We start from the raw sequence: 143598 nt of genomic DNA on the forward strand, positions 1-143598 counted from the left end.
AAAATTTTGTTGAATCCCCATTTCAGCACACCAGTTTTGAAACTTAACATCTTCGAACTACTTCCCATTGTCAGATATCAACACTCGAGGAAGTTTGAAGCGACATATTATGCTTTTCCAGAAGAAATTTTGTATGTTGTGGGTTGTGATCGTTACCAAGGGTTCGACTTCCACCCATTTCATAAAATAATCTTTTGCTACGACTAAGAACCTCCTCTGCCCTGTTGCTGGCGAGAAAGGACCTAGGATGTTGATTCCTCACTGCACAAAGGGTCACGGGTTGGTGAGGTATTTCAAATCAGCAACAGGTTGATGGTGAATATTGGCATGCCTCTAACACTTGTCACAATTTTTGACGAGGTCGAGTGCATTTGCTTTCATCGTGGGCCAATAATAGTCTTGCCTCAACACTTTCTGTACGAGATCTTTGCCCCCCAAGTGTCCACCGCACACCTTCATAGGTGTCGCGAAGTACATGCTCGACTTTTGAGGGTCGCAAGCAGCGCAGGTAAGGGAGCGTGAAAGATCTTCTATACAATTGTACATCTATGAGGACGTACTTAGCTGACTAGCGCTCTACCCTTCGAGCCGCGCTGCGTTCTACAGGTTGGGTCCCGTGAAGTAGATAACTCACGAGTGGGTCGATCCAGCTTGGTTCCGCTTGTGATACAGGAGTGACCTATTTTGCCCTCCCGAGAATGTTGGGCCGAGGTAAGTCCTCTTTGTACACAATTCGCATGGTGTTCCTGCTCGTGCTAGCTAGTCGCGACAAGGCGTCGGCCTCAACGTTCTCGGACCTCGAAATTTGTCTGATAAAGCAGGAGACGAAGTTGTGCAGGATCTCTCTGACTCTGGCCAAGTAAGCTGCCATAGTGGGGTCATAGGCTTCGTACTCACCAATGACTTGGTTAACCACTAGTAGAGGATTGATGCTTATTGATGGTGCGCGATCTGGCTACTCCTAGCTGAAAGGCGATCCGAACTCCAATTGGGCGACGAGCTGGACCGTTCTGCAAAACAGTGGATTAGAGAACCCGGTAGCTAACCCGACAAGGTCGCTCTGATGCTTAAGTCAGTACTTTATGCTGTAAATGCGAGCTGAATGCTTGAGAACTTGAGTACTAGTGAGTAGAATAATCACGTGTACCTTTGCCTTGAGGTTTCATGTCTTTATATACTTGAGTAGTTGTGGGCCTTACGAAGGAGCTATGGGATCTCTGAGTTGTGGAGATAAGGTTTGTTCCATTTTTGAAGGGGAGTAATATGTTGATAAGGTTTATCGTTTACCTTCGATTTAGGTAGAGCCGAGACGAGTTCTCATCGTGATCTCGATAAATTCGGGATCTGTTGGCTCATCGTGATCTAGATAGATTTGGGATCTATTGGGGAGGCCTTTGGAGTCGATTATGTAGTGTTTCAGCTCATTAGCTCCAAACTAGAAGTTCGATTCTTTAGTCCCGAACTGGATTGGGGGTTGAGGTGCCTCTACACCGTAGTGGGTTTTGGGCCGAGGTGACTGAATACCCGAGCTCCGAATGTTGCAAACTGTGTTCGCTTGGCTGAATTGTCACCCCCGATCAGATCATGCCCACGTGTCCCCTTCTTGGTAAGTAGTGCCAAATCACCCTTCATCACTTACCATGTCGTTGGTGATTCCATGCTGTCGGAGGTCGATGAAATAGAGAAATCACCACCGGTGGTCTGTAGGACGGAAGATTGTCAAATTTTGGAGAGGAATAACGAGTTAGGAAGGATAATGAGGTGGACGGATGCTTACCACCGGTTGATACCATACTGCCGGAGGTCGGTGAAACAGAGAAATCGCCGCAAGCGGTCTGTACTATGTAGACAGGTCAAATATCAGATCTTGGAGAGTAATAAAGAAGTTAGATAGGACAATGAGGAGAACGGATACTTACCGCCAGTTTACACTTGTCGTCGGTTGTCTCCACGCCATCGGGCTCACTGAAATCGCCATCGGTGGTCGCTTGCTCCTGAGCTAGGGCTCGGTGAAAATGAAATGGGGAAGAGGTTAAAAACGAAAGAGGGGGCTCTCGATCAGGTTTTGTTTTAGATGGTGGGTTGAACTGGGCTGAAAATGAAAATGAAATGGGGTTGAACCGGGCTGAATAATGTTAATATGGTTTTTAACGTAATAGAATTGTTAGATTTATAGAGGGCGACGTGCGCGCCCAGTGAACGTAGGGGTCCACTGAATTTGGAATCACAAGACATTATTTACCTAGGAACATCTCTACGTGAATCACAAGGGAGATATATATTTCCAATGTATGCCTATAGGCTATGGTGCCCTATATATGGGTATGGATTCCGGAAAAGTTTGTGGGTAAGAGATATATAGTTGTTTTTGAATGATCACCATTAGGATGTGTCACACTGAAGTTTGGAAAAAAGGGAACTGATATGGTACCCTTTTATAATGAAAATATTTTAAAAATAAAGTTGGCATTCTAAAGCCCAACCATCATGCATCTCCACCAAATGCATAGACGAATTTTCTAGTTCTTGTCGAGTGCTAGACTTCCGGGGACATGGATGGGGAGTGAGTTCCTCACCCTACCCCGACCCTAATATATTTTTATATTTTAAAATTTCCCTTATTTTAAGTGAATTTATTTTCTAAAAATAAATTTATTTAAAAAAATTGAGCATTTGGATCCCGAACAGGAACTGGGGAAGATGGTCATTTTTATCTCCAGTAAGCATATGGGTCAAGGACGGGGAGCATAGTCTCTGTTCCGTTATCATTCCTATTGGCATTCCTCATTTTTGGGGATCAGAATGCTTATAAAACACAATGGTCCCAACAACCCCTTATAAGATGATGAATAACACCATTGAAGCAATATTCTACAATGGACAATCACAATGCTAATGTCCCTATATAATTGAAGTTCAAAGTGGGTACATGTGTATGGAAAATTGGCAGGTTCACTCATGATCAAAGTATATATTAATACATATCGCATTGTACTTGTATGTATGATATTGATATCAAAGGTCATTCATACATACTCTTTTTTTTTTTTGTTTTTTATGTCATATGTGTCCATATTTTAAGCCTTGTTTGTGATTCACGTGCCCAATTAGGCTCTTGGAGCTAGGGGTGTCAATTGCGGTGGATTTGGTCCAATCCAATCTGTTCAATTTTATTTTAATTTAATTCTAACACAAACCTAGTCCACTGACACCTATATTCTTATCTTCTATCAATGGACTAGATATTGATTCAACCCAACCCAATCCAATATAAATTCATTACGGATGGACTGGGTTCAATCCAATCCAATAAATATTTTGGACCATTAAGTCTAGACTAGTCCAATTTAATATGACTTGTTGGTCCATCCAGTCTGTCCAAATTGATTTTGGTTTGAATGGATCAAATCCAAAATCGGGCCATTAACACCCCTACTTAGAGCCTTCAACAATTGTGAATAAATTACTTTTCCTTAGTATTTGGTACATTTTCAAGAAGAATATTAGGTGACATTTGATTGCATTTTTCAGACTTCAGACCTCAGACCCATTTGGTGTCTCCTCTTAAAGCTTATATGAATTTTGTTTTCAGATCTGAAAACTAAAGCGCACGGGGCCGGCTCTTAACGCGCTCAGACGCGTTTCAGAGCCGATGCATTGTTGAAATTACCCTTCCAATCTTTTGAAAATGATGCGCGCTACCCCTGTTTAACCCCAACCCAAAAAAACCTAGTCATTCGTGTTTTTGCTCTCAAGGACTGGAAGGAAGAACGCCGCTCGTGTTTTTGCTCTCTCATGAACCCATTCAATCTCTCTCTCCCTCTTTCTCTTTCTCTCTCTCTCTCTCTCTCTCTCTCTCTCTCTCTCTTGTCTTCCCGCCATCGCCACTGCAAGTTGCAATGGCGGCGATTGAGTATTAACAATAATAATAATAATAATTATTAATTATAAATTACTTTTACTAATTATTAATGATCTTAATATTTTTATTAGTGATTAATCATTTTTGTTAATTTTTATTGTGTTATTTATAATTATTAATTATTTTAGTAATTATTATTAAGTGCTATTTTTTATTATTTTTATTCATGTTATTTCAATATTATTAATAATTAAATAATTAATTATTAATTTTTATTGATTATTTTATTTTTATTAAATTTTAATCATTTAATATTTTTATAGTGATTAATTAATTTTATTATTTTTTTGTATAATCCCGATATTATTTTGAATTTGATAAGTTATTTTATATGAAATAGTGCGAACTGCATTCACAAATACAAAATAGTCTATTTTGAAGGATAAAATAATAAAACAAAGCAATTTGAGATGTTGTAGAATTGATTCAACACAAACAATATTATCTATTCAGATATTCTAAAAAGTAAAAAAAGCATCTATACCTATTTTCAAATTTCAAACACTACTAATATCTTTTTAACTTTTCAGATTTATCTTAAACCAACATCTTAAACCACCTTAATCAACATCCTAAAGGGACCAACTGGTCCTCTACTCGTCTGCATAAGTTTCGTTATGTTTTACTTGACCCTTACAATTGCTTGATTCTTGGGTTGTTTAGACCTCTTCAGTCTTCACTGATATATTTCTGTTGTGTGCATATGCGTTTCAACGGGGAAGGTCAATGGAAGCTTCCTGCAAACTATAAAAACCCCTTTTAATACTTTAATTATTATGCGCTTGTATCAGTCACGGAGCCAACGAACAAACATCCAATATAAAAAGAAAAGAAGCTGTGACGAAGCACCAAAGGACACGCATCACAGGTGTGAACACAGAATACCACACTTGGTGTAGTTGTTTAGTTGACACGCATATTTCCTTGCTCTCCAGGCTAAATCAACTGACCCTAAATTTGACCTATTAATTCAATATTTCCAACTATATATAAATTATTAGCCACCCAGGATCAATCCTCTCACTCAAATCAAGTCTTCCAACTCCCATAAGCTTATTCTCTGTAAACCACCCAGAATCCCTCTTCTGGCTTTTCTCACCCAAATCATATCTCCAAAGTCTCGTGAAATTCTCTCTAGTATTTCTCCATTTCAACACCCGGCCTCTTCCTATTAGAAAAGCAAGAAAAGAAAAAAAAAAAAGGAAATTAAATGGCTTCACTGCTGCCGAGCCTTTTCAGGTGCTTTGTTGCGCCATCATCACGCGTCTCCGACAAAATTGAAGGCGTAGATTATGAGCAAAGCAAGTCGAAAAAACTGCAGGAGAAACCCAAAAGCAAAGAGAAGAAAGCTGGCGCTCCGATTCCAGTTTCTTACTTCCCCATCAACTCAAATCTCTCTCGATTGTAGTAGGAATCGTCTTGTTGTTGATTCGCTCTTTTTTGTGATGAACAAGCATATGGCTGCGACGCAACCCTACTACTGAGGGTTCGTTTTGCTTCTAGTTCCCTATATGCTAAAGTTCAGTCATTCGGTTCAGAAAGTAAGAATTACCCAAATGTAACCGCAGTCTGCAGCAGAGTCGTTTGGTGTAATAGACAAGAAGGAGCTTTGCACTGAAGTTTCTTTGTAACTGTTGAAGGAAGAAGAAGCATCTTTTCGTGTTGCACCATGAACAAGAAAAAAGTTGTATATTTTATTTATGTTTAAATAAGACGGGCTATTTGATTCGGATAGAATGGGCTGTAATTGGGCATCGTTCGGTTATCGTGTATATTGGCGTTAAGTTGGTAAATGGGATAATTGATCAATTTTCTGAATAAAAAATATTTTTTAGAGATTATTGAATATTTATTTATTTATAATTTATTTGATAAATGGTGTGATGTCATTCCTAAATTAGTATTTGTTAATTTATATACATAGTTATTGATAAATTTTGGTCTTGATTTATGTGTACGGAGTAAGTTTCATTTTAATGCGTGCCTAATGATGTCTAATTGTCATTAAATTAAAAAAAAAAAAAAAGAAAATTATCAACCATTTTTTCTCAAATTAAATACAAATATTTATTTAATAAAGGAAATAGTAGATAACCAATATTCTCTTGATAAGTGCAACCCTGTGCTATATACCGTTTGAATAAAATATTTCTTCATAAAATAATAAAACAGAAATATTCCAATGCAAGATTGTAAAAAATCATAGCACTGAAAAAGTTGTTAAAAATCATTGTTCTCCCAGTTATGAATACTCTCGTGGGGTGTGGGTAAACTGCTTACTCCCCCACCAAAAATGTTAAAAATCTCTTGCCTCCGTATTTACCCGAGCAAGTTGAATTGCGAATAAACACTGACACCGCAATTTAGCTGAGTAAGCGCATTACTTGGGTACTCGTAAATGAAGGAGGGTCTATTGCAAGATAAGGAAGAGTACATTTGATAAAAAAAATTATAAGCCCGGAGCTACTTCTTCCTCATCAGAAGGCACTTCAATGACACCCGAAGGTCCTACATCGCCCTCGGAATCAGGCTCACCATCGGCAGCGTTGGCCATTTCCTGAGTTATGCGCGAAGTGGATATGGCACTGATATCGAGCTTGGGGTACATGTTCCGGATCATCCATCGACTCAGTTTAAATCCCCTCCTGTACGAGTCCACCATCAGGTCATCAAAGCGCGGCGAGACAATGTATTCATCAATGGCCTTCTTCTTTGCATCTTCGATGCCTTGGGAAAAGATTTGTGTTTTCTCCCTTATGTCCTCCTGAAGGTATTCGACCTGATGCTGCAGGTCCAACCTCAGGTCCGTCATATGCTTCACAACCACCCCCATGGCCTCGGCATCCCTCTAAGACCTCGCCTACCTGGCCATAGCAGCGCGAGCAGCTTCCTCAGCAGCATGAGCAGCCGCCTCAGCAGCTCGGGTAGTCGCCTCGACGGCATAGAAAGCCTCTTCGGCAGCCCGTGTCTGCCTCGAGCTCCTCTCTACCTGGGCCGCTAAGGCATGAATGGAAGAGTTCACCTACCAAAAGGAACAAGTGATTAAGAGAAACGACAACAAGAGAGATAAAAACAAAGAAGCCCAACAAGAAATTTGACTCACCACCATAGCATGAGTAGCGGCACGACAGGCGATTTGGTTCAAGGGAAGATCGGTCCACGCTGCGATCTCCTCGGGGAAGGTGGCCTCCCTACTCTTCTGAAGAGCATAGTTCGGCGATAGCACGCTCCTAAATTCTCCTTGAGCTCCCGAGCCCGAGGGACCATCTCGCGTATGAGCGGACCCGAAGTAAGCGGGAGCACTAGAGTAAGCGGGGGCACCCGTATGAGTAGTCTCGGCATAAGGGGCCCCTACTGCTTCTTGCATTGAAGGAGCCACCTCGGGCTCCCTGGGCGGATCCTCCGATGTATAGTCTAGTACATGAGGCTCTGCATCCTGGGGCAGCTTGACATGAGTTCGCTTGGCAACCCGCTTCCTCTTCATACCTTGGAATAGGTGCCCACCGCGAGTCCTCTCCGAGTCTATCACACCTGCAAAAAAGAGTTCGACATCAGAAAAATGAAAAAACAAAGCAAAACAAAACTTCTGAGCAAGGAACCTACCCGAACTCAGTCCGACCGCAATGAGCTTGGCCTCCGTCAGGTACTGATGGCATTTTATCCCTAGTCGTGCCCATTGCCGGAGGCCCTTCACCGTCTCTTTATCAAGAGTGACACCGGAGTCAGGGGCGGCCATCCCCCACCTGGTCTGAAAAGGCCACCCTTGTGCACTTCGCACCTCGAAGTAGTCTCGCTTTCACGCTGGGACTTTGTTGGGAAGTTCATGCAAGAGCTTAAAACCCGGGTGAGGAGATAGGTAATACCCCCGCCTACTCCCGGGAAGAGGACCCGCTTGTTTATTGAGCATTAAAATAGAGGAGAATATCTCCAAGTCTAAAGGAAAGCCTTGCTAACAAAAAAAGGGAGATTGTCCCCACCAAGTTTCGAATGGAGTTCGGGTGAAGTTGGTCGACGGTAACACCAAAGTGGTTTATGACCTCAACAAGAAAGAGGTGGAAAGGCAATCGCAGCCCCGTAGCGAGCTGCTCCCGAAATATCATGATCTCGTCAGGACCTTGTTGCCAAGGAAAGCTACCTGAAGGAATGAAATAGGCGTACTCCCTAGGCAAATTGTAAGAGGTAATAAGGGATTAGAGCCCCTCGGGCGTCATGGTTGAAGAACCAAACCTGTCTAGCATTCAACCTCTATGAGAGGTAGATGCCAAACTGCCCAAAGTGGCTCAACCTATGGGTTCAAACTCGTCCTCAAATTCTACCTCAGGTTCGCTAAGGCCATTGGGGGATGCATCTCAGTTCATAGAACCTACATCTGACCCACTTGAAGAACCGTCTGAGCTATCAAAGCTAGACATTAAGGAGAAAGGGTGGATTCTAGGAAAGTACTCACCCGAAAAAGGTTTGAACAGACTCCGAAAACTAGAACAAGCGAAAAACCTTGAAGGCGAACTAAAAAGCCTGGACCGAGCTGAAAGGCTTGGACGCGAGCTAAAACTTGGATGCAAGCTTAAGAAGCAAAATGCAGAAGTGACAAAGCGACTAGGGTCCCCTACTATTTATACCCACAGTAACTGAGAACCAATAGTGTAGATCAGAGCCACGCTTATTTGAAATTTGAAATAAGCGTGCACCACCACGTCTGTTAGCATTTGTAAGCAGGTAGGTGCGTCTCCCGCCTTTTGGGCGCTCGGGAAAACCAAAGAACCCTGACAATGCACCTCGCGCTATCAAGATTCAAAGTATGGGACAAATCCACCTACCACCTCGCGAAACTCCCCGCGCTAGGGCAGGACCCTTAGCACGGGTAGTGGGGGGCAATTGATGAATGAAGATTTGGCTCGGCCTCGTAATTACGCAACACGTGGCAAAGGCAACAACACGCCTAAGGCGAGAGCACCAAAGGGAGGAACCAACAGTCCGAACTCCCTACTAGGAGCCCAAACTCTACCTTTGGCCCCGAGCCACTCAAAGGACAGTAACCCGAACTGGCCTGTCCTATGGCAGTTCGGGACACTCTTCTCTGAACCAGCCTGCCCTATGGCAGTTTGGGACACACCTCCGAACTCAAGACTTTACCTCGCTCACCACTCCAGCACTTCGCCTCCGATATGCCAAACTGAACAACCGTACCATGCCTAACACCGAGGAAGTTCGTATCCAGGGCGGCGCACCTGACTGACTTGGGATCTGACGCTTGACAGCCGCATTCCAAACGACCACCTACCACCGCATCTCCAGTTACAGAGACGGCTCCGACAAGGAGTAGTGGCGGTTCTGTCCCAGCATAAGGGATGACACCCGAATTGGCAAAAACACAAAGGTAATCATACCCGACCTGACAGAAGCCTCGGAGTGAGTGCGCGAAGTGATTATAAAAGGCCCCCTACCCCCAACAACAAGGTATGCAAACTTTGCACCATCTGGTTTTATCTTGCCTTTGAGAGAATATTAACTTGAGCTTCAGAGCAATCTCACCGAGTTCCCCCCGGAGTTCCCTCATCTTCTCCGTTTCAGGATCCTCGTTGCTCCAATCAGAGACAAGGTCGTTGACAGCTAGGACCGGCCGGATTGTGCACCATCAGGTACCATTTTAGTTGCAAAGGCTTTATACAACAATCTTACAACCTTTGGCCCTCGTTTTGGGAGTACTTGCTCGATAAATAAGTGTTTGTTCTAATAAGCACTTTTCCAAGTATTTGGTAAAAAAGCCCCTATTTTAAATTGAAATAATATAATTATTTTTACAAATTATGTGGTGAGCCAAAACAGGCCATGAATGCAACAAATAAAGCATTTAAAAAAACCGAACTTTTTAGCTTATTAAAAATCTAGGAATGGCAAGAAGGTGGGATGGGGCCAGTTTTTTTCCTACCCCCATCTCTGACCCTAAACACATTGCCACATCCCATCGATCTCAGACCCATCCCTGTGCTCTTGGGCAATGGTATCTCCGAATTTTGGCTTGTCTCCCCATTCATACTTGAAAACATATTTTTTGAGAAAGCCATGTTATATATGTATTATGATAGATTATATAATGTGTATAAAATCTATTTTTATATTTTATACAATATATAATATAAATATAGAATATTATATATAATCTATATTATATGTGTTATATTATAATTTATTATGCTATAATATAAAATAAGAAATATATAAAATATAAAAATAACCTATTATAGATATATTATATTATAATCAAGTGGGGGACCCTTGGAAATCCCTATAATATCCATTTAAATCTCACTAATATTTAGTCCCCCATCCATATTTATTAGCTTTTGGCTCCTTGCCCATGTTTATTAATTTTCGGCCCCCTAAAAAAAAAATCATAGCTTCACCCCTAATTATAATATTATATACGTATCAGAACATATTATCTATTGGGGTGGATTAGAGTTAGAAGTGGGGTAAGTCAAAACCCCGAACCCCATCAGTAGTCACAAAAATATGCCCTAATCATGTGTGTGTTTGGGATCGTGGGCATTTTTTCAATATATGCTATCACATAAGTGCCACTTTAACATTTAGCCCATTATGATGATCCATATGCATAGAGACTCACATAAGCTGGCCTTCATTTATGTGCACACCTATCATTAAGGGAAGTTTCATTTTAATGCTTCCTCCAACAGTTAGGCATTTATTCATTGTTAGGTTGATGTAGTGCCTAATGATGCTTAGTTGTCAATAAATAGTTTCATAATTATTTTTTTTTTGTTTTACAAATAAATCATGTACAAATGTTTAGTAAATAAACAAAAACTGTATCAAACACATTTACCACGTTAGAGCGAGAAAGATTGCCATATGTGTGGTCTCGACCTAAAATAAGCATTAATTTTGAAAAAAAAAACTTAAAAATAAATACTCCCAAACAAGGGCTTGGGTTTAGTGTTGCTACATGCCCTATGTATTGTATGTATCGAGTGAGCATCAACCCTCCTAAGTAGACCGGGCAATTGGGTTGGGTGGGTCGGGTTCAGGTTAGGTCAAGGTATTTCAGGTTGACTTTTGGGTTGGTTGTCAAATGCTAGACCCTAACCCTAAATGTTCGGGTTAGGGTTGACTCATGGGTCAATTTGGGTCATCCTAAAAAATAATTAAAATTAAAAAAAAAGAAAAATTACATGAAAAATATCAAAATTAAAAGAATTAACCTTAAAATTCCAAATATAAAATAAAAAATTGAACATTTAACAATTTAAAGAGTAAATAATAAAAAGTAAAAGACTAAATAGAAAAAATTAAAGAATGAAAACTTTTAACAATGCCTAAATAATCCCAATTAGACTTGATAATCGAGTCAATGAGTTGACCCATGACCCAACCCAATCCAATCCAACCAGTTTTTTTTTGAATTGGGTCGGGTCGGGTCTAGTCATTTTTACGTTCGAATTACTAAATATAAGACCCTAACCCTGTTTTTTCCGGTTGGGTCAACATTTTGCCAGTTCTACTCCTATGCCCAATTTTGAAAACATGAAGAGCAGCCTCCGCTGTCCACAAACAAAAGAGAGGACGCCAACACCAAGGCACGAAAGAACCCATTGGGCTTTGCGCCTTGGTGGAAAACCTCCTTTACCCGAGTCTGAATCTCCTGCCCATAATCCTACGTCTACCCACATATATCACATGCATACATAGAGAACATCTCATGTTGTGCGTGTGGGCAGGAGATCCGGAGTCGCTTTACCCATCATCACTTTCTCCGTTATACACCCTAAAAGCCGTTTCTTACTCCTCTCTCTCTCTCTCTCTCTCTCTCTCTCTTTCGCGTCGCGGGATTTCATTTCATTAGATCTTCCACCACACAGAACCAGGCACTACCCTGTTTGTCTTGATTTTCTTTTCATCTTTTGCGTTTTCTTACAGAGAGTAAGAGGGTTCTGCGGATGGGGAAGCTCAAAGCTGTTTGTTGTCGGATTTGATCGGGATTTCGAATAACAGAGATTTGATGCAGGTTCAAGGTATGGTTGGCTATTGTCGATTCGTTCCTCCTAGAACTGTATGCCGTTTCTTTCCATTTCTTCGCACTTCGAAGAAGTTGCAGGGATTAGGGAACTTGGTATAAAGCTCGGAATTTAATAGAATTGGCAAACCGGAAGTAGTTATTTTAAGTTTTTAATAGCGCTGCATTTGATTTTGATTCCGTTCTTTGTTTTCTCTTTTCCGTGGGGAGAAATCAAGTTCTTGAGAGGTTCGGAGGTTGTAGGAAGACTTCTATGCTTGTTACTTAAACCACTTTCGCTCGTTTAACAACATTACAGATGTTAATGTTCTATCTGTCGTTGTGAATTTTAATACTGGAACCCACGTTTCTTGTGGAACAACTAGACATTGCTGCCACCTAGATGGGACGAGAATGGTTGATGTTAATATTCTATCTGTGTACATGAACCTTTTTTCTTCCAAATTTTGAGTCCTCCTCCCCTGTCAATTCATTTTAACGACTCTGGAAAATGACCAGTAGTATTGCATCTGCTTAAAATTCAAACCTATAAGTAAATGACTTTGTGCTTAGGATCCTCTTTTTTTTTTTTTTCCAAGAATTAGTTTCGAACTTTTGTTTACTCTGAAGCAAAGAAGCTTTTTAGCATTACATATCAGCGCTTTACAAGTAAAGTGGAAATCAGTCCTGTGGCAATCTACATTGGACCAAAATATAAAGTCCAAATCAAGGTCTGCACATTCACGGCATTTTGATTGCAGCCCATTGCTTTGATGATAAATTATATGATCGCCTTGATCTTGCATAGAATGCCACTGCTCCAATGCCGTCTGTTAAGTTTACCAAGAATTGTGCATTCCTCGAGTTGTTTTAAGAGGAGATTAATTTATGAATGAAAATTGAAGATTTTAAATTTTATTCTGATCGACACTCTTAATGTCAAATTAGTGTTATTTTAACTTTGGCTGGTTATGGATAATTGTTGTCTTGGAAACTAGGTTATATATTAAGCACTGACTAGAGGCTCATTTGGGTGTTCAAGATTCAAGAGTTGCTGGGAAGAGTTTTAATTGATACCTTTTATCTATTTTGTTGCATAAACAGGAGGAAACCTGGCTTGGGCTTGAGGAAACTGCTGAGTACTCTCCAGCCAAGCTTTCACTTTGTAACTGTATGTCTTATTATTTCTTTTCATTTGTGTGTCTGATGTATGCTATTGAAAAGAACATGAGATTTACTTGCAGTTTTTAAAGGGGTGCTTGCTTCTAAATTTTTAACATTTTGAGATTTATTTGTATTATCTATTAGATTACTCCAAATACAAAAACAAAACCTTAAGCCATGATGATGGAGAATTGAAGACTGTTGGTCTTTGACTAATTTATTGGATGACCATTCAAAGATCCCTAGGGGCACCCCACGTTTCTGGAGATGAACTCATCCTACCAGCACATTTATGTCTTTAGCCTGAATAGTATATGCTAATTTTGCAATGAAAATCAGAAACAAGGTGTGAATTTTGTAGATATGAAAATCCAAAAAAGGGGTGCTATGCACTATGTATATATATTTCTGATAAATTTATAAAATTTTAATTGTTAACTATCAAAAAAAAGTAAAATGGTATGTACTGATAAAAAAAATGTAAAGTGCTATGGTTTAGCAAATTACACCAACAAAAATCTGTAAATGTTAGAAAGTTAATTATTCCTATATATGTGCCTGTGTCATATCTTTTTTTTTCTTTTTTTTTAAGAATCAGAATAAAAAATTTCATTAAAAGAAAAAAAGATTCATACAACCGGGGGTGTTAAGATGACACCCAGCCACGGCCTTACACACATGCAGTTTACACTACAATAGTTCAATCAAGATACATGGAACATTGGAAGGATGTTAGCTGTGTCAGTATCTATATTGGCATATTATAGGGAATCTCCCTGTTCCACTTACAATTTCACATTGCTATAATTGAAGCTGGCATCTTCGGTCCTGTTTCTTTAAGTGCTTTAAACTGCTGATTTTGATATCATGAGGCTGCTGACTGAACTGAAGTGGTTAATATTTACCTTGTAAAATTAGATTATAAGAATGGAGTTGGATAAGTATCAGGAAATGGAACTGGGAAAGTGAAATGCATTGAATTTTCTACTTTATATAGTGGCTTGAGGGGTAAAGAATGGTTGTAGTTATGAAACCATTTCATTCAGAACATGCAATGTTAAAGTATTGAATGGTTCACAATAATGGACAGTTGTCTGCTAGGTTGTTTGCTGATTTATGATTCCATATAAGTGATGTGTTTATAGAGCTTGAGGCAGGAACCACATGGTGAGGTGCCTGCTTGAACATAGTAAAACACCACTTTCATAAAAAATGAACTCACTTAGAGGTGGGGTGAATAGTTTATTTATTTTTATTGAAAACAATGAAAATTTCACTGATTAATAAAAGAATGTTGAGAAACCCATTTTGTTAGGCTGCTGTACCATCTAATCCTCATGAATTACTATGATTTTTTCATTCAGATTACATTGATAATCTCCCAAAACATGTGTATCCTGTTAACTCCTTGTTGAGCTAGTAAACCAGCGAAACAATTAACTGACCTTGGAGTCCAATTAACTGCCACAATGATGTCCCCAGCCAATTGCTTGATTTCCCTTAAGAGATACAAGAGTAATCAGTGCTTTTTTTTTAGAACTTTGAGGTCAGTTGATAGCATTGTTGAGTGACCCCTAACCTATTGAAATCTCTTTTTCCGAGGTTGGAGCCTTGGGGGTGTGTTAAGCATTATGAATGCTCCCTCCCCTTAGAGAAACTAGGGAGGTACCATTAAGGGTGCAAATGGATCGGATCATGATTCGATCTGATCCTATTTGGGCGAATTCGGATCACCCTTGTTCGGATCTTCAAATCGGATTGGATAATAGGATCCGATCAGAAATCGGATCGGATTTGGATCACCCCTATCCGATCCGATATATGTTATATATTTATAAATATAAATATATATAATACATATATATATGTGCTATTTATTTATTTATTTATAAATATATTATTTATATTGTATTTTTATAAATTTGTTATATTATTTATTTAAAAAAATGTATATATATGATCAAATTAATTAAAAAATACTTGTATTTTTTGTTTTTTCTTTATCTAAATTGGTATATTATATTTTTCTTTTAATACTTTATTATTTTTTAAAGAAAACAACTCGGATTGGATCAGATCCAAGATGACTTACCGATAGGATTCAAATTCAAATCGAGGCCTATCAGATCCGATCGGATATTCGGATTGGACCGGATCTAGGGATGGCAATTTCCCCATTTCCCCGGTCCCCATGGGGATCCACCTGAATGGGGTGGGGATGGGGATGATTTACCCCCTGTGGGGACAGGGATGGGGAAATTTTCATCCCCGTTAGTGGGGACGTGGAGAGCACTCCCCGCCCCGCGGGGACCCCGATCCCTGCCTCGTGGGATCCCCACTAATATATATGTATATATGTATGCACACGCTATATATGTATATATGTACACATACATCTATATATTAATGTTTTTAAAAATATGGTTGAATATGTTTGAATCTTTTCTAATAGGATTGTAAATTTTAATCATTTTTTATTTTTAAATAAAATAAAAAATTAAAACAAAATGGTTAACATTATAAAAAATCACAGGGAATGGGGATCCTCGTGGGGACGAGGATGAGGATAACCTTGCCCCCATTAGCGGGGACGGGGACGGGACGGGGACGGGGATTCTTGCGGGGATGGGGATGGGGAGAGGCTCCCTGTCCCTGCCCTGCCCCGCTGCCATTCCTAATTGGATCCAACGTGAACAGTGTCAGATCGGATTCAGATATACCCTGATTCGAATCTGATCCAATCTGCTTGCATTCCCTAGGTACCATTCAGGATAAAAGAATCAAACCTTTTTCATCCACCAAGAATCTTGGAAAATATAAGAAGGATTTTGTTGATAGTTCGGGAAGGGGGTGAGGTAGAAGGAGCAAGATGTTGCTGAAAGTGTTATCCCATTTGATGGAGTTATTCAAATAAATAGGAAGGGGGATATGAAAATGGTGGTTGAAAAAGTTAAAGTTGGCAAGAAGCTAGGCTTGTTCTTTTTAGGAGTAAGGGTTTGCAAGAAAAAGTTTCTTTGGAATTATAAAGAATCAAAGAAGTAAAATTTCAGACTCTAAAAACACATTTATGGATTGAAACAAGTTATGTTGATGATTTTGTTATTTGGAGTGTATAAAGGGATGTAGCTGGAGCTAATGAGGTTTGCAGGCTTGCTGTTGAATGGGAGAAGGAATTTTAATTTGAATACGAATGTGTTAGGGAGGTGATGGTTGAGGGCATTTCTTGTTGAAGATGGTTATGGATGTTGTGGGTGTTTGGCACCATAGCATCTCATGAGTTTGCCACATAAGAAAAAAAGCAAAAATGCTATATAAACGCATTTGGTGAGCTGTTGTTTTTCTTTGAAATGTTGTTGCAATGATGAGCTTTGGGATTTGTGAAAAGAGGCATTTCTTGAACTGTCGAATTGATGTTTCTTGAATTGCCTTGGTGATCTTGAATCACCAATGTGATGTGGAACATTGAAATTTGAAAACTCTGACAACTTTTGAGATGTCATACAGTCATTATGAATATTTATTATAAAAATAAGTCAAAACACTAAATGCCTAGTCAGCATGAACCTCCACGATTCGTTTCGCTTGCATTTTTCAAAAAAAAAAAGGAGAAATGAAACACCTATGAATTGGGAGTGCTTGTGAAACGGAATGCCTATGAAACACATTGGTGCCAAATACCCTAGTTGTTTGTGGTGTGTGGTTCTTTTTTCTATTCTAAGTGTTCATAGAAGCTTGCTACAAGACATGGAGGTCATTATACAATGGGTGAAAAGAGATGCTAATTCATTTGCAGACTGTTTTGCTAAACAAGGGATGGGGAGAAATCGGTTTTTTTGGGCAACATTGTAATTTTTTTTTCTGTTTTGGGAGAGTTAAGAGAGTTTATCTCTCCCTTTTCTATTCCTTGTACTGCCTTGCTTTTTTAATTTAATGAATTGGTTCTGTTATTGATAAAAAAAATCTTTGTTTTGTAGTGTAGAAATGCAGTTTTGCCTATTATTGGTTCGTCAAGGGTTTTGGTGGTTGGTACTTCTCTTTGGAAGCAAGTTGGGTTGTTTTCTTTTTGTGTGGCTTTGGTGAGTCTTGATTATGGAGTTTGATTTTTCGTAGTTCTTTTTTCTAGTTGTTTGGGAGTAGTTGGTGTTAACTTGTATTTTGTACTCTAGGTAATCTTTTATCACCTCTCCTTTATTCTCCTTTTATTTTAATAAAAATTTTCTTTTATTATCAAACTAGATTGGTATTTTGGTTTTGGTTTGGGAGTGACATTTGGTGTTTCACTTTGATAAACTGTGGAATTTTCAAAAAAGTGCAACATTTGATTCTACATTTTGGTCTAGGTTTTAAAGGTTGGTTTGCCTTCAAGCTTTGGGTTGGTGTTGGTTGTTGATCATATATTAACATGGCAACATCTGATTCTTGATTCTGGTTAAGTTTTTAAAGTTTGGTATGCCTTAAAGCTTTGGTTTGATTTTGGTTGTTGGTCACTATATTAAACAAAGATGCAGAGTTATAAAAATGGCATTTCTTAGACTCTGTTGTTGTATAGCATCTATGGGTTTTACTCATTTGAAATTTAATGGCCTCTACCCTATCAACCTGGTATTGCCTGAACTCTTAAAGGTTGGTCTATTTATTCAATTTTGGTGCTGTGAAATCCCTATTCGATTCTAGGTTAAAGTAGAGAAGAAGAAGAAGAGGAGAAAGAAGATGAAGAGAAGAAGAAAGGTTCGGCTAGATTAGAAAAATGAGTCCACCTCTAGCCGACCCACTTGTATTTATCTCCAATAACATAGTTACAAGAAAGACCATATTGTCCCTCATAAGTGATGGGACACATAACTTAAATAAAATAGACCTTTCACTCTCAAATAGATAAACCCAAATGACCAAAATACCCCTGATTTGTGTATTCTAACACTCCCCCTCAAGCTGCCCCGAGACAATCCCTTTGTAAAGAGATCTGCCCACTGATTTCCTGAGCTCACATGAGATGTGGTTATCTCTCCACTTTTCACTTTCTCTCTCACAAAGTGACAATCAACCTCAATATGTTTGGTTCCCTCATGGAAGACTGGGGTGGAAGAGATGTGAACAACAGCTTGGTTATCACAGTATAGTCTCATGGGTTTGTCAACCGAGAACTCAATCTCTTGTAGCAGGTTCTTCAACCATACTAGTTCACATGTGGTATGAGCCATAGCTCTGTACTCAACTTCTGCACTACTCTTTGCCACCACTGTTTGTTTCTTGCTCTTCTAAGTTACAAGATTGCCACCAAGGAAGGTACAATACCTGTAGTTGATCTCCTGTTTGATATAGAACCAGGCCAATCAACATCTGTATACCCTACTATTCCAAGAGTCCCTCCACTTCGGTATAGCAAACCACGACCTGGAGCACCCTTCAGGTACCTAACAATCCTTAGAACTGCTTCCCAATGAGGAATCCGAGGATGTTGCATAAACTAACTCACCATACTCACAACAAATCATATATCTGGTCGGGTAATAGTCAGATAATTCAACTTTCCCACCAACCTTGTATATCTTCCAGGATCATTAAACTCTTCACCTGCATCAACACTCAACTTGACATTAAGTTCCATAGGAGTCTCTACTGGTTTAGCACCTAACAGTCTTGTTTCTTCAAGTAGGTCAAAAACATATTTTCTTTGACATAAGTTAATTCCATGCCTTGATCTTGCAACTTCTATTCCCAGGAAGTATTTCAACTTACCCAAATCTTTCGTATTGAGGTGGTCCTATAGGAATTTCTTCAACCTATCAATCCTGTTACTGTCACTCCCAGTTATGACAATATCATCCACATACACCAATAGCAAGATTTTCTCATCTTTTGAGTCATGGCTGAACATAGAATGGCCTACTTGACACTATTTCATCCCAAATTCTTTCACTACTTCACTGAACCTCCCAAACCATGCGCATGGAGATTGTTTCAGTCTATAAATTGCCTTTTTGAGTCTATAAACCTTACCATCCACCCCTTGAGCAACAAACCCTGGCGGTTGCTCAATATACACTTCCTCAATGAGATCACCATGTAGGAAAGCATTTTTGATGTCCAGTTGCACAAGAGGCCAATCATACATAGCAGCTAATGAAATCAACACCCTAACTGAACCAATTTTAGCCACAAGAGAAAACGTCTCCATATAGTCCACACCATATAGCTGAGAATAGCTCTTGACCACTAACCTGGCCTTCAATCGCTCCAAACTGCCATCAGGAAGATACTTCACTGTGTAGACCCACTTACACCCAACAACATGCTTACCAGGAGGAAGGGCAGTAAGTTCCCACGTGTGATTGTGCTGTAGAGCAGAGAGTTCCTCTTCCATGGCTTGCCGCCACCCTAGGGAGGTAAGGGCTTCCTGGACAGTCTTGGGAATGGAAACAGATGAAAGCGATGATATAAAGTTGCGATGAGAAGCAGAAAGGTGAGCAACTGAAACATAGTGTGAAATAGGATGAGAAGTACAAGTGCGTTTACCTTTCCGCAGGGCAATAAGAAGATCAAGGTCTAAGGGAGAAGAAGCAATGGCAGGATCTGGCGACGAGGGCTGAATTGGAGGAGGGGCCGGTGCTCTCTGTGAGTAGACACGTGTTTGATTGGTGGCCTCTCAGTAGTAACTGGCATGGGAGGTGAATCCGCAACTAGAATGGGAACCACAGGAAGGGGATCCGCAACAGGGACAGGAAGAGGAACTACGGAAGAAGGAGAAGAAACCACAGTATCCGAGAAAAAAGGAACTGATTCAAAGAAGGTGACATCGGAACACACAAATGACTTATGGAAGTTAGGGTTATAGCACTTATACCCTTTTTGAGTCCTTGAGTAGCCAAGGAAGATACATTTAGTAGCTCGTGCATCTAACTTGTCTAAACCAGGCCCCCCAAGTTTTGAACAAACAAACACATCCAAAGACTCTTGGGGTGAGAGGAAATGGAGACAAGGTGGGAAACAACACCGAGAAGGGGGATTGACTTCCAAAGATGGACATGGGCATTCGATTGATAATAAAACAAGATGCGAGGACAACATCACTCAAAAAATGCATTGGGACATTCATATTAAGCATCAAAGACCGAGCAATTTCAAGGAGATGTCGATTTTTCCGATCAGCTACACCGTTCTGTTGTGGGGTGTAGGCACAAGAAGTTTGATGAATTATACCATGGTGCTCTAAGTATTGCTGAAATGGTATTGAGGTGTACTCTTTGGCATTATCGGAGCGAAGAATTTTAATATGAACACCAAATTGGATACGTATTTTAACATAAAATTTTTGAAAAATAAAAAACACTTCACTGCGATCTTTCATAAGATAAATCCATGTCATCCTTGAAAGTCATCAACAAAAATTACAAAATACTTATAGCCATTGTATGACATCACTTTGATTAGACCCCAAACATCATAATGAACTAAAGAAAAAGGAATTGAGACACGACTATCAACTCTTGGACTAAAAGAGACTCTATGATGTTTCCCAAGTTGATATGACTCATAATCCAAAGATGAAAAATGACTCAAGGAAGGAACCATCAACTTCAGAGCCTTGAGAGAAGGATGACCAAGTCTGCAGTGCCATTGAAGAGGAATAAGAGGACTGAAAAGCTACTGGAGGGCCACCACCATCAAGGTAATACAATCCACCTGTCTCATGCCCTCCACCAAGCTTCATCCCCGTCTCTAGATCCTGAAACACACAAGAAGATGGATAAAAGGTTATAGAACAATTAAGTGACTTGGTTAACCTACTAACAGACATAAGATTAAAGGGGAACTTGGGACATATAAAACAGATGATAAAGACAAGGAGGAGAGATCAACATCACCAACACCACAGATGGGAGATGTAGAACCATTAGCAAGAGTAACTGTTTGAGATGTGGAGGACCGAGAAAGAGAAGAAAATACATTAGGAGTCCTGGACATATGGTCTGAGGCTCCGGAGTCAATGATCCAGGGTGAAGGCTTGGAAGCCAAGCAAGCCATACCTAAATGGGCAAGGGTAGCTGTGTTCTGCTGAGATGTCTAAATGAACTGCTCATATACTGCACGGGGTACACTCACCATCTCCTTCCCAGAAGCACCAATAGATGTGGAGGGAATCGGGTCAGTTTGCTGACTTTCAGTACTTGTACCACTACCCTTAGACACAGTGGTTAGCCCAAGTGTTGGGTGGACCATGTAAATTATAGCACAAATTAACCGTGTGCCCCTCTAATCCACAATGTGTACACTTCCTAGGGGCATTACTTCTTCCTTTACCACGACCTCCCCTTGAGTCATGACCTTCACTCCAGCCACCAACACGGTTAAACATGGGACCACCATGGTTACCTGGAAGGCCAGGACCACCACCACCACCTCTATTTCCACGGCCTCTCCCTCTATTCACCACAAAACCAGATCTGTCTGAGAGAGAAGAATGCTCTATAAACTCAATAGATGTCCTCTTGAGACGGGCAAAAACTTATTCAAGTGAGGGAAGAGCAGACCCCCCCCCAGTATTTGTGCACAGACAAGCTCATATTCAGCCTTCAAACCCATCAGAAACCTTGTCACATCAAGTTGCTCACGCTATTGTTGCTGAATCTAAACATCCTGTGTCAGAGGATGATACATATTAAGCTCATTTCGAATATTCCTCAGACTTGCATAGTATTCCTCCAAACTTTGACTGCCTTGCTTCAGATTAAAGTACTCTTGGTACAACTGATACACCCTAGTTGTATTGTCTTGTCCGGAGTACAGTTTCTTAGCATGACCTTAGATTTCTTTAGCTGTATCTAGGAACATAAAGTTCACACTAATTTTTTGTTCCATGCTATTCCACAACCATGTCATTATTTGTGCATCTTTCTGTTCCCAGTCACTAAACCCCGGAGAATCAGAGGAGGGTTTCTCCTCTCTCACATGTTTTACTTTTTTCTTGGCCTTTAAAAACACTTCCACAGATTTTGCCCACGACACATATTCTCAGCATTCAACTTAATAGATGTCATTTGAACATTTAGGTAATCTGGAGGAATCATAACGCCTCTTTTGTTGTCATTCCCATCTCCAATCGATGCCATCATAACTAATTCACCTTCAAATATTCAGCACAACTTCACGCACTTCCACAAAACTTATCTCTCTCCGCACCACCAACTTCTTCAAATACACATTGCACATCAAATACAAAAACTGAAATCACTCAGTCATTAAATCAAACACCTGTACTGCACACTACAAAATCATTCACACACCAAATACAAGGGCTGAAGTCACTCAGCCATTAAACCAAACACAGAAATCAGTATAAACACCACCACACGACACAAGGTTTCACTTTCAACTATTCAGAATCACCCACACACCATTCAACACAGTACAACCGCCACCACACCACTGCTGTCGTGAACTTCAGCAGTCGAAAAACTCTACTTTCAGCACACATATGAGGTAAAAACAGAGAAGAACAAGGCTGATATGCATACTAATCACTTCAAACCTCCACAAAAAAATATTTTGAACCAAAACACAACATTTACAGTCCACTATTTGGGCAAAAAACAGAACTGCTCATACCTGTCCACAAACAGCCCTCTCTGTATCACAGAATAGAGGGCATCTAGTACACAACCTCAACGACCACCACCACAGTAACTGGAGGCACGCTCACCTCCAAAACCACAAAACGACCACTCCTTTTTTTGGCCTCTTGTCGAGCTTCCACTCAGGCTTGAAGAAAATCGAAGAGAGCTGAAATAGTTGGCGGCGGACCCAGGAAGAAGACAAACTATGAGGAAAGAAAAAAAGGGAAAAGAGAACAAGGTTTTATTGCTCTGATACCATGTGAAATCCCTATTTGATTCTAGGTTAAAGTAGAGGAGAAGAAGAGGAGAAAGAAGAAGAGAAGAAGAAGAGAAGAAGAAGAAGAGAAGAAGAAGGGTTCGACAAGATTAGAAAAATCAGTCCACCTCTAGCCGACCCACTTGTATTTATCTCCAATAACATAGTTACAAGAAAGACCATATTGTCCCTCATAAGTGATGGGACACATAAACTTAAATAAAATAGACCTTTCACTCTCAAATAGATAAACCCAAATGACCAAAATACCCCTGATTTGTGTATTCTAATAGGTGCTTATTTGTTAAGCTACTAAAACCTTATCTTTTATGTATGTTTTGCAGGCATATTATTTGCAGTCCTTGTGACTTCAGAGATATTGTAGCACAAGGTCTTTTGTTGATCATATCCATATTTTTAGCATATATATTGGAAAATGGCAGATACAGTATCAAGCTTCTGGGGTCCTGTGACATCCACCACAGAGTGGTGTGAGAAGAATTATGTCTATTCATCCTATATTGCAGAATTCTATAACACTATATCAAATATCCCATCAGTTCTTTTGGCATTCATTGGGCTTATAAATGCCTTGGGACAACGGTTTGAGAAGAGATTTAGTGTGCTTCATATATCTAATATGACACTTGCCATTGGGAGCATGTTATACCATGCAACACTACAACATGTGTAAGCTTATTTCTGCTGTGTTATCCCTTCTTGGAATTTCTTTTTCATTTTCCTTGTCTTTTTTGTTAACTTGTTTCAGATAGAATGGTTACTATATTGTACATCTAGATCAGTTTTTTTCCATATATAGATCTATTGATTTGAATGTAAATGCCATCTTCTCTTTGGACATCCTTTTGTTCCTTGTTAATTTATTTGGGTTTCCTTGCTCATAAGCTGCTCCATTAGAGTGAGAAAGGAAATATAAGAAAAAGGAGAATCTGGCCTGGCTGCAATATTTTGTTCCTCTAGTCAAGTTATAATGGGTAAATTTTGGGCAATAAATTTATGTTTCTTGAATCAAAGTTGTATCAACTACATGCTTTCTCCTTTTCTATCTCTTTGTTGCTCGTATACTGAATGAAAATGTCTCTCTTTAATCATTATTTAAGGTATTTTTATTAGCAAAAATATGTTTAAATGCTGTCCTGTTCTGAGATTTACACAATACTTTCAATCTTTACTTTATAAAGATGTAGGGAAGTGTAGCTAAGATGGCCAGGTGACAGCTTGGCATAACCTAGGTAAAAAAAAACCAATTGCAAGCATATTTTATAATTTATAGGCATCAAGATTCAAAATATCGATACCGGCCAATACGCCAGTTTGGGTGTATCTGCCTGTATCCTGGCTCTCTTTTATTTTTTTAGTTGTTTTTTTTATTTTTATTTTTTCAAACTGGTTTAGAGGGGTCGGTTTGAGGCCTGCCTACCCCTTGAACCAGGTCAGGCCCCGAAACACCCCCTGTAGGGGTGTATTGGCCAATACGACCCGATACGTATCGAAATTTTGAACCTTGATAGGCTAATGCATAAGTAGTATGGAAATTTATGTTAATCGTGAACTATTAGACCTTGGATTAAATTTGTAAATGATGAAATGACAACTTACACTTGTTTTTTTAGAAATAATGACAAGGGTTTTGAATAACATACACATGAACACAAGAATTAATTGACCTAGTATTTAGCACTACAAGTTCCTCTTGGTGGAAAATGTGTTACACAAATTCAATTCATTATTTTATATAAAAGTTTCATAATTAGTTATTTGCCCCCACTAAGATGTTTATATTTATACTGCTTGCCTAGTTGGTGGCCTAGGCAACTGACAAGGATTATGAGGAGTTTTGTATTAGAATTAAGTGATGGACAAGTGTAAAAGATGGAGCTGCATGTGCAAGAATGACGGGGAATCTTGTATTGAATTCTGCGGTGCTTCTTCTTATTCATCTTTCTTTAGAGTTACTATGAGCTCAAATTCTCTTGTCTTCAATATTTCCTGTCAAATCAACTTTTTTTGGGTACACAACAAGAAAATTTACTAATTTGGATTATGGTAAATTACAATTCAGTGCTGGACAACATTTCAGCCACCCGTTAATTTACGTTTAAATCCATATTACTATTTTGCCCAAAACAACTGCTCCCTACACACCCCATGCTGAGCTAGTTATTCAGCCATTCCATTTGCAGTTACTTATGATCTATCTAAAAGTGGCTCCTAGCTCCTTAACTAGAGTGCAAATCTCCCTTATAGTTTGTCTATAAACCCAATCGCCTGAATTGTTGCATCTCATCTAAGGACTGACTAATTTAGAGTTGCCTTCCAACTTCACCTGTTTTCCTGTCAAATCAACTTGGCTTGGTCCTATTAAAAAATTTAAGCTTTTTTCTAAGAGGCTTACCACATGAAAATAAATAGAGAAGAGATGCTTCAATATTGGAAGGAAGGCTATCTAATCACCTGAGATATGAAGCCACTTCTCCCTTTTTGGTGCTTGGAAGCAACTGCTCAATAACATTCCTAGCTTCTTTTAGATCTTCCCTTTTCTCTCCCACAGCCATAAGGGGATTTGTTCATTTGAAGGTGAGAGTGGCTCTTTTGTGCTCTGTATGGGAGGAGTGAAATGCTAATATGTTATAGTCTTCTCCACTAAAGGAGAGTTACCTGAGTCACTATTATGGATCTTATCAAGGTTCAAAGTATCGACACGTATCGGCCCGTATTGGTCATACATATCGTTCTGGGACCCCACCAATACGCCCCTATAGTGGGTGTATCGGGGGTCTGACTGGTTCAGGGGGTAGAGGAGCCCTAAACCGCCCCCCCTGAACTGGTTTCAGAAAAAAAAGTAAAAAAAAAATAGTATCAATTCGCCCGATACGCCCATACTGGCATATCGGGCATATCGATACTTTGAACCTTGGATCTTATGACTATTTGGATTGATGTTTCAATCAGAATCAGAGAGGAGTTTCTAGATTTTAGATCAACGATGGAATTTCATAGTTTTATGTTGCCAAATAATCATCCTATTAGATATTACTGCACAAGTTGGTCTCCCCCTTCCTACCCCAGATTGTAATTATAGCAATAGGATCTAGTTGCAAGTGTGGAAGTTTTAAGTTTAGTCATAAGCTTGTCAGCAGATTGGAGATTGCTTCTGAATAACAGACCCACTTTTTGAATCACATTTCAAAGTCCAAAGTTAAAGAATGTCATCCTTTCACAGTCATCATTTGAGTTGCCATCGTCATTTGATTTCACCTAATTCCTTATTCTGCCTATTGATATTGCAGTCATTCTTATGATTATCCTTCACTCGACATATCAACACCCATTTCTCCTTTCTTTCCATTTGTAACAACAGAGGCAATGATCATAACTCTTTTAGATGGCTGTGGCTCTATCTTCTGTTCAGTCTTTAAATCTTTTGATCTCAGCATGGAGCTCACGTCTGTTTCTGTAGTTCTGCCACTTTGATCTCAGAAGATTTGGATTTATGCCTCCACTTGTGCACCTAATAACATTTTTTTGATCAATAACAACATTTCATTACTTGATCACAAAAGTAATTACAGAGAGGAAGATAAACTTTCTTATTTTCCAAAAGGAATTTAACACTCCCAAGAACAAAAAGGAAAAATTACACTTGTGCCCAAAACATTGACTCCCTCTCGACTTCTTGCTTATCTAATCCATCTGCAAAGGAGTTAGCTGATCTATTCACCCAGCTAACCTTAACTTCCATCTCTTGAACCAGCCACCTAAACTTCCTCCTCTCGTTACTGTACATCCATAAACTGCTGTTTTCTTTATTCAGCCACCCTACCACCACCTCTGAATCCCCTTCAATGATGAGTTTTCTTATATTCATTTCCTTGGCTTTTTGAACTCCTTCCATAACTGCAAAGATTTCAGCCCTGAGAGAGTCACCCACTCCAATTGGGCCGGAGAACATGGCTGAGACAAGCCCATTCTCATCCCTAAACACACCACCAATCCCCGATTGTCCAGGATTCCCCCGACTACTCCCATCAAAGTTCAGTTTTAAGAAGCCAGCCGGTGGGGGAGTCCAGGACACACACACGATTGCTTTGGTCTGGGTGCAGTTAGCAATCTCACCCCACTTCCTCAACAAATCAACCACTGTGAAATCTGTAAACAGCTCTGAAGATTTCAGCCACTGAACAACCCTAATATGAATTAATTCTCTCGGTTCTTCATTTTGTGCACCTAATAACATTAATGATGAAGGAATAAATTAGTGATCACTTCCTCTGATTCAAGCCAATTACTGACCGCTTGGCAATCTCCTTCTACTTGTAAATTATCCAATCTGTTGATGAAACAAATTTTGAGCCTTGCAACAAAGCAAGCCACGTCAAGGACACAACTAGACAAGGAGTTGGATTCAAAATTTACAGAAACAATTAAGTGTCCAAACCATATGACACCTATTTATGGTATCCAGGTATCATAGACACCAAGTGGTTCTGAAAAACTGAGTAATATACCTGTCATCCCTGACCAGTGACCACTAACCATTCCTAGAAGCTCTTAGGTTCCCTTAATCTTGGTGGCTCATATTGTGTTGGCCTCTTATGAATTTCTTGGCCAACTAGCCTTCCTGAATTTTCATGTGCTGGGTTGTGCTTGAAGAAGATTGGACTAGCCAGCCTTATTTGAATACGAAATCCTGACACCTCATATATAGATTGAAACAGTACAACCACAAATTGTAGAGGGTATATACGAATTTTGATTAAGATGGGGGTATTTTTTTGGTCTGGGCCTAATGCAGCTGTAGTGGAACCCGCTAACACAACTGCATGTCTTAAGCACATGCAATAGTAGGGTGCACTTTGGGAAATAAATATAGTGGCCTTATTCATAGGATCTTTCAAATTCCCCATTTTCAAGACCCAGTGGTAATTTGATTTTTTTTTTGTCATTTAATTATTTACATCCAAGATTTAACAATGGGTAAGGCTTGGATGATGATGATTTAACAATGGATATGGCACTGAACAGAGTGGAAGGGCATTACAGGAGTAATGTAGCCAACCCCATATAGTTGGACAAGGCTTTTATTCAGTTGAGTTGAGTTGAATTATTTACACCTAAGAAGCTAAGAGGTGGGTTGATCCCAAAAGAGATTGGGGAAGATTCTGAACCCTTTCATACTTGCATTTTCTCTTTTAAGATCTTTTGTTTTATCACGATGCAATATCATTAATGCTTGTCGTAAGTAATACTTTATAATATGTCTGTCTATCTTTAAGGATAAGATAAATTTATCTTTAATAAGTAAGAAGATAACCTTTTACTGATTATAAAGAAGTTGTTAGATGCAAGAACCCGAGTTTTGTGTTCAATTCAGTTTTAAGTTATTGTTATTCTATTTATAACGTCTTAGACTCTTAGTTTTGTACTATTACTTTCATTCCAAAGCAAGTTTCCTTTTTTCTTAATGAATTCAGTTATTGAATATTGATTAGTATAAGTATGCTTCCATGGGTTCTTTTTGCTAGAGTTACTGAAATTCCAGTTTTTTCCTACAAGCTTACAATCTTTATTGGATAGAACATGCCAATGGCTATCCTTAAGGATTGAATATCTGTGGAGGTTGACCAAAATAAGTTACTGCAGCCGACCAGTAATCATTTCTTTTTGTTTTTTTCTACACAATAATCAATCCACTTCTATTTGTTAACTGCACAGTTTGCACCAATGAGAAGAAAGGAATGTACAATCCCTGAAAACTAATAGCTACCCCTAATCCTAGTTACATCAGGTGCTAGCTGGCTTTAGTTGGCAAGGTCTTAAGGTGTCAAACATGAGACTTGGGGTTCAATCCTGCCTTAATCCTAAGTCCTAACCTGTGATGACTGATGACTAACCATTTGAGCTTAGTAGCTTATCTATAAAAAGAAATTGTTACCATCCACAGCTTAAATCCTTATTGTAGAAAGATTTGGTTGGATGGGCCTTAACTTGCTCCTTTTTATTGTTTTATTTCTAAGTTGTCTCTTTCTTATATTGGGCCTTTAAGTATATGGGCCATCTTTTATTTATTTTTTGTTTACCGACTCAGCTGTCCTTTGGGAGCATTCATGCAATTCCATTTACAGCTAGTATTCACAATTAATAAAACATATTGGTAGGGCTGAAGGGAGTTACAATGGACGGAATTGTTCTTCTCCCTCTTCTCTCATCTCTCTCTCTCTCTCTCTTGTGTGGCTCTGTTCTTCCTTTTGCTGTTTTTCTTTTAATATTCACATCATCTTTACTGTTCACAACTTTCTTCTCTTATCATTCTTTTGTTACCTAGAAGCCCTAATTAGCTCCCTTTTTAATTATTCCAAAGCATAAAGATCTTCAAATTTTTTCTTTTAATTCATTTAACTCTACAGCTTAAACCATGAAGTTAATCTCACTGGGGCAACAGTAATCTTATCTGCATAAATAAATTTTAATGTTAGGGGTGGTGAAAGCTATTCGATATTTTGAGCTTGATCAGTTTCGTCTAAGCAAGCCAAAATATATGATTTTGATTTTTATTATCTGAGAAGGCATACATCATGAATATCATGTTGATGTAGAAATGAGGTGTCAGACATGACAAGTCAAGAATGTCTAGAAATTTGGACCCATCCATGCATATACGCATGCATGTATCAGAGTGCATTTTGTAAAAACCAAATTTAAAAGAGTAGATATAGTGGGTTGCAGGACATAAAAATTACAAGACATTTATATGTATTTCAGAAGTGAATGTGTCAGACTTGTTTTACAACAGACCAGATTTCAATAGAAAGAATTGTTCCATATAATGTAGGTTCTAAGCCTAGGGACAATGGCAGAAATAAAAAGAGAGAGGAATTGGTGGTTCGGGATAGACCTATTCATGGGCTGGGCTCCAGTGCTCTTGCCAAAATTTGAATGGGCCCAGCTCAAATCCCGAGCTCGAAATAGTGTAAAGTCAAGCCTGAAGTCTGGCCCGTGAACACATCTAGTTGGGAAAAAAATTTAGTTTGCAGTTCAACATGATTTGTGGACAGGCTGCATACATGATAGAGCACTTTACAAACTTCTTCCATCATATTCCATTCTTTTGTTGTGGAAACCTTCATAGACATGAGGATAGATCATGATCCTTCTTACACCCCTTTTGTAAGACTTATTTTGGGAAAAATGTGATCTTTCAGTAAAATCTGCTAGGTTAAGAAATGATCATTTGACTGATTTTTTTTTTTTTTTTTGCATTCTATTCAATTGTTATATTACCATTGAGATATTCATTTGAAAATGATGACATTTGGAATCTATTACCAGCCAACAGCAAAGTGATGAAACTCCAATGGTGTGGGAAATGCTCCTCTACATCTATATCCTCTACTCGCCAGATTGGCACTACAGGAGCACGATGCCAACCTTTTTATTCCTTTATGGTGCTGTCTTTGCCATTGCCCATTCACATGTGCGTTTTGGCATTGGCTTCAAGCTGCATTATGGGATGCTCTGTCTGCTCTGCATCCCCCGGATGTACAAGTACTACATCCATACTGAAGATTTGTCCGCCAAGCGGCTTGCGAAGCTTTATGTGGGAACCTTATTCCTGGGGAGTCTGTGTTGGCTGTCTGATCGTTTTCTCTGCAAAAAGATTTCTCACTGGCATGTTAACCCACAGGGTCATGCACTGTGGCATGTCCTCATGGGTTTTAACTCCTACTTTGCAAACACGTTCTTGATGTTCTGCCGTGCCCAGCAACGGGGATGGGCCCCAAGGGTCGTCCACTTCATGGGATTCTTCCCTTACGTGAAAATTCAGAAACCAAAAACTCAGTGAAAGTGTGAAACAACTAAACAAGAGGTGGTAGCATAGAAAGGTGATGGAGAAATAGCTCCTCTTATAGGGAGGTACTTGTATGGTTTTCAGCAGGTGGCATCAAGAAGCAATTACTTTTTTTTTCCCTTTTCCAGGATAGGTGTAAATGGTGGTGAAATATTGATGTGGTTGATAGTGCTACCGGTGCTTGGCGATGTACAATATTTATACTCTGGTTGATGGAGATGAGATCAGGTGGATCTTGTTAGGTTTATTTTGGACATTTTCATTTGTTTTCTTCTAAATTTTCAGAAAAAAAAAGTAGAAAACATGTGTGGATCTAACGTTTTGATTCAGTGTTGACAGGCACAATCTGTCAATAATTTTGATTTGTTTTATGGTCTAATATTTGACGCTTTCATTTGTATTGAAGTGATTTCAGCTTCTATTTTTATTGTTTTTGGTCATTGAAGAAGCATGTGAACTCATTTGATTTCTCTGTAGAGTTTCTAACTTGCGCAATACGAAGGGCCATTATCTGCTTGTCTGGATTCTTGAGTTAATGTGATTGGTTTATTTCGTCTGTAAATTCGATTCCTGTACAGTCATCATTTCCACCTGCAATTGCAAATGCTTGTTTGGCTTTGAATTGACAGAGTTGGTATTCCTGCCTCGGCTTCAGTGCAATCTCCGTTAGAACCCCTTTCGAACAGCTTTTACAGCCTTGCATTGGGAGCATTTCCGTATTTTTATGATTTATTTTATGGGTCCCAATGCAAGCCTATAAAGACTGTTCGAATGAGGCTTGCGATTCAGTTATATATTATATGGTTTCCAGCTTCTAGTTCATTGTTTAATAATCTCAAGACGGATGATGTAAGTTTGGCTTCAGTCAGGGCAAAGTCCAATCGAGCAGCTTTTACTTGTGTGTTTTATTTTACAGGCAGATATTTTCAATGCAAAGTGCAAAAATTAAATTTGTTAGAATGTTTGGGCACACATTTGCCCTAATAGAAGTCAATCTCAACTGAACATGGCTTGGCACATTTCTGTTATGATCTTGAATCTGCTACCCACATGAACGCTACCCCAATTATCCATGAAGCACTGCAAACGTACATCGGGAACATATTTTGTACTTGTGTTTTGTCATTTAAAGGGAGATTTCAATATATGCTTGTGGTGTCATGTGGGAAGCAGATTTAAACCGTGGCTATGGATGTTGGTGTCATGGCCCATATGACCATGAACCTATGTGTTTAGATACCCCCACAGCCACATCCTATCCTACCCTGTATTGAGAACGTCTTCTCATTAATAATTATAAATACAGGAGATGTTTTCGATGTACAGTCAAGACATGCTGTGAGGTCAGTGCAAGTACTGCATGATCTTTACGTTTGTATATAGGAGATGTGATTCAGTCCTCACAAGATGTGTCTATATCATTTTCAATCTCTTACAGTCATGCATATAGGAAATATTTTTGTACTTCTATATTTTTTGTTTATATGGAGAGATATTTCCAATGTAATTATGCAAGGCTGCAAGGGACTGTGCCAACAGTGTGAGCATAGTTCAAAGGGACTCTTACCTATGTTTAGTTTGAAGAGTAGGGAAAGGAAGAAAAATGCAAGGAAATCTATGCAACATTTGTAAAGGTTTCCCTTCTTTTCCTTTCCTTACTTTTTCCTTCAAGCCAAACATAACCTTAATCAATGTGATCAAAGGCACCAAATCCTTACGAAAAAACTTGTGCCCCTTTCTCATACTTAGTGCCTGTTTGGGAGGACTTTTAGGATGCAACTTATGGTATTTTGAGCTACGCCGTACATGAAAATCTCTAAAACTGTTTTTGGTGAAAATCCAGAAAGCCAATATAAGCATTTTGAACATCAGAATCGTGACTGTAACATGAAACTACCATGAATAGATTATTTGGAAGATGAGTGTTCAACCAAAGCGGCTCAGTTAACGTAGTTCGCCTCAAGTGCATAAGCATCCCAAACGGGGCCTCAGTGTCATCCCTTGCCTCTTGGTTCAATGACCCATTAGCAGAGATGGTCATTTCATCTTTTGTCATAACGGAAGCATGGGATCAAACCCAAGTAACTGCAGCCTCTCTACTGGACCCAGTTTTCCCAAGAGAAAATAAATAAATTTTTGGGTCCCCTCTCATCTTATCGGTTGGTTTGAGAGGATTCCAAAAGTCTAATGTGGATTGGTTTGCGATATGGCCGGCCCCAGTTGATTGGTCATTGGTGGACTGTTCGATTTCCTCAAGTAAGTGGAACTTCAGCAAATCAGAAACATATCCAGATCGCAGGATGATGGGGAATCGGGGACTAGGGAGTGAAAAAGATAGGTAGATAGATAGATAGAGAGAGAGATTTTATTCCTGAGACAAAATTGAAGATGGCTGGCCTTAGTTTCTGTGCGGCCCTTTCTCCTTCAAGGTAGTTTTCCCACCATTCGATTTTATTTACCTTTTTTTTTCCCTTTCGTGTAGTTTTTTTGCAATCATCCTTTTCTGTGGTTCACATTCCTCAAAATATCTCTGAATTCCTTTTACATTTTCGTTCTGTGTGTATGTATGTTATGGGTAGAGGTGTTAGAATTTCTCAATGACAAGTTGACAACATTTTGGTTTCTAATAATTACTTGCGGAACTTTGCAATTTCATAGTTTCCAGAATATTTAGGTGGTACCTTTTTGGTTGTCTTCATTCAATGTAAATTTGGACAAACATCAAATCAAAATATTCAAGCTCTGCAACTGGATAACTGTTGTTTTTTTTTCCCTTCATAATCATAAGTTTCAGAATTCGAGGTCCTTAGTGCAGCAAAGTGTGTATGTTCTTTATTTTTAATGAATAATTGGCAACAACTATTTGAGAGCAGCAGAATGACGGGTGGTCTTTAGCTCAACTTTTCCCCCAAACAACAGCTTTCCAAATTTGAATTTTGATAGATGTGTCCACCAAAAAAGCTTTCCTTTTTCCTAGCTCTTGTGAGCAATTTTATGAAGAATAACACGTATTAGGTTTTAAATTATTCTAAAGTAACAGCAAAAAGTCCAGCAATCTTTTTATTGGAGTGGCTTGGATGAATACAAGAAACTTCTCATCGGAACCAATACGATTAGATGAATGTAGGATTGATATTTACGATTTGAGTTATTTGGAACGATGTTGTGTTTACTTGAAATAGAGGGTTGAAGCTTTTTTTTTTTTTTTTTTTGGATTTCAGAACTTCTTGGTCAGTATTAGATGCCAACCTTGGTGGTTCTATTTTCTACAAGCCACTTTGTAAGAGAAATGCAGGAGTCAGAGCAGAAGTGAACTATGTAAATGCTGAAGAGGCGAAGGAACTCATCACAGTTGAGGGCTTTACTGTTTTGGATGTGCGGGACAAATCTCAATATGATCGCGCACATATAAAGCCATGTTTTCATGTGCCCCTTTTCATTGAAAACAAGGACAATGACTTTGGTATGGTTTATGCTATCAGATTTGGTTGTATAAACAATATCTATGTTGTGTTTATTGTATGTCACATCTTTTCATATTGATCTTTTGTGGTCTAATCATGCAGGTACTGTTATCAAGAGGACTGTACACTACAATTTTGCAGGATTGTTCTTTGGGTTGCCATTCACTAAACCTAATCCTAATTTTGTGCAATCTGTTAAAAGCCAATTCTCCATTGACAGTAAATTGTTAGTTATCTGTCAAGAAGGTTTAAGGTTAGTTCTTTTTAATAAAATTCCCTGATAACTTACTGATCAGGAAAGAGGTTTAGAGTCAGATTTCATATTGCTGGCATTTTTTTCTGGTTATGATCATAATGATGAACTATAAGGGTTGTTCTCCATAGGAGGAATTTATTTTCCCCTAGGAGGATCACTATTTTATATTTTTCAATAGGTCAGTGACCTCATTATTTGAGTATGGCTCAAGGTCATAATGATACAGTTACAAATGGAGGGTCATATGTGTCTAGTGTCTGGAGCTATATTTAAGCATCCCTCTCTTCAAATGTACATGAAAAATGAAAAAGATAGAGCCAATTGTTGTAGTTAGACTAGTTTGTGATGTAGCCCACCCATTACAGGATTATTAGGTGAATGGTCCAAGTAAAGCGTTGGACATTTGAATGTACTTTTTTCACAAGTTTTTGCACAACTTATTCTAAACAATTTCAACCATAAAACCTGAGTAGCTATTTACAGTTCCAGAAAAATGGAAACCAAAACCATACTATGCATTGAACAATGAAGCAAGATGACACTGAGAAAGTGAGAATTTTTTTGGGGCCTTGAAAATATTTAAAGAGCATTATTTACTCGTGAGAATTTTTGGCTCTTAATCATAATTATGATGTACATTTACATTTTTGAAATGGAGAATTGTGTTAGACATCATGCATTTGAGGTATGAAGTTAGCCTATGCAAGTTTCAAGCAATGTGGTAATGGGAGCTTGCTGTTCTCTACAATATGGTCCAATGATTGTTAAATTCAGATAGAGGTTGAGGATGGTAGGGACCATAGGGTGGCCAAATGGTCGTACAGGTCCACTCTGTGCTCGGAAACTATAATTTAAATTAGATTTGGGAAATACATTAGAAACTTATAGTCTCAAATAAGTTTAGGATAGATGCTTGGTTATGTCAATTTGCCTGAGTTCCAAGTAAGTTTCTGAATTTTTTCGTAGTAACTCAGTTTCTTAATATTACCTGTGAGAGATCATTGCCATGCACAGGATATGCCCTAATTAGATGTCTCCCCTCACTGATAAAAATAGAAATGTTACCTCACCCATTTTTTGAAGTTTATTCTTTGTGGTATAAGGCAATAAGGATATCTGAATATCAGTTATCTATCCGGAACCATGCATATTTTTTCTGTATCAAATTAACTGCTGAAGGATAGAGATTGTAAAATGAGGTGAATATATTGCTGGATAATGTTATCCTTCCCCCACCCATTTTACTTGTTTCTGCTCCTGCATGTACCTTGCAAAGCTAATTGCTATTCATCAAGTTGTCTAGAAACTATTTGACAGAGTTACATCTGTTGTGTAATTAAGGTCTGCTGCTGCTGCTAATCAGCTGGAGAAAGCAGGCTTCCAAAGTGTATCGTGTATAACATCAGGTCTTCAGTCAGTAAAGCCAGGTTAAGGGAAATTAATACTTGATCTCCATCAATTATATTTATCTTCTATTTTGAGAACCTCTTTCTGTAGTATGAAGATGAAGGATGTTTCTTTTGCAGGTACTTTTGATGTTGTTGGTTCCACTGAGCTGCAAAATGCTGGTAAGGCTGGTTTAGTGACTGTTCAAGGAAAGATTTCGGCTGTTCTTCGGACCATGCTGATTTGTGAGTCGATTCTGTGCTTCCAATATTCTGAGTATCTTAGTTAAGCTTTGTCCATATACAACTTCTTTGCTCACATTGTCAAATTCACAGGTGCATATCTTTTCATAACTTTCTTTCCGGAACAAGCAGAGAAGCTATTTCAACTGGTTCCTGCAAGTTAGCTCTTGGAAGGCTACAAGATTTTGTGATTCTGTTTCCTTATCCTGACCACAGGGAAATACAGTTCTTGATGGTTCTCAACTTTAAAAGTCCAACAGAAGGGAGAAGGAAACCATGTGAAAGTGGTCTTGACCTGGTAATGTGCAAAGCTATCCAATAGTACATCACTTCTTGAGAATTCTAAATGTGCAAATCACATTCTGAGTTTACAGCACTATTCCTCACTCCTCTTTTCAATCATATTGAACTTATAAACTTTCCATTCTCATACTTTTGACACCTGGTAACCCACATGGGATATAATCATCTTTCAATTTTTTCTTGCAATGCAAGAGCCTATGTTGAGAAGAAACTCGGCCATTGTGAGCTGAAGATCCAGACTGCCTAAAATATCCTTATGAATTACATAACATTCAAATTGTGCATGTTCCAAGTTCTGCTCTACTTTTTACAAATGCGAGTAATATTTGGCACCAAAATTTCTCTTATTTGGGGATATTTCTTTACAGGGCTGAAGGGCATAACAGTGACCTACCATGGAGCATGCTGCATGCTAGACAGGGAGAGAGGGGTGCGAATTATTTTGGACACATTACAGAGTTCATACTCCATTCTGAGTTATAACATTACTAGCTAAATAGCTATCTTTATGTAGGTTGTGAAAGCAATTCGTATAAAAAAAACCATTTAATTGTGAGCTCATTATTCTTATACAACAATCCTGAAGCAGACAGACAAGTGAATCAATTTGGAGTCCCGTGGCACATGTTTGCTTTTGTACATTATGGATGAGTTAGGCAGGGGGATCTAATGGAATTTTAATTGTCACTTCTATTTGAGGTATTTTAATGGTCAATTAAATTCGTTTGAGCCTTCATAAGCAGAACATTTTTGGGTGCAATCAAATAGCAACCATGCACCACTGTTCAACCTTCAAGGTTGTGGGGTTTGAACTTCGAAGTGTTATTGTTGTTGATTGTCATTTGTTTTTTGTTTCTACCATCAAAAGGGATTATTATTTGTATGAACAGGAGGCAAATAGCCGGTAGTAGGTAAAGCCGGGAACGGGATTTAAAACTACAATAAAAAATTATGCATTGTTTTGTGTGCCAAGACATTTCGTTTTCTCGATTTTCGACATTATAAATTAAATACGAGTGTTAACTCCCAACAATGTCCCAACGGGCCATTTGCGGGCATTCATCAGGTACATCTTGCCATAAGGCCAAAAGAGATATTCTCAATGCGTATCCGGTGGACTGTTGGGACCATGTGTTGGGATTAGATCCGAACTTGTTCCAAACACCCACAACATCTTAAGTGAGGAATGAAATAGGGCAAGCATAGGATATGGTGATCCAAAGGCTTATTCTCCAATTGAACCACCATATCCCATGCTTGCCCTATTTCATTCATCACTCAAGATGTTGTAGGTGTTTGGGTAAATAAAGAAAGTTCCAAACACTCGCATAAATTTTCTTTATTTTCTTTCCATTGCCCTTTTCTCTTAAACCCTAATTTAATTTTCATATTTTCTTTTTCCGTAAAAATTATCTTGAAAGAAGAGATGGTTTAACAAAATGAGAAAATCACCACAAAATAAATGAGAGATAAGAAAAGAAATTTGAAGGAATTGTGGAGCCTATCATGAACAAGATGATTTAACAGTACAACAAAACAATCAAAACTATGTTTGTAAGTTCTCTTAGAAACCTAGTAAAAGAATTGGAGTTCTGATAGATTTTCAACAATCATACATCACTCACAACAATCAATCATCATTGTGGTCACTGATATCTATGGCGATTTGATCGGAGATGTATTCTTATCGTTTAAATAAATAAAAAAATGGTAGTTTAGAGATTTAAAGTTTTTTAAATAGTCGAATAAAAATCTTTTTTCCGAGATAATTGACAGAATGCTAATGGAAGGGGAGGGGCTCTTTGTCATTGACCCCATATTACAAGGGTCATTGTAATTTTCCCTTTCTTTTTTAGTTTATATTATAGAAAAAATGACATGCCTCTTTTATATGATGATCACAGTTTTTGGTTGCAGAAGATTGGGGCTCGTTCAGTTGAGTCTGGATCAAGTAGGTCAGTCAAAGTCTGGATCAAGTAGACACGCCACTGTAAGCACATAAGAGGGTGTATGGAACCGTGGGAGTGTCACATAGGCACCATTTCAGTATTTCCTCTATTATGTGAATCCATACGCATAGGGGCTGAAAAAAGTAGGCTTCGATTTATCTATATGCCTACCGTTGGGGAAAACTTCATTTTAGCGAGATCAAATCAGGCCCCCACAAGACTGCACCCCACAACGTCCCACGGCACATTCCCGCTGTGTATTAGGATCATCTCTTGATGATAGCACCAGAAATGATGTTATCATCCAGACACAGTCTTGTGGGGGTTGATTTGAACTCCATTTTAGCATTTCACTTAATGGGTAGGTGTTTTTTCACTATTTTGTTGATGTGACACTTAATGGCATCTAAGGCTATATTTGGATATGATGTAAATCAAGAACTAATATAAATTTACATTGGTTCGATTTTGTATGTGTTTAGTTTTGCTTGCATTTGGATGGAGTGTAGTTTTACGTCGATAATAAATGTAAAATCTCATCACCTCTAAAGTTTTATGTCGATGAAAAAATTACTTCGGTTTTATCGATGTAAAACTTTAGACCCTTTCATTCATCACTATTTTCAAAAAATCAATGATTATTTTCTGGTTCAGTGTAAAACGTCATTAATGTATTTTTACATTGTACCAAACACACAATAAACGAGTTCACTATTCCTTTACTCGATTTTTCAAACAAATCAAATACAAAACGTTTCTAAAAACACACTGAATGAGCACTTTAATTTTTTTTACACCCGTCTCTTGAAATACCCCCAACCTACCCTTTAAAAACATTAAAAGATATTTAAAAAATGCTCAATGAAGCCAACTGGATCCGGTCACTGTTTAATCAGCCTTGGGTATATGTTTTTGGACGGCTTAGATGCAAGGAGAGAACGCCCTGATCGGCCCATGACTACAAATTACAAAACTCTCGAATAGTTGGATACTGGATATGCAGGCGGTTGCCGCGTTTTATCCATGGGTATTGTCCGGTTTGCCCTAGTCTCTCTTTTTCTATTCTTCCTTTTATATTTGATCAATTATTCCACATTCGTTTTCCTGAGCCGGGAGACGGAATACCAGACTCAGAATTCCTTCCCTTCCACTCTCGTTAGGAAAATGCATCTGAATATGTTGGACGCGACTCTGTCGAGCTTCGATCAGGTCTTTGAGAGGTTCAAATCCGACGCACCGAAGCATCAAGTCAATCTCATCCTCTTCTTAGCCGATAAGGACCCCTCCACCTCTCTCAGCTGGTGCCCCGGTACTTTTTTTCTTCTTCTTCTTCTCTTTGACAACCCTTAAGCGTATTTTCTAACATGCATTTATAGTAGTTAATACCTTGATAGATATTTGATGAGCGTTCTCCAATTCCTCGAGATGCGTGAGGAAAGAATTCAAGGAAGGTTAAATTGCAATTGCGTGAGATACGCAGATGAATTTGAATTATAGATTCATTCATTTGATATGATGTAAAAGAATATGTTATTTCGTGCTGTTTTTTTATCCTTAGATCATGGAGTGTCTGAAGCCCGGAAAAGATATAAATTGGATGCCGTGAACTGTTAGATTTTCTTGAAGTAATTTTGGCTAGCTTTGAACAGTTGCTTTTTTGGTTGAATTGGACTAGTTTGTAAACCTTCCAAAGTGCACATTCTTTTCTATGGTTGCGCCTGAGGAAAACCACCAAGATTAGAGCATGGGTTAATCCCAATAAGTATGGAAACCTTGGTCGCAAAGTTTGATCAGTCTGGTAAGAAGATTGAATATGGATTTCCGAATTTGCAATTCACTTCAGAACTGTTGGGATTTGATTCCTGTTAAATCCTATGTCTGATCTTCTAATGCTGGACTTGTGCGAAAAGTAAGAAAAACCTAGGCAAATAAAGGGTGGGGCTTGGGGTGATAAAGGTCAAGAAGATGTAAGGATTTTACTGACAAAGGAGTAAATAGGAAGAATTATAGATAGAGAAGGTGAAAAATGCCTGCAAGTGAGAACCATTTATATTAGTGAGGTCCCGGATCTCTATTTTTTGATAATAAGATGATGAAGCAAGAATTCCCCAGCATCTTTATTGGAATGAGAAGCACAGAACATCAACTATCCCCAATACATCAGTGCTAATAAGATGCAATTCAAAAATACAATTTATTATAACTGGATGAACAATTTAATCTCCATATGGGAAATTAGTTCTGAAATAGATTTCAGTCAAATCCATATAATTTATTAATGTATCCCCTTTGGTTTCTTGACGAGAAAGGTTTTCTCCATTACCTCAAATGCATGAGATATCAGATATGTAGAATCAGCTTGTTGCAGTTGTACCTATTTCCTACATACCAACCTGCTTTAGTGTAGGGATATTTACTCCTATTCTTATTATCAGTAAATTCCTTTGGTCACTTTTTCTGATTGAAAAACACATGATGTGATCATATCATAACTGGTTTTGGTTGATCCATATCCACACATTTGTTGTTTTCGTAAGTCAGTATATACTTTATTGAGTTAATTAGTTTGAGTTAGTGAGAGATCCGCTTTAGCACACTAGTAAGTCTAATTTTGACGTGTGAAACTCTCACTCCTTGCTTTTTGATAAGCTTGCTGGATAAGGTCAGTTTATCCTGTATTTCCAATCTCAACCAAAAAAAGAGAAAAAAAAACTCACATTGTTAGTTTTCACTTTTCTATATCGGTGAAATCTTCTTGGCAATCAATAAACTATTCTTTCTGGGTGGTAAGTCAATGAATTATGTGACATGAAATGGCAATCAATAGACCAGTGTTTTTTGGGAGTTAAGTGAGACTTCAAGTAATCCTTCAATAAGATTGCACAGAGAAAACATCTTTTGTTTTTAACCTTTTTAGGGCATTTTTTGAGGAAACATAAATTCATTATAATAAGTTTCAAGTGTTTTCTCTCTGAAATTATTAATATTAGATTCTATAATCTGTTTTTTTTTTGAATTTTATTTATTATTTCCCCTGATTTTGCAGATTGTGTAAGAGCTGAACCTGTAATATACAAGAAGCTGGAAGCTTCAACTACTGATGTTGTCCTTCTTAGAGCTTTTGTGGGAGACAGACCAACATGGCGGAATCCGCTCCACCCATGGAGAGTTGACTCAAGGTTCAAACTCAAGGGAGTTCCAACCCTTGTTCGTTGGGAGAATGATGCAATAACAGGCCGCCTTGAAGATGATGAAGCCCACCTTGAACACAAAATTGATGGCCTAATTTCTGGCAAATAAGTTCTCTTTATTATCAAGTATCAACAACTTATTTCCTAGAGGATGTCTTAGAAACTCATTATTTTGCTAATCTAGACAGAGGACTTCACTGGAAGTAATCATACATGATTCAAGGGCCTATAGTTTAACGATGGACATGGCATCGAATAAAATTGAATGGTGAGACAGGGTATGTGTAGCCAAATAAAATTCTTAAGGAGTAAATAGATGATCAACTTACTCTTCTATCATATTTGTTTATCATATCAAATGCATGCATCTAGGGTTTAATTCCAAGTTAGTTGATCCAAATTCTTTGCAATGCAATGTACATGTTTGATTTATTTTGAAAAAAAAAATTCCTAATCAAATCAAGCATGGAGCTACCCCAATCTGTCCGTCTACGACTTATCTACAAATTCTTTATTTGTCTCAAAATCTTTGGTTTCTATTGCATTCTGATAAAAAGTAATGATTAACATCCTTGCATAATTGAACAGAATAGCAAACCTTAGTTGAGGCATTTTATGCCATTTTTTGTGAGATTGATGAATAAATAAGTTTTATATTTTTCTTAAAAACGATGGAGTTATAAAGATTAATGACTAATAACAAGCACGCCACCTTAGTCATAAGTCTTAGCTCCTCTTCTCATGTATTCACCCCATAATATTGCTCATACCTTCATTTAAAAGACTGGTTACATCTTGTGTGCCAACCAAAATGGAGTTTGGTCATGTGGCTAAGCTCATGGGTGTTTTTTATGAAGATTAACAGTCAAAATGTTCATTAAGCATTACGACATACTTCAATCCTTTGTTGCAATCCCTTATTGTTGCTAAAAGCACCCTGTTCATCATTAGAAAAAATTGATGACATAAAAGAAGAATGAATAATGATTTTGGTGGTTGTTAACGCAAGATCTTACTTGATTAATTGAAATTTAGGATCAAATACGAAAAACTGAAGCAGCAAAATTGAACTGTCACTATTCCACAGAACTACATCTCAAGGAAGTTCTTTTTGATCTTCACGGTAAAAGCTACATTGTTCTCAATTGCAATGCATATAAAATACATCTTTTTTTTGGAGTTCCAAATTTCCTTCTGACAACACTAAGCTTTGTTTACACGAATTTGTTGGCCTTCAAGTAACTGCAAAAAAGAGGCGCATAGATGTTAAAATGTATAAAAGATCTGAAATATCTACAATGGTCAAGGTAGAAAGAAAACCCCCATCCATTTTACACTACCTGATGCCAAACTTGACATGGGTGTCTATCAGTCAAGAATAAGATCAATTTAAGAACACCATTTCTTGATTAGCCCAGAACTGAAAAATTTGCAAATGAATGAAGGGAGGAACATTCCATTGGTGCATCACTCAGGCCAGGGCAGAACAGAATTGATCACATGCCATATATATAGCTACATCTAGATGGTTCTAGTGTTCAACCAAAAGGCCCTGTACCTTCTCATGAGTAAAACCACAAGGACTCTATACATGATTATGTTCTTTTTAGCAGAAAATTGCATATAGGCAATGCATGTTCATGCTCCAAAAACGTATTACTGACCTTTATGATAATTATTAAATAAGAATGAGAAATGCTTAAGCATATTCATTCTATGAGAAGTTGAACCATGTATTTAAATTCAACTCTAACTGACTTTTGTAATATTAAATGCATTGCAGTTAACAACAAAAAACTTAACACAGGCAGCAATAAACTTACAGCATTATTAAATGATGAGATTGCAGCTTCTACATCCTCTTCTGAAGAGAAAGAAACAAACCCAAACCCACTGGATTTTGAGGTCCCTGGTACACGTGAAACTTTTGCACTAAGAACCTTTCCCTTCTCAGCAAAGAATTTGCTGAGAGTGTCTGAGGTAACTGTCTTTGCCAGGTTACCCACATAAACCTTATAGGGACTGTCAACAAACTGGGATTCCTCAGCTTGAAGGAGGGATAAATCCACATTTGGCAAAGGCTTTTCAGTTATATTCACTTTGATCTCACGTCCCTCAATTTGCTGTTATCCAATTCACAGAAAACCAAACAGATACACTCCTTAATACGAGGATTCTCATGAAAAAAGAATGGTATTTGTCACAGTTCATCATCTATCTAAAGGGTTACAGCTTACTGTGCCATTCAACTTTTCAATAGCTGCATTTGCATCATCAACAGTCTTCATTGTAACAAATCCGAAACGACGGCTTCTTCCTGAATACTTGTCATACATCACCTATGCACAATATGAGGAAGAAAACTTACCACAAAACCAGAAAGATCAGACAGAATGGTCTTTTGCATAACTGCTAGTCAGCTACATGGCAGTGATGAACAAGTCAAGCCTATGGTTAATCGATAAAATGGACTCTTGCACACTTAATATTTGAAATTCAAAGCATTAAAAATGGGTGGCTGATCTATTTCAGTGTCAATCCAAGAGAAATGGTGATAGTTAGGATTTACATCCACATATGACTTACATGTAGTCATTATACATATAGTTTTTTTCATAAGTGAAATCTTGTAAAGAACACCCTCTTTTGGATTTAATTGTTAAAAAAATTAAAAGCAAATAGAATACAAAATACCATCAAATTATTACCAAAAAAAACCATCAAATAGGTTGCATGTTTCAAAAAGTCATTTTCACTTTGAGAACATTTGGACCCATTTTTTTCAACCACTCCACAGATTTTTCCAACCACCAACCAAACACCACTAGTGGGTGTGTTGTGTTCAGTTAATGGTTACTTTTGTTTTTCATCTGTTCTTAGAACACAAAACCATGACTTACTATGAAAATCACATATGGACTGCAAAGAATTGCAGGATGAGCTCTATGCTGACCCTCAAAGCAATACACATACCATGGGCAATAAATTCCTAACTGGCCCCCTCTCCATGGTTTCTTCGGCAGAAATTTACCCTCACTAATGCTTAATTTGTCAACATATTTGCTTATGGGATGTCTATATCTCATTTTATAGGAACCAATTCATAAAGTTTTTCATGGTAGTAAAGACTCCAAAACATCATAATCTAAAATTATAGAATGAATTTTCTGGTTGTCAAGTAACAAATAGAATTGAATTTGTTTTTTAAAATCCTGAAATTAATACGTTAATTTCTTATTATTAATAACCAGAAATAGCTCTATTTTAAGAGGGGAACTTGTGCTCTTAAATACGATAACGAAATCATATAATTGCAGTTTTGGGCGATTAGGCAGTACTAATCTTTAGCTTTCATCCATTTTCAAGTATCCCTGTATCAATGTAAGAAGAACTTCTATATTTTTGGTAATGCAAGAGCAAACCAGCAAAACCATATATATAAATTCAGCTTATGATACCTCAGCTCTCTCGACTGCGCCGTGTTCTGAGAAAATTTGTGTAAGTTGTTCGTTGTTGACGGTCCTCGGAATGTTTCCCACATACAATTTCCTCGCTGTTTCGGATGGCGTATCCTGCGTTAATACTTCTTGAGCAACAGCAGAAATTCTCAAGGTCATTCTACGGTTCAAGTGGTAATTAGTAGCAGCGAAGCCATGCAAATTGCAAAAAGAAGCTGCCTTGGGTAGTTGAAGTGAACAAAGCTTTGAAAATTGCGTGAGAGCTCTAGTAGATTTTGAAGGCTGTGGAGGAACGTTAGGAGATAAGAGGGAAGAGATTGCAGCCATTCTTTTCCTTTTTCTCTTTGCAATTACCCAAAATTAGGCTTCAAAGAAACAAAATTCTAGGGCTTTGCATTCTGCAAGATAAACAAATGTAGGTTTTGCTGTGGAGACTGGGCGAGGTGAATGAGAGTACTTTATCCAGTTTCGCCCTTATGTAATAGCGGAAAAAAATAAAAATATCAGGATGCCTATTTCTATTGTGCACCATGTGCGTAAGGCGCACACTTTTAAGGCGGGCTCGTGATTTAATTGATGTCAGAGGGGCACATCACATGAAGATACAAGATGGAACATTGGGCCTCAAGAAGATTCCAATCAGGCATCAAAAGAGTGGAATATGGTCCACTCCCATCGCTTAGATTTTGGACGGTGTTATTGATGATGGGTGACACTGACACGTGTGATGAAAGTACTAACTTTTAAATTGAAGTATATCAAATTCCCATGTATGTGTGAAGCACTAAATAATTTCTTCTGGTGGAAACAAAGGAGGGAGACTTATGCCCTAACTTGGCTCGAGCTTGAGCTCGCACTCGCATGGACAATTGGACATAGCCCGAGATGAGATTGGTGCCGATCGGTTCTTAGAAACGCCGGTGAGCTTCTTCTCCTGCTGCTAAAGTAGCTCAGATCCATGGCTGAGTTCTATGTCTGAGGCATTGGGCAGACTTGAAGCTTAAGTCGTGAAAGAATTCATTCCTGAAACTTATTGATTTCTACCATCTTTTCCATCTGCGATCGATCTTTCAGGAAGACTTCCATGGAGGTTGGAGGTAGCAGTGAAAGTCCAGAAGAACCGAAGAAAGGAAAATCCAGGGCGACTAAAAAGGCCAAGGAAAGCGTTCTAAAGCAGAGTTAGTTTTCGTGCCAGAGAAGCTCTTCCTGTTCTTTATCTTTTAAATTTGTTTTCATTTTGTGCTTAATTAGTTTGTTGCTTTATGCAGAATCACCTGCGGAGTTTTTTGCTGAGAATAAGAACATTGCAGGATTTGATAACGTCAGTTTTCTCTGTCTTTGCAGATTCTTGATGACATTTCTGTTTTAATGTGCTTATTAGTTGTTGATTACATAGATAATTTTTATATTCTTTCGCTTCATCATTTCATTTTTCTCACAAATTTGAGTGCTAACTGGGATAGATTGATGCGGAAGTAACTTAGTACTCAATTTCGATTAAATGGTGTTGGTTTCAACTGTTGTGGATTTCAGCCGGGGAAATGTCTTTACACGACCGTCAGAGAACTTGTTGAAAACTCCCTCGATTCGGCAGAATCCATCTCTGAGCTTCCTGTGATAGAGGTAACAATGTAAGTAATTATGCATGTCCTTTGCATACATAAATTGAGCATATCCACGTGTGTAGTACTACTGTAGGTTCATACAAATATGCGTTGCTGTTATCAATGCCTTTTTTGCTTTAACAGTGTCTATAATAGAACATTTAGGTTGGTTCTTCTATGACAGAGAGGAGATAGGGAAAAACAGGTTTAATTCTATGATTGGTCTTATTGACCGAGAGCGTGTTGATGAGGAACTATATGATGATTATGAGTCAGCTAAGGCTCGTGAGGTATTTGATCTGCATCCCAAGTTGTTTCTGCTTTTTTCTGTAAAACTTGAACTTGGAGATGACCATGGTTGGATTTCAAAGTTGAAAAGAAGAAAGAAGATGAGAGAAAAAAAAAGGAAAAAAGAACACATATGTGCTTTGTTATTCTGTTATTCTTCATATATGTTTTCCTCTATTGCTGCGTTCTTGTAGAAACGCCTTGCCAAGGAGGCTCGCATTCAGGAAATGCAAGCAAAGAATGCTGCCCTTAGGAAGAAAGTTAAAGAACCTGCAGCTCCAAAGGGCACAAAGGGTCGGGGTGAGGCCTCATTTTTTAGGGTGACTTGTAAGGTGTGATTCACATTCACTATCCACTACAGCCCTTTCATATCCTACATTTAGAGATTTAATTTAATTAGGAAAGATACAAGTATTGAGAAATTATTTAGCTTCGAAAACTACATATAAATGCATGATAAAAGCATATTACATGGGATACCCATACCTATGTCCTATCCATATCCAGAATTTTAGGGAATGTAAAGTCATATCCTCACTTCCCATATCCAAGTCCATCTTTGTATATGGGCATGATAATATAGTGTTCCATTTTTATTTTAGAACTATACTAGCGGAGGGGGCCCTACATTGCAAGGGCTCGCTCATAAACTATCAGGCTTGAGCTCGATTTGAATTATAGACTTGAGCTCAAGCTCGAGCTCGGCTAAAATCAAAAGCTTGAAAGTTCGAGCTCGGCTACCTTTGATTGTAGGTCTCTCAAGCAGCTGAGGTTCTGAGTCGAGGTCTCCCTCAATTGCTGAAGTGTCGAGCTGAGGTTTTCCTAGCAGGCGAGGTGTTGAGCTAAGGTCTCCCTTAGTTGACAAGGTGTCAAGATGAGGTCTCCCTCAGTTGTCGAGGTGCTGAGCCGAGATTTCCCTCAGTGACTGAGGTGCCGAGCTGAGGTATCCCTCAGTGGTCGAGGTGTTGTCTAGCTCGAATTCGATTCGAATTAGAGACTTGAGCTTGAGCTCAGAAATTTGAGCTTAGCTCGGCTCGAACTCGACTATCTTTGATTGCGGGTCCCCTAGAAGCCGAGATGCCGAGATGAGGTCTCCCTCAGTTGGAGAGAGAGTGGCATTCTTGTAATTTGAAAGAAAAAAAGCAAGAGAGAGAGAGAGAGTTGGTAGGAGGGAGTGGCATTCTTGTAATTTGAAAGAAAAAAAGCAAAAGAGAGAGAGAGTTGGTAGAGAGTGGCATTCTTGTAATTTCTAAGAAAAAAGGCAAAAAAAACTGTTAGATTCCATTTCCTTCATCCTTGTGCCTTCTTACATACACATTTCAGCTTAATATATTTATATAGATGATTGCACATGATCAAATCCAAATCACTGTTGGTATTGATATTTGGTTTTAATAGGATAATGGAAGAGGAATGCCACATGATGACATCCCAAATATGTTTGGACGAGGTCTGAGATTATTTGCTAGAACTATTTCTATCTGGTGTATTTCTCTTCAGATTGAGCTTGAACCTTCAATATGCTTTTAACCATTTCACTTGATTATGGATGTGCAGTTTTATCTGGGACAAAATATGGCTTAAAGCAAACACGTGGAAAATTTGGACTTGGGGCAAAGATGGTAAGGTCTGATTTAATTTATTTTAGATTTTTATGCTTGTGTTAATTCATGTTTCTTGTAGAAACAATTCTTTCTTGATGTCTCTCTGTTGGTTCAAACTTTTCTGAAGGGGTTTTTACATATTTCACTAACATTTTGTCAATTTGAAGACATGCCATTATTACCCTACTACCCTAAGGAGTTTCTGTTGTGCCTTAGCAACCAGTTCATGATAAACATATTTACATGTATATTCAGGTGTATGGTTTGTGTTGTTGCTCTAGTGCATTTCTCCCTCTGAGTTGGAATAGATATTTTCTTCAACTCCTCTGTGGCCAGCACAAAGTTCAGCAATCAATTATTCTGTTTGTATATAACCCCTTATTTTCAATTACTGATCATACCTTACATTCATACTGGTACTCATTTCTAGAAAAAAAGAAGGAAGATCATTTGGTAATGTATGAGTGCTGCTGATCTAAGACTGAAAAGAAATGCAACACTAGGATATTCTCTGACAAGAAGCAAAAATTGAAAACATTGATAGAACTGATAACTGAAAGGATTATTAATCGGCTCTGTACTAAGGTCATATAGTTCAGTACCAACATATAATGAGAGGATGGCATTGTTCATTGTGCAGATGTATGATCAACTAGAAGCGCATCTGCCATTACAAATTGGTCCCCATCATCTGAAGGAACAGTCAAGCTGAATTGTAATGGATTATGGATGTTCTTTCAGGATGGCGCCATTAAGTCTTGGAGGAGCTTTTAGAGGGCTCATTGGGGAGATACTACTGGCTGAGGGGATTCCATTGGAGCTGAGGCATTACCATTCCTTGAGGGATTGCATTTGCTAAGGTTCCTAGGGTGCACAGTTTTGAAGTGGAGTACTTATTGCCAGTGGTGGGATAGATGAGAGATGATAGGGAATGTCCATGGATCCTACATCAGATCTTACAGAAGCTAGATCATTGGCCTCTAGACTGCACAATCTATTCAAATGGATCCAAAGATTTACCAATGTTCTAGCAGACTTACTAATTGGGGTATATGGAGGGGGGGTCACCTTGAGGCTTTAGTCCCATGGGCTGGGTTCTAATGGGAATGAAATATGTGGTCATATACTAGTCTTATGCCCTCCCAAACCATTTTGGGAATTTCTTCATTTGTAATTTATATTTAAGCCTTTAACAAAATTTCTTTGATCTTGTTACTGATTGATAAAAGGACCTCATTGGCACAAAGCATTGTCATCTGCAAAGTATATTTCCTCAGAAAGACCTCATTTTCTCATTCCATGTCTATTGTCAGCAATGTTTTAAAACGTGGAGGTGTGATGCGAGGCGTTCCACTACCTAGAGGTGTGAGGGTGTAGTTCTGAACGTAAGAGGCGTAAGCCTCCCGAACACAAGGAGACGCAAGCCTCTTTAAGAGGAGGGAGGGGGGGTCAAGAGGAAGAAGGAAGAGGAAGGGAGGATCTCATTTTTTTGTTTATTTTTAATAAAAATCTTTTATATTAAGAAGAATAGAGATGCACAACACTAGTTGAAAGGGGGGTGGGGGGTCTGGGTGAGCCAAAGGGGCCGGGGGCAGACCACTTTCTTTCCCTTATCTTTTCTTCCCTTTCCTTTCCTTTTCTCTTTTTTTTTTTCTTCTCTTTTTTTCTTTTTGTTTCCCTTCCCTCTCTTTTCTTTTCCTTTCCTTTTTTTTTTTAGTCTTTATATGAGGTGTGCATGAGATGCATGAGGTGTATGCCTCTAGCACGTCTCATGAAAAAAGCGCATGAGGCGTACACCTCAGATATGGCAGCACCTCTGGCATACGCCTTAGGGCATTTTGGGAGCACCTTGCCTTGAGTGCCTCCAGGCATATGCCTCCCACACCTTTTAAAACACTGATTGCCAGTAATGTATTTTCTGATAGGTCCCAGAAACTTGACACACAATTCTCAGACTCACAGCAGAATTCACACAACTAGAACATCAACAAGGAACTGGTACTCATTCAGAAGAAAAGAAGAACATTAACAGTTGGTCGGTTCTTCGAGAGACTGCCGGCTCTTCCAATCACTCACAGTATTCTTCACTCAACGAAAGTCTGCCCTCCCCCATCCCCCAAAGACCCTTCTTATATTCTTCTGACAGCATAACTGACTCCCCCCCATAAATGCCCAGTTGGCCTAGTTATAAATGCCCAACACTCTTCTTATTCATAACTGACATAGGTATAAATGCCCCAAGACTCTCCTTATTCCCTACAGATATAATTGCCCCCCATGTGATTAATTGTTCAATTATTTCTCCCCCTTAGCCGATTGTTGACCTTTCCTCTTCCTGGCATATGTAAGGTTAATTGGGGGCCTATCATTACCCGGCGCCCAAAGTCTAACCTTGTCCTCAAGGTTAAAATGAGGAAATTGGTCTCAAAGTAATTTCAAAGTCTCCCAAGAATCTTCAAAATCAGGCAGGCCCTGCCAATGAATAAGCTTCCAAACCAGTAACTCCATGCATAGCGGATAGACGCACACCGCGCACTGATATGTCCCTTCACAGGCCAAGCAGCAGCAGCACCCACAGCACAGATGGTGTGTCTGCTTTGTCACCTCTTGAAGCATGTCTATTTCCTCCAGCCTCACGTTTCCAACCTTCAGCCTCTCCATGATCATCCACAGCCATCCTGTCCCCTCCTTGCATGGTGTGCACTGCCCACAACTTTCATGCTTATAGAAGTAAGAGAGCCTAGCAATTGCATCCACAATATCAGTTGACTTGTCCATCATAATTACAGCAGCTGTCCCTAAACCCGTTTGGACAGCCTTGAGTGCATCATAATCCATCAACACATCATCACATATGTGCTTTGGAATCAGTGGAACCGAAGAACCCTTGGTATCACTGTAAGCAAATTATCCCATCCACCTCTAACTCCTCCACAGTGCCTTTCTATCAGCTCCTTCAATGGAATATTCATCTCCCCTTCAACTGTACAAGGCTTATTCACGTGGCCTGAGACATAGAGTAGCTTTGTCCCAGAATTGTTCTTCCTGCCAAAACTAGCAAACCATTCAGGACCACACCTTAAAATGGTGGAGAAAACAGCCACAGTTTCAACATTTGTAACAGTTGTTGGACATCCATATAGCCCTGCATTAGCTGGAAAAAGAGGCTTCAACCTTGGTTTTCCTTGTTTTCCTTCAAGGCTTTCCAACAACGCCGTCTCTTCTCCACAAATGTAAGCATCAGCTCCATAGTTGATATGAACATCAAAATCATATCCAGATCCACATGCATTTTTTCCCAAAAGTCCAGCTTGATAAGCTTCCCTCCTTGCCTTCTCAAGGTTTTTCCGCTCATTTACACACTCTCCCCTTATATAGATATAAGCAGCAGTGACTTGCATACCAATCCCTGCAATCAGGCCACCCTCTAGTAGTTTTTGTGGGTCATGGCACATAGTTTCTCTGTCCTTACATGAACAAGGAACTGGTACCACTGTTAGGTCCCAGAAACTTGACACACAATTCTCAGACTCACAACAGAATTCACACAACTAGAATATCGACAAGGAACTGGTACTCATTCAGAAGAAAAGAAGAACATTAACAGTTGGTCGGTTCTTTGAGAGACCACTGGCTCTCTCAATCACTCACAGTATTCTTTTGCCTTTCATACTGACAACCATAACCCATAGTACATGGGAGTTTTACCACTCATATAGTGTTGTATTCCAGTGCTGTGAAATTAGTATGCTTCTAACTTCTGTCTTTTAATTCTCAGACTGATGACCATGACAAGAAGTATGCTAAGGAGTTTGACCCTTTATGAACTTATGCAGGCATTAATTTGGTCCAAGATGAGTACAGGACTTCCAATAGAGATATCTTCATCAATGAGGGGTCAAAACTATACTTCTTTCTGCAGGCTGGACATAGATATTCATCGGTATGTCTGCAATCTGGTTTTTATGAATGTACACATAATAATCTTTATTATGTAATTCCAATACTGCTTTGGAAAGAGGCTTCACCATAGTTGGGTAAAATGGCATACTTTATACCATCTGAAGTTTATATAGCTGGGTTCTAAGCTAATGTAGAAAATGAATAAATTATTTTAAATATTTCACTACATCTTTGCCTTTCCACATGCATCACATGAGCCACTTACCTACTAGGATATGTATGTTGTTCCACACACACACACACACACACACACACATATATATATATATATATATATGTTACAAATTGCATCTTGTAAACACACTTATTAGATGTGCTTAGTTACAAAGCTGAAAGTGGTCACAAATAGATAATACCTAAACAATTCAGCCTTCTCTCTTGATACATACATTTGTTGATTCACACCTTTTCTCAATATATGCACATACACATACTTGATCATATTAGAAAATACTGACTTGCCTTTTAACTATTCAGTAACATTCCTCACATTCACTTGCACGAAAAACGAGACAACAAGGAAAAGTGGCATGGTGCAGAAATTCAAGTTGTAATTGAGGGCAACTGGACAACTTACCGTGTATGTAGTACCTACCAGGGCCTTCTCCTGTGCTCTTGTAGGAGTTACAGACCTGGCTTAGGTTCCCTACAAAAATCTATTTTTTGAGGTATTGAATATGATCTAATTTGTTTTACTTGACTTTTATTGTTGGTCAATGCAGTCGAAGATATTGCACTATATGCGTCAGATGGCTGTTATTACCCCTTATGCTCAATTTCTTTTTAAATATGTCTTCGATGCTGCAGAGTAAGTGCTGCTCCTTGGATCTGTACATCTCATCATCTTTTCTAATAATTTTGTCTAATATCCTTCCATCTTTTTCTTCTTTTTCCACAGTAAAAATGTCACTATACGATTTGCACGAAGAACCGATGTTATGCCACCAGTTCCTCTTGAGACAAAGCACCATCCGTCTGCAGTTGATTTACTACTAATCAAGCGCCTTATTGCAGAAACCTCTAAGCAGAATCTATTGCAGTTTCTTCAGCATGAATTTGTAAATATTGGAAAATCTTATGCTGAGCGTTTAATTGGTACATATCTTTTTCTGATATTTATATCTCATTTTGGGATACATTTGAAGAAAATTGGCTTGTACAATTTCTATTTTCAGTATTTAGATTGTTGACTAAATTAAAGAACAATCATTGAGAGGTGTTACTTTCTAACTTCTGGAACACATTGGATCACTTGCATTACATTCCAAAATATGTAAATTAATCATGTGCTATCCATGTTTCAGAAATGGGTGTGATATTTTTCTATTAGTATGGGTATTATAGTGTTTGTACTAACAAGTGCACCTCTGCCATTCATTAGCATGATTCTGGCCGACAAATGTATGTGCTAGCCATGTCAATGTTTTTGACTGCTTTTGCAAATGTATGGCTGCTTTAAGTTGTTGACTGAGTTCATTAAAAATAGAAGGATTTTTTATGCAATGCATCCTTTTTTGTTTGGGTGGAATGAATTAATATATTTCGGTCCTAACATGTACATTATCAAATAACTACACCTTGTACAGAAATACCTCTAACTGTGTTTGTGCCCTTGTACAATTAGTACAATTTTTACATTATATTATCATAAGTAATGTTTATGTTCTAAATTTTGCAGGAGAAATGGGCCCAGATTTTAGTCCAAAAATGGCTGTAAAATCTCTTACATCTCAACAAATAGTTCGCATTCATCAATTATTCCGTCAGGCTAAATTTGATGACCCTAGTGGTGATGTATGTAGTATTCAGATCGTCATTTCCATGTAGTTGTTTTTCCATTTCATACCCTGGTATTCTATTTGTGTTATATCTTTAATTTCTTGGATCCATGCTTCTTTATATCCTGAAGTAGTTTGGGACATGTGCCTTTTTCAGTGTCTTAGTCCTGCAGGGGAGTATAATCTTCGGTTAGGAATAATAAAGGAGCTGCACCCCGAAATGGTTGCTACTTATTCTTGCAGGTTGGCTTCCTTTTCTTCTTCTTATTATTATTTTTGATCAATAACAACAATTCATTACTTAATCACAAAAGTAATTACAGAGAGGAAGATAAACTTTCTTATCTTCCAAAAAGGAGCTAAACACTCCCAAGAACAAAAAGGAAAAAAGTTACACTTGTGCCCAAAACAATGTCTCCCAATTGACTACTTTCTTAGCTAACCCCTCTGCAAAAGAGTTAGCTGATCTTTTCACCCAGCTAATCTTAACTTCCATCTCTTGAACCAGCCACCTAAACTTCCTCCTCTCGGTACTGTACATCCATAAGCTGTTGTTTTCTTTACTTGGCCACCCTACCACCACCTCTGAATCCCCTTCAATGATGAGTTTTCTTATATTCAGTTCCTTGGCTCTTTGAATTCCTTCCATAACTGCAAAGATTTCAGCCCTGAGAGAGTCACCCACTCCAATTGGGCAGGAGAACATGGCAGAGACAAGCCAATTCTCATTCCTAAACACACCTCCAATCCCTGATTGTCCAGGATTCCCCCAACTCTACTCCCATCAAAGTTTAACTTATTTTTCAATATCTGTTTCTTTTTTAACTTATTTTTAAGGTATAACATGTAGGTTAGATGCTTAGTGGGGTGGAAGGTATTAAATGTTTGGTTTAAAATCATACAATGTTTACTTTAGATAATAAAACTGGTTCTCAGATACCTGTTTTTGGCTACCATTTTAATGCAGTCCTCAAGTTTTTGAAGGCCATCCGTTCATTGTGGAAGCTGGAGTGAGTTTGGGTGGAAAAGATGTTAAACAAGTAAGTGCTTACTTGTTGGTACTATCAGCATTAGTTCTTTCCCCAGAATATTGGAGCTGTATTCTTTTTTTGTTACTCTTAATCTTGGGACATAATTTGGTTTATTCACCATTATTTTATGATTTGTATGTAGGTGAGTATTTGCAATTATTTTATGCCCATAACTTAATGATTTGTGGGTATACATTTAAACCAACTTGTTAGCAAAACTTCTATTCATTGACATACACTAGTCTGCCTTTGTTAGGTCATATATATGCACAAAATACATGTACCAACATGTGGGTTGTATATGACAAAATTCTTTGTACTTTAATTGCAAACTGCAATTAGTTTTTAGTTATTGCATCAATAGGAGTTCCATGATTGAGTGATTGAGTCTACCCAATTATGCAAATTATTGGGTAATAGTAAGTAAAAGCAGGAGTGGCAATAAATAAGGAATTTGTCTTTCTTCTTTATTAATCCTGGTTCCTGATTTCTCTTTCAACTTAGTTTTCTAAAATATGAATATTAATTTGAAAATGAAGTTTTTCCCTCAATTAGTCACCTTTGTCTTGAATATGTCTCTATCATATTGCCTATTCATTCAAGTTAGCAAAATCTGAAGTATGGTTGCATTAATTGGTTACAAGTAGTAATACTGTTTCCCAAGACCGATGCTTATTAAACATGCCCTGGTGGTATGAATTTTAGGGGCTGAATATTTTCCGCTTTGCAAACCGCATTCCCCTTCTTTTTGAGCGAGGTGCAGATGTTGTGACAAGGACTGCTCTGAAAAGGATCAAGTAAGATCTAAATATGGTCAAATCTCCTTCCTTTGTTATACCCATATAGGTAGACTTCCCTCCGAAGTTAATGAAATCTAATTACAGGATATCTAACTGAAGAATTGGTTTCCAGTTGGAATAGCTACAAGATCAACCAGACACAAGACAAAATTGGTGTTTTTGTGAGCATTGTTAGCACAAAAATACCCTTCAAGGGAACAGGAAAAGAATATATTGGAGATGATATAAGCGAGATAGCTTCTGCTGTCAAGGTAGTTTGTCTTCAGTTCCATGTATTCAAATGACAAAGGAAGATAATTTGTATTCTAACAGCATAATTTCTTCAGTCTTCCATCCAGCAATGTTGTGTTCAGCTGAAGTCTAAAATAGTGAAGAAAATTCAAGCTCGTGAACAACAGGAGAGGAAGCGAAATTTAAGCAAGTTTGTTCTCTTACTCATTTCTGTTGTATTTGGAATTGGAGAGATGCATTCTTTGCAATAGTTGCTGCAATTTTCTTGTCTTTTCTTTTTCCTTCATTTTTTTTTTTTTTGCCTAAACAATGAATGATTAATTGCCACATTGACTGCTAATTCTTTTGGTGGGTTGATAGGAGAGTAAATAACCTATTATTTATAAGCCATAAGATTTACTGGTGTTGCCTATGTAAATGTGCTGATGTTTCTCAAGTTCAATAATTATATAAAGAAAAATCCCAAGTGGGTCAAGTAGGGAGCATTCCTGCACAGCCCACCCCAGTCTGCCATGGAGATGGATAATGTAATCAATCCAACATGTCCACTGAGGAGGGGAGCCACTGGATTTGCCACATATTTAAGATTCTAGTCCATAAGAGCCCTATATCCCACCTTGTATTGGTGTTTTTCCCAACTGTAAGCCCCACTTCTGGTTTCCCTGAATATTTCTCCCATCAAACTTTCTTTGTGGTGGAAATGAGGCCAGAAGACTTTTTGGGCTTTAAAGGAGGCTAAGACTGATCTAACCAAGCACATGCTGTTGTATCAATGCATGAGATACACTTCACACATTCCATGAAGAGGATCCCAAACATGGAGTCATTTTTGCTAGTTATCTGAGATAGTTGACACTCGTCTTCTTATTCCTTGAATCTGGCTCTAGTTCCATTGCAAACTTGCATTCTCAGCTTTTTTGAGAAGTCTGCCACTGTACCTTCCAGAACTTGCATCATATTTGGGATTGTTCCAGTGTCTGGTGTAGTTGTTCCTTTTGCAAAACTGCCTTGTTTTGAATTTGAATTTAACAAGCACTTCATGTGCTTTGTTTTTTCATGAGAAAACCATCTCCTTTTATATATTGTTTCTATATTGTCTATTCATTTTAAGAGAGTTTCAAGGGGATGTTTTAGGAGGCTCCAACTATATCCCAGGAAATGCCATGCAACTCCTTGTTTGACTCAACATAATTAATTTACTGAAATTAATATGATTCTAACATGGTATAGTATAGAAGCAAGGCATTAAAAATGGCTCTGACACTAATAACCTGTTAAGATGGTACTATCTGCCTTCGTACTTTTCTATAGTTCTGTTGAATTTTCTATGATCTAAAAGCTATGTATCAATAATGTCTTCCAATCAGGTTGAGTATGGAATAAGACTATAAGAGGCTTCCCAGGTGAGCCCTGTTTAATGGTGGGTTATACCATCTTAAGTACCTAAATGTAAGCAATTTGGATAATCAAATAGGAAATGAAATGTATTTTACTTATCAAAAAAGAAAAAGGAAATGGAATGGGTTGATCTAACATCTGACCATGCTCCAATATTTAGTGGGTTTGTGTCCTCATAGGGATTACATTTTAAAATAATCAGGCCCATAATCTGACAACAGGTACCTGATCAAAACTTGGAAGGTCCAACTGTAATGCATAAATGAATCAGATGGAGATCCATGCTATAAGATTCAACAAGGGTTCAGATTTACATCCCCTATGCATGATAATATTGAAACACCTGCTATGCATGTTCATGCGTATCGGGTGTATAACCTTGGTCTGGATCAGCTCTTGATCCAACCCATTTTAAATTCAAATGGTCTATACAAAAGCTCCAATTTTGCTTGTTAGTAAAATTATTGATATCATTATTATTAGCATTATTAGTATTAGTAAAACTTTGCTTGCATAATCAGGTACATACCTGATGTAACAGCTGCCATATATGATGTATTGAGAGAAACAGCTCATCAGCAAGCATCGCAGAAGAAGAAGAAGCAATATGAGGAAAAGGATACAGAACTTCTAACAAAGGTATCAACTCGTATTGTTACAGAAAAGACTCTACGGGAAAAGCTTGCTCAACATGTTGAACAGGTTGGTTTCCCACATCCGAAGCTTCTGTTTACTCCTTTAGTTTTAGTCAGCTTAACAACTTGAAACATGTATTCTATTTTCATAATTACTAATTGGCATGCATTCAATATAAATGTGATAAAAAACTGTTTAATCACAATAAATCGGGGAGGCATGCCTTTGTCATGCGAGACAATATGAAAGGGAATGATGTTCCACCATTATTATATCTCACATGCCAGAATCAAATTGGTACTTGTAACACTTAATTTATATTATTTCCCTGGACTGTGAACCATAGTTTGTATCAATCAAATGGTACAGAAGACTGCACAACCAATTGAATGCTGCCTCTGCGTATCTATAGATTAACCATCTTTCACCTCAAGAGTGGGGGCACTACAGCTTGGATATCCTGTTTATGAGACAACTAAACGAAGCAGATCTAATTTTGCATGTTGGAAAGATGATGTTGGTGTAACTTCTACTGTTGTTTCCTTTGGATGTAATTTTGTAGGTGGATTATGAGATGGCATTAGAGTATGCAACGCAGAGCGGAGTGAGTGAGGAACCCAGGGAAGACATCCATATACGGGCAGTGGAAGGTGCATACGACTTCATTGATTTCCATAGTCCCGTTTTTGTATTTAGGCTTTTTAGCTAGTCAGGTCTTAATATTTTTATAATAAAATATTAAGGTGCATATGACTTCACCAGGCCATTTTTTATATTTTTTTTCATCGTATCTGATAAATGAAGCTTATATTTGAATTTGTAGTTGGTTGTATCGTTGTGATCAATTCTGGTTTGTACATCATTACATTCATATAAAATGAAATGATTGCTTTGTTAGGATCTCTCTCTCTAATTCTTTCATCACCTTGCTTAGAAAAACAGATTTAGTTTATGAGTTGATGGTGTTTTGGAACACATAATGCATCACTCTGTGATGATGTATTAAGGAGGATCTGCTGCCTTTGAATTGTGAAGTCTGAGTAAGACGCAGATAACGACCGAGAAATAAAAACGTGAATCAAGGCCTAAGAAACCACTCACACTAGAAATGTATCTGGAGGAAATGCTTCCTTTTATGATTAGAGGTTCGCTGATCAGCTATTCATGAACAAGCTTGTTACAATGCTAATGTGAGGTATCCCACATTGATAGTATGAGATGTTGTGGGGTATATATGTGCTTGGGTTCCCTCTCTCTAACAACTAGTTTTTAGGGGTGAATTCTCCCAAGGTACATAACAAATGCGGCATTCACCATCATTGTGACAACCTACACTCCATGTCATCTTGCTTTCTTGGTTGATGCATAACTATTCTGATGAAGGAAAAATCAGATAGAAAGATAGTGAAGAGCAAGACATTTATTCTGATCAAAAGAAAGAAAAAAAAGGAAATTTCTTTTCCACGTTTCTGAAAGTAACCAAACAAGAAATTCCAGTTCGGTCATATATACAAATCTCCTCTATAGCATTCTTAACAAAATCTCTCTCTCTTTGTGTCTATCTCAACTATCAAGTCTCATCCCATGCTTCTCTCAATCAGCTAGATCCCGTTTTAGGTCCGCAGGTGGTAGAAAACAATCCATGGATAAACCACGGATATTAAAATCAACCTCCTCAATGGTCCATGTCTCCTCCATCTTCCTTTTGTGATTGATGGAACCATCTCCGTACCTATATAGCGTGACCAGGGTCCTGCCGCTGTGGGCAATGTTAACGCCGTCAATGTATCTATAGTCTTCGATCACCGATTCCATCCTCGTCTCCCAGAAAATGCTACTGTGTCGCCTTCCCTTTATCGTCAGTAATTTGCAGTCCTCAAATTGGATCAACAAACCGGTTCTTTGGCTAAAGTAGCCCCACATCGTGTGATGTATGATCTCCACGGCCTTGGTATTTCGGGCCTCAAGGCTCGCTGCATTTGCCTCAAGCTTGAGTATAAAGCAGTCTTCGTTATTAATAATCTTCTCTCCTATGCACACTGCATCTAAAAACAAATTGGCCGTAGACCTAGGGTCCAGTCCCTACGCTCCCCATAAGAAACTTTTTTGTTAGTATCAAGGATATTAGGAAGTGTTTCGTTTGATACAAAATAATAGAGAAACAGAAAGCTGAGAGAAAGTTCTGAAGATTCTCTCAAAATTCCTTGGGCCTAGTTTGATGTAGTTTCATTTCCATTGCTGAAAAAAGTACGGGAGTTTTATGGGTGCAACTCCGGCAGACTGGATCACATTGAAGGTCAATCCAGGCCCAAGCCTAATGGTGCAAATCTTGAGCTCGGGCCTGGCACAGCCCAAGTTTATCAACCCAGGCCCAATTCGCGCTTAATCCAATACAACTCAGGTTGGGCTTGGGCTCGGGATGGGCCGGGTTGGGTGGGTTTGAATAATTAAAAAATATATATTTTTATAAATATAATGCACATATGTATGTATTTTTTTAGGTGTACTCGAGTTGAGTTGTGTCTTGGTTGGGTTGGGCTTAGACTGCCCGAGGCCTCAACCCAAGTTTAGATTGGGCCTGACTTTTCTGGCCAGCCCCAGCCTGCAGCCCGAAAACCCAGGCCCAACCGATGAAAAAACTCAGGTTGGGTCAGGTCGTGCTCGGGTTGGACCCGCCCGAGTTGCACCCTAGAGAGTGTAAATGTGTTTAATGAAAATTCTGATTTATTTTGTTTTAGAATTTACTTTGTTTTGATTGCTTGCGTTGTACATGAAGTAACACAAAACCTGATCAAGGAAACCAAAAGCAACAGTGAAGCAGAGAATTTACATTCTTTTGATGTATGTACTCCTATGCAAAGTTCAATCGAAATTGCATGGCAAACAAAAGGAGCCTAAGAACTTCCCTAAAATTTCTCTTTCTCTCGTATTTTCTATCAAACCAGATACAATATTAGCATGCCCTAGAATTGCTAATAATGATATTTAGAGAGGACATCTCTTCTTCAAGATTAACTATCCATGCATCGATCGAGCTAAATGTTTAAAGAACGAACCATCTCATATCTACAAACAACACATCTAGCAGATAGCAGATGTGACACTACTGCTTTCTCAAGGTAAATTTTTTCTAGAAAATTTTTGCTCAGCAGAAACTTTATGCATGGCATGCAATACATTACGTGGGGTGGCAAGAAAGAAGCAGAAGAAGGTTGATGCATTTTACAGAAAAAATGGAAAGTTAATGATATACCTGTAAAAACCGACGCAAGGGTCTGGGCGGACCTTTGGTGGCATGTGATTGTTGAGAGCCAGACTGCCTCCAAGCTACCTTGCCATCACTCCCGGCACTGACCTTGCAGCTTGGCAAGACCAGCTCCAAGTACCAGAGGTTTGGGTTCTTTTGCCAAAGCACAAAGCCTCCAATCTCAGAGGGGCCCCTTGCTTTTATACTGTCGTCGCCAACTTGGAACTCGGAAGCACACATCTTCACCTTTCCAATGGCGTACATGCTCTTCACTGAGTTCAATGCCGTTTGTCCTCCCGATGCCGCTATGTATTGCTGTACAATATATTTGGCTGTTGAAGCTTCCTATTAATTAAATTAAACGACAAGAAAAGGAAGAATTAATACAAATTATTAATGAGCGATCAATTGATGGATATATCATCAATCAACCTGCAACAAATTAAAGCTCGTCCAATCTAATTATAATAGTAATACTTACGATAGAGGAGTCTTTGATGGGGCGGTTGACAGTGGTGTCGGTTTGCACCTCGTGAGGAATAAAAGGAGAACCCACGACATTGAGAAGGAGTTGAAGATCGGAATTGGCAGAGGAATCCGTCTCGTTAGCAGGTTGACACTTCATCCAGTTGCGCATGTTCTGCCACCGGACGGTGGTGTTGCTGCCCATGCTGGCGAACATCTCTTCCGGGATGGGGACCTCGAGAACGGTCTCCAGGCCATCCTCACGATCCAAATTGGGGCAGAGTTTCCTCATGGATGGCGAGGAGAGAGAGAGAGAGAGAGAGAGAGAGAGAGAGAGAGAGAGAGAGAGAAAAGGGGAGAGAGAAAGAGAGACTCGATCGAAGAAGCCTGCCTTCCCCTTCTCCTTGCTCTTCTCCTTCCCCTTCTCTCAAAGCTCTTCACAATTCACATTATATTGCCTGAACGAAGCGATCGCTTTTAGAGGGAGCTCCTTGTTTGCAGGAGTCATGCGGGCACGCTTTCATCGATTTTCATTATTAGGTAATACGGTTTACCCTACAAACGCCTTGGAGCTGTCTACATTGGCTGTCCTTATCTGCCCGCCTGGGCTGTCAACGGTGTTCTTCCTGCCAGCGTGACACGTTAGTTTATTGATCCATGCATTCTACACAAGTCGTTTTTTTTTTCTAAATGTTGACAATGACAAAGGTGTTTTGGTACAGGAATCGTTTTTTCTGTTTGTGTCTAATGTCTGACAGCCTGGGCTGTCAACGATGTTCTTCCTACGTGGCACGTTACTTTATTCATCCTTGCATTCTACACAAGCTGATTAGAATTAAGGGGACGCATCGGAGAAACATTCCGGTACCAAACAATTTCAATATTTTAAAAACCGGTTCAGAATCGAAACTATTTCGACCATCGGCTTCTGGATCAATCGTTTGACTTTGACCATTCGATCTGAATGAATTAGTCAGTAACTTTTAAAATTAAAAAAGAATAATCGGCCTGAAAACAATATTGTCTGGGTCAGTGGTCTGCTGACCCCAATTCAATGGTTTTTAGGAAAATAGTGGTTTGGGCAGAAATGAAACCGGTACCCTGGCCGGTTCTAGGCCAAATGGTCCAACAGTCTGGTGGGTCGGTGGTGGTTTTAAGACCTTAAATGTTTTCTAAAAGCTCCAGCCAGATGTTCTTTATGCTTCTCATTTTGGAAAGAGTATAAATAAATATATATATATATATATATAAATATATATATATATATATGTAGAGTGTAAAATCTTATATTTTGTATTATTTTTTATGTATTTATATTGTATATATTTATATTTGTATTTTTTTCAAACTGAGCCTTAATTGATAAGCAGATAATGTTTATGTCCTATATAAATATACTCTTTCCAAACTGAGCCTTAATTTCGAAATCTTATTTGTATTAATTTTTTAAAATAATTAAAAACAGAATAATTTCTCTCAATTTCTCTGTAAAACAATGGATGTTAAAATCCAAATTTAGGGACTCTACTCCACTCACATCCTAAAAATAGTATGCCCTTACACCCTAGCATGTAAGACTACAGTAAAGATGGTTGATGTCCAATAAATCGAATAAAATGTATTAAACAAGGATGGACCCATTTTAGTTTTTAGGCGATGATATCTCTTTAAAGCAAAAGCCGTGCAAACACTCTAAGAATTGGGAGGCATTCTCAATGTGCAACTGGATGCTGTGCCACATTTTGCTTTTAAGAGATTTGGGCTCCCGTTTTAGGGTGATCATAGCTTGGGCTGTGTTGGACCTTGGGCCTATGTTTTCAGAAAATCTAAATTTATGATGCCAGAAAGACATGATACGGAAAAATTTTTGACCGATCAAAATCCATCCAAGAATTTTGATGAATTCCGCCCGATTGGTTCACGTTTATAGCTACTGTAAATGCAACACTAAGCTGTAAGTATGGTTTTGTGAGGACCGAATCCAAATTCGCATAGAGTTGGGTCTCCTGCTTTACTCAATAAAAGCCTTCTCAAAGCATCACTCAAATGAATACCTCTGTCTTCTTTAAATGTTCGTGGACAATCTGAAAAACAGTTACTTGAATAACCGGAGTTACTAAAGGTAGGGTTGTTTTTTAGTTCTGGGGTTGCTGATTTACAATGTTTAATTTTTGGGTACATCACATATCAAAATCATACCAGAAAATATGGAGAAGAAAACAAGGCGGATTTTTTGCTGAGATGAGCCACAGTTTGCAATCAACTGATTGGAGACAACTTTTCATAATTTTATTTATATTGTTGTGAATCAAAGAAGAGGCTTTGGAGGGCAAAGTTACCCAAGTGGCTTTCCAAACTTTATTTTCATTTTTGGAAGCCTAAATCATCTTTTAAGTTTTTGGGCTTTGAAAGATCTTTTTTTTTTTTTTTTGCAAATTCAACCAAACACCACCTTAGTTATTTACCAAAAGACAATGGAATAAGTCAATTCAGCTCTCTCTCTCTCTCTCTCACACACACATTCATGTTGGCAATGGGCTTTACCCGCCCTCTGCTCTGTCCCTACCAATACGGGCCAAGTGCTATGTTTAGTTGAGTGGAGTTCGAGTGGTTCATAAGCCTAATTTTATAAATGAGACTTGAGTTCAAGTAGAAAACTTGAAACTTGATCAACTCAAATCAAATGGTTATAAATGAAACTTGACAATTGATTGACTCTACCTTATCGTTAAGGTCTATTAAGATTCCCTCAAAATTCGTTCGTACGTGATATACATATTTATTAAAACTCAATTTTACCCTCCACCTCCCTCCCTCTTTCTCTTTTTCCTCTTGGGTTCAGGCACAGATAATAGGACATGAAAATCAGCTCATGCTGAAAGGACGAGGGGTTTCACCATGCTCTTCGTAATTTATCCGAAACTCCTCTCAAACCTCAAAATAAACAAAGTCATCAAGGCACGCCGAACGGCCACTTCAAGCTCAACCCCCTGTAATCACTACCATTGGATGTTGTCAAGGAAACATCTTACACTACAGAAATTTGTATAGTTTACAGTTTGATCATCAGCTCTGATTGCAGAGTGCCCATGTGGACGGCATTGGATTGGAAATCAGAAATAATAGGAGAGAACGAATTGGGTATCAATCGTGGAATTGGGTATCAAGAAAAGATGCAGTAACTCCGTCGGGATTGATCACCGCACTGAGAACAAGACACGTTAATGCCACTGCAACAAAGAGAATCATACCCGTCAGTATTCGGCGACCGAGAGAGCTGGAATCCGGTAACATTTTGGATGGGTTTCCAACGGTAGAGCGGCTCTCTACAGTGCGATGTCTTCTGTAATCAGGAAAAAAGTGGAAGAAATCACGAGACAAACATTTATTATGAGGGCTTTAGATGAAAAACTAGAAAAAGCAGAGATGACAAAAGAGATGAGAGTAATAGAGCTGACAGTCTGGCACTGGTTTTTATGGAGGAGGTTTCTTTTCCGAGCGTAGTGTGTCCACAGTTTTCAATTTGTTTCATTTTTAAGTGATGCAAGAAAAGGAGCAATTTATGGATGCGATTAGTTGTCGAGCGTTATATGAAGAGTGCTGCCACAGTTCTGATTAATTCTGCCATAGTCACTAATAAGAGAGGACGATTTGGAAGTCCGGCACAGTTTCCGTCGCTGACATCTTCGTCTTTGATGCTGGGGCTGGGTTTGGATGGAGTCCAAACCCAAGATGCAGCAACTTTAAATCGAGTCTGACATGTTATGATTTTGCTCTCATTGCTTCAGCCACTCTGTCGCTTTTTAAACTATTTTGGGCTTTCCTTTTTATATGGAGATTTCATCGGGAAACCCAAGATATGCAGTGCCAGTGAGGGGAGAGGATGAGGACGGAAATGGAGGGGAAGTGACATCAAGGGTTCAATCTTTGTCGGTTTTGTCTGGGTCTGCTGCTGCAAATAGGGATAACATGGAAAAAGATATAGAGGGAGCAGAGAAATGGAAGAGCAGCAACAGTGGTCTTTCTTTTCTTTGGATTTGTCTGCAGAGCCGTTTCTGAAGGATGTTGTTTCTGAAGGATGTTTATGAAGGATGCCATGAACGAGAGGGGAAGAGCAGCAACGGTGGCATCTTGGATGCAAGTGAGAACGTCAGTCTCTCTGTGAGAGGTTTTTGCAACAACGAAACCCATGAGGTCTCTCTCTCTCCTTCACCTTCATTCTCTCTCGTTCCCTTCTTTTAATTCAATCACCATATACTCGTGATGTTTGTTTATTTTGAGGATTCGTTGGGTTTGAAAGGTGAGGGTTTTGATGAATCAGCGTTTTTTTTTTTCTGTTTTTTAAAAAAGAATAAAAAAATAAAATTGTCTTTTTTGTCTTTTTATGTTAATGGGTGTTAATGGTAATAAAAGTATTAATCAGCTTAGTAAATTTTTAAACAGTAAGAATACACTTAGTAAATTAGCGAAATTATAAGGGTAGTTTAAAAAATTTACCCTTTAACCAAACATAGGAAAAATACCATTGGGCGAGCGATCATGTGAACAGTGGATCTAAGTATCTAATTAATCTCACTCTCTCGATTGCTCGCAGCAGCAGCAATTCGTCTGACTCTGAGGTACGATTTTTTTCATTTGCATTCCCAGTTACCTCTACTCGTTTGAATCTCTATGGTTCTCAAAAATCCCTGACGAATATATTTTTAATTTCAACACTTGTTGATCGGATCTGAACTTCAACTATCTCTTCTCTAGAGCCTCGTTAATGGTCAATACATAGCCATAACCGTCATACTTCGATCTGCATTCCAGTGCACGATATCATCCCACACTTGACTGACATTTTGTGTTTCTTATCTGTGAATCTAATTTAATTCACTATGGTTGTTTCTTAACAGAATACTAACATTTATATTCGACTTATTTCCACGGAAGAACTTGGTTTTATCTTCTGAATTCTAGTAAAGTTGGGGTGGTGTCGAAATCTGCACATTTCGAGATGACTCAACAACCCCATATTGCGGTGCTTGGTGCTGGAATCTTTGTTCGAACTCAATACATTCCTAGGCTAAGAGAGATAGCCGATACTGTGGTTGTTAAATCCATTTGGAGCCGCACTGAGGTAATTCATTTAATTTCTGCTCGTGATCTTCTTTATATTGGTGCTCTGCTTTGCAATTTTTCAAAATTTATTTCTGGTTTTATCCCTGTCCATTTATCAAAGTAGAAATCTGCAAGAGCTGCTGTAGAGCTTGCTCGAGAATTTTTCCCAAATATAGAATGCAAGTGGGGTGATGAAGGTCTCGATGCCATCATTCAAGATAGCTCAATTCGTGGAGTCGCAGTTGTTCTTGCTGGACAGACTCAGGTATGGCCATGCGTCCCCAGTTTTAGCAGTTATGACTCTCCCTATATCCTCCCACATCCTTGGGTTTCTGTACACCAATGTTGTTTCCCCTTTCTACATGATAATTTTCTAAGTTTCTTTTTCCTTTTGCCCATATTGAAAAACTCAATGCCTCACATTGATACTGGAGATGTGATAGGTGGGAGAGGGAAGTTCAAACCGATCTTATTAGTATTTCTTTGATGGCGTGGAATCAATCATAAAGAAAAAAATAATGTACAATAATAAATCAAAATAAATATATTTATTTGCACATCAAATCTTGTTGAGGTGAGCAAAGCTATAGCAGAGTTGATTGCCCTTCACCATAGCCTCAAAATAGCCCTAACTTGGGTTTTGAGAGGAGCCTTATGGAGGGTGATTTGTGGGGAAGGATTTCTTGGACGATTGGCACATCCTACAGTCTGCGGCACTGAACTAACAACATTAAGGATGTCCATTTTGCAGTAATGAAATTCAATACCTTGGTTGTTGAAAATAAAAATCATCTGGGATGGCAAGTTGGCCAGTGATGTTCTGACAACCCTGCCAGAAGTGGTGCTTTCGGCTCTGGTATATAGAGGGGCCTTCATTGTCGTATGCTCAGGTTCTTTTATTGTTCCATTAGTAGTTCTTTTGGTAGGGAGACAGGTTCCTATTGTAGTTTTGCTTTAGAAGTTAGAGCTAGACACTTGTATCATTTCTCTATGTTTTAATAATCCTTTGATTTTTCTATCCTCAAGAATATTTTAAAGGAATTTTCTATATATTATAGATATTTTAAACTAGAGAGCCTTATAATTAAGACCAGTGAAAAGACAACAAGCCCCTTCTATTTGTTGGTAGCAACCTACCTACTGGGGGCTTTATTTTGTTTACCCTGCCCTTAATTAAGTGGAATGCCTTGTTGACGAAAAATAGGGGCTTACTCAGATAATTAAGGTACAAAGGAATTTCTTTAGAAATACCGCTTTTGTTATTAAACCATCTTAGCCTTTACTTTCTTGAAAATTAACAATATAGAAAGGTAAAAGTTAAAGACATAAACTGTATCTTCTGCTCACTTTGTCTTCCCCATTAAAAAAATATATATATAGAAACAAATCTTTCCTACTTGGCATCCCACCAACGCTATCATTGTCCTATTATTGGCATCCATCCCACCCCTTGGATGAGATAATTTGCAGTTTTCATTATCATTGAATAAGTTAAAACTCAAGTGAAGATTTTCCTTGTTTTGTTCTTTTTATTCTAAATATATTGTATCTTTTACTATTAACATGAAATTATGTCTTGGAGAGTGGACGATGGATACTATATTTTTATGGTGAATGGAGGCTCATTAGCAGAAGCACTTCAACTTTTATAAGGTTGCCCTAGAACGTATATATCTAAAATGTTGAAGGTTTTAAATCTAGGGGAAGGGGAATTAAACTGCATACTGAGGTATACCTATTCAATATTTAGCTTTCTAGCATACCGTCCTTGACAACTAATTGCTACCTATCCAAAAGGAAATAAAATAGAAGTCATAAAGGAAAAGCATTATGTGAACAAGAAGTTGTAAATCACGATTTTTTAATACAAATAATCAGAGTTAATGATGTCTAGTAATTAATAATGTATATTTCCACTATCAAAGTTATTAGTGGGCCTAATGAAACATCCCAATAAGCAATGGAGAAGATATCATGGTTTTTCTAAAATAGAATTTTGGTTGTCAAACAATGAAATCCCTTTGGCCTTTTTATATAGAGTTAAAAAACCTTCTGAATCTTTAAGCTAGCAAGTTTAAAAAAAGTCGAGAGAGAGAGAGAGAGAGGATGAAGCATTTTTTAAGCCACAGGGTTGAGTCTTAATCAATTTATCTCGAATCACACAAACCGATCCTATCAGGCCACTTAAGCTTCTTATCTTGTCAAACTATTATATCCCCCACCCACCAAAAGGACAGTCCATTTGAGCCTTATATCCCACAATGTATTGGAGCTTTCTCCAAGGGGTATTGACTACCTGATACCATCAGCTCCAATTGAATAAACAATCATTTCAGGGTGGGATAACCATCAAGTTTGCCACTATTATCTTACCTATTCCAAAATAGTGGTTGGCTTAGTTTCTAGATTCAGGTAGGTTCTTAACAACTTTAAAAAGGTACTCATTTCCATTGAATTTATTTTCTTGCATGCCCTGTTAACCTGTTCTAGCTACTATTTCAACTGCCCCATCATTTTGCTCATAAAGTCTTAGTTCTGCCTCAATTTTCTATCAGACGCCTGGATTGGAGAAAGTTAAGAGTTCTTCTGACATGTTCAATTACTTATTACAGGTGGATATTTCATTGAGGTTGCTAAGGGCAGGGAAGCATGTTCTCCAAGGTGAAGCATTCACATTAATCTCTGTTGCCTTAAAAAGGCATGCAATATTGTCGGTTTTTTTTTTTTTAAGTCAGAAAATTGGGAAATGTACTTCAGGATTTTTTATATTCAGAAAGAAGAAACCCTGCTGGCTTTTCATAATATTATTCTTACTATCATTGCAATGGTTATAATTTTGGTTATAATAGATCCTTATGATTAGTATCACCAATGGAACATTAACTACTTTGTGATTCTTCCTCTGTGCATAATTCTAAATGTTGCCTTTTTCATTTGGTTTTGCCTTCTTTGTTGCTCGGAATATATGGTGGAAATGAAGAGAAACCAGCTGCAGCCTGTAAGTCACAATTCACATCCAATTTAATTGCTGTAGGATTTTTCTTTATGGTTCTGTAGAATTCAATTTATCATTACAGCATACAGATAGAACCAAAGGAAAGAGATCTTTGTGGTGAAACAGTACAATTTCATCTACTTTGGAAAAAAATATTTATTTTCCCATTAATTTGCCTTTCCACTACTATTATGGACGTCTTGTGCAGGCATAACCACAGATTTGAAGATTAAATTAAATAATTTGTTATCAGTGAGGACATGTAACTTGTTATATGCTTAACTAGATTGCATAACTGCGATATAGGTAGAAGATACTTGCATGTTTTTGTACCATTCCATTTTGTTTACTAACAAGCTTTGTGTTTTTTTTTTTTTTAATTCTTTTTAGCTGTTAGTGAGGCAAAATCTGCACTGTCATGTTATAATTCCCTATGTGCCAATTACCCTCGTCAATCACTGTGGGCTGTTGCAGAAAATTATCGGTTTGAACCAGCTTTTGTGGAGGTATTTGTTACTTTCATATCTAGTTTGCTTCTGACTGATCAGTGTCATAGGCAACTTATTCGCTTCTTCCTAGCACTCAACATAAATAGTTGTTGAATTTTTGCAGTGCAAAAAACTTATGAATGATATTGGTGAAATGATGTGTGTTCAAGTGATTGTTGAAGGATCAATGAACAGTTCAAATCCTTACTTCTCAAGCTCCTGGAGGCGTAATTTCACAGTAAGCTTTTCCTTAGTTTAACTGATAGTGAATAAGTGATAGTGTTTATACACACTTTTGTTATTTGGATTATCTCAACAATTGGCTACCTCTTAGTGAAATATCCTTGTAGCACTTTTCATTTTGTTTAAACCTAGCAAGGATGGATGCTCCCTCAACTAACACACCTTTCCATGTAACATATTTACTTGAGAAATATAATGTTGCTTTTCACAGTAAGAGTTTCTTTAGTTGAACTTTTTGTGATAAAGTTTGTAAACATGCTTTTGTTGTTTGGATGATCTTGACAATGGATTACTCTGTCTGATATTATTGTAGCATGTTTTTACTTGAATGTAACAAGGATGAATGTTCCTTACCTGACAAAAGCACCTTATCATGTAATGAATACTTCATAAATAGAATGTTGCATATTGCATTTTCCATCTATAATAGATATTAATATTGAACCATATTCTCTCACTCCTCTTTCTAGTATGTGTCTGCTCTAAGTTGCTTTAAATGACGTCTTGGCTATCCACATCATGTATTCTATTATTATCTCATGTCTGTGGTTCCATCACTGAGATGCATTTCTAATCCAAGTATTAGTTATTGAAGTTTTATGAAGTAGTATGTTTAAGATGGACGGTACATACATGAACATCTCTTAGCTAACTCTAAAACAAGTGCTAATTGAAAGAAAAATTAAGACAAGTGGGCTAGGGGCAGACCAAAAGCGACATGGGTTGAAGTAGTAAGAAATGATTTAAGGGACAACAAACTAATAATGGATATGGCACTTAACAGAGTGGAATGATTAACCCCATATAGTTGGGACAAGGCTTAGTAAGTTGAGTTTGAGTATAAAAAAGTAAGACAAACAAATTTCTTTTCATTAATGAATCTTTTTACTGATAAAAAAAAAAGTCTTGTCCCAACTATATAGGGTCATCTACATGAATCCTGTTCCACTATTTTGTTCTATTTGGTGTCATATCCATTATTAAATTATGAGTCATTAAGTCATTTCTTACTACATTCCATGTCCTCTTTGGTCTGCTCCTAGGTGTCTGACTCTTCCAGCCCCTTCAACTTGTAACAGGCCACTTCTTATGGGTGTTGTAAATGGTCTTCTCTGAATATGATCATACCATCTTAGTCTACTTTCCCTCATTTTATCACCTATTGGAGCTACTCATAGGTTCCTTCAAATAATCTCATATCCTTCCTAGTTTTCCCATTCATCCATCTAGACATTCGCATTTTCTACCACTCATTTTTGGACATCTTTCTTAACTACCCAACACTTTGCACCATACACCATTGTTAGTCTTACAACTGTTTTATAAATTTTTCCTTTTATGGGTGACATTTTGCCCATCCTGCTCTAATTCTATGGGTAACATTTTCCTCAATCTCTCCCTTGTTATGGATTACCAAACTGAGGTAACAGAAGAGGTCACATTTGGTTATTTTGTGGCATTTGTACCATTGCTATTAAAATTACAGTGCATATATTCTTTTTTAGCCATACTTATTTTAATAACTATGCAAAGTAGTTATTACTCTAGGAAATATTTAGATTTAAAAGATACAAAAAGTACACATTTTCCATGGTATTCTGCCATTTCATGTTATTTTTAATGTGCATATATACTAATGATGATATCTTTGGCACCAAAATATCATCTCATACTATATATTTCTGCTTCGTAGCAAACTACTATAATCTGAAAAGTGAAATCATCTGTCAACTTATTCTACACATTCTTTTAGAAGGCTTAAGCCTTGAGGTATAGGCGAGGCACATAGACTTTGCCTCAAGTATCAATGATTACTTGGTGATTTAATGCACATGATATATATATATATATATATATATATATATATATATATATATATATATATATATATATATATATATATATATATTATGCATTTTATAATTAAAAATATATGGAAGAAGCACTTCAATAATTATGGGCCAAATAAAAAGAGTAAAAATAAAAAACTAATAAGGTAAATCAAGTTCTATTAGTTTCTCTTAGGGTTGTATTCAATGCAAAAGGGGTCACTCAAGTTTTTTTCTCTTGGATAAATTAAGTGAGATTTTTTTCTTATTATTCTAAATCTAACATCTCAATTTTGTTATTTTTTCCATTTCTTTTCCTAGTGGATCTTTTTTCTTTCTTTTTATTTATTTATTTATTTATTTTTGCATAGATCAAATCAACTAAGTTGTTTCCTTTCTTCTAAACATTTGGATGACCATAAATCTAATAATCAATTATATAGATGATTCTTCATATATTTCCTTTCTTCTAAATTGGTCATTTGAATAATTTGAGAACTTTGAATTTTGAAAAATGAAATGTAAAGTGTTTATAATTTTTAGTTGATTAGTTATTATTTTATTTAATGCTTAATTGCTGAAACGTATTGCTTATAAATTTCTATTTTATAGATATTTGTACTTTCTATCATTCTAATTTGGTATATTATATGCTATTTTTATCAATTTATAAACTTTAATTAATTTTTTCTTAAGCTTTGAGGCTTACGCCTCACCTTTTTGGGCCATTATGCCTCAACTTACACTAGTGAATTTTTATCAACCTCAAGCTTTGAGGTTTCCACTCTATCATATTCTAATTGCTTACTGAAATTTTGGATCAACCTTACACTAGTTCTTCTATTTTGCAGGGAGGTTTTATTCTAGATATGGGGGTACACTTCATTGCAGGATTGAGGATGGTAAGCTCATTATCAGTTTCATGTTTCTAATTCAATTGCTTTTTGGTCAAATATAATGCTTTTGGTTTATTTTGGCACCATATCCTGGTGTTGTTGTGGACTATTTCAATACTATGCTAATTTCTGATTGTCAAGATCATAGATCATGAGTTAACTAAAATTTCGCAGACTTGTCTATTGGGAGAGATGATGGGTCCTTCTTCAATATCCTGATGATTTCATGTCTGCTCCAGTGGCCTGTATTGGCTATACCGCTATACAAATCTTGTCCCACCATTGTGCTTGATCAAGAGACATGTTTTCTGTCATTTACATCAGATCATTTTTACCACTTCAGACACATTTTCTTTGGTCTTCCTCTTGCTCTGTCCTCCTTTGTCTTGCCACTCATTTATTTCAGCATTCTCACCTCAGATACTTCTTTTTTTAGCATGTTTCTTGACTACTCAACACTATATGCCATATAACAGTGCTGGTCTTATATCTGTCTTACAAAATTTTCCTTTTAGTTCCAGAATATCCTGGTAGTTCTGCAAAGTGCTTACCCATCCTTCCTCCCTACAAAATAAAAAAATAAAAATAAAATAAATTTGCAAGTGTAGAACAGAAAGAGATTAATTATTCCAATTTCCCAATTACAGACAGTTCGGCGCACCTCTTACCTTAAAAAATATGCCTATTTCTTCCCTTCATCAGGTTCCAAATATAGTGAAGTATGCCATGTTCAAAAAAATTAGACCTTTTCTTTGAAACCGTCAGGAGGCCATATGTTACCTCCAAAATTGATAAATGATCTAAACCTTGGAGGAGAATTCACAACGAAGAAGAGGATTTGCACCATTCATTCTTTACTCCAGCATAACAAGCATAGATTTCCCAAGTACCAATAGATGGTGGTTCAGTTGGTAAGGTCTTTAGCTGGTTGTAGTGGGAACTTGGGATCAAATCCCGCTGTCACCAGGGTTGGGTGGTTAATGGGTATGGGGGACAGGCGGCCCCCCATTGTGTAACCCCATGAAGAAAAGAAAGAAGCATAGATTTCCCAAGTCTCTACTATTCAGATCAAGGAGTTGATGGTAAGGGTTTTATTTTATCAAGTTTCTATTACACAAGATTATGTGGTTAATGGTGAGGATATACATTTTTTTTTTTTCAATTCAATCGTGTTGCAAAACCTATTTCAATTAATGCAGAAGAACATGCACAAGGTACATTTAGATTTGAGACATATTCCGTCAGAGCATAAGCCTCACACTTGTTGAAACATTGAAGAATATGCATTCAATTTATCCATCTAATCAGGTTTTATTATAATAAGATCATTATTGTCCAACTCTATCTACCATCCATCTGATAATAAATGCTGGTCTCATGATTATGTTTAAATGAACAGATTGTTGGATGTGAGGTGACCACAGTGTCTGCTATTACTTCTCATGTAGATACAACTTTGCCTCCACCAGATAATATATGCTCTCTCTTGTAAGTTTGTAAAGCATGACATTAATTTCCAAGTACATGTTTGTGTGTGTATGTGTATGCAAGCACATCACAACTAAGCTTGGCAATGAGAACTCAGGTGTTTCTCTGCCTCTGTAGTCAATTGGAAAATGGATGCTCTGGAGTATTTGTAATGGCAGTCTCCACAAGATCACCAAAGGTATGTGCAGAAAGGATTCCTCTCATAATTGCCTCGAATCTTAGTCTCACTTTTATGCCTACTTTAAGACTCAAGCATTATTTAGTGCATTTAGATATTCTGGCGTGTTGTTGGCTCAAGGGGAACATTACAAATTGAGCGTGGAAATAAAGATGGCCTGCATGGCTACAGTGTAAGTAGAAATTGTCTCAATACCAATATACCAATGGAAATTTATATGGAGAACTTCCGATTAGTAGTATTGCGACTCTCCACTCTCTAGTCCTTAAGTGGAGAGTAAACTGATTTTTTTTCAAGAATTAAAGATTCCTAATATATCTGTCTTGCCATCTGTTACAGGTTTCGTTTTACACAGCTGATGGACGCTGTGAAAGCTCCTTCTACCCTTTTAGTGGGGTTAATGAAGAGCTGAAATCTTTTGTACATGATATTGGACAGTCCTCATTTAAGGTAGCATACATGTCAATACCATTTTATTCTACCCTATTTTATGGGCTATTTCCTCTGTCACTAATGTTCTTGGCATGGAATGAATTTTTTCATTGGTTTTCACTTGTTCATCCATTAAATGAAGTATTGATTAATGCTGAACATACCAGACCATCCAATATGAGAGGCATAAAGTATTATATTTAGTTCAATTGTCCCTTTTTGTTGTGAAGTGCCCAGCATTGAATAGGAATAGAGGGAAAAAAGTGAAGTGTACGTGTCAGATTATTTAGTTCAATTATTTAAATCAGTTTCATGGCTTTCAAATCTCCTTTTGTTGTGAAAATTACTTACCCAGACAACATTGTTTGAATTACTTTCATACTCAACTATGTTTGTTATCTGGGTATAGGCATTAGTGTAAAGTTTTGTTTGGTGGAACTAAACTAACCTCTGAACTCTTATGTGCCCATTTGGGAGGGCTTTAATGCAGCAATTTCTGGCGTTACTTGAGCTAAGGAACCTGAAATGCCGTGAAGCCGTGTTTGGTAAAAACCCAGAAAGTTGGAAATAGGCTTACGAGTGCTGCAAAATCAACTTTCTGGTGAAGCTATCTCAGGTAGCTTCTCCGAAGTGGCTCAGTCGATGCAAAAGCCCTCCCAAACAGGCTCTAAAAATTTTGCTTTTAAAGAATCAGGTGGCTGTTCTATTAAACATCAGATCACACCTCTGTATTCTGAAAATTCCTCTTAAATTCTCATAGGTGACTCCTTTCTAAATAAGTTCAGCATTAATTTAAGTCTTTTGACAATATTTCCCTTTGACAGTTTTTCCACTGACCATAGAAGTCCCAAAAATTGTCCCCATAAAGTATAATAAGATTCATCCTCATCCATGCCTTATCCCAACTAAATGGGGTCAGCTACATGAATCCTGTTTTGCCAATTTATTCTGTTTAAAGCCATATCCACTGTTAAATTATTAGTGCTTAAATCATTTCTTATTACTAATATCCATATCCTTCTTGGTCTATCCCGAGCTCTTCTAGCCCCTTCAATGTCTAACAAATCACTTCTAACTGGCGCAGTTGGTATAACAATATTGCTCTTTGACAGTTTTGCCATTGACCATAGAAATCCCAAAAATTGTCCCCATAAAGTATAATATTTAAGATAATAATGTAGTGCTTATTATATGATATGCAATATCTTACATAGCATATAAAATATCTTATATATTATACAATGTTATATTATATAAAAAATAATATAATAATATTATGTTATGCATAATAGTATAACCTAATTTGGTCTAATATAATATATTATAGATATATCTTTTATGATTGTATAAAAAGATTGTGGGGCCCAACTGCATGCACTCTTTTTCATAGCTCATCCTCTTTTAAATGAGATTTCCTTAGCAGAGTAAATAAATAAATAATCTCAGATATTTATCTGTAGATCATACAGTGCTGACATGGATCCCAGTATTCCGTGCAAATATAATATCATCTCAAGATGAGTAAATTCATGGCATTTGAAGATGTTGAATTACACAGATGTATTTGCACTTTTCAGAAAAGTGCAGAACTTGCAAGATGGTTCCTTTTTACCAGTTATGATAAAAGAACCGCTTACTCCTCCACATGCCATTTTTGCAGTGATAAAATTTACTGTGCACTAAGAACTTGTAGTAATAATATTCTTTCCCTATAAAAAAAATGCCCTTCTCTGGTGGTTAAATTCATCTACTAATCAGGATTGTTCAATTTACCAATGAATTAATCCACAAGGTTGGAACAGATTGATGTAGTAGATGTAGGATTATCTATCCAGGTCCCCTATCTGATCAACAATCTGGATTGGCCAGAAGATCCATCCATCCACATGGCTAATATAGATTGGGTCATGTAGGAAAGCTCCCTTCTTAACCCAGTTTAGGAAGCCCTACCCAAATGCCAACTCAATCCACCCACCACACAAAAACCCTTGAGCAACCTTGTCTAGAAAGGGCATAACTGCTATCTTATTTGTCTGCTTTATTACAGGAGGATGGTAACCATGAGGCTGAGCCACGCAGTTCTTTCATTGAAGGTGCCCGAGATGTTGCTGTCTTAGAAGCAATGCTTGAATCTGGTATGAAGCAGGGAGCAGAGGTTACTGTCAAAAGATTCTAGCCAAATGCCAGTCATCTTATTCACATAGTTGGCCAGCTTGTAGATTATGCAGGAACTGCTAAAATTTTTTCTTCCTCTCCATGTGAGGCATAACTTTAAGATAGTTGCCAGGCGAAACAATGGAACACAGATCCGTGAAACAGATATCAAGGATGATGCCCTTTTTCTTACAAAATGTGTACTATCGTATTGTGGAAATGATACAGATTACAGATGCATGAGAAGGGGGCATTCGTCGGTGAGTTGGTGTAATGGGTAAATGCAACTAATTAGTACTGGTATCTTTTCCCTATTGTGCGTACGGAAACCTTCTAAGGTTAGGAGTAAAAAACAAATGGCACCAGATTACCCCCAGTATGACTACGAGTCTACGAGGCTTTGACATCTTTAAGCCAACTATCGAAACTTTGCATTGTTATATGAAAGAAAGTTCAATGAAGGAATTTTCTGCTTAAATAAAGGGCCAAGTTCAAGGTACTGATATTTCATTCAACTGAAACTCCCGTCTTTTTTTTCTTTTTTCTTCTTCCGATCTCGTCAGTAGAATTGTCATGTCATGTTTTATCATCTAAAACAAATCCATCATATCTTCATGTATCAGTGAGCCTGGAAAATGATAGGTAGCATACGATATGCACAGATGCGTTTCAATGTTTTGAACCATGAAAGGAATAGGCATCGTGTTCTTGTGGGAGGTATAATGGGAGCCTGGAGTATGGACAGCCCCGATATCTTACGAGTGGAAGGTTAGGTCGCCTCCCATAAAGGTTTAAAACATAATAAATATTCAGTCTTTGACCTTCAATTCAAGAAGCCCTTTGCTTTATTACTTCATGGCTTAAAGAATGAGGACCCTACATGACATCCTGCGGGAAATAGTTTTGCCCAATCTCCTAAACTATAGGCCCGATAGCAACAATGTTTTTGAATCATCGTTGACCCAGATGGTCGGACCATTAGTCTCAGAAATTGTCCAGTCAATTGGTTCCGTTTTACCCTTAACCTGTTCCTGGGTACCATTGACTTGGCCAGAGAACTGCTGACCCAAGCAATCAAACTGTCGACTAATTTGACCCAGACAGTGATTTGCAGTTTAAGAAAGTTGCAGAGGATAGAAAATGGAGAAACTAAGACACGAACTCAGATCTGAGATCCAAAAGAGAGAAGAAGAATATTGCAGAGGTTGAAGAGAAATCAATTTCATATCTGAGATCTTAATTCTCAGATCTCAGATTTGAGATCTGCATCTGTTGTCGCTGCCTTGCTGTTACCATTGCTGTTATCGTCACCAGTGAGCGTCGAATCCTCATCTTCCTTCCCTCCTCTCCTTCCTTTCTTTCCTTTCTTTTTTTACTTCTCAGCCAACAACCAGTTTCTTCACCTTATTCATATAAAACTTTTATATGAAAAATATTTGTCCTAATAATGCAAACCATCGAAACCGTTGGAACTGGACAGTCGAAGAGAGCTCTGTTGACAGCCCATTTTCCCGAGTTTATAGTGTAGAATGACCAAAAGACTCTAACACGTACCCAGTTTTTGAATCGATGAATTAGTTGAGAGCTTAGTCCAAAAATCTTCGAGCTTAACAGCTCGCGTCTACTGGCTGTTGTAACCATTGTCGCAGTTCTCGCGAAAGCCATATGAAAGTAATAAAACAAACACGGACGAGACATCCAAAACATCGAGCGATCTACTTTTCGGTTGGATCTTGCTAGAATTGCAACTCCGATATACAAATAAAACATTGCAATTAATCAAACATAAAAAAAAAAAAAAAAAACAATTTATCATCTTGAACGAGTACGATTAAAATTGAAAAGTCGAAAGCTTAGCTCAGATACCTAGTAGGTGACTATATTATATTGACAGGTAAACATCATCTCATAACGGTAAAATAGCATGTCATTTCAAGAGGCGTTGTTTACTGGAATTCCTCGTTTGGGGTAATGATGATTAGCCTCTGATTGTAGGTATTTACTGAATCGTTATTAGGTGAAATTGGAGGCTGTTATATCTAGAGGCAGTTACTGCAATTAATACAAGGTTAACAGCAATCGACTCCCAAAGAAAACTCAAAGATTGAAGGATAAAAACGCTAAATCCATGAAACCATATACCTCAGTTTCACAAGGATTGAACCTTGGCTAATACAAATACAGAGAGATTGATCCGAGTCCCATATATCCCCCTGGTCTTGTTGTGTCATTGTCAACACATAATCAGGTGCATCACTCGCATGTGGCTGATTCTTTGTTGCTTGCAGTCCTAATAAAAGCAGGATCACGTGAACGGTCAATGACCAAGACAGGGAACCACACTACAATTTACAATCTCTTCAAGAGCTTGATTATGCCCTAAACACCTCAACCTCAGTCACCTTGTAGGCAGTAAAGCTGACGGATATTTCCTGAAGCTGCCACATGAAGATAGGATTCAGTTAGTTCTCATTTTCTCTTTAAGTTTCATAAATGCAAGCAAGCACCAAGGTTACTCATGTTTCACTCACATCCAATTTAAATAATTGATAGTGAAGAATCCAGCTGGACGCAATGCTTAACTTTTTTTTTACCCAGTAGAAACAACAAAAGTTCAAGTTCCACAACTTATTCTTAGAAAAACTGGTATAGATCATAAATTAAGCACATCTTAAGTCATATGGAAAACTCATCGAGGCATTCTTGTTTTTGTTTTTAAAAACAAAATCAGACATATTGGCAAACACCCCTAAACTGTTACAAGTAAAAAAGGTGAAAAAAATAAATAAATCAGTATCGAACTGTTGGTTTGATCTAAGGAGATTTACTGAAAGAAATTCAACCTAAAACAAGGAAAAAGAAAGTGATTCATGAAAAAATGAGATTATTTGCACTGCATATAAGTAGAAACTTGTACAAACTTTGGAGTTTACGAAGGAAAACTAACCGAGCCACAAGAATAAATGGAAAATGGAATCATGCATTGAGACAATCTTCAATTAAACCTACCAAGAGCACCTTGCAAAAACTAGCTTGGCAATTAAGTGAGGTGATCCTCCATAAGCGCCTTATCGCCTAGGCAGCACTCTAGAGGTAATCTACCTTGGCATTTCTTGATTGGCATACTAAGGTAGTAGACCTTAAGAGGTAGTAGTCTCTATTTTTCCACATGTTAGTTGGGTTATTTTTGTATCATTGGGGGTAGAAAAAAGGCATATGCACTCATTGGGTGATTTGATTTTTCACTTGATTGTTAGCATGCCTATGTTTTATTGTAGGGTTGCAAGAAAGTGTTGTGACCATGTGAACTCATCGAAACTAAATCAAGCATGCACTCATTCAGTGTTTCGGTTTTTCATTTAATTGATAGCATGCTTGTGTTTCAAGGATCGCATGAAAGTGTTGAGGTCGTATGAACTCATTGTTCAAACTATTTTTTTTTATATGTTAGCAGGTTGTAGTGTGTCAGTTGGGGTAGCAATATCAAGATGCACTCACTGGATAATTTGACTTTTCATTTGATTAAATAGCATGCCTGTGTTTTGTTAGAGGGTCGTAAGTAAGTGTGGTAACCATGTGAACTCACTGCTCCACATGTTAAGCTATCTCTGTATTTCATGATTGTCGAAGTAAGGGAGTGGACCCTGAGACAAACTTTTCAAGACATCGAGGTGAGGCTAGGCAACAAGAGTTGCCTTGTCACCTAGTTGCCTAGGCAATGGCTTTCTCTTGAATTGAGAAACATGAATCCTAGGACAACTCCCTAGGTTCCATGGCAAGTAGCAATCATCTTTCACTATTAATTGTTTATAATCTTCATAAAAAATGTTTAAATTTTTTTTTTGATAATTGAAAGATAATTTCATTAATCAAAGAAGATAAGCTGTTACAAGCATCCCTTGGAGAGGTGCAAAGTGCAACCTCTCCGAGACATTACAGTGAGACAAGAAAAACAAGAGAAAAGTTACAAGCTTGCCAAAAATAGCTCTTCCCTTGATACCCCCTTGTTTGGCAAGAAAGTCAGCAAAAGCAACATATTCATGAAAAAAAATAGAAGATAAAAAAAAAGAAATTTCAAAAAATAGAGGGACTGAGCCTCTATTTTTGTCTTAGGAAAGGAAGAAAAGAAAAGAAAATAAAAGAAAGGATGAAAGAGGAATGAGAACAAGAATGATCGTGTTGACTGGACATAATTTTGAGTTCCTTCATGCTTAACAGTTCAGGTTTTGAAGTTTTCAAGGGTTCAAGACACTATACATGTTGGTTAAACCCTAAAAATAAAAATAAAAAACTAATAATTTAACTCAAACTTATTTTTTGAGAAACGTATAACTTTTATTGCAAAAAAGGGGAAGGACGTATAAAAGCTTTAGCAAGGCTGTCTAAAATTTTAGAGAACAATACTATCCTTTCCTAATATTTCCTTGAAAAAGATAAGAACTCTTTAACATTTTATGAAACTTTCCCATTCTTTTCCTAATGTTTCCCTGTATATTGTTTAATGCAGAAACTTAATACCATTTCCAAATTTCCACAGGATTGAAATGTAGAGACTACCTTAAAAACAGGAAACAGTGTTAAAGTGGTGTTCAAGTTTCAAAGAAAGCTCAAAATATTGAATTCTAATATCATTTCTGCAGAAACTGAAACACCAAATTCAAATCAATGAATTGTTGCTGTTACATCCATCAAGCAATTAAATTTTCCCACTTATGGGAGAACACAAATGCATTACAAAGCAATGATGCAGTTATAACCCATAAGATGCCTATCTAGTTAGACATAGAAAGCTGCAACAGGAATAAGATTCCTAAGCAATAATTCCTTTTGATAAGCAGGGGTGGAAATGCTCAAATTTTTCTTTTCTTTTTTTCAAGTGAAATGCTCAGATGTATTACTATTAAGACATATAAGCATATTATAAATTAAATTTCCAAATAGCATAAAAAATGCCTTTCCAGGATATTTACATTAATCAGTAAGAGAACAAAATGAAGAAATAGAAGGGGACATGAGCATTACTATATAGCCAGTCTTTGAAGTATATGTGGAGAGCGTTTGATAGTTCCCGTTTTCGACTCTCTTCAAGCTGCAAGTCTCTCAAAGCTTGCTTTATTTCCCCTAAATTCTGATGCTGGAAAAGAAACGGATATTCAATATTTTCAGTATAGGAGGCAGAATAATGGAATAAAAATTAAAAATTAACATCAAACTGACAGCCTTATCCAGGTGCGGCAGCCAAGGACTTCCATCTTGGTCACATGCCACAATACAATAAAAATCATGCAACCAAGATGTGTTATATGGTCACCTTTGACAAATTCAAATAATCTACAATTCCGCTGGTTTACTGGGCCAATCACAAGAATCCGGAATGACCCTTGGCGCATGCACCTAAGCATGTCTAAGGTCTATGCGTAAGCAAAGAATATATTGTAATTGTAAAAATGAAAAAAGGGGTAAATTATTGATTCCCCCACCTCACAAATTTGTCACTGTACAAACAGTGACAGGTGGGGGAATCTGGACACAATACAAGGGGAGGATATGTGCATCATAGGTGGTGGACTTGCAAAATAAAACAAAAAATAAAAATAAAAATTTTGTGAGGTGGAATGATAATTTTCACAAGAATAAAACATGCAAACCTTGTAAATAAAAATCACAAAGGCAGTCAGTTAAACAAAAAAGTTACAGCAGTAGCAACAACAAGCATAGGTTAGGCCACATACATTTTTTTGCTGAGATGCTATGTAGGTCTCAGGCAACGAAAATGGGTTGTGTTTAGTGGACTCAGGTGATTCACCTCCAACCCAGTTGGGAATCTGCTCAACAAAACCAAAGCAGGTTATGCAACACAGCTTTCCACAATAAAGTGATTGACATTTTGATTTGGAAATTGAAAATGTGGCATATCATCATATCCAATAGACAGTTCAAGTAAGGTGAAGATCAACTAATAAACAATAGCGATGACGTTCATCTACAGATTATTTTAAACATCCACGAGGAAAAGGTGAATACGTATTTGCAACCAAACTTGCATATGCGGCACCTACAACTAGAATACAGTCTAGTGCCTAGGTCCCAGAGAAATATGAGAATACCAAGAAATTTGTGAACTGATCGGGATCAAGACATGTTGCTGACTCTGCTTGAACATCAGAGACCCCTGCAGGATGAGATAACGAATCATGTGGATCAACCATACCCAGCACCATGGGTTCATTCCATCTGTTTATACTTGTATCAACACCAACTTGAGTCATGTGTTCCTTCAGTTGTGGATAAAAAGTATTATATGGTGCCACCTGACAAAAGAAACATTCAAAAATAGTGATTGTTCAGAATTCCAGGGTGGTAATTCATTGTTCGATGGCATTTATAAGTCAATTGCTCCACAACAGGATTAGTGACTTAAAACCAAGATTGGGATTCAGGTTGACATAAAGATAGCACATCAGCAACATCTTTCGGTGACTGGGTTTAAACTGAGATGAGATGCACATGCACTTACCTAAACCAGCTATTTTGACCACACCCATACAATTTCAGCAAACTATAACAAGATATTGTAAACAAATGCAAACAGACAAAATCACAGAAAACCTTCAAAATCTTTAAACCCCAAAGAAAACAGATTAAGTGTTGATAAAAAAAAGGTGCCATCTTAAAATGCAAAACAGAAAGGAATTTTAGAAGCATTCTTTTCTAAAAGTTAGCTAACCACTAATAAGGCCTAAAAAAACCAAGGGGTATGAACTACAAATTGATCATCAAAAAGAACTTGCACCAAATTACCACTAAATCAAATAAGAATATTTTTTAAGAGCATTGCTCAAAGAGAATGTAAAAGCAAATGTTTGAACCAAATCTTGAAAGGTGGGTAACTATATTGTGGAGGGCTATGTTAGTTATACAGGATAGCAAAGCCATGATGTACACAAAGCATGAGACAAACCTTCTTACCTGCAGCTTATGATTATCTCCAAGAATAAGTGGTTGCTGATTTACCCCAAGGAAGAACAAGCACTCACGACAATTGGCAATACAAATTCGTTTTGCTGCTGCAATCACTTGCACGCGCTCACAGTGCTCCACTCTTACAGCCTGTAAAATACAGGAAATTCAAATTATGGAACACTCGGATCAATTTTCTCCAGATTCCTCCATATGGGAATTTTGTAATTTTCAGGTTTTTTTTTTTGTTTTTTCTTGAGCTTTTTGAGTTATTTTCTACTTTACTGGTGTCATAGGAATAGATTCAATCATCTTAAATGGTCCAAATAGTTTGAAATTTAAGTAATAGGTATGTCAATTTTCTGATGATTACATTTTAAGATTGGAACTTGTTCATTGACTTGGACTTTGATATCCTTTAATAGATTGCTCAGTTTCCTATCCTACAAGACCAATATCTTATGAATCCAATGTATTTAAGGGGGGTTACAAACATGGTTTCAGTATGTGGTAGAATTAGAGTATTTTCAGGTTTTTATCTATCTTGGAGTTGCATTAATAGGATAAGTAGTTAGAGTTAAAGAATGTATAGAAAGTACCTATGGGTTATATATGAACTTTTTTTAGAGCGCAATTACAAGTTGTTGGTCATAACTTTCAAGTCTAAATTTGCATCTATAAAGGAAGATTTGAGCCATTCTAGTGACCCAATAAACTGAATTTTTATGATTGAATTTCTGAAAGAGAACTAATGGATTGAAAGGATGAAACTTGTGGTGGTGGCTAAGATTAGTGTTCTTGCAGTTTTCCTTTTTCTTTATCCTCTCATCTCCCTAGTGTTATCTAGTGTTAAAGGAATGCCCCTAGGCTCACAGCTGAGGTTTATCTTTGGGGTGCACCTGACCTAAACCCAGGTTCACTTTATTCAAGTTATTTCCTTGTGCCTCAGGCTCTAGAAACCCCTTACACTTCTTGCATTTAGAATGATGCCTCTCTAGATAAGAGCTAAAACTTCTTGCTGATTTCTTTTATTTCTCTGCATACTATTTCTTATTTCCTGCGTTATTTCCAGATTGTAAGTAAATTGCAATTATACATGGCCCCCTTTTCTTCTTTCATTTATACCTATTTATAGGAAAGGAGAATACTAATTGTACATGTATAAGGGAGTCCTTTATTTTTTTTCTTTACAAACTACAGAAAAAGAAAAGCATTAGATTGACATAATCTACTTTGTCATACAACAATGGAACTGCAAGTAGGTCCTACATTTTTTTGTTTCTCTTGAATGTATGTGGTTCTTTAAAAAAATTGAGATGGGCTTACCAGGGGTTAGAGATTGAGGTGTCTTGTTTTAAGAAAGGGCAAAAGAATCAGAATAGATCACGGTATTCAGAAGTGAATAAATGGTAATCTTCACATCTCAATGCATAATTTAAATGATTGTTAAAATCTTACAGTTTACAACAGGATTCACAATTTAAATCATGAATCATAAGGGTATCAATTTGAATCCTATGATTAAATCCCTTTTTCAAAAAATCCTCACAGTTATTGCATGAATCATACAATTTGAATCAAATTGATTAGGACCAAATTTTGTACATTGCCATTTCTTTATTTCTTTTTTTAATTTTTAGCAGCGGGCTTTTATTTTAAAACCCTTACTAGAATAAGGCATTGAAGTTTTCTATAGACTTTTTTTATCAGCAACGATAAAAAAAATTCATTAAAATAGAAGGGAAAATAAAAATGGTACAAAAGGAAAGGTAAACTAAGTTTTCTATAGAATATTTAAAGAACATCTTCAGTTAATTTTCATCATATGTAGTTTAAAGGGTCAGTTAATTTCTCAAGTCAAACTTGATTATATCATCCTTACACTTTATACAGGTTGCAAATTTTGTATTTTAATTACTTGTAAGGTGGTTGTGGATTGAAAATGTGATAAAAAAACCATTTATATATTTAAGCCTTAGCATACATGCTTTCATTTTTCAATAAATTTTTTAGAAAGCAGAAAATTAATAAATTTAACAATAGGATTCATGCTTCAATTCAACTCAACTTTCTCTATGACTTAAAATACAATTACAATATTCAAAACATTGATACCTTGCCAACAGCTCCAAGAACTATAGTTGCATCAGAACATCCATAAACAGTGGCATATCTTAAGGGTGCTAATATGTATATCACTGAGTCATGACAATTTAAAACCTGCAATAAAAAACAATTTAGGCAAAAATAATATTAAGAGAAATATTAGCCTCATATGAAAACCATGGAACTTCTGGTCTGTATATGCATGCATAAAGCATATAACAAAAATTACAAAACTCAAAAATAACTAACTGAAATTGAAATAGAGGCACTATCCATGTTTTATTAGTATAGCAGATGAAGGTCAGTCATATCCCTAAATGCCTATCATGGAATAAATTAAGCTCCATGTAGGGATTTGATTATGGAGATGCCTGTTCGTCAAATAAGCAAATATTTGTTGGAAACAAAAACAACAATATGAAGAGAACTTCTTAAGAAGGTAGAATATCCATTGCACCGTATTGCATTATGATAACAGCATGATCGTATACATGAGATCCCCCTATACAATGAGTAGCCATACCATGGCAATGGTTTTAGCACTTGAAGACATGTGGAAATATATGGAATCTGGCATCAAACAGACACCATAAAAGACCAGGTCCAAAGCTGTTATCATCATCATGCCCCAACCCAACTGAATATGTTCAGGGGTTTGATGTAGCACCATAACTTCTTTCTCTCCCTTCTCCCCCCTTCTTTTGGTGGTCTTTCCCAAGGTTCAAAGTATCGATACGTATCGACCCGTATCAACCAATACGTATCATGCTGATGGCTTCCCGATACGCCCCTCCAGGGGTTGTATCAGGTCAGCCACTGGTTCAGAGGGTAGCTGGACCTTAAACCGACCCCTCTGAACCAGTTTTGAAAAAATAAGTAAAACCTAAATAAACTACCAATACACCTCTACCGGCGTATCGGGCATATCGATATTTTGAACCTTGGTTCTTCCATTCCCCTTTTCTTTTTATTCTCTCTCCTTTTATCAGTTTTCCATTCCCCTTTTCTTTTCATTGCTTTTTTGTCACTAATCAAAAGAAAATAGTGAATACACATTGCTCCCTTAAGCAGTTTGGACAGACAAATTTTGATATGACACTCAAACATATGATCAAGCAGATTGTATATGACAGTTACTTGAAAGAATCAAGAACACCAACACTGTTATCAATGTATAGTTACAGCTATATAAATATCACTCTAATCAAGTCAACTTTGGCCAATTTGCCTGTCTACTTTTGTCGGTGCTCAAAATGCCAATTAAGGTTTGTAGATGTCTTGAGAAGTTAATGAGAGATTTTTTTGTGGGAACCTGGAAAGGAAAGGAGGGACCATAAGGAGAGGTGGGAAATTGTAAGTAGGAGCAGAACATTTGGTGGCTTAGGTATTGGGAACATTCAAGAGAGGAATTTAGCTGTATTAGGGAAATGGCTATTGAGATTTCCGTTGGATAGGGATAAACTATGGGCAAAGGTGATATTAAGCATTCATGGGCTGGCGGCTGAGGGCCGGGATGCGGGAGTATCATCTCATGCGACCAATGCAGCACCTTGGAAGTCCATTCAAGCCATCATTCTTGCCTTTTTATCAGGTAAACTCTGTGTTCTGGCTATGGAGATTGTCGTTGGATAGGGATAAACTATGGGCAAAGGTGATATTAAGCATTCATGGGCTGGCAGCTGAGGGCCAGGATGCAGAAGTATCATCTCATGCAACCAATGCGGCGCCTTGGAAGTCCATTCAAGCCATCATTCTTGCCTTTTAATCCGGTATACTCTGTGTTCTGGAAACCTGGCTAAGTTTTGGGAACATGTCTGGGTGGGGAATTCACCTTTAAGAGAACAATTTCCATTTTTGTCTTCTTCGAGCTTAGATCTAGAGGTAGAATGGGACTTGGGGTTTAGACGGGGCCTTAGAGATTCTGAGTTGGACAATGTCTTGGCTTTGCTTCAAATTCTTCAAAAAGTTTTATTGGATCCTTCTAAATTAGACTCTTGAATTTGGACCCTCTCCCCTTCTAGATCCTTCTCTTGTGCCTCTTTTTCCAAAGCCTTAATTCAACCTCCCAATAGCCTTGGGCAACCTTTTCCTGTTAAGGAAGTTTGGGGTAAACCAGTCCCACCACGGGTTGGGGCTCTTTGCTAGGAAATGTTCTCGGAAAGAATTAACACTTGTGATCTTCTTCAAATAGAAAGGCCTTTTTTCAGTGCTTATCCCCTAGCTGGCGCATTCTCTGCAAGGCCAATGGCGAGTCTTGTCATCACTTACTAATCTTCTACCCCTTTGTTTCTTCTATTTGGGATTAGATTTTTTCTCTGTTTGGTCGCAAGTGGACCCCCCCCCCCACACACACACACCAAACGTGCAAAGCCTCTTTGACTCTTCCACTAGTAGCTGGAAAAAAAGGGGAAGGATTCTATGGTTATGCACAAGAGCTGCAGTTTGTTGGACAGTCTAGGATAAAAGAAACCAAAGAATTTTTGTAGAGAGAAATAGAAGGGTAATTATTGAGGTGATTATTGCTAGAGTTGTCCATTGGATAAAATCAATGGACATATTTGATGATATTACTATAGCGGTTCTGTTGAATAGTTAGAAGTGGCAGATTTGGCCCCAAGTAGAAATCTCTCTCTTCTTCTCTACCATGTTCGGGTTACATATTAAGTTGAATTTTGATGCCAGCAGTTAGGTAACCCTGGGCCTTCAGGGATTGGTGGAGTTTTCAGGACAAAGGAAGGAGTAGTTATTGCTATGTATTCATGCTCGATTAGAATTGGGGACTCACTCCGGGCTGAGGTTATGGCAGTGGTGGAGGGCATAAAAAGGGCTAAGGAATTAAGTATTAACAGTTTGATCATCGAAGGAGACTCAAAAGTGGTGATAATAAGTTAGTTAGGGAAGGAGGATAAGGGTATATGACCTTATCTTAATGAACAAAGACTCTTCAAGTGGCTGACTCAGGGTATGGAAGTGAGACTGCAGTGGGTTAACAGGAGTCCTAAACTGCTAATTCATTTGCAGATACATTAGCCAAACAAGGGGTGGGAAGAGATCAGTTTTTTGGGGCTGTACTGTAATATTCTTTTTATTTTCTGAGGGGAGTTAAGAGATTTTTTTTTTTAATGAGTAGAGTTAAGTGGGTTTATCTCCCCCAGCCCTTGCATTTTCTCTTAATTACTAATGAAATGATTCTGTTATTGATCAAAAAATAGAGCTTTTAGTATTTAAATCATTAAGAGATGACACACCCTTATTTCATTCAGACAGCATCATAGAAGCCAGAACCAGTTCCAACAGATTCCAAAAATATACAAGCAGTATCAAACAAGGGATAAGATAATGGAATTCAACTAGCAGCCTCTTATATGCAGATGCTTCGTTGCACCCATTGCTATGTCTTGAAGATTGGGGCATACGCTAGGGCAGTCCTGTATGTGTTTCCATGGTCTCTTTAGTTGGTTTGTCATGGGTTATGTGGCATCTCTTTACAAGCTTATGAGTTACTGGAAATGTGATAATTTTGAAAGAAGATCGCCATTCTATGTAAACTCAGAGTCCTTTCTCTATTATCAAGTTAAGTAATGGCAAAGGCGCCACTATGGTGATAGTACCTACTTTTGCCATGACATTTGCTGAAGCACGGTGCCATCTCAAGAAATACATACTTAAACCTAATGCTAAAAGACCCATTGGAAAATGGCTTGTTTTACAGCATTATGTTTATAACACAAAGGTCATAGGTTCAGGTCCTGCATAAGCCATTGAAAATAAAGTGCATATACAGTGGATGTTCAATGTATCAAATTAAGAAATGTAAAACCTAAAAATTGAAACCACAAATCCCAAATATGATTTGAAATTAACAAACATCATTGACATTTTTTCCAGAAAAAAAAAACATGTTTTTGCAAACTACAAATCTTTACAATGAGACACAAACAAAAACCATCTATACAGTGAGTGGCTGTAGAGACATAAACCATCTATACAATGAGACACACACACACACACACTTGAATATAGAATATTACTAATACTGAAAAGTGGAACTGAGATATTAATACTCCTTTGTTATTGACAGCCAAGAAACCATCTAGCCAAACTAACATCTACTCCAATGAAAATAAACTTCTGAAACAAATATGAAAAGGAAAATAAAATAAATACAGTAAACATGTGATCTCTTACCTTTACAGAAGAACCCTTCAGATCAGACGCTTGCTTTATGATTGAAGTTTTTGAAACTCCCTCTACAAAACTCAGATTCCTGGTACAGGTAGAACTCTTGAAGGAACTGGCGCAGGCATCAGCCATAGCAACATCCTGATCAGAGCTATTGGGTAGCCCGTTTTCTTTCGTAGAAACTCTCTCTGAGCTATGCTCTAAGGCAGTAGCTATATTTTGTAGAATCCAATCATGAACTTGTGCTGCTGGCACAGGGACAGCAGGCATATCTGGATCAGAATTTGCAAAAAAGGGTGTGGCCTGGCTCAGTGGAATTCCTTCAGACCCCTTTTCACCAAACTGAATGAGGAACCCAAGATGTTCAAACCTTTCTAAGGTCAATACCTACATAAAGAGTTCATTATCAATTTAGGAGCAAGCTCATGAAGATATTAAGATGCACCTCTCAATAACAAACAAGACAACAGATAAATAGACTTAAAAACAAAATAGTTGTTTTCTCCCATTTAAGCACCCATTTGTACCAACTCAAGGTCAGATCCTTGGTCAACAAGATGATCTCACCACCTTCAGCTTCCAGGCAATGTGGCCTCTTGCTAAAGCCCTTGTCAGCCTAGCGTTAATGAGGAAAGAGACATACTTCAGCCACTGTCCCCCAAAGAATTTGATAATATGCTGTAAGACTTGAATGGAAAAATTAGTCTATCAACAAGCTGGTATCTAATTCTTCAATCTATGATATGCCCAGATAGCTGTACAAGGATGCCATATTGTCTCTTATACTCAAATTTTAAGTGTGAATTTTGTGGGCCATGCCTTCCCTCGCTGTGTCGTTGCTATGTTTGGGTAACAATATAACAGTCCTCAATCTTTCCTCCAAGGACAAGAGAGCTTTGGATGTTCATACCTCTAGAGAACAATGACCCAAGGTGGGTACCATGTCCAAGTTATCCACATGAAAGAGCAAATCTTGGAAGGAATCTTGGGAGCCCATATCCATTTCCCAGGAATGATAGAGCACATTCCTGTTTGATGATCTTATGTTGCATAAATTTATTATACATATTACATATTAGCCACACTGTCCCCATTTGTATGCCAACCTCACTTTTAAAAGCTTCTGAAAAAGACTGGTTACTTCGACTTTTTCTTCATCTCGATATACTTGTTACCATACTTGTCAAGACAAGTAATGCAAAGGTAGTGAATAAGGATATTAAATGGACTAAATACAATAGAAAAGAAAAGAAGCAGAAATTATTTCAGCGGGACTTGGTAAAGAAACCTAAGCTGAGCACTTTCAGGGAGTATAAATTATGTTTGAACCTCCCATTACTAAGCATGTATGCAGAGGAAACCTATAATTGTAACCCCCTAAAAGAACTAGAATTTTTAATGTATAAAGGGTTATACTTTTGTTGGAAAACTTAGAACTCATTTCCAAACTTGACCAAGGATTCTAAACCTTATTCAGTCTCTCCATTCAATGTTTCTATCCATGAAATGTTCTGAAAATACTAAGCATATCATAAGCCATACAGAAAGTTGAATTGAATAAAATCATGAATACATTGCAAATCATAGTCATTTCTATTTTTGTCAAAAATTTTAAAATATATACTAAAAAAACCCCCCCAGTACATAGAAAATTTGATTCAACTTCATTCTCAATGCATATAACCTTTATAACTAGTAACCAACAAAACAAAATATGCTAGTTTTACCCAAGGTTCAAAGTATTGACACAGGCCGATACACCGTATCGGTGCTTTTTTTATGTTTTATTTTTTTTTCAAAACCGGTTCAGATGGGTCGGTTTAAGTCCCGGCTACCCTCTGAAACATGGTCTGACCCAATACAACCCCTGGAGGGGCGTATCGGGAAGCCATCGGCACGATACGTGTCGATACTTTGAACCTTGGTTTTACCCTATATGCATAAGATGATATCTTTGACTTCGAAGTCACTTAACCCACACATAATGTCTTAACCAACATATGATGGAAAATAAAGTCCAAAAGGTCTTTAAATGAGTTTTAGATAACCAAAAGAAGCCTTAATCCATGAAGGGTTTAAATTTAAAACAAAAGCCCCTTGAAAAAACTACAAAAAAGAAAAGAACAAAGAACTAGATCCATATCAAAGAAAAAAAGTAAACTGGATTCCACTCAAACTTTTTTTTTATCAATAACTGTGAAATGTATTCATTAAAATTAAGAAAAATTACAAAGCAAGGGTGCTAAACAATCTTATCCACTCAAACTAATTTCAATCATGAGAATTAGATAAATTGTAATATTAATAAATTGAGTAGTAAGGGTTGAACAATAATTGTAAGTTTGTTTAGTAAAGGATTCAATCACAAAATTCAAATTCGAGCTCTTTAGATTCACAAATTGTGAATATGGTAAATCATGACCTTTTGACAACCATGTCTACAATAAATTTAATGCATGCTGCTTTAAAAAATAAATAAATAAACTTGATGCATGCCTTGTTAACACCTAAATTGATTTTCATGGTTTCAGAAGGTTGAAGGAGATTCATTTATAGATGCACTCAATGGATAAAGGCACATGCAGACACATGGACCTTGTAAGGTACACCAAAACAAGGTTCACTAATGATCTCCTAGAGTTCATATCAATATACTAGCTTGTCCTGTATACCCTCTAGTCCTACACAGCATTCTATTTGTGTTATTTCCCCCCTTTCTTTGCTTGGAAACTATGTTGTTGACTGAAAAAAAAAATTTTGATAAGTAAGAACATGACAAAATATTGTCCCAAAAACAATTTGGTAATGATCTAAAATAGTTGCAATGCTATGATATGGATAGACAATGTATAAAAAAATCCTTTAATAGTCTAATATGGATAGACTATTTGCAATGATCTAATTTTTTTTTTTTTGCAATGCAATGCTATGCTATGCTATGATATGGATAGACACTGTATAAAAAAAGAGAGAGAAAAAAAGTAAATAGTCATTTCACCAACCAGAGATTCCTCTTCATCGCCTTCCACAGACTCTGCCAACAGTGCAAGAATGTTTGCCATGTGTTTCTGTAAATAGGATAACTGATGGGCCTCTTCATCAGCTTGTGATGGCATAAACCGACGGCTGTTGCTACGAACAAGCTGTAATTAATGGAAAACCAAGTTTATGGAAAGCTTGAGACAATAAGCATGAGGTGACCCAATATTAACACATAAACATAAATTGAGCATTGCAAAAACTCATGGTAAGCTTGAAAAATGAGAATTGAATGACCTAAATCTAAGCCATAAACATGAAATGAGCTCATTCAGAGGCTTAATACACACCCAATTCCAAATAAGACCATATGGACAAAGTAACAATCTAGTGAACACGTTAAGCATCATAAGATATAAACGATACTTAGGATAACTAAACGCGTTCAGGAAAAACAGCCTAACAGGAGGAGAAGAAAAAAGTCATTTGAAGTTGTTGATGCGAATATTACTAAATAGAGTAATAGACCCTAAGCACAAATTCCTCCAAGCTTCTAAAATATATCTTCTGATTTTGTGCCATAATAATCAAACAATCTTTAAATGTAGCACAAACCCGCGATTGCTAAAACCGTTTATACAGCATCCAAAAAGGGAAAAATCAGAAAACGCATATTAAGAATGCGTCTCCACCAGTGAGGAAAGACTAGAAAAAAAAAAAAAGATTAAAAAAAAAAGGAACTGAATTATCGTTCTGGGAATGTTAACAACAAAAATTCTTAGAATCTATTGAAATACAAACTCACAATCCATAAAAATCAAATCGCACGATCCTTAAAAAACCAACCCTTTAGCCACAGTTCAACAAAAGGAAAACCAAATTAGCAGTACCTGTAAAGGGGAAAGAGCCGATAGGTATCCATCGAAAGCAGAAGTCGAAGGCCAGACATCGGCAACAGCAACTGAGTCCTTATGCGTCCTAGGGAGAAGCCTCTTGTAGGATTGGATATAAAGAAACAAAATCAGATAATTGACATCAGCCCCAACCGAATCGAGCTCCTGAGGGCTCGCAGAGACGAGAGGATCAGAGTCCGAGTGGAGGACGGCTGCGAGGGTGTCGAGGACAAGACGAGCGTTCTCGATCGAGATCTGAAGGACTTCGGAAATGCCATCAGCGTCGACTCGAAGGGGAGACGAGGGGGGCGAAGAAGCGGAGGCTCGTTGGATGAGCTTCTCTTTGAGGGGACCTAGGGTTGCTGTTCCATCAGAGAAGATGAGCTTCGATATGGGGAGGAGTCCGTACTCGAATGGCTCTCTTCTTGCTCGAAGAAAGACTGGTTCTTTTGACGAAGACGACGAAGACGACGAGGTGGATGGCTCGATTTCGTCGTTCATTTCTCGGAATTTCAGCGAGGAAATGTAGGAGAGAGAAAGAAAAAGTGGGATGGAGTCCGGAGTGCAAGAAAAGAGTGGGAAATGGAAGCGAATGACAGTAATGGTAGTACTAATGTGAGGGTGAGTGATCTCAGGGTCAGGGGAGTGATGTGGAATTTTTTGTTAGTTATGTTAGAAATCATGATTATTAGAGCAATCTTATCTTAATGGTTAGCAACATTTGCCACGTGGGCATTCGGGACCAACTTCGCACCGGAGTAGTTTCTCCATGTCAGCCCCAGCGCCGTGTATGCATTTTGCTCCCTCCCTCAACCCTCAAAATCCCTCGGATTATCTGAATAGTTTTTGAGGAATAATACCTCATTTTATAACATTTATCATATGTTTTTCAAGAGATTTTTTTCTTACATTTGTTTTGTTATAAAACAAGGCTTTTACCCTTTTTTTTTTGTCTACCTAGCAACTTCGGGTGCTTAATTGGCACCAAATAATAATATAAAATATGTTGAAAATCAAACAGAATTACTTTATTGGATTCTTAGTCAAGTCAATATGCTCTATATCTGAAGCAAACCAAACACCATCATAAAATGATACAATTTTCCTGAATGTGTCATATGTAGACCAAAAAGAAAGGTAAAGAATAAGGAAAATGATCAATTCCACCAAGAGTGCAAATACAAATGTGTAGATTGCATTTTAGTCCATGTAAATGCAAAGTGGGTTCATGTTTGTATTGATGAATTTATCTTCTTGTTCTTGCCAAATGATTTTTAGTTGTGATGGGTATAAATACAAATCTCAAGGCTAGAATATATTCTCTTAATGCCGATTAATTTTTAACTCTCTTATTTTGAATGTAAGCACATGTCTTGGAATGTATTTGTTGTCATTGTTAATACACAAATACGTTTTATTAAATACTAGTAAAACTAAACCAAAATGCATATATGTATTAATGAACTAGCATTTGCACTATTTCCAAACGGATCCTAACTTTTTCGGTTTCAGTTTGGTTTAGTGTCAAGACCAATTTGACAATTGGTTTGCTTATAGTTCAATGTAGTATAACCATCTGGTTTACTCTTAAATTTAAACATTAAAATGTTGCCACTTACCACCTTTTCCTTCAAGGTGCCAATTGGCTCAATTGGTAAGGTCTCTAGAGTTTGTTTGGTTTTGTGGCATGACTAGTCAACTTTAACATATGCTTTTGATATCATTTGTCATCATCTAAGCCTTCTAAATGTTGTTAGTTTTGTTCAGCACCATATCTATCATTAAATTCTGGGCACTTAAATCATTTCTTATGCTTTTTCATCCAAGTTCTTTTGGGTATTTCCATGTTGTAGATGTTGTAAAATGCCTATGGCACTCTTCTATGCATGTGACATACTTTTACTATATAATGTTCATACTTGCCTTGGCTTGGCTTGAGGAATGCAACTTAGGCGACCTTGCATCGAAGATATGTTATAATTTGAAGGGAAAATTCCTTATCAGTACCTTGTACTTTGGCTCGAGTGACAATTTGGTCCCCGAACTTTAAAATACAACAATTCAGTGCCCGAACTTTAAGTGACATTTAAAAAAGTCAAAAATGCCATCTAATTCTCTTTATCAACCATCCAAACATTGACAAAAAACTAAACAGCTCTATATCATAGCCTCTTCTATTCAAAAAAGTTGATGACTATTTAGAAGAATCTAGAATTTGTGACTAGTTAGTTTTTTGTTAATGTTTGGATGGTTGATAAAGAGAATTAAATGGCACTCGAAGGGCATTTTTGACTTTTCAAATGTCACTTAACGGTTGATCAATGGACTGGTTAACGGAAAATACTGAATTGTCACATTTTAAAAGTTCGAGTACTGAATTGTCGCATTTTAAAGTTCAAAGGCCAAACTGTAACTTGAACCAAAATACAGGGTACTGATTAGGAATTTTTCCTAATTTTGAATGTACTTAACTCACCCTTACTCAATAAAACAATCATATATCCCAACAACTAAAAATGATTAATTTGTTTCCTCTCTATCTCTTGCACTTCCAAATGCATTTAGTATGTAACAATATATAAATAAAAGAATGATGCTTCAATGGTGATGTCTTCGTTAAAACAGTATTGAGATGCGTTGCCAAAAGTGCCCTGTTATGGAATGAATTAAGGATTGAACAAAAAGGTTTATAATGTTAGAACCAGCCGGGGTTCTGCGGAGTAGTTTCCCACCAGACTTTATTATTAATTTTCTTTTTCATGTACAAAAATGCCCTCAAGTATAATTTTAAATGATAAAAGACTTTTAAATGACTAATTATTGACAAAACATAAAACATACTCTATTTAGTTTTTGTTGGTATAATAGGGGCCATTGTGCCCTCATTTACAGTTGTTGGTTGATGGGGGTGTTTGGGCGATGGGTTCAACCTTTGAACCCCCAATGGCCCAATTCGAAAGTTTGGTCCACCAATTATTTGCTCAAACTATTAGAGTAGATAATACATGTATGGCTCCATGGGATTATATTATCTTTCTTTGGTTGGGTTATTTTCAGAAGGTGATGCTGAGTGCTTTGTTGTATTAGGCATGGGATAAGGTGGGCTATGTCCTCCCCTGTAAATTCTTTTTTTTTTTTATTTGTTTAATAAGGTCAATAAAATACTAGCAATAAATCTATAGGATGCATGGAAACGACATAAAAGAGTAATATAGTTGCATGGAAATAGAACATAAGAGATGGAAGGTATTGTTTATAAAATTCTAAATCAGTCAAAATGCATGACACTCAGTTGTCCATCATTGTGCATGTTGATTGTAAGATGTTATAAAAGGTGCAGCTGAAAATGAGCCAGATTTCTAGAATGAGAGTAAAGATAAGGAGTTATATAGGTGTATGGTGTGGTGAAATCACTTTTTGGCCTGTATCTATTTGATAAGTAGGTATTGGGAGTAGAGAAAATGAGTCCAGATTTCTTGGAAGCAAAAACTATGTACACATTGCATCCAATCCCAATTGAAAATACCTCCTTGTGTATGTATGTTAAATTCATGGGAAGATGTACCAAACATGTGGTTGGAGGAAATCCTATCACAAAATAGAAATATTTCATGTGCATGTAATTTAAATTAGTGGGGAGATATAACCAATGTGTGGTTGGATTCCCATGTTTATAGAGTGTGTGCAACTTATTACAACTTCTTTAGGGCAAAGATGATAAAGTAATATGCTGGTAGAATTTTCTACCTTAAAGTTATATATGATTTATAAATCAATGGTCTTTTATTTGTTAGTGGCATTAAAGGATGTGCTTTACAGTCCCACTACGGGCGGGATGGATTAACATTACCTATTTGCACGGAGTCCATCTCTAGGCATGAAATCATCTCCGAACCAGACAGGCCTGAGATCCCGAATACATTTCGTGGGGCTTACAGTAACCTGTCTATATAAGGGCCTCACCCCTAATCTCATAAGGTATGCGCGATTTAGCGCTCAAGCTCTCTCTTACTTCCTAACTCTTAGAAATACTCCAGTTCGTTGACTTAAGCATCAGAGTGCCCACATTGGTTAAAGTAGCTCAGGTACTCTAATCTTCTCTCTTTCTTTATAGCTTTATCAAGCAACCTACCTAGTTCGGCATCCAAACTATCCTCCAATAAGGAGCTACTACATCGTGCACCATCAATAATAAATAAGGTAAATGCTAGTAAGGGAGAGCACCATCCATTTCATATGATACTGATGGAGGCCCATCACAAGGCCCATCTCACCCTAGGGGTGGTAGCTCCTAGGATAAGGGTAAGTCAATATAAGGTCTAAGAAAAATAAGGCAAGACTTCCAAGATTAGCAAGAAATCAAGATTAGAATTATCAAGACTCCAATCAAGATCCAACAAAGACTCCAAGAAGCATTAAGAATACCAAGACTTCTAGATTCATGCATAAGGAGAGCCAAGGAGATCGGACGATGGAAGATCAAGCCCAAGAATTCCAAGAAGGTTTGACCTTATCAAGACAGCCCAAGAGGATCAAAATTAAGATTCATGTTCTTTCCTAATTACTTTACAACTTCCAAGATGTACTATAAATATTGGTTATTTCCAATTAATAGACACTTCATAATTTCATACTTTCTTCAAATTCTCTTCTTCCAATTTTTGCCACCTTTTCTCTCTCCTAGAGAATTCGGTGTTCTTCGCTAGAATCTAGCGCTCGCCCGGTGCTTGCATAGCCAGCCCGGTTTTCCATTGCTTTCACGCTGCATCAAGTGGTATCAGAGCAGAGAATTCGCCCAATCATGTCCAACCCAGACGGTAGTAGTCGCAATCCACCCCGTGACGGAGATCAGGGGTTTCCAGCTGTTTGGAGAGCAATCAAAGAACAACGTACAGCCACACGTAACATCGAGCAGCAATTGGCAAAGATGGCTGAACAACTGTGAACCTTGTTACGGGAGGTCACTCCACAGAACTTGGAACATCCACAACATATCGAGGGAGATGACCACGATAGACCACCCGCCCATACTGCGTTCCAACGACCAGTCCTAGACGACGATAGTGATGATGATCTAGAATTTGGTGGTGCTCCAGTTCTTCCCAGCAATGATAAAAATGGCAAAATTTGGCATAACCAAGGTAATTTCAATCCCTGTAGGAATAATGACGAATTCAAACTTAAAGTAGACATTCCTACCTTTAGTGGAGATCTTGGCATAGAAAGACTTCTGGATTGGATCACAAAAGTTGACAGATTCTTTGATTACATGGAAATACCAGAGGAACGTAGGGTGAAACTGGTAGCTTTCCGATTAAAGGGAGGCGCATCTGTTTGGTGGGAACGGATGAGAGAGACCCGGATCAAAGAAGGAAGGGGTCCTGTTCGAACCTGGAGGCGCATGACACAATTAATCAGAGGTAGATTTTTACCTCCTGACTATGAACAATATATGTTTGAATCTTATCAGCGGTGTGCGCAGGGTTCACATAGTGTTAATGAGTACACATCAGATTTTTTAAGATTAGTAGAAAGAAACCAATTGTCTAAAAGTGATAACCAGCAGGTAGCCCGTTATCAGAGTGGGTTGAGACCGTCCATCAGGGACAAAATTGGTGTACAAATGGTTCTTAGTGTGCAGGAAGCAAGGAACCTAGCTTTGAAAGCAAAATTAATGTTCCAAGACAAGGCACGCAGTGATAATTACCACCGGTACAGCAGGAGCGACAACAAACCGGCAACTATCGACAAGAACAAATCAATTCCGACAGTGCAACCCTCTCACTCGACAAGCACAAGTAACACCGGTAAGGCTACTACAGGAGGACATACTCGAGGTAATCCTTCCAACCCTCCTAAACCCAGTAACCCTTATGCAAGACCTACTCCTATTAAATGTTTTAAATGTAATGAGGTGGGACATAGGTCCAGTGACTGTCCCAAGAGGAAGGCAGTTAATATGGTAGAAAGGGAGGACGAAGAAGATATTGAGGAGGAGGTATATTGTGGGCCTGATGGGGAGGATGAAGAGGGTCCATATGAACATGATGAGTATATTTGTGTGGTCAGAAAATTAATGTTGTCCCAGAAAAATAAGGATAATTCTCAAAGGCATAGATTATTTCGTACCAGATGTACTGTCAAGGGAAAATTATTTAATTTAATTATTGATGGTGGCAGTCAAGAAAATATTAATTGCAAGGATGCCATCCAACAATTATAATTGATTCCTGAAAAACATCCCAACCCATACACAATTGGGTGGATCAAGGAAGGAGGCGGCGTACGAGTGGAAGAACGTTGCAATGTACCTTTTTCTATTGGTAAGTACCATGATGATGTATATTGTGATATTGTATATATGGATGCTTGCCATATTTTGTTAGGGAGACCTTGGTAGTTTGATACAGATGCAAGGCACATGGGTAGGAAAAATACCTATCAACTTGAAAAAGATGGTACACATTATACTTTGTTATTCATAGCTGAAAAAAAATATTACAAATGCTCCAAAAACACATGAGAAGAATTTCCTTACCATCACCAATCATCATGCTGAATTTGTTAAAGAATGTAAATATACTCATGAAATACATTTGCTAGTAGTAAAAGGAGAAGATATTAATGATGAAAATAAAATCCCAGCAGAAGTACATGGACTACTGGATGAATTCAATGATGTAATTCCAGAGGAGTTACAAAATGAACTCCCTCCCATGAGAGACATACACCATATTGATTTTGTTCCAGGTGTCAATCTACTTAACCTCCCACATTACAGGATGAGCCCTAAGGAGAATGAAATCTTACAGGAAAAGGTAGAAGAATTATTGAAAAAGAGACATTTAAATCAGCATGAGTCCTTGTGCGGTACCTGCCTTACTTACACCTAAGAAGGATGGCAGTTGGAGGATGTGTGTCGACAGCAGAGCCATTAACAAAATTACTATTGGGTACAAATTTTCCATTCCTAGGCTGGACGACATGTTGGACCAATTGAACGGAGATGTAGTTTTCTCAAAAATAGATCTCAGGAATGGATATCATCAAATCAGGATCCGTCCTAGAGATGAATGGAAGACAAACTTCAAGACTAAAGATGACTTGTTCGAGTGGTTAATCATGCCCTTTGGACTAACCAACGCACCCAGCACATTCATGAGGCTGATGAATCAGGTATTACGCCCCTTCATTGGTAAATTAGTGGTAGTTTATTTTGATGATATTTTGATATATAGCAAATATATCATTGAGCATGTGGGACGTATTAGGGAGGTTTTGAAAACATTGAGGGAAAATAAATTATATGCTAATTTGAATATATGCATCTTTATGAATGATAATTTATTATTCCTGTGATTTATTATAAGCAATGATGGTGTGAAAGTAGATAAAGAAAAAGTAAAAACCATTAGGGAGTGGCCGATCCCATCCACTGTCATAGATGTCAGACGATTTCATGGGTTGGCAATATTCTATAGGCGCTTTATTAAGAATTTTAGTAGTATCATAGCTCCCATTACTGAATGTTTGAAAAAGGGTAAATTTCAATGGGGAGAAGAACAAGAGCAAAATTTTGCTCTCATAAAAGAAAAATTATGTACTACTCATGTTCTTGCCTTGCCAGATTTTAATAAATTATTTGAAGTTGAATGCGATGCCAGTGGAGTTGGCATAGGGACTGTATTGTCCCAAGAGAAAAGACCCATTTTTTTCTTTAATGAAAAATTATGTGAAGCCAGGAGAAAGTGGTCTACTTATGACAAGGAGTTTTATGTTGTGGTTAGAGCCCTGAAGATTTGGGAACACTATTTAATTGCAAAAGAATTCATTCTCCACACTGACCACTAGGCCCTAAAATATCTTAGTGGGCAAAAGCAATTAAGAAGTGATTTACATGTTAGATGGTCTGCTTTCCTAGACAAGTTCCCATATAAAATTGTGTATAAGACAGGATAGCAAAATAAAGTGGCTGATGCACTTAGCAGGTGTGTAGCCCTTATCAAGATCCTCAGTGTTGAGATTGTGGGTTTTGAGTGCCTAGAAGACCTATATGCCCATAATGAAGACTTCCAACAGATATGGGAGAAATGCGTGAATAAACAGCCAACATAGGACTTCTTTATTTATGATGGGTTCCTTATGAAAGGGGAACAACTGTGTATCCCTTGCACCTCCTTCCGCGAAAAGATCATCAGGGATTTGCATGGGGGAGGATTAGCAGGACACTTAGGAAGGGATAAAACAGTAGAAGTAGTTAAGGGGTGATATTACTAGCCGAAATTAAGAAGGGATGTGTCTACCATTGTAAGCAGGTGCTATGTTTGTCAGACAACTAAGGGACAAACCCAGAACACAGGTCTCTACATGCCCCTACCCGTTCCTACTACTATATGGAAGACTTGTCCATGGATTTTGTGCTAGGCCTGCCAAAGACGCAGGGGAACATGGACTCCGTCTTCATGGTGGTGGATAGATTCTCAAAAATGGCTCACTTCCTCCCATGCAAGAAAATAGCAGATGCATCCGCAATAGCCAAATTATTTTTCAAGGAGATTGTCCGCTTGCATGGGGTACCCAAGACCATCACATCAGATCGTGACACACGGTTCCTCAGTCACTTTTGGATGACCCTGCGGAGGTTGTTTGATTCATCACTTAATTTCAGCAGTACAACCCATCCGCAGATAGATGGACAGACAAAAGTGGAAAATCGGACCTTAGGGAATTTAATTCGCAGCATATGTCGGGAGAGGCCAAAACAGTGGGACTTCGCCATAACCCAAGCAGATCCCCATTCTCCATCGTGTACATGAAGGCCCCTAACCATGCAATGGATTTAGTGAAGCTACCCAGAGTACCCAATGTTAGTATCTCAGCAGAACAGATGGCAGAACAGATCCAGTCCATCCAAGATGCAATGAAGCAGAAGATAGAGCAAACCAACGGCAAATACAAGATGACAACAAACAAGCACCGCCGGCCTCAAGTGTTTGATGTAGGTGACGAGGTTATGATCTTCCTACGAAAGGAAAGAATCCCCATAGGTACTTACAAAAAGTTGAAGCCTCGGAAGTATGGTCTATACAAGATTGTGAAGAAGATAGTGGACTTGCTAGATCATATGGGTATATCCAAGACCTTCAACGTTATTGACCTTCATCGGTACCTGTCGGAAGTATCACTTGCCTATCCTAGTCATGACTCGAGGTCGAGTTCTCTCCAAGTGGGGGAGAATGATGGAGGCCCATCACAAGGCCCATTTCACCCTAGGGGCGGCAGCTCCTAGGATAAGGGTAAGTCAAGATAAGGTCTAAGAAAGATAAGGCAAGACTTCCAAGATTAGCAAGAAATCAAGATCATAATTATCAAGACTCTAATCAAGATCCAACAAAGACTCCAAGAAGCATTAAGAATTCTAAGACTTCCAGATTCATGCATAAGGAGAGCCAAGGTGATCGAATGGTGGAAGATCAAGTCCAAGAATTCCAAGAAGGTTCGACCTTATCAAGACAACCCAAGAGGATCAAGATTAAGATTCATGTTCTTTCCTAGTTACTTTACAACTTCCAAGATGTACTATAAATATTGGTTATTTCCGGTTAATAGACACTTCATAATTTCATACTTTCTTCAAGTTCTCTTTTTCCAATTTTTGCCACCTTTTCTCTCTCCTAGAGAATTCGATGTTCTTCGCTAGAAGCTAGCGCTCGCCCGGTGCTTGCATAGCTAGCCTATTTTTCCATTGCTTCCACGCTGCGTTAGATACAAAGAATGAATTGTGACTAAACAATCAAGTTCGTATATGCTGACCACAATAAATACGTTGCTAGTCACGTTAAGCGAGCTGCACATTGGGAACATCTTTTATAGTTTATATCATTGACATTCTCGATGTCCGGCTGGATGAGTGTGACAAGCAATGTGTTGTGGCCGGTCAGCAGATTCATACTCCACACAACCTCTTGTATTGGCATGCATGTCACTTTATGACCTTCAAATCCCACTTTATGATCTCACTCAGTTCCCATAGAATGAGAGGTTGAGATGTTCCTTATATTGTATATGGCACACCATTACAATTTAATAAATAAATAAATAAAAGTAAAGAAATAACGCTTATCAATTATTATTTTTTGTATTAATAACTGTTCACACCCCTTTAAGTTCATTACTCTTTTAAATGAACAATACAATATCACATCAACATCTCTTTTCTTATAGAGATAATAATAGCGGGATACTAAACCGTATCACCGCTGGGACAATTTATCCAACACACCAACCGGACTACCCGGTAAACAGCAAACAATGAAGCAAATATCCAGACTTCATTTGACCTACCAAATCTGTAATTAAAGGTAAGTTTCAAAGACCTCCCCCTATGTCTATGTCTGCAGAAAAACTTCACCATCTCCTTTTGTCTTTGAAAAGGTTTTTGACCTCCCACTCTTATTAAAATTATAGTTCTATGAACTTGAACAGCGACAGAAATGACTTGAAGCCCAATCGGTGACAAAAAAAAAAAAAAAGCCCATCCCCCATACTCATCATAACCCCCAACCCTGATGGCATTAGGCTCCAAAGTATCGGTAGCCACTATGCAATTGGCTATTCCAGAGATGATTTGATCATGAAATATTTTAAAGGTATTTTAATATGGTTTTTAAATTTTATAGTTCATTTGATGAAGTGAACGAAATGAAGACACATATATGGGTGGTGGTAGGGGGAAAGAAGAAGAAGAAATGCAGCCTTGGAATCTCTTTGACATCACAATTAATGAATAATAAGAGCTCACGTAGAAAACTGAAATATAAAAATAGGTAATACAAAGTCCTACTTGGAGGTTGGACACTGAACTCACAAATCACAATCCCTTCAAACTTCAAAGCGTGACTCCATATGGCCGGGGCTCGAATGGAGACCACTTCATTCAGTGAACTACATGAGCTGCTTTTATTATATCAAAATATTTGTTGATCGACGTTAACACTGATGAACAGCTCAGTTGCATTTGTATATTAATTCTCATAAATAAAAAAAAAAGTAGTTTTACATTCTCCAATCGTTTGGAAAAGAATTTTTTGGATGGAGAAAACAGAAACATTAAATTAAGAAACAAAAAAGTTAGAATCTGATAGAAGGAATTTGGAGAAGATTTTTTTTTCTTTGTTTGGTAAAAGAGAGATGGAGAAGAATTTATGTACCCATATAGTTAGCTACAACAGAAGCTGTCTACGTTTACAAATGAATGAATCTTAAGACTTAAGAGGACATTTTATCCCAAAAATTTTAAAAATCTGCTTGCTTTATTTTTCCCTCCTTTTGACCCATTCTTCGTATCCATCTAAGGAAAGAACAACTGTTATCTTCTTACAAGGAAAATGATTAATTTTACAAAAATTAATTGCTGCCCAAAATCCAAATTGCCCTTTAAATAATTTATTAGATGCAACTTTTGTCACATCACATCCAATAAGACATCACTAGCAATTTCTCATATTGACTATTGAGTTTGGTTGAAAGAGGGACCCTTCATCACATAAAGAAGCACCTAATTAATATTACTAGACACCCATATACTATGTATTTTTGCATTGGCTTTCATCTGATTTCATCAGCCCCACATACGGGTCCCTCACTGAATCAATATTCTTTATTCAGAGGGGATCAATTCCTTATGTTATCAAAATGGTGGAGCCAGAGATAATCAATTCTTTGATGCATGGTCATCTGACACTATATTCTTTTTTTCTTTTTTTTTTTTTAATTTCTCCTCTTCTTTCGTTAGTTAAACTATCAGTTAATTACAATTTGGATCTTACAAGGAGAATCTGAGCATTTCTTTTATTTTATTTTTTTAATTTGTTTATTGGGCGGCAAAAGGATTTCATAATAAGATCTATAAGATCCAGTGAGAGAATATAACCTTATCAGGACTCCTTTTGGTATGGAGTTATACAAACAAGGGGCTGAATTAGTGTTACAAAATTGGTTTAGAGAAGGGATTGATACTGTTGATTCTCTTTATAGAGCATCTGCTTTACATAAAATAGTGGGAGGCAAACAAGTCGATATTTGTCTTGCCACCTCTCTCAAGTCACCATTTTGTGTTTTTGAATATAGGGGTTTGCTGTTTGAGTTCAGCAATTAAGGCTCAGTTTGTAACGAGTACAAATACAAATATAAATATGTAGAGTGCAAAATCTTGTATTTTATATTATTTTGTATGTGTTTATACCGTACATATTTGTATTTGTTCTCTTTTCAAATTGAGCCTTAGGCTGTGTTTGGAAACGATGCAAATATGTGTGCATGTAAATATGTAGAGTGTAAAACGGTTCATATTAATTGCAAAGTTGGGTTGGTTTTGCATTAAAAAATTTGTCTTCTTATCAAACAGACTTTTAGTTGTAACAGATGTAAACAAGAATTCCAATAAAGTATATGCTTTTATTTATCAAAAGCCCACTTGAATGCAATTTTACTTCTTTTTTATTGTACTTTTACATCTTATTATCAATGTAAATATGCATTGGTCTGTCATTTATCAATGGAAAAATGTAATGTTGCCAAATACAGGCAAAAGTGAACCAGAATGCAAATTTACCTGAACCGGGATTTACACTCCATTTGCATCATTTCCAAATACAGCCCAAGGCTCAATTTAAAAGGAGTACAAATGCAAATTTGTAGAGCACAAAACCTTATATTTTGTATGTATTTGCACCATACACATTTATATTTGTACTCCTTCCAAACTAAGCCCAAGGGAATATTCATCGGTGTGAATGGTTTTATTTTTCAAAACAAAAACAACTACCACATCAGAAATTAAAATGTATTGTTTTGGTTGATCACATGGTAGTTGCTTTTGTTTTAAAAAACAAAACCGTTCACATCGATGAACACCCCGCCCTAAAATATAGAATATTTATACTAGAGTAAACAAAGAATAGGGGTTGAATGAGCTATCCAAATAAGAATAAGTTTAGCATCAAAATTAGGGAATTAATCAAAACCATGAAAAATTGTTCCCTTAGCTACTAGCTTTTATATAATAAGGCCAGAGACAAGATAACAACTTATTAAACAAAGCTATCATGGGTGATGAGGCTCACCCTCTATAAATTATACTCCCACCAAATTGGTGGAATCACGTATCAATCAAGACAATTGGCTAAAGAACATTTTGGATGAGGCTAGACCTAATCTACCAAGTTGGTAACATAAAATTCTAGTATATATAAGAGCTTCTTTAGTGTGGGGATCTATCAAAAAATAAATATGTATAATAAACCAAGGCAGGACATTGATAATGATTTCTTTTTTGACACCAAAAAAGATTACTCCATTAATTAATCTAATGGGTCAATATACACTTGCTAAACCCTTCCATATCCTTCTGTATCCTCCCTACATAGTATGCTAGATTATGAACTAACCAGTTCTGCTCTCTATTTTCATGGTCAAAAAGATCTCAAGGTTGCAAAAGTAGTTTCAAAAAAGGATGCCCGGAAAAGTTGCAAATGTTGTAAATTCGTAGATTTTGCTGTCTAGCTTGTTAGATACATTCTCTTTCTGTTTGATAATATAAAATTAATAGATAAATAAATAAATTGAAAACAAAAAGGAAAATATAAAGAAAAATCTCCCACATGGTTAATCCGACTGATAAATATGCAAAACCTCAGAAAAGCTGTACCAAGTCTATAAGGATAAATTAACTATGACACCAAAAGATATGATAGTGGAAAAAGTTGTGACCAATCAACAGGATCATAAAAGAGTCATCAAAATTCAGAGGGGCTTTAATTAAGTCAAACCTTTTCACATCTCACCTACGCCCACGTCACTGACAACATACAAGTACACAATGTATGGCTGTAATGATAGAGTGTGAGCGGAGTTTTATGAGCAGGAAAATCTGGTGTCTGTACTTCAGGGTTTTAAAATTTCACATGTCATTTGATGAGGCGAATGAAATAATGAAGAGATATGGGGTGAAGGGAGGAGGGACTGAAAGAAATAATCTTGGTCCTCTTGGAATCTCTTTTACACCTGGACGAAGAATTCAATTAAATCCAAATCTCTTAATTTTCATTAGTTTATTTTTACAAAAGATATATTTTTATGTTGATAATATTTAACTATCATCATTCTCAACCAACCACATCTTTTGTTGCACTCAATAGTGGAGTTCAGACAGATTCCCCACAAGTGCCCCTCAATACACCCCTCCATGGATTTGTGAACATTTCCCGGGGCGCTTGTGGGGCACCCCTCTCAATTTCGAGTAGTCTATGCACCATAGATTTTGCCCATTTTATCCCCCCCCCCCCCAAAAAAAAAAAAAAAAACAATCTGATTGCTTTTCTTTTCCTCTTTTTGACCTATTCCTTGTATCCATTTAAGGAAAGAACAAGCTAGTGTTATCTTCTTGCAGGGAAAAAATTTATTAGATGCAACTTTTGTCACATCAAATCCAATACAAGCGACTATACTATTCTCATATATAGTCATATAGAGTTTGACTCCCATATCCTATCCCCATACTGGGTTTCATTCGATTAATAATAATACAAAATGGCCCCAAACGTGAGGGTCACTAGCAGAACCAATATCCCACCCCTTCCTCTTTTTTGGCATAAAAATTGCATTAATGAAATTGGGTTCCTGCTAGTAATAATATTCTAAATCAACTTGACACCCATTTCCTATCCTCATATTGGGTTTCATCTGATTTCATAATAATACAAAGTGGCCCAAACGTGAGTGTCCCTTGCGGAATCAATATCCCACCCCTCCATACTTTAATCAAATATTCTATTTTATTAAGGGGATTAATTTCTTATTTTATCAAAATGGTGGGGTCAGAAATAATTCTTTCGTGATCATGTAGCAGCTCTTTTTTCTCCTCTTCTTTGTTAGTTAAAGTAGTTACAATTTGTATCCTGCCAGAAGAACGGGAGCATTTCTTTTGGTTTATGTTATCAACTTGTTTGTTGGGAGAAAAAAGGATTTCATAATAAGATCCAGTGCAAGAGATAACCTTATCATCGGTTATGACTCTTTTTTGGTATGGAGTTGGAGTTATACAAAGAAAGGGCTGTATTAATTAGAGTAATAAAATTGGTTTAGGGTTTGATACTGTAGATTCTCTCAATAAAGCATCTGCTTTGCATAAAGTCAGTCGTGTTATCTCTTTACAATGAATTACAACTGGAGCTCGGCTTCTGTCGGGGCAAGTCGGTGCTCGCACCATTCAAGCACCCTTGCAATTGCAATTGGGAATATCTCCCATGAATTAAGTCACATAAGTAGATATTCCCAACGCAAGGCTGTACAGTTTGTTGGAAAGGATTTTGACCTGATTCAATCAGGACTCTTATAACTTGGAGACAGTGCTCAAATAGTGGGATCAAACAAATCTATATTTGTCTTGTAACCTCTTTTAGGGGTGGCCACGAGTCCAACTCTTTATGAGCTATTCGAATTCGGTTTTAATTGAGTTTTGAGTTGAATTCAAGCCTAATTTACAAGCTCGTTTATTAATCAAGTCAAACTCAATCTCATAAGCCGAGTTCGAATAGCTACTACATACATACATATATACATATTATAATAATAGTATAAAAGCAGAAGCACAAAATATACAATACAAACACTATATCATACTTTTTATACTTTGTACTTTAAAAAATATGAAAGTAATTTATAAAAGTCTATCCAAACAGGGCCTAGCTTTCTTAGCTTAACAAAATGTATTTGGGCTTAAGCCAAGCCACTACTTGAAAATCATTCCAAACATGTTGTTAGGTTTTGTGTTTTGGGGCTTAAAAACTCAAAACGCTTACAACACTTCTGTGACACTTGTATTTATCACACAACCCAAAGATAAAAGACAGACTTCCCACTAAAAACTATCTTATTGCTAGAGGTTTTAAGATCGATCCAGCTTGTGCTCACTGTGGAGTAGAAGAGAATATTAACCATTTATTTGTTTCTTGTGATGCTTGAAACATATTTGGAATAGAATGGTTGGTGACCTTCCGGTGTCGGGGACCTATGATGTTACTTTTAAACAATGACGGTCGAGTTTAGGCAACCAGAATATATCCTTGAATGATAAAAATGTAAGAGAAAAAGTTGTTTGCATTCTTTGGTTCATCTGGAAGAACAGGAATAATCTAGTAATGCTCATGTTATTATTAATAGAGCAATGATTTATTGGAAGGAAATTAAAGAAACAGGTCCTGGCATTGGGATCAACAATATTAAGTCTTGGACTCATGTTGAGTGGTTCTGACCTAAAACTAACTGCATTAACATAAACTTTGATGCTACCTGCTCAAATAATAAAAACTGCGCCATTGGATGCAGTGCTAGAGATCATCAAGGCAAAGTCCTTGAATTTAAAACCCTCAGGATTGGAGTCACGACGATTAACCTTACAGAAGCGTGGGCAGCATGAGAAACTATTAGTGTTGCCATCAACTACAAGGACTAGCAAATAATCATTCCTTCACCGAGATTGGATTGCATCATCAAAGAATGTCTGAATCTTGTTGAGTTTTTCAATTTAGACATCAAATTCAAGCATATTTACCGGGAAACAAATCAAGCTGCTGATTGGTTAGCTCACGACGCTCTTAATAGTCAGGGAATTAGTAGGGGTTCTATGGCTTGTGATCTTAGTTTTATTTGTGATGAGGATGTAAGGGGAAGAACTACCCCAGGCTAGTGTAGCTCATCTTTTTTCACAAAAATAAAAAATAAAAACAAAAACAAAGTTTACCCAGAAATATACCCAATACTTTTTTTTTGTATGTATAATATGCGAATTAAAAGCCTTTGCTGATGTGGCATTGTGATATTTTTTTTCAAAAGGAAATGAAAGCAAAAACAGCCAATGTAGTGGAAGACCATTTACCCTTTCCAATGGACATGTATACGAGTCCAAGGTTTTGTTCTAATCATTTTAGAGCAAATGATTATCCTCACCTCATGAGCCATGACTAGTTCAATGTTGTTTTTTATTTTTCAAATTAAGGGGCATTTGCAATTTGGCTTATCTAGCATCCCATGCACGCAGGAGGAAATCCAAATCCTCATGTGTTAATAGAAAACTTGAATTCATTCCTCACCTATTGGCCTCACCTCAAGGCTCACAGTCAATGGTTCTCAACCTATATATCAACTTTATTTTCTTGTGGGTTATTAGGCCCCATTTGGTTTGCAGAAATAGTGGTATCGAATTGGAATTAGAATGGATTACTTTGATTCTAACCATTTGATTGGGCAGAATTAGATTTCCATTCCCATTCTTGCTAAAATAACATTCCCCTATTTGAAAGAATGGCCATTCCCAGCCCCTCCCTTAGGAATGAAATCTCATTCCTGCTGATTCTAATTATCATTCCCATTTCTATTTGAATCAAACAAACTATGGGAATAGACTATTCCAATTCTAATTCCAAAAGATTTCGATTTCAACTCTGCTTCCAATTTCAATTCCAACTGCGAACCAAATGAGCCCTTAGTTTCAATCCATTTCCATATATTAACTTAGACAGCGGCTCACTTCCTTGCCATTGCATTTAGCATGATAATAGAAAGATGCCAAAGCAAAATCCAAGATCGGATTTTATTCTCACACCATATTCACAGCACTTGCAGCTATACATTGAAAATATCTTAATAATTGTATGTTTTCATTCATGGGGAGATATTCCCAATACACGGCTGTACGTATTGTAAGGGCGGTATGAGAACATAATCCAGAATTGAAGATTTCAATCTAATCCATCAAAGCTGCACCTCACCCATGTACCCACTGACCACAAAATCTATCATCTATTTCACTAGAATTTAAATATATGATATATCAACTTTCGTTTATTTTTTTGGGTAAAAGATTAGCAAGATGATATCATTAATAATAAACACAGTCACAATATACAAAACAAAAGAAATTAAGGTCTAACTAAGTCTTGGTTGGCCAGATCTTGAATTCACTCGAATGGATCTCTATTAGACCTTTCCTAACAAGCACGTGCGCTGCAGTATTACAATATCTATTTACATAGCCAAAAGAAATAGCTAGATCATCAGTCAGTAGCTTTATATCTAGTTTGCATCCGAAAGCCCGCCTACACCAAAAGTTGATAGTCCGATTCCACTTCAATAATTTCCTCCTTGTACATACTCAAAACCTCCAGACTATTGACAATCGCCATTGCTTCAGCTTGAAGGGGAGATGATGCTGTGGATTTGCCAAAAACTGCAGTTATTACTGCACCAATCTCATTCCTCAGAACTGCACCAAAACCTGACCTGCCAATAGGGGTGATCATTTCAGCCCGACCCGGCCCAGCCTGAAAATTCCGGGCTTCGGCCTGGGTTTTGTGTTTAGGCCCAGCCTGGGCCCAGGTCTGGGCCCACAAATTTTAGGGCTGGGCTTGGGCTTATCACTTCAAGCCCGACCCAACCTACATATATTTAAATTTACACATTTTGTGTATTAATGTATACGTATGTATACATGTTATTTTATATTACATTATATATTTTATATGTAAATATCATAACATGACATGTATAATTTATATTATATGTAACATTTTATATTATATAATGTATAAAATAAGCTTATATGCATGTTACGTCATTAAATATATAGATATGTAATATTTTATATGAGTGATATTGGCCCGAAATCAGGCCTAGCCCCGCCTGGACCTGTATAGACTTGGGCTAGGGCTTATGTTTCAGGCTGGGCTAGGCCCGGGCCTAAGCTATAGCCCTTATCATAAGTGTAAAGCCCGGCTTGACCTAACCCATGATCACCCCTACCTACCAGGGCACAAAAACTCCCATCCACGTTCAATTTTAGTCTCCTTGAAATTGGCGCTTTCCAAAAAGAGAGAATTTTCTCACTAAAGTTTTGATGTTGAGGTGAAGAATCTTACAATCCTTATAGGGAAGTCATGACTCTCTCCCTCCACATCCTGTACACATAAAAGATAAAGCAAGTAAAGAAGTCTCCAACCAGATGGAAAACCAACAATTGAAGGATATGTTCTGTCCACTTCTCATACCCATAAAGCTTAGACGAGAGCCAAATCAGGCAGCTTTTGCATGATCACATTACAGTTTCAACGACTTGTACTTTCATAGTTTGGTCCGATCTGATTTGAAGAAAATCTCATGCCAAAATCAGTAAATTATGATATGAGAAATTTATACTTCAAAGTATACAAAGCCCAAATAACATACATCACTACATATTATTATTATTATTATTATTATTATTATTATTATGGTTTACTGTTAAATGTGATTTATGAAATTCAGACAACCGGACCGACAATTAATAATAAATCGAATTCTTGAGTCGAAAACAGACCAAACCATCAATAATTTCAAGGGGCATGATGGATTTATAGGGGGGCTATTAGTAGATTAGGAGGGGTTGTAATTAGAAGTGTAAATCGGGCCATGCTGCTTGTGGCTCGGCATGGAGGTTCGCAAGCCATGCTAGGTTCGACACGATTGTGCGGGCTGTGCTGGGCCTAGGGTTTTAGGTCCATGTGCTAGACTGGCACCGAGCTGGACGTACCGCTCGTGGCCCAGCTCGTAGCACGCCCAGTACGACCAGTGACATGACCCATATATATTATTTATATATATATATATATGTTATATATGTAATATTATATAAATTATAAATATATAATAATATATAGTATATAATATATTCATAAAATAACTATTTTTTTAATATTTTATTATACTAATTTATTTTATTATTGTTTATATAAGCAATTGTATACACCAAAATTCGTATAAAATTAAAATTTTAAATTTATTATCAACTTTTTAAATAAATAAATTTAGACCGATGCATGGCCTAACCTGGGCCGTGGGCCTTGCCAAGCCAACCCCCCAAATTATCCTAGGAAAGGCGGCAAGGCTCGGCTTGACCTGCCCACGCTGGCCGGGCCCGACCTATTTTACACATTTAATTGTAATTTCAGATTTTTGAGGTAGAGTGTATTCTATTTATCCCTAATTTCAATTTGGGTTGACTCAATTTTAGATTTTAGCGGTTACTCGTGCTTGGTGCAATGCATACGTCAATGCCATCCAAATTGGATCGTGCAGGGTTTGTGGCCGTAACATAAAATGAAAATTCAACTTAAGCGGTAGATTTGCGTGTCGTGTCGCTTATTGTTCTCCACAAACATAAACCGAAATGGAATCGGGGTTTATTCCAATTCGATCTAACAATGTTTATGACTGGTCCCATTCGATTCGATCGAATGTGAATATGTGATAGGACTTGATCTAAATTCAAATTTTATTGGATTTTTGGATCTAATTTGATCTGTTTTATTTAAAAAAAAAATAATAAATTATTAAAAAAATAAATTATACCTTCTTAAATAAAAAAACTAAAAATATAAATATCTTTTTATTATTTTCATTATATATATAATACATTGGATTGGAGGGTGATCCGAATTTGACCAAATAAACCGATCCATTTGCATTATATTTTGTGATCGCACGTCAAAGCCCACTCTACTTCTCAGACAATCTACAAATCTATGGGTGTCGAGTAGATTCCGATCTAACAACAGAAAACATGCGCCACCTATTCATGCATGGGACCCATCTTTTCATTAAATAACGCCGGATACCTTTTCGTTGAGACTCAGTGGGCATTAAAGTATTGGCTTATTTGGAAGAGGTGAATCAATGAAGCAATGATATAAATATATGAGAAAAATATAAGAACCTTGTTTGTAGAATCTCCTTGATAGCCGTTGGATCGATCTAAATATAATAACCAATTCTGGATGTGATGATTTAAGGGCTGCTCTCTTTCTTCAACTTCTTTAACTGTTTGTTTGACCCTGAATTGAATCCAACAGTTGATAATTAGATTCCTATGAATGGTTTGATGCTTAGGCGTTTTCAGATTTTCTGATGGTCAAATCTTTACTGAATCAGAAAGTAATGGAAATCAGTGTCGCCACACACACACACACAATCAGGCCTTGAAAAGCGCACTGGGAGTCTGGGCTTATCGTGACTGTGACTTTGCGAGGGACGCCGCATGCCTTCACTCGCCTAATCGCCTTACAGAATCCCTCCCTATTCTCTCTCTCTCTGCTCTTTTTTTTTTTTTTTTTTTTGTATATTTTAATTTTGTTTCTTATTTATTTTGGAGTTTGGTTCAGTCAGCCAATTGTTTCCTTTCATCGTGTCCTCGTTTGCTCCATTTCTGCAGAGTCGTTTTCGATTTTCCGACCATATTTATTCAGCTTTTTGCTACTTCTTCGGAAGGAGGAGGAAGAAGGAAAAAAGAGGAATCACGAAGAATTCGTCCCATTAGGGTTAGCAGGTCCTATCTGCAGGCCGACGGAGATGGTGGATTTGGAAGATGTTGCCGCTGATATTTGGTATGGGTGTTGAATCTCTCATCCTGCAATTCTTTTCTTTCTTTTTTCCCCCGGTTTTCGATTTTAGCTCTGTAGTTTCATGAATTTTCTGGTTCTTTTACTTTTGGTTTAATAATAAGAAATCATTGTTTCATTGGGTAATTTTTTTTTCTGGGTTCTTCTGAATTTCTGCGAAAATGAAGCAAGTGCCATATCCCACTTGGAAGACGTTATGCATGATATGAAATTGTTGTTCTTTTTTGGTATCTTTAAACGCTTGCAGATTATGTAAATATTGAGAATTGGGGTTGGTGGGTTGATTGGAAATCATTATACAAACTACTGCAAGGAGCTAAGAGATCCACAATACAAGACATGGTTGCGGAGATTTATCTAATGTTTCGTTATTTTGCCGTACTCTCTTCCAAGTTTTGTTTTTGTTATTTTCTTACTTTTTGGTTTCTTTTCAAGTGTCTTCTAGTATAGAATCTGATTGAGATCACTAGGGAGAATTATAGTGTCTAAAATAGAGAAGGGAAACTTGAATCAAGTGACGAATTGGGAGTCTATCTTTTCTTTCTTTTTTCCCCATTTTTTCCTTATCAATTCTTCATTTTTGAATAAAATGGAGCACCTTTTGATGGTTGCCAGCGTGTTGGGTGACAGTTCGGATCTTGACGTTGACGACATCAGGTGTGAAAATCTAGCGGAGAAAGATGTTAGTGATGAAGAAATTGAAGCGGAGGATTTGGAGAGGCGAATGTGGAAGGACAGGATCAAGCTCAGGAGGATCAAGGAGAGACAGAAACTTGCGGCCCAACAGGAGAAGACCAAGCCAAAACAGACATCTGACCAGGCTCGGAGGAAAAAAATGTCTAGAGCCCAAGATGGGATCCTCAAGTACATGTTGAAGCTGATGGAAGTTTGCAAAGCCCGTGGCTTTGTGTACGGAATCATACCCGAGAAGGGGAAACCCGTAAGCGGTGCCTCTGATAACATACGAGCTTGGTGGAAAGAGAAGGTAAAGTTTGATAAGAACGGACCGGCAGCAATAGCCAAGTTTGAAGCAGAGTGTTTAGCCATGGATGAGGCAGAAAATAAGCGAAATGGGTTCTCCCAGAGCAGCCTTCAGGATCTTCAAGATGCTACTCTGGGCTCTCTTCTGTCATCCTTGATGCAACACTGTGATCCTCCGCAGCGAAAGTACCCATTAGAGAAAGGTGCCCCACCCCCTTGGTGGCCAACGGGTAATGAGGACTGGTGGATGAAATTGGGATTGCCCAAGGGTCAGGTTCCACCTTACAAGAAGCCCCATGATCTAAAGAAGATGTGGAAGGTTGGAGTGCTAACTGCTGTGATTAAGCACATGTCCCCCAATATAGCAAAGATCAGACGGCATGTTCGGCAGTCCAAATGTTTACAGGATAAGATGACTGCCAAAGAAAGCTCAATTTGGTTGGGGGTGTTGAGCCGAGAGGAAGCACTTATAAAGCAGCCAAGCAGTGATAATGGTGCATCTGGCATAACTGAAATGCCTCCAAGCAATTGTGGCGGAAGGAAGGAGGCTGCAGCAAGTAGTGACAGTGACTATGATGTTGATGGTGTCGATGATGGTGTTGGCTCTGCTTCATCTAATTCTAAAGTTGACCAGAGAAGCCAACCAATGGATACAGAACCTTGTGAGGAGCCATGCAACAACTCAATCCATTCTTCTAATGATAAAGAACAAATCAAAGAACAGCGCAGGAGAAAAAGACCTCGTGGGAGCTCAAAATCTGTTAATCAACAGAAAGAACCTCCTCAGAATGAGGATCTACATGGGGATCCAAGGAATGTTATTCCGGATATGAACCAGGCAGACTTACAGTTGGTTGGATATCAAATGCAAATAGCACAGCCTGAAAATGATCCCATCTCATCTTTGAGGCCTTTGGAAAATGATCTGGAGATACAGCCCCAGTTACCGGAATCTGGGCTTATCAATCCATCTGCCATTCCTTCTGCTAGTGAAACCATGTCGCAGAGCATGTTTGTCGATGGAAGACCCTTGTTATATTCAGCCGTGCAAAATTCTGGGTTGCCTCCAAGACCTAACTACATTTTTTATGATCCATCAGCAGGATATGGGCTACCTCAGGATAAAGAGCAGCATGAAATGGGAATAGCAGATCCACAGATGAGAACTGAGGAAACAGGAGTTCATGTACCACTTCTACATGGAAATGCAAATGAGATAACTGGAGGAGATATAGGCCATTATGTAAGTGATAGTTTCCACAATGAGGAAGATAAACCTGTTGAAAGCCATTTTGGGTCTCCATTTGATGGCCTCTCTTTAGATTATGGAGGATTCAGCAGTCCATTATTTGGACTTGATGGCACTTGTTCATTAGATGCTGACTTAGACTTCTCACTTGATGAGGACCTTATCCAATACTTTGGAGCATAGGCTGTGGAGCCCATTATTATGGAGCACAGAGTGTAAGTGATGTTTCTATATGACCTTGCATTTGATCTTGTTGCTTGCTCAAAATTATGCTCTTATGTTCTTTATTTTGATTTGTAGAAGTACTGCTGTAATGGATCACAGGCCACATCTTCTACTGCAGGGAGGAAAATGGACTTTTTCTAATCCATTGGACTAGTTGCTAATTTTGGTTTTACCTGATCAGAAAATTGTAAGTAATTCCAAGAAAAAAAAATGTATAATATCATCCCTTATAATTACTAGAAAAAATGAAGCATGGTTCTTTATGTTTCAGTTCTTCTAGGTTGGGGATTCATGTAAATCTGTGCTCACTGACTGGCTCAAAAGTAGAAGCCATGATTTTTCTACCATTGTCCTCAGAGAAGATGTGTTCAAACTAGGATTTATTTATTGGAAACGGTAAGTTCATTAAAGAGAATGCAAATTACAACTGTCAACCCCTAGAATAGGGTGTCAAACTAATATATCAATGTTGAATGACGAGTTTTGCATGCTTACTGAATTTGTTGACATTTGTACTGCTTAGTTGTCCTTTAGTTCTTTTTTTTTTTATGATGTATGCTTGTATATCAACATGCCAATAGATAATACTCTAAATATCTTCTCTCTTGCAACAATGAATTCTGGTCCTTTTTGTTTCTCACATTAATTCGTTAGACATGCTTCTCTGCACTAATGATTGAAAACCTGGAGTGATGATGACTGGTCTTCCACTAACCTAAGGCATGAGGCGCAAACCAGAATGCAAGTGGTGTAAGCCTCCCGAATATGGTATTTTTGATTAATGAATAATTAAAAATAAATCATCGTCATCATCATCATTATGCAAGTCTTATCCTAACTATATGGTCAGCTAAATAAATTCTGGGGCGTTTGGCAAGTTTTTCAACAGAAGATCTTCTAGTAGCTAAAGACCCATAAGACCACAAGAGGTTTCATAAGTAGATCTCCAAAGTCTGAAGATTGTTTGATTGCAGTAATTGTAACAGATTTATAGAAAGCTAGGAAGACATGAAGATCGTTTGGCAAAGTCCATAACAGTGATGAATAAACATGTGGTTAATACATGTGAACAAGTATGACACCCAATAATACATTCAAATATGCAAATAGTATTCTTGGGTCTCACTTATACAAAATCTTTGGCTTACACATACATCACCTGCTTGACCCACTCATGTGTTTACCTTTACAAAATATTGAAGTGGGACTCATACATTCAGCTATACAAATAAAACAATGTGGGCCCCACTCTCATTTTGGGCTAGCACACATATTATCTATTTGCCCCATGACTGTTATAGTGTACAATATCCTGTTTAGTATAAAATTGTAAATGGATTTCTTTCAACCATGGATGTTACAGTGTTCAATATCCTCTTTAGTATGAAATAATTCAAAGAAGAACCATCAGTTGTTCCAAGATTATTTATGATAGCAATTCTAGCAGATAACAAGAAAATTAGAGATTTAATAGTTGTGTGTAACAGAAATAATTTTGCAATAAATAGCTAATCTTCATCAACGGAAAAGAGGAATAAGCATTATAATTTGGCAATTGGGAAAAGTCAAATGAATTGATAATCAATTGTAGCAGAAATAATTCTTCAATAAATAGTAGTATAGGATTTGAGGCAATTTTGTGATATGCCCACAAGGAGGTTCTTTCTTAGCTCTAGACCAGATAGAACTAGCAAATCAGTGAAAGAATCTACACTGCATTGAGTTTCAAAAAAAAAAAAAAAACATCGTCCCGCCTTTACAATAATAGTAACTAATATGATATCATAAGTATTTTTAATAATTCCCCTCTCTCTCTGTCCCCATTGTTGGTTCACGTTAGCAAACAACCCTTTCATTTGATCTTGGGAAGGAGCTTGACCATAGAAGGGAAAATTCAATTCCAAGACATTGAAGCAATTTAATAAACAGGGGAAGTAAACAATAGAAAATTCAATTAAAACAAAGAAAGCATATGGGTTTTAATAAATTGAATGGAAATTCTTCAAATTTAAGCGCTCTTAATTCTAAGCACTCGGGCTGGTCGTCTCTGGTCCCTCAACTCATTCTCGAAAAACTCACAACAATTTTGATGAAACAAGCCTCCCCGCAGTTGAATTCATATTGGTATTAGCAGATCATCCAAAGACAAGAAAACCGAGAAGGGAAACCACAAGAAACAACCCAGATTGGAAGGCCAAAGAACCTGGCATGAAGGGAACGAGAAGTAGAAGCGAAGGTAAGCAAATTAGATATTAAACAGAGAGGCGAAGAGATACCTGGAAGGAAACTAAGATAGAAAAAGAAGAATTTAAAACCAGGGAAATTATGAAAAAAATTAAAACCCAGATCATATAAATAGCGAAAGAATCAAAAGGCAAAAGCAAGATGGTAGATGAATAAATAAAAGGATGAACAGAAAAGAAAAAGCAATAGAACTAACTAGGTTGAGAACTGAAAAGAGGATCAACTGAACAGAAAAATAGACCAACCTCAACCCTCCCCAAAATTAAACAAATAAATAAAGCAGACCCATGTGGAAAATAAGTAAAGAAAAAGAAGGCGTACAAGGTAAACCTTGTTGAGGTGAAAAATGAAAAATATTTGTAGGTTTGAAAAACAAAAAGCCTTCACCGGGAGAGGTGCTGTAGTTTTTGTCCACATTGATTTATCACCATCACCTGCTTTGCTTCATTAATTACTATTTATGTCCCTTCGAAATCTTTAGACGCGGTTTGGGGAGACCCAGAATTTTTAATAATCAATTGTGGCAGAAATAACTCTTCAATAAACAATAATATAGGATTTGAGGAAATTTTGTGATATATCGGCAAGGAGGTTCTTGCTTAGCTTTAGACCAGCTAGAACTAGCAAATCAGTAAAAGAGTCTACACTGCATTGAGTTTCTGAAAAAAAAAGAACCATCGTCCCTCCTTCACAGTAATGGTAATTAATAATTCCTCTCTCCCTCTATCCCCATTGTTGGTTCACATTAGAAGAAGAAGAAGAATAAGAAGAAAGCAAAAAAAAGAAGATGAAGAAGAAAGGAGGAAAATACTTTCTATAGATGAGGGTTTTACACGCACATTGAGGAATGGGTGGTTTTGTTCGAAGAACCTCAACTATTTTCTCAATCGTGCGCTTCTAGGCACACGTATGATAAAGCTTAGAAGGCATAAGCTTGAGTTGGAACTTCTCAATTTTGGGGATTTTTGGGCTTGCGCAAGTTTTTTGAGCTGCCCATTTTCTTGGCTTCTTGTCTTCTTTTGCCAAACGGAAAAAGCTCAAAAGTTGGACTTTCAGACTTTGAGAAGCCCAGAAGACACCTTTGAAAGACTTGCCAAACGCAGCCTCTATTTTGCCATTCCATTCTGTTTAGTGCCATATGATAAACATCCTCCAAAATAGAGAAGTCTATGGAAATTAGAAAATTTCATATTTCATCACATAAGTATCATAATCCATAATTGTATAGGTATCATCATCCATTGATACATCATTAGTAATGTTATAAATAAAAAGTTCAGAATTAACAATTCACACAAATTGCTTAACATTTAACATAAACAAGTATGTCATCTTATATATTAAAATGGATGTAAAGCATTCAAAGCAATCAAAGTAATGGTACTCCAAGTTATAATATGTTATTGTAAATATAATATTATAATAAACAATTTTGGAGGGTTTTCCTCCTCTATATCATGTTAATTTGTAATGGGGAAAATGGTCAGGGGTTCCCCAACTTCTACATTATTATAAAAATTGACTTAAAAGGTATGATCATATGAGGCATAGAACTCCTGTATAAAGCACAACAGAAGTGTACGCTTTTCCAAGCACCTTCAGGCTAGAGGCTTATGTCACAAGTGTGCCTCTACCTCTTCTGTACGCCCCTGTGCATTCACTTAGAACCTTGCCTAGAGATGCGCCTCCAAGCTTTTCAAAACACTTCTCTGCATTGACCATAGTTTTTGGGGCTTGAATTCATGAAGGAAATATAGAACATTTCTACTTTACAGATATGACTTTGAATTCAATCTTTGACAGTAATCATGAGGTATAGAATTGATAACTCTTTTACTTGTTTTTTGCTAAGGTATTAATCCATTTGAGTTATGGCTGAGTGTGGTGTAAGATAATCATTCGAATATTGTCTAAGACATAGTTGTCAAGGCGATACTTAGGCGACAAGGTGCCCTTGGAGGCTCGCCTCACTTAATCACTAAGTAGTTTTCAATAGCGTGTTATAAAAAAAATTTTGTATTCTTAATTTTTTAGGTTATAATTATAAAATAGGCTTTTTTAAACTAAAATATTCATTTTGTGTGTTTATATATTAATTTCTTATTTGTTAGGGTTTAATCAACACAAACATTGCTAAATGCTGTATTGAACCCTTAAAGACTTCAAAACTTGAACCCATGGTTTTAAAAAATGATTTGGAAACGGAATTGTTCTAGCCATCGGTTTCTAGGTCAACGATTCGACCGCCTTGTTCAAATGGATAGACCGTTCTAACGAAAATTTAAATAATAAAAAATAAGAAAAAGGCCAAAACCGTTGAATAGGTTGATGGTTCAACCACTGGGGTCAATGACTTATTGACTGATTCAACGGTTTTGGCCAGGGACTGGGTTTGGGGTAAAATGGAACCGGTTGCTTGGACGGTTCCTGGGCCGAACGGTCCAACCATCTTGGTCAATGGCAGTTTGAAAACCATGCCTGAACCAATAAGTAAGGAAGAACATAAAATGTTGTCCAATCAACACATTTTCTTCTTTTTCATTACTAATTTTGTGTTTATATATTAATTTATTCTTCTTTTCTTCTTTTCCTATAACAGAAATAGGGGTTCAGCCCCTATATTTTTGGAATTTTCCTTTCTTTCTTCTTTTTCTTCTCATGAATATATTGGAATATGTTGATTTTCTATACTTTAACATGAAGTATATACTTTTCTTATGAAAATTATGGATATTTATTAAGGAAATATGATTATAGAACTTAATTAGGGAACTACCCTAAGATACATGCTTTTTACTTAAAAAAATCCATCTCGCCTTGGCGCCTTGAAAACTATGGTTTAAGATATTGGACTTGAAGAGGTTGATTCCAGCTCATTGAGTCTATCCAAAGACTGACACACAATATAAAGATCCAAGACTGAAGAGCAGAGAAAAGAAGGATTATTTTTAGAATTGGCCAAGGGAATGAGTATTAGAGTTGTTAGGTGCATGTTAACGCATCAAATTTGGATCTATGTATATCCGAGTTGATCTAGTTTACTTACTGCCCTAGTGACCACGAAAGACTTGAGACCCATAGGAATCTTTCTTTGGGGGTCTCCATATGGTACTTGTGTTCTGGTTGAGGATGAGCATCAAGGAAATCCTTACACTGTCATAGTCCGTCTTTGTCCAAGGAAGATAGACTTACAGTTTAGAAGGGAATCCTGGATGTTTGATGGTTTGAAGCAGGAATGCAATTTGGGCGAGTTTATGTTAGGAAATTGCTAATGTTTCAACGGACACGATCTCAAAACCCTGGCCTGATGCAGAATAAATTGTTCAAATCTGGTACCCAACAAAAAAGATTGGTAGTTTGGAAGAAGTACATCTCCTCCAAAGAGAGTAGATTATTGTGATTGGTTCCACTACCAACCTACCTGTTTATTTACTCTTAATCTTCCGGGCACGCAGAAAATTGTTAAGAGGATTGAGAAAAGCATAACATTATTTGATTTTAAAAACTAGGGAATACAAGAAAGAGGGACTATCTGGTCAAGTGGCTGGGATGCAGTGTGGAGGCTATGGGATTCAATCATCAAAGGTAAAGGTATATATGGACTTTTAATGGGATGCAGTGTCAAGTGACAAGATTACTTTGTTAGGTCCTTGAAAGCAATTTTCATCCATATAGCTATATCAATGATCCTTGATCAGGACGAAAATTAAAAAAGACCTCAAAATGCCTTTGGTGGGGAGATGGTCCATTTCATTTTGTCAAAAAATTTCCAAGGTTATATTTTCTTGTCCTGCGCCTCATCTTTAAATTTGCAAGAGTATTCACTAAAAGGCAAAGTAATAAGCTTTTCAGCTATTACCAAATGGCCCCTTAGCTCTTAGATTCTTCACGTTTACGTTTGGAAATGTCACTTGGCTTTTGGAGTGCATGCGAGATTTGTGTTGTAGGTTTGAGTAGATATTTTATAGTTTTGTTGGCCAATTGATATCATTGTATCTTTCTCATACTCATATTTGTTTTGGAAGCTAGGGCATTTTGGCACCTAATCTGTGCATCGCTTGGGTCACTTGTTGTAAATACTTAGAGATTCAGGAACAAAATAGTAAGCATTTAAAGATTGTGAAAATGATCCATCAATGATGTATATACATACATATATACCCTGAGATTTGTGAAGGGCATCAAGAAGAACGCAGCACCGCAAAGAAAGGGTGACATTTTCAATGGTTATACGTTCGATGACACTTCACTGCAATTTGTAAAGCGCCATGTCGGTATCTAATAAGATATTCTTTATCCTGCCCAACATTTTATGATATACACATCTACATGTTATCAATTTATTCTACCTAAAAATTGGGTTATAGAGCTTAACACACCCAAGCCCAAGCCTAACCTAAGATTTGGATTTTAAGTTAGAGGCTTGGATTGGTAAACTCAGGCTTAAGCCTAACTCAAGGTTTTAGACTTTGGGTTCGCCCTCAACTCCACCTATCTCACCCAAATTGCAACTCAAGAAAGAGCATTGTGACTTTTATATTTTTATTTAATGGATTAGGGGATTTTAAATTAATAATAGTAAAGTTTAAGACTGATAGTTTTATTATTTTTTAAATTTTATTAACAAATTTACAGTTTTATTTTATTTTTTAGATAAGTAAAATAACATAAACTTCAGTTAGATTAAGGTTGAGGGGTTTTTAGATCAAGCTAGAGGGTCGGGGGCTGGCTAGGTTGGATTTGGTTAAAGATTAAAAATACCAGACCTTGGATTAGGCTAGGGTTGACATCAACATGACCTAACCAAACTTGACTTATACTGTTATAACACTCTTCGTTTTAGATGAAATGAGAATGAACTTTGAGAGGCTGAGATTCAGTCCTCACATCATATTTTTTCATTCATGGTGGTGAGATGTTCGCAATACGATGCAGAGGTGCGAGTGTTGTGAGGACGATGTGAGACTAAGTTTTGCATGACTGAATCCGGATTCTGATTCGACACGATAGTGTACTAAAAAATAAATTAAAACCGAACCAGCGGTCTTAACTGGTTCTAGCTCACACATTGAAGGTCTAGGTCGACTTGAGAAACTGAAGATGAATTGATGGGACGCGTGTACGGTGTTGAGAATAGGACTTAAGAAATAAATGATGAAACTTAATCTCACCGTACAACTTCGCTTCATATTCGTCTTGGTACGGCTCGGGGGGGGAAATGAATACATTCTTCTCAAAATTGTCCTCTATTGTCAAATGACGGATATACCCTCGCGTTCCGTTCTACTTTCCGAAGCACATGTCACATGCCTACACCAGTACGATAATTTGGCGTAGTAGTTACCATCTTTGGTAAATTGTGCTCCAGCCAGGGGCGTTTCTGTACTTGAAAAAGACAAAAAGGTCGATTCTATTGGGGCCCACACAATGATTGGCTAGATCTCCACGTCTGCTACTCTCCTGACACGTCTATATTGTCAGATATTGCTGATGCAATCCCTGTCGTCTACTGTAAACCCAATCAAACATTTACGCGTGGCATAATAGCAAGGAACGCCGCCACTCCAAGTTAAAACCCATTCTCTTGACACGTGTAGCATAACGTAGCACAGTAAAAGTAAAGAGATTATTGGTTGCATCTCACGTAAAAAAGTCATTCGATCGTCCGGTTGTTAGAATAAAATCCCAATCCAGTGGTCAAGTTAGCTCTCTCTTGACCCTCACACGTCTTTTTTTCCTAGTGCAGGTGCAGCCGTGCAGCTCGCTGAAATTCAAGTGTATGAACTCTGCCTTATTTCCAATAATTTTCTTTTTAAATCAACTCTCTCTCTCTCTCTCTGGGTGGGATGGCAATGTCAAGAAGAGGATGGTCCATAACGTTTCTCACCTCCATGGCCATATTAATGGGGTTTCTAACTCCTTTTATGCAAGCTTCCCGCCCTGGCAAGTCTCCTCCCCCACCCCTCCGGCGATCTCTCTATCTCTTTCTCTGACATGGTTAATATCTTCTTTACAGGTTTTAATGGTGATAGAGTCATGTTTACAGGAGGAGAAAACGTACTGGTATTGAACAAAGAAAGCCCAGTTTTATTTTATTTTATTTTTTAGTATTACTGAAATGTCTGGTGAGTTTGCCTGTATTTTTTTTTTTTTTTCTAAGCAAAGTATTCTGAAATCTCTTTTTCTTTTTCGGGTTTTGGATTTTCAGGTCGACAAGGTTGTTCAAAGCACTGGATTTCAAGGACAAGAAAGAGGAAATTCAGGTTTTGTTTTGAACTCGGAGAGGCAAGTTCCAACAGGGCCTGACCCTCTTCACCATAATCATTACCCTCTAGGACCTTGAGAAAGATAGACAGAGTTAAATATTTTTACTAGGAATCTGGTGCTCTTTCTTCTTCATCATCAATTTATACTGACTGTATAAAATTATAAATGATGCCGAGCTCCTTCCCCTCAATTTTGTTGTAGAGACTATTTATGGTTTTGGAATTTTTTTTTATCACTTACTGATATATTTACTCAGACTGTAATGGCGTTCTCATGCATTGTGATTTGAATGGTAATAAAAGGCTTGATTCTGCTTTTCGAACAGTCTCACAATGCTACCCTCTAACTTGCACCCGGAGATTCAGCTCCCCTTGTATATTTCTGGGAACAGTGTTTGTGGTTTGTGCTTCTGTTTGTGTGTGCAACACAGTTGGGGCTTCTAATTGTCTGAACAGTTCAGGAAGCTTATAGGTTTACATACAGTATAGATAGAGCTGAAAGAGGGAAAGGGCTCCCAATGTTTCTCTCTCCATTCTCCACTCCCTATCTTATCTCATGGAGCAAGTTTCGGCCCAGAGGCTCTGTCGCCATGAGACCAAATTATGATATTACTCTGGGTATTTTCAAAAGAAGGAAAAAAGTTACTAATCCTGTAACCCAACAAAACTAATGGTGGATACAGGGTTAATGAGGGCAGAGATAATTGAACAGGGTATACCATGTCAAGCGTATTAAAACAATTCTTATCCCAACTATATGCAGTCGACTACATGAATCCTGTTTTGCCATTCTCTTCTGTTGAATGATATATTCATTGTTAAACTATGAATAAATTATTTCTTACCACTTTTGACCCATGTCCCTCAAAACAAATTAGCAATGCTTCATATTTGCCATGTCATAGTTCAATTAGTTCCTAATTAGTGGATGGGCTGGTGAATCAAATTATTATATATGATTCAACTTAGCATTAATTGGTTTAGTCAATCGTTGGTATTACTTTCTTACAAGTTACAACTTAGAAGTTTGGTAGAAGTTCTTTTTAATTCATTTTATTCATGATATACAATATCAAAGTTGTTTTAACTAGAACCAAACCCCTTATTATATTACCCCCTGGCACTTGAATCCATTCGCAAATTGAAGATGGATGTTGAGAATTCAGCAAATATCAAGCATCCTACTCATACCCAATCTCATGGGGTTGGTGAGAGGAGATAATCCATGGAGTGAAGGGATAAGAGATACATTTTATGGACGTCCAAATCTTGTGGAATAAGGTGGGCGAATTTCAAAAATTTTTCTCTCCCTTTCAACTGGGAATCGCATTCCCTATTTAGAAAATCATATTTTCAAGGATCAATCTTGAACCATAAACTGAACCAGATCTGAACAAAAACAAAAAAGAGAGATATATCAAATACAGAGAAGTAATATCTCTCAATGGAGGTGTTCACGCCCAATGAAAGATCCAAAGACAGTTCCTACTGAAGATGGCGCAGTGCAAGATGGAGCAGAATCAGTAGAGTTCTTCTCCAAGAACCTAGTCCTTCGCAAGAAAAGCAGGATGTCACGTGAACAAAATTTCCTATCAGTCATTTCACAAAGAATTGATGTCAAGATCGAATCTTGACTTCTCCCACTGAACTGGAGGTTGAACTGGCAGGTGAGGCGGCGGTAGGAAGGAGGCGGCAAGAGAGTATTTTCGCAGGTATGCTAAAACCTCTCTTCTGTGATTTCAGTTCTAAAGACTTGCAATGATCTGATGATCTTGTGATTGATCTAAAGGCTGCCGCCCCTTCCTTCTTTTTTGTTACCCTAAAGGATTAGCTCCTAATATAATTAGGAGTTGCTGATCCAAATCTCATTTGGATCAGACATCCCTTTAGGTGATAAGGATAAACCCTTATCTTATTTGTAGATTAGATCAGCATTTTCCTAATCTTATTAGGAGGTTTCCAGATCTGACTCATATTCAGATCTTGACTCTCTGAGTGTATAGGGTTAAGACCCTATCTTATCTGCTAATACATCCCAGAATTTGCCCCATATTTAATTAATTAAACAACCCAGATCGAAATGGGCTTTAGGCCCATTTAGGTCAAGTGCTCACTTAGCCTTCCTATCTGCTGCCCAGTTGGGCTTCCTTGTATGGTGTGGGACCCAAGCATTGATCTACACATCAGCCACATGGGTTCAGCCCAGCCTTTGTTACAAGGCCTGGCCGAATACACTGTTATGGACAATGCACCCCCTGAAACCCATCAAATGGGCTCTATGGGCCCAACACTTACCTTAAGTGGTCCCTGGGCCAAGCCACCTTGTAACACCTAGGGACTATGGGCAGATGCAAGATTAGCCCATCAGGTATTATCCTCAATGGTCTTACACTCAACCTCTCAGCCCATAATGATCAAACACTGCCCGACAAGAGATGACCTCTCCCTCGGCTGCAGGGAGCAGTGATGCACTCTCTACTCATATGGATCCCAGGAATTAAAACCTTCTTACAAACATTTTAGAAACCATATATATATATATATATATATATATATATATATATATATATATATATATATATAATATTTTGCAAAACAAATCTCAACGATTGAAATCGCTTGCCGACAGTCTTGGTTTCCATCAGAGAGAGTGCATCCCCAATCATTACCTTTGTCCGACAAAGGGGCTGATCTTGTCACTATGATCACCCACTCAGATGAATTCTCAGACTATCCCAACATACCTAGGTTTTGACCCCCGCTAAGGATCTCACTGATTGTTTAATCAAAGACAGCCCAATCCGACACTTAGTGCAGTATCATAATCGAGTCTAGGAATCGGGTGTAACTTTCCAGTTTTGCCCATTAATCTCCAAGCTCCAGGGCAATACTGGAAATCTGGTCCGGTTCAAATATTCAATTGATCATATACTACATGTGCCTAGGGTCTCACCCTAGCAGTTGAGATAGGTCACTTCAACCGACTTGGTGACACATAAGTGTCAGGCTATGAGGATAGGTCTTCTCAGACCGACCCACTGGCTGTGAACATTTTAAACTAACACGAGTTTCATTAAGTGTCCAGTTTAAGAGTATTACACAGAAACATACCATGGGAACATGAATCAAATATGTACTTTTATGCATGATGATTTAGAACTCACTAAGGTATACACATCTGAGAGGACTTCCGTGGTGATTGATTTGTGTTGATAGAACCAAGCCGATTTTGAGAAACTACATACCTAGGATATATAGCTTTACCAGAAAATTGATTTTTCGGCTCATGTAAGTCTTTTTCCAACTTTCTGGGTTTTTACCAAACACAACTTGACAACTTTTCGGATTTCTTGGTTCATGCAATACCAGAAGCAGCTCCATGAAAGCCCTCCCAAAAGGGCAACCAAGAGGAGCCTCACCAAATCAAATGGGAGCCCCCGAAGGAAGTTTCAGAATCAACTCTGATGCGTCAAGGAAAGAAGATGGAGAGAAAATAGCTTCATGTGCCAGCCAATCTGCCCCCTGATTTGCTTCACGTAACGCGTGGCTGTAAGAGATGTCAAGCTGGAACTCATCCTTTAACTGGAAACATGTAGTGTTGATATGCTTCATCTTTCATGGTGGTTCAATCTTCCACTTCAGACAAGATATGACTAAGTTGGAGTCTCCTTCGATGATGATAGGTAGTTCCCTGAAATTTAATGCAAGTATTATGGGCTTCCCATGCCACCCATCTTTTCGCTACATCCACTGTGGCCAGGCCCAGTTTATAAGCTTTGATGTTTAAGACTTTTCCGGTATGATCTCTTGCTAAACTAGCTATTGAACACCATTCCTCACTGTTATGAGAGGCGTCGGAATTGATTTTTATGTAGTGCCCAATGTTTGGGGATTCCAAATAATAGGAAACCACTATTTGATATTTTGATTATTTTTATTCTCCAAATAGCTTTCATTGTATTTCTTGAAAGAATTGAGAGCTTTGTCAATTACAAATTGTGGTGGAACAAATATATTTTTGAACACTTTCTGGTTCCTATTATTCCATATTTCCCATAGTATGTAAGTAGATTTTTTTTTTAAATCTTTTTTGAGATTATATTCTCCTTTTTATCCTTATTTATTTCTTTCCACTATTCCAGTCACTGAACTATCGCTCTCATTTGGGTCATTACATGTCAAATTTGCTTTGTGCAGGCTCAATTTTTAATTTTATGTTTTAAGTGCTCTTCTTCCCCACAAAAAATCACAAGAGCCATCTATATTCACCTTTTTTCCTTAACAGAGCTCGAGTGGGTAATCTCTTATTTAGTAATAGATATAGAAAAGTTTTTAACTTTGTTGGGCATTTAATATTCCATATGTTTGAGAGCCAGTTATTTGATTCATCTCTACAACTCAACAAGGAGCACCTCAAAGAGTAGGCTGATGATTTAACCGTGAAATTGCCTTGTGGGTTGTGCCCCCGGATTAAATTATCTTCTTTATTGGTTACAAATAAAAAACTCTTTTGTCTCTCTGATGCGTGTGGCAGGTCTACCCCTTGGGGTTTGTAAAGTCTATCCAATCTACCTAAAAAAAAAGTTTTTAGGGTATATATCATACCTTTCCCATATCATAAAAACTGCTCTTCAATCCTAAAGTCATATATATTCAATGGGATTGCTTCATATTTTTTGATAGAAGGATCTATGGTGCAAATTAATTTTCCTTCATAATTCCAGTGAGAGAAATATCGTAAATGGGTAATTTAAAATCCCTCCAATCTTAAAACATTATCTATCTTGAAAAAATTGTATATATATACCCTTGACTAGGGAAAATATGAAGTCAATATGGCCATTTAGGCTGTATTTGATTTGAAGGAAAAGGTAGGGAAAGGAAGAGAAAGGTAGGGAAACATTTACAAATCCCGTACAGGTTTTCCTACCTTTCCCCTCCTTTCTCTATCTTTTCCTTCAAATCAAACATAGCCTTAGAGATCATCTTTCAAAAGATTTGAAATCCTTGAAAGTGAGGTATTCTTTTTAGAATATCTCTGTTGGGTGGAACCAGAAGTCTGTCGATTTTTTGTTTTTAGCTTGACCCATAAGCAGATATTTATCAGAGAAAAATAACATCTTACCTGCCTTCCATATATGTTCACACCATAGTCATGTCATTTTAATCTCGTGTCCTTGTCAACACTTTGGAATTGGATCTATCAGTCATTGCCATTTGATTCGTGGGGCGTTCGTGCCAAGTGTCTGGTTTTGTTTTCCAAAACCAAAAACAGCACCCACGTCAGCAAAACTACATTATCTTTGATGATGTGGCATTTGTTATTGTTTTGAAAAACAAAATTGGAAGATACCTCCTAATTGGGTTGTAATAAAAACATTCAAGATGACAACAATACATTCGAAATATGACATGGCATGTTTTTAATTCACAATTTCCACACACAACCGCATTCACTGTAGGCTGTTATATATTATTGCACACTGAATCTGTGATGTTGAAACTTTTCTCAAAAAAAGAAAAAAATAAAATAAACTGTACTGTTGAAACCTGATTTTGCAACATATACAGCCCCAAATGTGTAGGACTTAGAGCATTATTAGAGTTTTTCTTAGGCTATGTTTGGTTTGAAGGAAAAAGTAAGGAAAGGAAAGAAAAGGTAGGGAAAGCTTTACAAACCTTGTATAATTTATCTATACTTCTCTACCTTTTCCTTCAAACCAAACGTAGCCTTAAGGTATTGGTACAACAATACATCCTTTGGTATTATTGAATTATTCCATTTAAATTCTTTAAATTCCAGGAGTTTCAATTTCAACTATGTCGAATGAAAATGAATTAGCCGGGATGGATAAAGGATGCAGACGCCATACTTTGGCGTTACATGAAATAAATGAAAAAGTTTAGATAGCTTATCAGGAACATGAACCTTAGGATTGAATGGGATGGCAGATGCTTTAAATGGGATGGCAGATGCTTTTGGCTGAACAGGGGGTGAATATTAGGCTCAAATGTATATAATTTGTTTTTGTTGTTTTAAAGAGAGATAATATCTTGTGCCTCTCTAAGGGATGATTGTAAAGCTTATTACCTAAAGCTTTAAATAAAATCTCAAGTTATTTATCCAAAAAAAATGAAAATGAATTAGCAAGGTTTCAGTATAAAAACATTTGAATAAAATATTACTTTTTTCCGTAAAAATCTCAGTGTTTTTCTTTAATTTGGCTTAAAATAATAAAGGTTCGAAATATCAATACACATTGATCTGATGCATGTGTATCAATAATCTGAACCTTCCGTTTTTTTTTAGTTTTTTTTTTTATTTCAGAGGGGCTATTTTTATATTCTTTAATTATTAAAAAAGAATTTCTCAAAACTGCTTTAAAATAGGTGTATTGTGAATAAAAAGATACAATATGAAACACCCGATTAAAATTTTAAACCTTACCAAAAATAAAATATTATATATTAGCTCGTTGAAGATGTTTATGAAAGAAAATACTATAGTAGTATGAATTAACAAAATACAAATACTAAACAATGAAATGAGGTGAAAATGTTTTATTTGCTTAAACCTAAACAAAGTGCAAAATTTTCACCCAATTAGAAACCTTGCCACCAAGACTGGATAAGGAAGAATTGGTGTGGTATGAGAGAATAGTCTTGGATTTTATGTCCATACAATTTGGATCCAGAATTTCATCAGAAAGGTGCATTAGTTTTGTGAAAAGCATTTTCATTGACTAAGCTTGTTGAAGAACTACAGCATTTATGTGAGGACTTTGGTGAGGGTAGTTAAAATATCATGTATCTATCCCCTCTTCATGATTGAAACTAATATTCTTGACTAGGGTAACTAGTTTAATTTTTTATTGGTTGTCCTATGGATATTTTCCTATTTAAATAATGTAATATATTTCTTTTTTCACATGGCCAAACAATTAAATAAGGAAACAAAAATGGTAGCTATTGGTTATAGAGAAAAGATAGTCTAATTGAAGCTTGTAGATTGGCCATTTTTTCCAGGTGGAACAATGATACTGCCAAAATTGTTTTGCATCCTTTAGTAATCTAGAGTAGTCAAGACTTTGATGGTTGCCTGTGAATAGTGTCCTATGTTAGGATTTTGAGATGGAAAACTGCAATGAGTGTGAAACTTAGCTTGCATTTTATTCTTTCATTTCTTCATTGTTTCTTTTTAATTGTTGTCTTTTTATTTCTTAGATAAATATATGGTTAGAAGAATTAGGAGCAGATCGAAAGGGACTTGGATGAAAGTAATAAGAAATGATTTAATCATCCATAATTTAATGATGGATATGACACTTAATAGAATGGAATGGCAAAACAGGATTCATTAACAAAACCCGGCCATATAATTGGGAAGATGATGATGGGGTACCTGATTAGTAAATCGGGTAATACGTTGTCTATGCATCAATTCCTACCGGAAGAATAGAACAATCAGTGGCTTATAAGGATTGATAAGTAAATGGGCAAAAGTTGTGTAAAAATTTGAGTTTTGGAACTGGGCTTCAGTCCTTCCTCAATGGAGACTAGATATACCCACCTTTCAAGCAGTAGGTGAAGTTTGACACGTAAATGTAATGTGGTGGTAGTGGTACATTGATTGGGTGGTGATTTTGCAACCAAGTCATTCTTTAATTTGCACCAAAAGTTTCAGGAATTTATTCTTGAAAAGAGTTCATTGAATTAAATTTGCTTTCATCAAAACTAAAGTGAGTTTAACTGATTACCATCTCAGCCGCAAATTTGACGCATGACGTTTTAAAAATGCTTCAACAAGCTAACTTAGTTTGTAGGTTTCCCAGCTAGTTATATAACCTGTCTAGCAAATTAACAATTTGGCTATGTTTGGTTTGAAGGAAAAGATAGGGAAAGAAAGGGAAATGTAGAGAAACTTATATATACAAGGTTTGTGAAGGTTTTCCTACATTTTCCTTCCTTTCCTTACTTTTTTCTTCAAACCAAACACAGTGAAAAAGTTTATCACTTTACTAGTGTTGTTGGAGACTAGAATTTCTCTAAGTGAAAGCTCATTTTCTGCTACGCTCTACTCACACCCTGAAGCTTTTTCTCAATCCCTTAGGTTATGTTTGGTTTCAAGGAAAATGCAGGGAAAGGAAGGTAAGCTTTTACAAACTTACCTACCCTTTCCTTCTTTTCCTACCTTTTCCTTCAAACCAAACATAATCTTAATGTCAAGACATGCGATGTTGTACTAATTGGAGTGCAGGATTGGGTCTCTCTTCAAATTCTTCTAATTTGAAGCTCTGATACCAACTCCCAAGTGACACTTTCAAGCATGCATTTTCCTTTCAAAGATTCTCTTCAACCGTTGAAAATTTAGTAAAATGTAGTATGAGTCTTACCTAAAATACTAATCAATTGATGAAGGCTGTATTTTTCCTAACTAGAGATCTCTCTGAAAACCAAAATGGAGGCGGGATCAGTTGAGGTGCACTGCTGTTTCTTGTGGTCAGGTAAATTCTGTATCATGGAGTTTAGTGAGATATGTTTCTATGGTACAGAAACACATTTTGCTGTACCTATTGTATAGAGTCCACCCTCAGCTATAAAGGTTGTGCCATATATTGAACTGAGGAAAGTTCTAGTGATTTGAGTAATTCATTTTAAAATCTAGTACCAAAATTAGCTACAAATATAATCCAGATTTTTTTTTTTGTTGTTAATATTTTGAAGGTGCAGAAAAAATATGTTCTAAAATTTCTCTCATGCTTAAATAAGATGATCTAGAGTCACCAAGGCATTCTCCTAGGTAGGTCCTAATCTTCCGCACATCCAGTCACTTTGAAGAGTTAGATCCCTTCAATTAGGATTTTCTTCTCCTAATTATTCCTAATTTCTGGCCTTACCTGAGATTTCCAGACCACAATTAGATTAGGGTAATTGGACCCTTGATCGGAGATAATCCCTTGAGAGGAAGATTGTAATTTCTATAAGGGCATGTTCTTTTTATGTGGGATTCACAAAAAAGTTTATTTTCCCTATATATCATTTGTTCGGTAAGTGATACCCATCCCCCATGTGGATAAATAACTTTTCCACTGGGGGGAGTTGCATGACCATTTTCTTATTTACATGAAAAATAAAAGAACATGAATAAATGCATTTACCTTGATCTAACATTTTTCAAAATTAATTTGCAACCAGTATTGCTATTTAAACAAATGTCTTCCATGCCAACAATCTTGGATGCACCAGCATTCCCCATGCGAACATGTCCAAAATCACCTGTAGTGTAAGTTGTGAAGAATTCACTATGGAGAGTAACATGAAAAGAAGCACCCGAATCTATAACCCAATCACTGTCTGGGCATGCAAAACTGACATAATTATCATCACAAATAATAACAACATCACCATCGGCTGCAACAACTGTAATATCTTTTTTTTCTTTCTTACCTTCACTTTTTCCTTTGGCTTGTTCTCTTTTCCAGACTTTGCATTCATTTTTGTAATGTCCTGATTTATTATAGTGATGACAAATGATATTTTTCTTAGACCTGAACCTTCCTCTGATTTTATTATATTTGTTATGGGGACCTCTGCTTCCCTGTCTTTCTTTCTTTTCTATCACAGGAGCTTCAGATTCTGAGTACGTCCCTTGTTCTTTCCTGTTGGATTCTTCATTCAACAAAGCATCTTTGACTGTGTCAATGGTTACTATACCATTAGGGGCTGAATTACTGATTGAAACCACCAAGGTTTTCCAACTGTCAAGCAAGGAACTAAGTAACACAATGCCTGCACTTCATCATCCAGATTCAATTTCATAGTAGTCAATTGATTTATCAAAGCTTGAAAATCACTCAAATATTCAGACATATTAGTCCCATCTTTATATCTCAAGTGTGTAGTTTTTTAATCAAGGCAACCTTGTTTAAACCCGTTTTCGTTTCATATATAGACTAATTTTTTTCATAAAAATCAACCCTAGTTTCTTATGCAACATGGTGAAAATACCGTGGTTGATTCACTACCTGATTTAGCCTACAGTTTTCCTATGCATGATTCCCTTTTCATCACTTGACTTGTCACTTGGCTTTGCTTCATCACCTCTTATGGGTAGGTACAAATCTTTGAAATAAAGAATGTCCTTCACTCTGAGTTTCCAAATGGCATAATTCGATGAAGTCAATTTTATCATAACACCCGAGGATTCCTCCATTTGCATCAACATAAATAATTAATTTTAGCCAACTTGGATCTGATACCACTGTTGGGTAAGTTACACTATAGTAGAAGAAATGAGTATAAAACCAATCCCAGGACAGCAAGAACTTTTTCCCTAAGTTTGTGTGTGAAAATGGGTATGCCAACAACAATGATAACAAGTAAACAATTCAGCCAAGTAACAGAAAAACAGATAACAATCACCACACAATAGCACACTAGAATTTTTACATGAAAAACCTCAAAATCGGAGAAAAATCACGAGACCTATGGTCCGTAAAAGTCTTCCACAAATTCAGAAATTAATTGGTACAATGGTCTTCTCTAGCTGCAAATAGAGGCTTACAAACATCAAAGAAATAATCATTGGCTCACAAGAACATCATTAACATCACCAAATGCAAGGTGGATACAATACAAACAGAGGTTTAGATCTCACCAAGTTGTTGTAAATCTGCACTGAGAAGTAGAGAAAATAAAAATCACCAAATCTAAACTGGAGTGAGATTCTTAACTCCGACACTTAATATCATCAAGAATGGGCTTGAAAGACACCTCCAAACTTGATCTTGAATGGAATAAGAATCAGCTTTTCTTCTCTTCTTCAGAAAACTCAAAGAACCAAAAAAACCCTCGGTTCTGTGTTTTTTTTTTTTTTTTTGTTTTTCTCAATTCGGGTGGTTACGAACATGATGCCCAAAAAACTGAAAAATAAAAGCATTTTTCTTCCACTATACGGCTCCTTTGAGGAGCAAATAAAGGTGGGGTGGGCCCCTCATATGGGCTGGACCCACACCCAACAATAAGAAATGTAGATCACCGTACAATACAAAAATGGTGGTGGGCATATGCACTTAACCCATCATTATCTCAATGCAAGGTATGATCCCTTTCATATCCTTTATTAGTGGCTTTGGTTCTTTGTGGATAGCAAATATTTCTTTCGTTAGTAAAATCTAATATGTGACTTAAATTTAACATGGGGTGTGGGGAACATCCCTGAAATGGCAGCTTCGAATAGGGCTGCAAACAGATTGGATCAAATCAGGTATTGGCAGATCCGAAATTGATTTGTTTACCTTTAAATTCAAATCAGATCATATTTATATATAAAATATTTGATGAATTCGAATAAAATTTGGATTACGATTGGATATTAAATAGTATAAATAAATTAGACTACAAATGATTAAACTATTATGTATTATTGATAAAATGAGGTAAAAATAACTTTTATGAACAAAATGAATTAAAAGTACTTGTATAAAACTTGAACCCTATGGCAAGTTAGTGAAATACAGCATTCGGATCAACTTCAATGATAAATATAATATAAATTTAAAGTATATATATATATATAGATAGATATATAGATATATAGGATTGGATAGGGAAAGAAAACTTTTACAGCTGTTGTTGTAATTTTAGGCATCCAACTTTAAAACAGATGAAATTAAGTTCAAAGACTTATTTCTTTGTTCCACTAAAATATTTAAAAAAATAGGATAATCAAGGGTGTAGTAATATACAAAGCAATAAGCATTTCAGGTGGCCCGTTCTGCTGTTATTAAATGGCCGGCTTACCTACTTCATTTGGGTGATTGATATATTTGTATGCATAAAATCAACTAACCCATTTCATTTCTTCTTAATTGTTGGGTAACCGGAAATTTAATATTAATTTTATGGGTGATTTGTACATGATTCCGTTAGTGAAACCAATTTTGATTATAGAAAACTTTTGATAATCTAAAATATTATGGTTAATCATTTGAATAATTTGAGAGCTTTGAATTTTAAAACTTGAAATATATAAGAATAAGGTCCAACTTGGCCCAACTCAATCGTTCACCACTGCCGGCCATTCACCTCAAACTCAATGTAGATGGGGCTTCCAATCAATTTTAGTCTGGACTTGGACTTGTGGTTTACAACTCTACGTACAGAGGGGAATTTTACTTGGGTTGTGCGATTAATGTCCCTCCGGAGGTTATTGAAGCTCCAGCTGTTAGGGAGGGTCTGCCGTCTGCGGCATACCATCGACGAAGGAATCACATTGAAGAAGATTTGATTACAAGGAGACGCACAACAGATTATTAATTACCTGTTGGGCATTTTTTGGGAGTTCAGATCTGCGCCTCACAATTTCCACATGGCATATTCCTGCCATGTATTGGGAATATCTCACAATGACAGTATTAAAATTGATGATATCATCATTGGGAGATGCTCCTAATACACAACAGGAATATGGTGTGAGACATTGTAGGGCACAAATCTGAACTCATTCTTTGAAGGTTCCTTTGCCTTTACATCATCTACTAGCCAACTGCAGGAATACTAATACTGTGGCATATTACAATTCACCTTTTGGGCCATTACATTTCAACTACTACTTTCTATTCCTTAGGCTCAGTTTGGAAGGAATATAAATGCAAATGTGTAGAGAGTAAAATCTTACATTTTTTTGTATTGTTTTGTAAAAATATATATTTGTATTTATACACTTTCCAAACTGAGCCTTGATAATTTATTTACCGAAAGATGAAATAATAAATCACCCCATTTAGTTGAACCACCTCGGCTGTTATCAATCATCCCCTTACTAGTAAAATATCATGTGAATAAATAATTTCTTTTTAAACACTTAACCTCTTCTCTTCTGTTTCACCCGTGTCAAGAACTGAAATTTCATCCATCTTCCGACCGGTCCCCTATGCATACTCTTACAAGGTCACAAGTTTACGTCACTTGTGTTAGTCTCTGCAGTACTGCTCAATATGTTGGTCCTTAATTTTCTCAACTCATAATTCAAGCTGTTATTAAAAGTTTCAAATTTTTAGTGTTAAAAAATTTACAAACAATGACTTTCGTTTTGCCAAGTGGCAAGCTGTGACCTAAGGTTCCAAGTGAAATTTCTTAGAGGACCGCTCTAGCAATTAAACCTGAACCCCATGTTATTCATTGATTGAATCATATCCTAAACAATGCACCCATCAACCATTGATAACCAATTTTGGACGGTCTGATGAAAGCTTCATCTCCTTTTTCTTCCTTTAAATTTTTTTTGCATATTCAAATTCAATGTCATCAACACCAAAAGCTTTTTCTTAATGTTATCAAATCTAAAAACTTAATTCCTTCTCTCTCTCTCTCATGCAAATGGGGTTCTAGTGAATAGAATGAAAGAGTTATAAAGGACTAAATTAAACAATGAGGATTTTCATTTACAAAACAATAATAATATAGGAATCATAATCAAATTGTTAGCATTTCTTATAATCTATAATGCTATATGCAAGCCTTCCATCAGCATGATGGGAAAGCTGGCTGGTGAACAGTCACTACTTACTAGCATTAGAAGGTAGGGTTTAACGCTAAACCCAAGTATACATCACCAACCCCTTATACTTTACCCATTAGGCAATAAAAATCACAGTTTCAGAAAGCACTTGTTATATATCAAAATCCATGCCAATTAAGTGGTATATATCAAAATTCATCTAGGGCAAAATCTATGGTGCATTAACTACACCATGCAACAAAGTGAGGGTGTGAATCAGTGGTAAAGTGATACTTTACAACTGACATATTTGATGATGCTAAAATATTTATGGTCAAAATTTTATAAAACAGAACCAGTGAAGGGTGAATAGGTCACATAACGTTTATAACATGATTGGTTGAAATATTGATTTAACATGTCATAAATAGTGAATACATCGGAATTGATCAGCTTTTTGTAGGCTTACCTTTATCTACTTCGAGTGCAATATAGAAGCATATTTTACTCCTATTTTAAACGCATAAACGTTAAAATTTTAAATTTTACTTTCATTTTCATTACAAAGGCATAATCTTAAACCAAATAAAAACTGTAAAACCAAAGGGCTTGATATGGTGCTGGAAAGACATGATATTGAAAAAACTCATGACCAACTAACCAATATTCATAAAACATGTATAAATTCATCGAAATTCACAAGAGGTTGTGATTGGTCAAAACCATTCTGTTTATAATACAACATCATGCCCATAGGAATACGATATCTAAACTAATAATAATAATAAAAAAAAACCAAGTTTTCTTGATTTGCGTAAAGTGGTTGTTAAACAATAATCTGATTTAATTAAAACCATTCTGATCAAATGAGAATTCCAAGAATATTAAAATTTACGGTGGACAAAGACGTTCTTTCCAGTTCAAATTTTTTAATTTTATTAATATATATTGTTGAATAAAACACGCTGAATTTTTCTAATCCCGAAATTTCGTTGTATGATAAAACGTAACGTGTTGTCATTTTCGGGTCTGGAATGTAGACGCAACCAATGGGAGGAGTGGTTGAAGCAAATCCCTAGCCCCTTGCCACGTGTGACGATGGCGTTGAGAGGATGAGAAGAGTTAAAATCATAATTAATTTTGTATAAAACTTAGTTTATTTTGTTAATAGATTCTGATATACCAAATTCAAATGCTTCTCTCATCATAAACGTAACAATCGCATTCGCATCTTCTTATTTAACTTATAAAACAAATACTAAACTGCCTGTGATAGAGACAAATCAATATTTGATAAAAATTTTCACTTTTCTTCTGAATTTCAATTTCTCTTATTACACAAGACATGGATGTTCTAATATTTTAAAATAATTTATCCAGTATTTGGTTATATTGAACCTTGCTCTCAAAGAAGTTCATTTTTGGTATGTGGTATACATTGTAGTTCTCGCAAAAATTACATTTTATGTGGGCTTAATTAAAGAGGAGTACACAAGATCGGAGGCAGTGGTAAGATGTACAAAAGGAACCAAGGAGATTTGAAGGGTCCAACTGTCCAAGAGAGGAGAGTCAAAGGTTTCGTCATCTAATCGATCTTGGCAACTTGATTAGCTTCACAAAAGGCATGGCGATAGGCAACACCCGACTCCAGCTTCATATTCATAGATTAGGTTCTCTTTGATGATGTTCTTCAACCCCATTTGGACAGCTTTTACTATCTTGCGTTTGCATTGAAAATATGTCCGTATTTATGTGCAAGACATATTCCTAATATAAAATTGCAAAAGACTATTAGAATGGTAGTGCCCAGTCATGGGCCAGGCCTCAGTCACAATAGTTTTAAATCAAGCACTCTACCCAAATAATTTCTTGCAATAGAACACAAACAAGTACGTTTCAAAATTGATTTTAATATGTTTGGGATCTTCCAAAGAACCACCAGACTTATCAATCTAGTACATTTATACTCCAATAAGCCTATGTATTTGTACTCCAGCCAAAAATCAATCTAACGGCTTGTACCAATTAAGAACAAAGTTTTGTTCATTTTATTACTTTTAAATTAATAATGTTATCATTTTAGTTTAATGGCTCAAACTTAATCTCTATCACCGGATATGGGTAAAAAAATTAAGAGAAAAAAAAAAAAAAAGGAGACAGAAGTGTAACTACAAAACAAGGTTTCTAAAATTGACCCGAACAATGAACCGGTCAGGGATCTAGTTCTCGGGTCGAATAGTCCAATTGTTTGAATTAAATAATTGGCCTGTTTTGATAAAAAATAAAAAAATAGTCAAAACTGTTAAACGGTTCGAACGGTTCGAATGATTCAACCATCTGGATTAGTGATTTGCTGACCAAATCAATATTCTTTGGCAAAAATCCAATTTTGAGGAAAAACGCAACCAATTTCCATTTTTTCCGGTCCAACTGTTTGATCCAATCTAGTTTTAAAAATCATGCTACAAAATTCCTCTCTCTCTCTCTTCATATATATATATATATATATATATATTGATGGACGGTCTTGATTGAACAGGCCCAGTCGCCATGCCTTTTGGGTTAGGGCATTTGGTAGAAGGAC

General features: G+C 37.2%; 9 protein-coding genes across 35 annotated transcripts; 6 read left to right on the plus strand and 3 right to left on the minus strand.

The window, feature by feature from the left end:
• The first annotated feature begins 11630 nt into the window (after positions 1 to 11630).
• LOC148844704 (alkaline ceramidase-like) lies at positions 11631 to 31356 on the plus strand. 3 transcript variants are annotated; one of them, XM_088953836.1, is made up of 5 exons: positions 11657 to 11955; positions 13041 to 13107; positions 17075 to 17176; positions 23315 to 23660; positions 30321 to 31356. In XM_088953836.1, exons 4-5 carry the CDS (start codon positions 23407 to 23409, stop codon positions 30832 to 30834), a joined length of 768 nt encoding a protein of 255 aa, XP_088809962.1. In that variant the 5' UTR covers positions 11657 to 11955; positions 13041 to 13107; positions 17075 to 17176; positions 23315 to 23406; the 3' UTR covers positions 30835 to 31356. The 3 variants fall into 3 exon arrangements, with proteins under 3 accessions (XP_088809961.1, XP_088809962.1, XP_088809963.1); XM_088953837.1 differs by having other exon boundaries at positions 17080 to 17176; XM_088953835.1 differs by lacking the exon at positions 17075 to 17176 and having other exon boundaries at positions 11631 to 11955.
• Positions 31357 to 32718: 1362 nt separating this feature from the next.
• Positions 32719 to 37230, plus strand: LOC148844705 (rhodanese-like domain-containing protein 9, chloroplastic). Its single transcript, XM_088953838.1, has 7 exons — positions 32719 to 33269; positions 34062 to 34303; positions 34407 to 34557; positions 35902 to 35987; positions 36087 to 36191; positions 36282 to 36486; positions 36860 to 37230. The coding sequence occupies exons 1-6, from the start codon at positions 33229 to 33231 to the stop codon at positions 36350 to 36352; spliced, it is 696 nt and encodes a 231-aa protein (XP_088809964.1). The 5' UTR covers positions 32719 to 33228; the 3' UTR covers positions 36353 to 36486; positions 36860 to 37230.
• Positions 37231 to 39428: 2198 nt separating this feature from the next.
• Positions 39429 to 41970, plus strand: LOC148844706 (Thioredoxin superfamily protein). The gene is made up of 2 exons (XM_088953839.1): positions 39429 to 39749; positions 41487 to 41970. Exons 1-2 carry the CDS (start codon positions 39464 to 39466, stop codon positions 41738 to 41740), a joined length of 540 nt encoding a protein of 179 aa, XP_088809965.1. The 5' UTR covers positions 39429 to 39463; the 3' UTR covers positions 41741 to 41970.
• A 713-nt stretch (positions 41971 to 42683) lies between these two features.
• On the minus strand, positions 42684 to 45614 carry PSRP2 (RNA-binding (RRM/RBD/RNP motifs) family protein). The gene is made up of 4 exons (XM_088953859.1): positions 45090 to 45614; positions 43869 to 43970; positions 43455 to 43754; positions 42684 to 42873 (listed from the first exon to the last, which is right to left on the minus strand). The coding sequence occupies exons 1-4, from the start codon at positions 45414 to 45416 to the stop codon at positions 42835 to 42837; spliced, it is 768 nt and encodes a 255-aa protein (XP_088809985.1). The 5' UTR covers positions 45417 to 45614; the 3' UTR covers positions 42684 to 42834.
• Positions 45615 to 45861: 247 nt separating this feature from the next.
• Positions 45862 to 59322, plus strand: TOP6B (topoisomerase 6 subunit B). 16 transcript variants are annotated; one of them, XM_088953855.1, is made up of 20 exons: positions 45862 to 46009; positions 46164 to 46267; positions 46358 to 46410; positions 46623 to 46712; positions 46878 to 46983; positions 47176 to 47313; positions 48380 to 48431; positions 48539 to 48603; positions 52422 to 52528; positions 53026 to 53128; positions 53271 to 53356; positions 53447 to 53643; positions 54227 to 54342; positions 54484 to 54569; positions 55294 to 55366; positions 56063 to 56154; positions 56270 to 56408; positions 56484 to 56578; positions 58308 to 58488; positions 58985 to 59322. In XM_088953855.1, exons 5-20 carry the CDS (start codon positions 46909 to 46911, stop codon positions 59129 to 59131), a joined length of 1752 nt encoding a protein of 583 aa, XP_088809981.1. In that variant the 5' UTR covers positions 45862 to 46009; positions 46164 to 46267; positions 46358 to 46410; positions 46623 to 46712; positions 46878 to 46908; the 3' UTR covers positions 59132 to 59322. The 16 variants fall into 16 exon arrangements, with proteins under 16 accessions (XP_088809981.1, XP_088809969.1, XP_088809967.1 ...); XM_088953843.1 differs by having other exon boundaries at positions 45866 to 46009; positions 46623 to 46720; XM_088953841.1 differs by having other exon boundaries at positions 45868 to 46009; positions 46623 to 46720; positions 56270 to 56411.
• Positions 59323 to 59824: 502 nt separating this feature from the next.
• Positions 59825 to 62697, minus strand: LOC148844709 (uncharacterized). Its single transcript, XM_088953856.1, has 3 exons — positions 62151 to 62697; positions 61676 to 62014; positions 59825 to 60504 (listed from the first exon to the last, which is right to left on the minus strand). The coding sequence occupies exons 1-3, from the start codon at positions 62424 to 62426 to the stop codon at positions 60016 to 60018; spliced, it is 1104 nt and encodes a 367-aa protein (XP_088809982.1). The 5' UTR covers positions 62427 to 62697; the 3' UTR covers positions 59825 to 60015.
• Positions 62698 to 65988: 3291 nt separating this feature from the next.
• Positions 65989 to 78252, plus strand: LOC148844710 (NAD(P)-binding Rossmann-fold superfamily protein). Of its 3 annotated transcripts, none has more exons than XM_088953860.1 (13): positions 65989 to 66328; positions 67070 to 67256; positions 67362 to 67502; positions 69850 to 69898; positions 70218 to 70235; positions 70623 to 70738; positions 70845 to 70958; positions 73644 to 73694; positions 75088 to 75176; positions 75294 to 75354; positions 75449 to 75526; positions 75694 to 75804; positions 77834 to 78252. In XM_088953860.1, exons 1-13 carry the CDS (start codon positions 66324 to 66326, stop codon positions 77960 to 77962), a joined length of 1149 nt encoding a protein of 382 aa, XP_088809986.1. In that variant the 5' UTR covers positions 65989 to 66323; the 3' UTR covers positions 77963 to 78252. The 3 variants fall into 3 exon arrangements, with proteins under 3 accessions (XP_088809986.1, XP_088809987.1, XP_088809988.1); XM_088953861.1 differs by lacking the exon at positions 65989 to 66328 and adding an exon at positions 66637 to 66753 and having other exon boundaries at positions 67033 to 67256; XM_088953862.1 differs by lacking the exon at positions 65989 to 66328 and adding an exon at positions 66637 to 66753.
• Positions 78253 to 79953: 1701 nt separating this feature from the next.
• On the minus strand, positions 79954 to 95888 carry LOC148844711 (uncharacterized). The gene is made up of 9 exons (XM_088953863.1): positions 95058 to 95888; positions 94191 to 94331; positions 91195 to 91575; positions 87016 to 87120; positions 84910 to 85050; positions 84048 to 84251; positions 83673 to 83765; positions 82963 to 83074; positions 79954 to 80378 (listed from the first exon to the last, which is right to left on the minus strand). Exons 1-9 carry the CDS (start codon positions 95559 to 95561, stop codon positions 80335 to 80337), a joined length of 1725 nt encoding a protein of 574 aa, XP_088809989.1. The 5' UTR covers positions 95562 to 95888; the 3' UTR covers positions 79954 to 80334.
• A 20085-nt stretch (positions 95889 to 115973) lies between these two features.
• LOC148844712 (ETHYLENE INSENSITIVE 3-like 3 protein) lies at positions 115974 to 119497 on the plus strand. Of its 8 annotated transcripts, none has more exons than XR_016102036.1 (4): positions 115974 to 116533; positions 117179 to 118993; positions 119079 to 119190; positions 119275 to 119497. XR_016102036.1 is itself a non-coding variant. In XM_088953866.1 (3 exons), exons 1-2 carry the CDS (start codon positions 116499 to 116501, stop codon positions 118959 to 118961), a joined length of 1818 nt encoding a protein of 605 aa, XP_088809992.1. In that variant the 5' UTR covers positions 115974 to 116498; the 3' UTR covers positions 118962 to 118993; positions 119079 to 119497. The 8 variants fall into 8 exon arrangements, 4 of the variants coding, with proteins under 4 accessions (XP_088809992.1, XP_088809993.1, XP_088809990.1 ...); XR_016102037.1 differs by having other exon boundaries at positions 119082 to 119190; XR_016102034.1 differs by having other exon boundaries at positions 116049 to 116533; positions 117164 to 118993.
• The last annotated feature ends 24101 nt before the right edge of the window (positions 119498 to 143598 follow it).

The sequence above is a fragment of the Nelumbo lutea genome, chromosome 7 (assembly GCF_056320005.1).
Source record: "Nelumbo lutea isolate HS-2025 chromosome 7, American lotus-T2T, whole genome shotgun sequence".
NCBI lineage: Eukaryota > Viridiplantae > Streptophyta > Magnoliopsida > Proteales > Nelumbonaceae > Nelumbo > Nelumbo lutea.

Excerpts from the sequence above, each read along its gene's own strand:
- LOC148844710 (XM_088953860.1), top strand. Across the intron at positions 67,503-69,849 it reads TTCTTGCTGGACAGACTCAG|GTGGATATTTCATTGAGGTT; the intron begins GTATGGCCATGC and ends TACTTATTACAG. Across the intron at positions 75,177-75,293 it reads GATAATATATGCTCTCTCTT|TCAATTGGAAAATGGATGCT; the intron begins GTAAGTTTGTAA and ends CTGCCTCTGTAG.
- LOC148844712 (XM_088953864.1), top strand. The coding sequence starts at position 116,499 with ATGGTGGATTTGGAAGATGTTGCCGCTGATATTTG. Across the intron at positions 116,534-117,163 it reads GATGTTGCCGCTGATATTTG|CGTGTTGGGTGACAGTTCGG; the intron begins GTATGGGTGTTG and ends GATGGTTGCCAG.
- LOC148844711 (XM_088953863.1), bottom strand. The coding sequence starts at position 95,561 with ATGAACGACGAAATCGAGCCATCCACCTCGTCGTCTTCGTCGTCTTCG. Across the intron at positions 91,576-94,190 it reads GCGATGAAGAGGAATCTCTG|GTATTGACCTTAGAAAGGTT; the intron begins GTTGGTGAAATG and ends CTCTTTATGTAG. Across the intron at positions 87,121-91,194 it reads TGAAGGGTTCTTCTGTAAAG|GTTTTAAATTGTCATGACTC; the intron begins GTAAGAGATCAC and ends TTTTTATTGCAG.
- LOC148844705 (XM_088953838.1), top strand. The coding sequence starts at position 33,229 with ATGGCTGGCCTTAGTTTCTGTGCGGCCCTTTCTCCTTCAAG. Across the intron at positions 34,558-35,901 it reads ATCTGTCAAGAAGGTTTAAG|GTCTGCTGCTGCTGCTAATC; the intron begins GTTAGTTCTTTT and ends TGTGTAATTAAG. Across the intron at positions 35,988-36,086 it reads TCTTCAGTCAGTAAAGCCAG|GTACTTTTGATGTTGTTGGT; the intron begins GTTAAGGGAAAT and ends TTTCTTTTGCAG.
- LOC148844704 (XM_088953835.1), top strand. The coding sequence starts at position 23,407 with ATGGCAGATACAGTATCAAGCTTCTGGGGTCCTGTGACATCCACCACA. Across the intron at positions 23,661-30,320 it reads CATGCAACACTACAACATGT|CCAACAGCAAAGTGATGAAA; the intron begins GTAAGCTTATTT and ends ATCTATTACCAG.
- TOP6B (XM_088953841.1), top strand. The coding sequence starts at position 46,174 with ATGGAGGTTGGAGGTAGCAGTGAAAGTCCAGAAGAACCGAAGAAAGGA. Across the intron at positions 53,129-53,270 it reads GCAACTGGACAACTTACCGT|TCGAAGATATTGCACTATAT; the intron begins GTATGTAGTACC and ends TGGTCAATGCAG. Across the intron at positions 54,343-54,483 it reads TTGATGACCCTAGTGGTGAT|TGTCTTAGTCCTGCAGGGGA; the intron begins GTATGTAGTATT and ends TGCCTTTTTCAG.
- PSRP2 (XM_088953859.1), bottom strand. The coding sequence starts at position 45,416 with ATGGCTGCAATCTCTTCCCTCTTATCTCCTAACGTTCCTCCACAGCCT. Across the intron at positions 43,971-45,089 it reads GCGCAGTCGAGAGAGCTGAG|GTGATGTATGACAAGTATTC; the intron begins GTATCATAAGCT and ends TATTGTGCATAG. Across the intron at positions 42,874-43,454 it reads TCTCATCATTTAATAATGCT|TTACTTGAAGGCCAACAAAT; the intron begins GTAAGTTTATTG and ends TCTTTTTTGCAG.
- LOC148844709 (XM_088953856.1), bottom strand. The coding sequence starts at position 62,426 with ATGAGGAAACTCTGCCCCAATTTGGATCGTGAGGATGGCCTGGAGACC. Across the intron at positions 62,015-62,150 it reads CCATCAAAGACTCCTCTATC|GAAGCTTCAACAGCCAAATA; the intron begins GTAAGTATTACT and ends TTTAATTAATAG. Across the intron at positions 60,505-61,675 it reads CCTTGCGTCGGTTTTTACAG|GGACTGGACCCTAGGTCTAC; the intron begins GTATATCATTAA and ends TGGGGAGCGTAG.
- LOC148844706 (XM_088953839.1), top strand. The coding sequence starts at position 39,464 with ATGGGTATTGTCCGGTTTGCCCTAGTCTCTCTTTTTCTATTCTTCCTT. Across the intron at positions 39,750-41,486 it reads CTCTCTCAGCTGGTGCCCCG|ATTGTGTAAGAGCTGAACCT; the intron begins GTACTTTTTTTC and ends CTGATTTTGCAG.